Raw genomic sequence first — 129,470 nt, forward strand, 5'->3', positions numbered from 1 at the left:
GGGATGTGTAATTATTATCTGTACAGATTGTGAATATTATTTCATTCATAAACAATATTATTAAGCAGTCTGCCAGTGGCCTACCTTCAATGCATGGTGTGAGTTCCGGATGCATAACGTTGTTAAGAGTATATGACAGTACCTTACATGCACAGAATTCCCCCTTTAGAGTGAAACAGGATGCTGTGACCCCGGACAAAAGATTCACTCAGCCTGTTTGACTCCTGGGAATCTTTCTAATGAGCACTATTTGTAATGACTTTACCACTGAATGCCAGTTAATGACCTTGCTACGCAACAAACAAACCTTTTACTCTTCAAATTTAAGCTTAATTAATCTCTTAAGAACATGTTAGGAGTCCCCGGCCTGCACTCCAACAATTAAAACTCGAAGGAAATGTTTTGGGCGCCCACTAATGATCTGTCATTAACGCTGGCCTGGAAAGCCGCCGCTTAATCTAAAGTAAACACTGTGCTCTCTGCAGGGTGGTAAACACAGTAATTGTCTCTGACACATATTCAGGGTTCGGGGTTTTTCAGCTGTGACAAAAACAAAACCTCTGCTAATCTTTCTGGGGTTCCCCTTTGCTTTCTGGCTTTCTCATTTATCTAAAGCTGAGGTTGGATCAAAGCACTTTTGTCAGATCAACCTGTAAAAGCTAAAAGAGAGAGGGAGCGAGGGAGAAAGATGAAATATTGAAACAAGCGTATTTTGCTGGCCACACAATGAGCCTTTATTATTCCCTTGAAATTTTGCAATAAAGCCACAGATTAAATTATGTATTGTATATACAGTATATTAGTCACGGCTTGAATATGGGATGAGATGGCGTGGTAGTGCAGTGGTTAGCACTTTTGTCTCACGGCATTGAGAACTGAAGCTGATTGCAGGGGCCTTTCTGTAAGAAATGAGGTAAGATGAGGAATGAATGAATAAATTAATGTCTGGTCATAGTTCACAGCAGTGTTCACTTTAAATGACCAAGAAACAGAATAGGCTGAAGCCAATGGCTTTTTTTTTATGCCTATCCTACAAATTCTATGGAATAATCCAGAATATATGCAATTTTTAAGCAAAAACCCAAAACAACATTTCTTGCATTCAGAATTTGCAACAAATAGACTTCCACCACAATTGACATCATAATAAATATATAAACTGTCGTCTCCTCCTATAGAAAATAACCTATTCATACTATTCACAGCAGACAACGTGTCAGTGTTTTACTCATTTGGACCAGTGGCATTGAAAGGTTTTATCGCAGCAGGTAATAATGCAGCAGGTAATAATGGTAGCTCTCCATCTGTTCAGGCTCTCACAGTGTTGATGGAGGCGTGTGAGATGTTGCCCACGATAGATCTGAAGACTCCCTCCTCCCACATTGCCTCCTCCATGACTCCAGGACTGTCCCCAGGACACAGCTGGCCTTGTGATCCAGTCTGTTCAGCAACTGTTAGTAGATTGGCTACTTCAGGCAGAAATGGAACATTTTACCCTGAAAGTTGAAGTGAGTGTCAAACAATTTAGTTCAGGGGCCACATGCAGTCCAATTTCATTTTGAATGGGCTAGACTGGTAAAATACTGCTATAATAACCTTTAGATTTAAACTTTAAAGTTTGTTTTTTTGTTGTAGCATAGAGTGCATTTGTTGTAAATGTCTATATTACAGTTACTTGTGAAAATAACTACAATCTCAACATAAAGCTAATTTTAATGAAAGCATCTGGTCATCCTGATTTCATCACCAAATGGCTCTTGTTGCAGATAGAAACCACAATGTCTACTAATCAGACAAGAGCATAGCCAGAACATGCAGACCAGCTCCAAGGCTGGATTCAGACCAGTGACATAACCCTGTTGGGGGAGAGTGCAAACCACTACGACACTGAGCCTGTCCTAGAATGTAAATCAATTTGTCTTATCTCCCACCTGCACCAGACCCTATGAAGCCTCTCAGCTGCACACTGGTTTTACCCAAACATGGAGAAAACATCTGCTTGAATTTATGTACGTTTCACTGTAAGCTTAGTCCGCTGCGAGCGATGCATGGGTAGTGACTGTTCACCCAGTGGCTGATGGACTGTGATGCATCAAAAACACCTGGACAGCACGTTGTATCGAGAGAGGAGTGATGGGGGTTGTTGTTTTTTAAAAAGTGGGCCTGAGTTCATCTGACAAGATATGAGAACATTTTCTGATAGCAGCCACTGTTAAGCAGCGGAGATATTTTTCATGTCCATTACAGGCGTCTCCTCCCAGTTTGCAGCGGGGCTTTGGCCTTCCCAGACATTCACATAAAGAGCAAGGCGATGACTCACCGCTTTGCATACGGCGAGGACATTTGGTGCCCGGACTAAAGAACTCTAATGAATCTTTTCTCAACTCCCCCTTTCTTTATCTTCCCCTTTCTGTTCATCCTTTATGCTGGGCTCAGCTTAAACCCTGTCCCCGCGTCCTTACAAAGTCACTCAACTGGATAAAGTCATTTACCTGGATGAGGGGGAGAGAGAGAGAGGGGTGGGGGTGGGGGGGGGGGGGGGGGGGGGGTTGAGTGGGGGGTAGGAGGGTGTAAAAATGAGAGGAAATCTTTGATGAATGCCATATTTGTCAGCAAAATGTAAGAAAAAAAGGTGAGCTGCTTGAATTCTTTGAAATGACATTGCATTAGATTTTCAGGGAGTTTCACATTTTTCTAAAGTAATCAGCTGATGAAGAAGACCAAATACTCAGGAAATAGATTATAACAGAGGAAGTGAACATGAACACATATGTGTATCCTGAAATGAAATGTGCTACATGTGTAAAAACCGGGGTGGGGGGGTTCTTTAAATGATCAATAACAAAACACATTTATTGCACATAAATTGAGATTCTGTTAGTGCCAAATCAGTTCTAAGCTTTTTGTGGATTTTCTTCCGATTACTATCCAATAATTTTTCTATTTGTCCATCTTGTCTACTGTTCCATCCAATTCAGTGTCGTAGGATTCCGTAGCTGGGTAAGGACACAACCCATCTTGAACAGATCGCCAGTTCATCACAGGCCAAATACACGGAGACAACCACACACACTCCAATTAACACACAAGGGCAATTTCAGCAACTAACCTCAAATGTGGGAAACTTAAGAACCTTGGGAGAACTGGTAAACTTCCTGTAAGTTCCACTCATACTTAATATTGTCGAGGACGAGAACACTAACCACGACGCCACCATCCAGCCTTCAATCATGTTTCTAAACACGGAAAAAGATTGTCACTGTCACCTTTTGGTGATTGCACATTAGTGACGTACTTTCAAGAAAAAAAAGAAATAAGCCCAGGGTTTTCATTATACAGGCACAGCAGTAATGTGACTCATGGGATGTCAATCTGCCAGTTCGGCCCACTCTTTGCTCTCTGCTCTTCAGGCTGCATTCAGGTACTTTAAAACAACGGGATGATACACATGGGCATTATTGCAAGAAAAAAGACCTTTTTCCGCCAGCCCCGAGCTCAGTCTATTTTCAGAGATGGTACATTTAGTCAACATAAAACCTTCTCAGCACCCCAATGTTAGCACTGTCACTGTGTGGATAATAAAGGTCCATTTGGTGCAAAGTACCACTGTGTTTACAGCACATCCCGAGCTGCTGGCTCGGCTGTGGCCTCTTGTTACCTTCACACATGAATGTGGAGCACACAAATGCTTTTATCTCTGGACACTGCTGTCCTGATGATGAGGGTTCATCTCCTCAGCTTTCACATGCAACATGACAGTGTGCCGTACGCTGGCATTTCGACAAGTAGCAGCATGTCACATTTTGATGGTTGTTGTTATGTAAAAGAGTGTCGTCCAACCCAGTGCACATCTATCTATCTATCTATCTATCTATCTATCTATCTATCTATCTATCTATCTATCTATCTATCTATCTATCTATCTATCTATCTATCTATCTATCTATCTATCTATCTATCTATCTATCTATCTATCTATCTATCTATCTATCTTTTTGCATACTTTCTGCCTCAAACTGAAACATGTATTGTTTGATTAGTCTCTGCTGTCAACAGCAATACAAATAATCTCTGTGCTTGTGCCACAACTGCACATGAAGTTGTCAGTAGATGATTAATTTCTCACCTGACTGTTTTACGTCTCGTGTTTGCTTACACTATTCACTTTGCTGGCAAATCTCTTTACTGCACAGTGGTGAAGTGCCAGTTGGAGTATTGCATTGGGCTGGTGTTTTTTTTTTGTTTTTTTCACAGTATTATTCTGTGGGTGTGTGGGGTTTCTCTGGTTTCCCACGATACAAAGAAGAAGAAAATACATCCGAGTCTAATTTGCCTCCACATGTGACAAAGAGTGTGTCTACTGTATCTGTCTATTTTGTTTGTGCTGTGATGGACAGGTGACTTGTCAGAGTTCATCCTGCCTTCACCCAGATGTCAGCTCGAGCTCAGTATGACCCTGAGTTGGATAAAGTGGTACAGAAGAAGGTATGAAGACAAAATCGGCTAAATTTACATTTTTATCAGCATAGTTTTGTCTGGTATGCCCTTTTGTCCTGTAAGTCAAATTCCCTTAATACAACTTGATAATACTTAAATTGCTACTCACTGCCACACTCCCATTGACTCCCATGCATAAGCCTGCTAATAAGCCCAGCTTTTCATGTTGACCTTACATCCAAAGACCCTGTGATTCTCGTGTCGACCTTTCGCTCAGAGGGTTGATGAGCTCAGAGTCAAAGAGAGGCTCCAGCTCCTCGGATCGTTCTTCATTCTTCAAGGTTCATTGGTCACACTGCTGATGAGATTGACACTGTGCCTTCATGTCGCATCACTCCAGTGAAAACTTCCTCTTGCTTTTTGACTCACTGGTGCCGTCAAAGAAAACTGACGTGATGACCAAGACTTCTTTCTGTTGAACCTCGAGGATGATGATGAAGGAGATGAAGATGAAGCTTGTGAACCAAAATTTCACAAGCAGCAGACGCACCCACTCCCATGAGCCTTGAGCAAATTGACAAACACATCAGGGACACATATACCGCCCAAAGTCTAAATTACTTGACATTGATGACAACATGTACAAATGTGGAAAAACTCTGCTAACGCAGCAATTTTATTTGACATTTTTATTCATGGTTTGTTTGGTTTTCTATGCCTACAACAATCACATGCATGATTAGACCCTGTCCCTACCCGATTCGACCAATTTACTGATAAGCTGTCAAATGATAGTCAAGGAGAGTGGTAACTTATCTGATGAGGATTTTGATGAAACGCAACAGCTTTGCAGCACCTCAACTTGCACAAACATGGCACGCTGACAGATTCACTCGCCTTGAATGCTGAGTGTCCTTCTCCACCACATTTTGCTTTCATTATTTGCACTTTACGCTGCCTCAACAGATTAAAAGTCAGATCAATTTTATTCTCCCTGCAGCATTTCCTGAATGTAGCCTTATTAAATATCCAGTAATACCATTGAGGTAATGTTTCACTCCAGCTTTTCCAATTTGAAATGATGCGTATTGTTTGTTTGATAAGGTAAATAACAATAAGTGAGTCTGCCAAGCTGCTTAGGTTCACATGATGCATGATTGGGCAGATACAATATGTACAATACTGCTTCAAAGTTATTAAGTAAATTGTGCAATATTAACACTTTATCGTCTCTTACAGTTAATTAACCGTCTTTGGCTCTGTGGATAATACAGGAAAAATGTTATGCAGTTCAAAGGCCAGTTGTTGGAAATGATAATGCTGCTGTTTTGATGGTGAATTTCTATCGCCAGTAATTTTGATTGGATAGGTTTCCATCCTTGTATGGCTGTACATCTCTGGCCAAAAGTCTCACACAGTCACGTTGGCCAGTCTTGGGTCTGAGTCCTGCTCGTAACGGTAGTGGTAGACCTCCATCTGGTCTCGGCAGGCCTCCCTGATGTTGTTGAGCCACTTCTTGATGCCCCCTCGGTTGAGATAGAGCACCATGAGAAACACCACCCCGATCAGGGCCAACACTATACCGAGGAAGACGTAGGAAACCGCCTCCAGGTTCTCGTTCAGACAGTCCACGTCCTCCCCCCGGAGCTGCTCCACAGAGATCCCCCTCCTGGCCTCGGGCTCACTGCACACAAGCCACCCTGCATCCGGACACTGGGATGAGTTCTTCAACCAGTAGTAAAACGCCTCCAGTTCACATGTACATCGAAATGGATTCAGAGACAAGTAGACGCGCAAGCGCCTTTGCTGGTACAGACTGCTTACGTTTTCCCGCCCGATGCTTTCTATCGAGTTATTCTCCAGCACTAAAACGTGCAGGTTATATATGTCTAATCTCTCCAAGGGAATAGACACCAGTTTGTTTCCGGCCAACTCAAGTCTGTGGAGGTTGCGCAAACTTTGCGCGCTGAGCGCATGTGGGAGCTGCGCCGTGGCCGCGGGCGTCAGAGAGTAATTCAGGTGAAGGGAGCGCAGCTCGGGCAGTCCGTGGAAAGCTCTGGCTGAGATCGACTCCAATTGATTGTGGCTCAAGTCCAGCAAGTGCAACCGGGGAAGCCCCAGGAAGGCGTACGGCTCAATTTCTTGTATCCCGTTGTGGGACAGCGAGAGCGTGGCCACGTCCAGCTCGGTGTCGTTGCTCCTGAACGCGCCGCGCTTCAAAGTTGAGATGTTCTTCCCTTGGAGGATCAAGGTGGAGGTCCACTCCGGGAGGTCACTCGGTACCTCGGTGTCGTCCCCATCGCGGCAGGTCACCGTCCCGGAGTCCGCGGCACAGACGCAGGACGGCGGGCAAACGCCGTCCGTCCTGACGGGCGAGACCAGCGCGCACACCACCGCTGCGTAATACGCACACCACAGGCTCCAGTTAGAAAAGATACATTTTGAATCGTCGGCACTGTAAAACATCCACATCTTCCCCCTTTCACTGGTGTCTCTTTTCTGAGCAAAGCTAAGCGAGTGTATGACCGTCCAGTAGTCCTCTCGCACACAGTGGGATCAGTCCGGCATTGCTCAGTACTTTTCAGGCAGAATAGAAAAAAAACGCGGTGGCCATTGTCACCTTTGTTCACGCGTCTCCGTCCGGAGGAGCGAGGAGTTTTCTCTCAGACAGTTACGCATCGGAAAGGTGAACATCAGCCCTGTGTGGCTGTTTGGTGAGAGCTGCTGATCTGCGCTCCCTGGGTGGTATTTTTGACGTCTGTCACTGAGAGAGAGAGAGAGAGAAGGAGAGAGAGAGAGCGAGAGAGAGAGAGAGAGAGAGCGAGAGAGAGAGAGACCTCTAAGTACATCTAAGCCATTTTAATTCATAATTCATAGCTGATTATTTGAAAAGGCGACTACAGGAAGATACAACACGACTGAAGGAATCAACGAAACTCGAGGAAAGTATCAAATGATTCTTTACTGTAATTCTGGCACGTTACCTCACACAATTATCAACTCCAAATACCCTCATTAGGGCACGTTGACAAGTCAGAAATATTCCCCTGATTGTTTATGTAATTGCAAAAGCCAATTTGAGCAGCAAATGGGCATTATTGATTATTGCTGCAAAAGCATACAATCATTTAACAACAAGGCTGTTGTTTTCCTTTTTCTCCCCATGTCTACAAAAAGCTATTACACTTTTAATTTACAACTTTGTGCCTCCATTGCACATACTGTAATTGCTTGCAGGCAGTAAAGCCAGCAATGAGACCAACTGATCCATTTTGCAAAGAAAAAAACTCGAGTCAAGACAGCTGGTCGCTCTCTTCGAATCTATAGTATACTATAGACTTCGTACTACTATAGACTCCATATATGGAGTTCGCAAACAATTCAATAAACTAGAATAAATAAGCCTCCTTTGAATCCAAGTTATGCATGTGAGACTCATCTGTCATTTATTGTCCTTAGCTGGCATGAACGTTTGAGATGAAATGACAGAACTTCCTTTCTATGAGAATGGAGTTAGTTGTGCTTTAATTAAACAAAAAGCCTCAGAATTTTATGAGAGCACCATGTATAGTGCATGAATTTACACATGTTATTGAAGGTAGTGCTGATAAACCAGTGGCAGAAAGACTATAACAACTTGGTAGTAAGAAAGAAAGATAGATGGAAGGAAAGAAAAATGTACTCTTAACAGTAGAAGGCAAGGAGAGGTTCAGCACCATGGACAGCTCCATAGAGCGATGCTTGTGGAAGGAAACTCCTTTTGAACTGAAAGAAGCAAGAAAAAATAGCTGAGGAGGAAGGGCTTGCATAAATAAAAGAAGGAAGATAAAATAAGAATTGGTTTATTTCAACTGGGAGGAAACACAACATAGGCTTCAGGACGTATGCTTAAAAGAGTCAGATGCAGTAGAAAGGTCAGCACCATCGAAAGAAAGAAAGAAAGAAAGAAAGAAAGAAAGAAAGAAAGAAAGAAAGAAAGAAAGAAAGAAAGAAAGAAAGAAAGAAAGACAGAAAGAAAGAAAGAAAGAAAGTAAAGCCAAATACTATCAGTAATTTCACACTTTTACTTGTTCACATATGATGCTGTAATGGTCGAATTCAGACAAGGACTCTTCTTCTGAATATTCTCTCTGTGCCTACATGGATGTTATTTGGGAGCCCAATATTCCTCCCAAAATATAGGGACCTACAATTTTTTATTTTGGTAGTCTACATTTCCTTCAGTTGTGAGTGTGTTCATGTGTCACCGTGACGAACTGGCCGCCGAGCTCCCGCCAGTGTTCGCTGGGATAAGCAAAGGCTATGAATAAAGAACGTACTGGAGACAGATGGATATCTGGCCCAGCTTTTAATAGGCATTCAACCCAAAAATAGCCTTGGTGGTAGCTCACCGCAAGAGCATATCAACAAAACAAACTGAAATCAATACATTTTTATAGTTCCTATTTTTTTTTCTCGTGTGTGTGTGAAGATGGAAAGCATTAGAGGGTTGATTGTGTGTGCACATTCCTTCCTTCTGCATTGTTTCAGTTTGAGTCGCGGCTGCAGAGATGTGAGCCTTTATGGACCAGCAGGAGCAATCGGGGCTGGTCTTGACCTGTAAAGCATTTGTTTAAATCCATCTTGAGCAATTGAATGGGTTTAAGGTCAAGGCTTCTTGCAGGGCAGTCGATTACTTTCACATTAAGCTGTGTGAACCTTTCCTTTGTAAACAGTCTCCTCAGCGCAAAACAAAACAATATCAAATGAAAATGTGTACACATTTATCTGGGTAAAACTACACACATCGCTTTGTATTTGAACACCTGCTGCAAGCATCACAACGGGCTCAATATCCTCTTATAAAATGTAGAGAGGATATTTAAAAGTGATAGTCATCTTATCATCAATGGGTAAACAGGGATATTTCACAAATATCATACGCTGTTTATTAAAAACATAGCAGGACTCATAAAAGACATTTAGGACCAGTGTTTCTATTTATCAAATGGGCCATAGCAGCAGGGGGTCTGGTAGTTATTGCATTTCCCAGTCATGCTCAAGAGCACTCCATAAGGGGCAAATGGACACAAACAGTCATGGTGGAGATGTAAATATAGACACAGGGAGCAGGAGAAAATGAGAAACTGAGACCAGAGAGACAACAAGACCGCGAGAGATAGCGGATGATGGAAAGTGGTCCTGCTGCTGCTGCTCCCGATAAGCATGAAAGGCCATATTAACGTCAGGTTGTTTTGCCTATTAAAGCCTATGGGATAGTATTTCTTTCTCCGAGCAAACAAGGGCATTTGCTCAGTACTTTATTTCTCCTCTGAGGACGCGTTCGCCTGCTCCACGGGTGTCCGTGCTATCTGCTGGCGCACAGAGCTGATTTAGTGGTGGCTGCTATTCACAGACTGAGGTGGGGATATTGTTATGGTGCCCTGCTCATGGCCTTCAGTTTGACACTGAACCCCGTAATTGATTTACACAAGGCTACTCATCCCTATCTCCTGTCTTCAGTCTGTGTGTGTGTGTGTGTGTGTGTGTGTGTGTGTGTGTGTGTGTGTGTGTGTGTGTGTGTGTGTGTGTGTGTGTGTGTGTACAGTTGCCAATGACCTTGGCAGTTGAGCTTGCCTTCCTTTCCTCAGGTGTGTGATTATTTACACCCGTCTGGTGTTAATTCTAAATTAGCACTGGTACAGTATGAATGCTGTGATTACATCCGATTACATGCATGCGTGATTGCATCCACATGGACGATCTCCACAGATTTACATATATATGGATCTACAGAAATCTGCTTCTGCCTTTCACTGGCAAATGTTTCTCTTCTTGTTTTGCTCTCATCGCTGTCGTCATTCATTAACCTTGTTTTAATAGCCAATCTGCTCTCGCCAGTAAACCTCCCTGCAGCCGGTAATGACTGACACACACTGAACTCATTTGGAATTAGTCAGAATCAGACATAACCTGAGTGAAGGACATAAGCATACATACCTGCATACGCCACGTTAAAGACGTGGAATCAGTTGGATGTGTGCTTAGCTCTGCCGTCATGACGTACCACAATATTTCAGCACATCAGAAATGTCACATGCAACTCCATAACAACTGTATCACATGCAGAAAGCACTGTCTTCCCATGAAATGATTTGGCAGTGGGACTCTCCATGACAAATGAATGCGATACAAACATTAAGCATCCTTATTGAGACGGCATTCCTTCTTGGAGATACATCCCCTGGTGCAAACAAATCTTTAAAACGTGTCATGGTGAGGTTGAAGGATTGATTTCAAGTGGGTATTGCATGAGGAAATATCTACACATTCCATCAGATAGCCACCAATACAAAAGTCCCTTACCACATAAAAAGCTTCCCAGGCCAGTTGAGACACTATATTCAAAAATCCAAATCATAGTTGCATAATAAATATGATGGGTGTTAATGTAATTTTTAATAGAATTTCAAAAAATCCAACATTTAAAAGAGGATTTTGTCGGGACAATATTAGAGCAGGGCTCAGATGACTGAAATAAACATCCGTGGCTGCAGTTGGAGGCACTGGCAGTTAATGTGCTGTTTTTTTCTTTTTTTTTTTTTATGACTTCATGCTGCACCCAGATCAATTTTGTTGCTCCATTTCACAGCCAGTTTTGATTTTCATGCTGCATACAGGAAAAACATTTTCTGAAAATTACAGCCTTGTAAGAGACGGATCGGCCTCTTTAACTAAAATGTCAGGATGTTTCCCCATTACTGCACATTTACTCGTTTCTGCTTGACCGTCTACCTTTCACATGGAAATTAGTATTTACATTTTGGTTTGAAAACTTTTATAGAAAAGAAAAAGAAAGTTCAAGGCCTACTGTACAGCCAGAATCGACTCTGAGGGACCATTAGTGGACAGAAGCATGGACACTCTCACTGCAGTTCCCTGTGATGAGTGAAACCAGATGTACTGTTGTGCATCAGGGTGATCATGAGTAACAGTAGTTTGATCTAGTATTTTCCTTCATCTGCACTGCAGTGCTGGGGTTTGATGCAGCCTATTGCTGACAGAATTATCCAAGGTAAGGAGTTGGAGGACTTTCACATTATTGATCTGACACAACATGAAATTGTACAAGAAAAGGAATCGTAGCCCGTTGTGCTTGAGATATAAGCTAATCCATCTCCCATCCAGTAAAGATAGTAACGCATCCTCTCCCTCGCTCTTTTTATCACTCTTCCTCCACCCTCCCGTCCCAAATGCAGTCTGCACTTCCATTTGTCTGCTCCACCTGTCTCTCAATCTGTCCATCTGTCTATCCGCAGACCTGCTCTTTAAACAGTACTCCACCATCAGATGAATAAGAGATGAGGCAGAGGGGGGAGAGAGGAGAGAGGAGAGGAGAAGATAGATGTGAGGGAGATGTGAAGAAGTGTAGTCAGAGCCCTTTGGGGATGGGGCTGTAAATGGATCTTGAGGTGGTGGTGTCACCTGTCCCGGACCATTAATTAGTCATTTAGAGTTGTAATGGAGTGAGCCGTAGCCAGACAGACACAAGCAGCCAAACAAAACTAAATCACTCAAGTCAGAGGAGTCAGCAGTGGCTGCTGGTCACTCTGCGTGCCCAAAGTGGAGAACGAGAGGCGACTTTATATTAATAGAAATGATTACAAACACACACAGTGACAATTGCTGCCTGGGGACAATTACAGTTATCTGAATGTGAATCTCAGTCTGAAAACAAATATATTGGCAAAACTGCTCAGTAAGGATGGCATGGAATAACATCAAATCCTCAACCGGCAAAATATCACAACAATAATCAAAACAACAACAACAACAGTATGATCATAGACATCGATAATAATAATAATAATAATAATAATAATAACAACAACAACAACAACAACAATAATAATAATTATTATTATTATATTATTATTAAATTGTCCTTTATCTAAAATGTCCATTATTAATTATCATTATTATTATTATTATTATTATTATTATTATTATTATTATTATTATTATTATTATTATTATTATTATTATTATTATTATTATTATTATATTGAAGCTATGAGTATAGCAATATGTAGATCATTAGTCAGCCACTCAAATATAAAAACACAACTTAAAATATCTAAATCAACATAAAACTGGTGATAACATACCAGAGCTGTAAAAATGCACTAATCGATTTAAGTGCATAAATAGTAAATATTCCCACTTATTTTTAGACAAACCTTTGAAAGATACAATAATAGACTTAGTGTGACAATATTATTTATAAATAGTTGGTAATTCACTCACAGTTAGTGGTTGATGGTGGTTTTCAACATTCTAGTTTCTTTTGTGTAGTGTATAAATTTTTTACATTTTTACCTTTCATTGGTGACATTTTTCATATTCATTGGCAATTCTTCATCTTCAGGCACTTTTGGATCAGGACTCTGAATGCAACATAATCTGGAAAACAGCAGTTCAGGCGAGAGCTGGAGCTCAAATTCTTTCAAGATCATGAAGGCTGATTTTAGAACGATCAAGTAACAATCAATTGCTGCAGACACTTGACCTCACACGACGATATTAGGATTGGATTACAAAGAGCGGAGAGATCTGAGAATTCTTCTCAGTTATTATATTGATGAACTGGTCAAAGATAATCATAGAGTTTCTCTGGAGCCACTCTAACTAGTTGTTTTTTCAATGAACGTGAACTGACACAACTGTTTTATCAAGCATTATATGACGCAGTTAAAATAGTCGTGACTTTCAACGCAGGCAGCCTTAAACACTTACGCAACAATTTCATCTTCTCGCTGCTCTTCTTGCTGATTACAAATAATCACATAACCAACTAATGATATGGACACTTGCCTTGCGATGTCTGAGTTGAGATAGAATTACAAAACAGTTGATATCTGATGTCGGGGTGACCGCTGTTTGTCCTTCAGGCTGTCACTGACTGACGACGCCGAAACCCGCGTGGCAGTCAAGACACTCCCGCTGGAGGGCGAAGTGTATCAGTGACACCTTGGAAAGTGAATCAGCTGGTCGAGTCAGGCCAAGGCGTTGGCGCGTTGCCAGTCCCGTTAGAAGGGGTTAATCAGTCAGAGTGCTGGCTGATCCTGTTTCAGAATAAGGCCAGACTGCAAGTGTGTGTTTTCTGCTCTTCACTGTTGTATTTCTAGTGACATTCTGTGAGCACATTAACGATACTCTTACAACTAAAGAGCCTTTAGAAAGTGTTTGAGCTTTGACCTGATGTCATACATCGGTAAGACCGGTATTTAATTTCTGGGTTACGTTTAAGACTCAGGATAGACATGGGGTCAGGGTCAGAGTTTCCTGAGGTTATCAGAGAGTTTCCTGAGGTTATCAGACACCATAGTGACAAAGTGTCACCCTGGCTCGGGAAGGATAAAAATGCTGTTTTCAGAAGTGACACATTCAGCACATTTCCATGTTCATGTGCTCAGTATCAGTGATTTAACATCTCTGTCCCAGACAGGCAGGGCAAGTTGGCCTGTCAGACACAGACACTCCATCCATCAGCAGCCGGACGGCTTATCACGCTGCACACAGTCGGGAGGAACGTTCCTGAGAGAAGCTTCGCTGCTCGGCTCTGCTCAGTGGACAGCAGGATGCTGGGAGATCGATGTGCAGCCGCCGGCTTCAGTCAGTCCAGTGAGCTCGCCTCACGTTTATTCAATAATTAATGGTCCCGTCTTCTGCTGAGACGTGTGATGTGAGCTCTCCCGGACTGTGAAGGAAAGTAGTTTGGAAAAAGTTAATTGTTTCTGAACAGTTGTGTTAAAAGTACGTAACTGAGTGCATTTACTCAACTCCAGTATGTGGTTACATTACAGTAATTGTACTGTGCTGGATTTGTTTAGTATTGTCTTGTCGCTCTGAAAACTCATGCAGCACAACAGATGGAAGATTGAGTATATTTGGAGAATCATCTTCTTGGAACACTCAATAGTTTGTAACTTGTGTTTGGTTGTTATAGTTAATTGAATATTAGGTTTTCAAGTTTGTAACAGGAGGCATTACAATAACACATAACAAATCAATATCCAATAATGTAATAACTGCAAATGATGTAGTTTTTTTGCCATTCTGAATATAATCAAATATAATCTAATCAAACTTTATTTATAGCACTTTTCATACATAGGTGCTAGCAGTGTTTCACAATAACAAAGCTGAACAAATATTGTCAATATTGTAAAAAGATAAAATATTTTTTTGTGCTGCAGTGTTTCTTCAATGAACACACCTATATTTCTTTTAGAAGCACAGATAACCTGTAAACATTTCTTTTCCAACAAATACAACCCCATTTATGAATTACAACATTAGTTATTACATTTTTAAATGATTGTTTTAATTCTGTTTCAGTCATAATAACTTGTGACACTATTGGCAAAATGTTCTGATTGTTCTAATAGATCAAACATCTATTGGCACCTGTTACATTATGGGCTTTATTACAGTGAAAAAGGACATTATTACAGCACACTATTAGCAGGTATTTCATAATTGGCCATTGTTAGATTATTGGTTGCTGCAAGGATGATAATATGAAGAAGAACTAAGACAAAATGCAGGTTTCCAAACTCTTGTTTGTTTTCAGTACTGCTTGGTAAATCTCCAATGACGTTAATTCAATTCATGAAAAATCTCAAATCAAATTTGTGACCTAGAAATAAATGAACCTGACAGAGTAGTTTATTCCCCGTTTGATTGGCAGCAGTTAATAGACATGTCTCAGATCTCATATCAGCACTATGTACATCAGCTAAACTATAGAAAGGCAGGAGGTATGTATTAAAGTGTTTTAAACATTTGATTGGAGATACATACAGAGAGACAGCCGGCTCTCATTGATGGCATGAATGCATAGTTTGTGAATGTTTGTACAATCAGGGTGAGGCTGAGCCTGCCTGCGCCTTTCCCACCGTGTGCACGGGTCTCTTATTCCCTTATTTGAAAGGGAAACATGCAAATCCAACGATTTTTGATGAACGAAAAATGCTTTAGTTAATTGGAAAGATTATTGAGAGTGCAAACCATTGGCTGAATAGCTGGGAGTCAGATTAGTGCCTTTCTGTGTGGAAAACAGTCTAAAATATGAATTTCAGGTCAACTATCAAGTGATATTGATGAATGGATGAATGGATAGATTAAATTGTGTGCTGTTGTGGTCAGCAAACCAATAAGAACACCAGAATTGACCTTCCTATATAAAGTTTGCATGCTTATCCTGTTCCTGTATGGGTTTGTCCTGCATTCTCTGGATTTATCTTTATATAAAGTCATTGGCCAATTAACCCAACAAGTGCAAAAGAAGGTCAGAATACCAGAGAATCCTGTTCATTCTTGTTGTCCATGCGTTTATTTCTCTGCTGCAAATCAAAGTTATATGAAATGAAAATTCGCTCATCCATTCAAAGCATTAGGTGTTTGTGATGTTGACATGCGAGTTTATGCAAATAATTGAAGTGAAGAGTTGGGTTATCCCTGTTATCCCTGCTTAAGTCAAGTGTCCTTGAACTCGACGCCGAGGCGCTGATCTTCTCTGCGGCTAATCCCGCACTCTTCTTGCAGAGGGGGTGGGTGAAAAAGAAGTTTTCCCACAAAGAGTGATGAAGGATCGGGTTACATTAGAGGGCAAGAAGACGGATGATGAACGTGAAGCACGAGCAGCCATTGTGGGTGAAGGACTTCATCATCTGTCCCTGCGCCGAGATGAAAATACTCTCGCCATTACAGTCGAGGACGTTCGCCGAGAAAAGGAGGAGATGGACAAGGGGGGAGGGAGGAGATGATCTTACATTTATTATAGTGCCGCAAATTAAAACTGAGAGGTCATTATTTTTATCTGGAAAGGCACCTATTCTTAGCTTTTGGCCCCACGACAAGATAGATTTACGGATCCATGTTAGAAAGTTTCCGATCCCAAAGCTTGACTCTTCCAAACTACTGAAGAGACATAAACATAACCTTCCTCTGATCTTATTATTGGTTTGTCAGATAAATACACTTTTATGGGAGTTGTAGAAAAAAAAGAGAGAGAAAAAAAGAAAGATTTGAAGTCCCTTTATTTTGCAGTTAACATATTTAGTACCCCAGGCGGCAGAGGAGTATGCTGACAACGCAGAATATAAACTAAGTAAATAAATAAATTTCCCCAAGGGTACCATACTCCTCAATATTTCCTACTTGGTTTTTGAGATTTGAAGTATGTCACCAGGGTTATTGTTCCCCGGAGTTGGATGAATAATGTCAGCAATATTCAGCTTTCATATCTGGAAACATCACAACAAGGGAGCAGGCGGCCATGCAGGCGATGCGAGGCAGCGTTTCTCCACGCAGGTTGTGAACAACGCTTCCTCTCATTAAGATAATGTGATAACAGCGAAACCAAAGTGCAGCTAAATTAAAAGCCGCACTCACTCAAATGTAAAATGTATTTCTGTATATATATTTAAAAAAAAAATCTGATGAGGATTTAAGTGACAAGTTACGGCTGGATGGTGGAATTTCACTTTCCAAACTGAAAAAAACGCCAGTCTCTGATCAATCAAGCGGCTCTGTGAGGCTTCATGAGCCTGAACAACAGTACATGGAAGACACAATTGAAATAAAAAGCAATGTCTTTCTGCAGTATTTGCCTTGTATTCATAGGACAATTATTCATTTATCTCCCAATGAAATAGTATTGGAGAATTTTACATTGGAATATGGTCTTTGCCTACATGTCAAATTTTGCAAAGGATTTTTTTGGGGGGGGTTAAAAAAAACATATACTGGCTTACGTATTGCTGGTGACCATTTCCCAGGGCCCTTCAGATCCATATCAAAGGTGTCAAACAAATTCGAGTTCAGGGGCTACATATAGATCAATTTGATCTTGAGTGCCGAACGAATGGAATAACGTCATAATAACTTTTAATGATAAATCTTTGATGTTTTGGTTGAGGTGCAGAGTATATGTGATGAAAATGTCTATATTGTCACAAAACCAATGAGGGATCAGCCCACCAATGTGCGATAAGCACACAAGCAACTGAATTGAATGAGTACACAAACTCAAATGGAGGTACTGTAGTAGTTTTTGAGCTAAAGATTAAGGATCAAAAGTGAGAGATCACCAGGTATGAAGATCAGACAAAGTCAGGAAACTTGGAGTAGTTGTGGACTCACCAGCCATATATTACACGAGGAAGGTAGCTGCTCTTCATCATTTCTGATCCATCGTTTTCAGTATTGCAACAATGAAATGTTGACTCATGGGTCACAGAATTGTGCTATAATAGTTAAAATTATTAATACAAAATAACCCTAAAGTAGGAACTGTGGTTAATTGTATTGTAAATTGCAGGTAATGTGTGTTTTATAATGTTTTTGATTTGTGGAGTCACCCTGTGGGCTGAATCGAACAATCTGGCCTGCCGCAGAGGAGAAAATTCACCTTCAGTTGACTGGACGACTATAACACTGTCTTCAACTGACTTCTTAAAAATCCATTCCAGAGCTGCAGATAATTCAGATCCCTTGTCTTCACAGACGAGGAAGAACATTTGCCACATAGTCCATTTCTTGGACCCAGAAGGTACATTAATCCTGTAATGTTGGCGCCGTCTCGATCTCACTGGTCATCTGGATCAAATCTGCTTTCTGTCCCGAAGCTACTTTTACTTTTCCAAATATTTACAAGGAACATCAATAACACTGCAAAGAGCTCCAAATTAGTTGTTTTCCTTTTGTTAAAGCATTTAATCACGTCACATTGCATAGTATCTTTAACATTTTAGCTCATATTTTTTAGCACCTGTCTACAAATGCATCCTATTTTCCCATATTGTGCAAAAAGTGGCATTTCCTTGTGCTGCACACAGAAAGTGGCTGACTGACAGAACAACGCCGCCCTCCCCAGAGTCCTGCCACCGTCTGATTGAAGTGTTAATCAGCGCATAACCTTGCATGTTTCTAGCTGCTTACTCATGGCTGCCTGCCTCCTCTGACTGCCTCCCAGCGAAGTGAACGCGGTGTTTCGGGGGAGTGATTGCCGGTGGGTCCGCCGACCCAGCTCACCCTCACCTTGCCGGGCAGCGAGCACACCTCTGACCAGCCCTCCACCAACACGTGCCAGATTTAGCCCCTCACATCACACACCGACTGTGATTCTCATTCAGCTCACGGGTCCGCTCTCTTTCTCTTTCTCTCATTTTCTAACAATGATTTCAATACCCCGAGAATGCAGGCAGGAACAAATGGGCACTTCTATTTTCATCCCGGCGAAAATCCATATCTGTCCTCATCGTTGCACTCAACATTGAGACTTGATTCAGTCCATGATTTACGGCGGGCCATTTTTATAATAGTTGGTAATAACCTTGTCTGTGCAAGGGAGTGATCGGGATTTTATTTTTGCATGAGTCACATTACCATGGTCTGCATCATGTATCAGATTGTCTCCGCTGTGGGGGAGAGGGGCTGAGAGATGGAGCGTCGAGGAGATCGACCGAAGGAACAAATCCACTTTAGGCCAAATGAAGACACTGGAGTGAGGGGCTCATGTAACTATCGGCATGAGAGGAAGGTAGCAGGAGGGGATGCCTTGACACATAAAGGTGAACCTGAGACCCTCCAGAGGGGTCCTCAAGGGAGAATTCAAACTGCAGGCTGACAGACGAGTGGTGAAAAGAAGGTTGATGAGATTGTTGGCGGTCAACATTCGAAATGCCCCAAATATTTGGACTGTGAGACAACACTAGGAAGGAGGACACAAATATGAATACGTGTTATATGTGACTGGCTGTGTGACTCTGTTTGCTCTGTGATGGAGGCAGCCCATCCATGGTGTCCTCTGCCTTTGTCCATATAGTCCGCTTGGATCGGGTCCAGTGCCTCACGACCCCAAATTGAATGAAACGGTGAAGAAGAGGAATGAATTGATGCTCACCTTCTGAAAATGTTCTTCCTAATGTTGACGTCTGTGTCTTCATGAATTCTTTATAACAAATCTGAGGACTTGGATTCTGTTCTTTGCTGCTCTGACTTCCAATATAATAAACCAAAATGTGGGGATAAAAAAAAGAGTTAATTATTCATAGAGGTGATTTGGAGGACTTGGTATTTTAGGAAACAAAACAGCTAAGCAAACATAGTTTGAAAAATAGGAAGCTGGATGAATGGATTAGTCCTTTCTAATATAATTTTGGGTGCTATCAATTCTTTATCCATCAGATGTTAAGCTCTAAACACAATTTAGCATCTTATCTTGTGATAGTTTTCTTCTATTATGGGAGTGAAAACACATCTTTTTGTTTGCTTGTTCACTATTTCCGACAAATCCATTGCCTAATTGCAACCCCCCCCCAAAAAAAAACCTTAGAGAAGAACATGTCTGGCATATGACAAGCTTGGATTTTTATAAAAACCTAGGTCGGAGTTCATCGCCACAGCTGTGTGTGCGTGTATAATTCATGCTGCGGTAGTTGTGTGATGTTGAGGACCAGCAGCTTCCAGGAGGCGGGTTCAGTCGGGCCAACCGGGCTGTTAGTGCCTCTTGTCGGCCTGTGTTACAGATAACGACGCAGGCCTTGTTACAGAATACACACGCACAGCTTTCTGTTTGTGGTCTGGCCATTTTTGATTGCATTATGTATAGCAAGACATCTGATAAGCCCGAGATCACAGCCAGTGGAAATGGCCTCAAGTGGCACTGGACAGCCCAATAAGGAATCTGTGATCTGATACTGGAGACGTCTGCAGGCTGATCCGTGCTTCTCCTTCTTGTGAGGCTCTTCCTTTCCCCCGCCAGGCAATATTTGGCTTGCTGGTGTGATTTCTTGTGAACGTGAGCACACACATTTGCTCCCTCAGCTCGTGGCTGATAAGGATAAAAATAAATAAATCTCTCAAATAACGGGAGGAGAAGCAAACAAACAAACTCCGAGGGCACAGCGTGAGCTGATGCTTTGTCAGCGATGTAAACAGGCATGATAATATATCGACACATTTAGCCTTTTAAACCTCTCATTTTGGTAAGATGGATACATTCTAGGCATTCACCCCTCACAGCAAGGATACCTCTAATGTGAGATATCCTTTTGGGGATTTGCATGTTCTTTCTAAGGGTACTCCAGATTCCTCCCACAGACCAAAAGCATGCATCAGGGACTCGGAAGACTTTTGTGAACATCTATGTCTGTGATATACCTGCCTTTAGTAGCTCACACAAGCTCCAGTGCCAAGCGGTATAGCAGATAGATGTGTAACAACCAATAATGAGAAAAATGACTTTTGCGATAATATATGGCAGCAAGGTTCTTCTATTGCATTATTGTGTGAGCAGGGGGAAATGATTTACACAATAATACATATTTACATCATATCGTCATCCCTATAACAACCAGATGTGTAATCCCTGCCAATAATACAGTATATAAATTTTGGCCATTGTAAGAGTAATAAAGCCAATGATGTAATAACTTTCATATACTGTAATGAGAAATTTGATCCATTATCATAATAACTTGTTGCCAGTTATTAAATGATTGAAGTAGCATTAAAATGATCCTTTCCAAATGTAATAGCAGCAGCCAATATTGTAATAATACACACGCAAAGCTGCATTTTGTGGAAATTAAAACACTTTTGGAAGGTTTTGTGTAGTTTGTTTAGCAACAATAGGTCAAGTGGATTGGATGGTGGTCATATTCATCCATTCACAAACTGTGCAACACTCTCAATGTTGGTTATAAATCATCTTTTTCCACGAGTTAAAGTGATTACATTAATGATAGTGGGATGAATCAACCTAAATATCGTTAAATATTAATGATATACAATCCCAAAGATTATTGTGACAGGTTTTCACTCATTTAAAACCCGCATGAGACACTTTATCTCTGTATAAGCCCCGTCACGCCTGGTTCTAGTACCTTTGGTAAAGTTTCAGCCTCCATCGCTACGATAGTGTGCAAAACGAAAAGTGCTCAGAGGTTGCTGGACGACATTTGACCGGGGAGTCAGATAGCTGTATCAATTTCTTTTGAAAATGAAAAATTAATTGTCGGTGGAGTGGCTATGGGGCGCTCAGCGGAGTTATTCCATCCATCAGTCGTGTGATTCATGCTTTGATAAAGCTTCATGTTACAGAGGACACAATGTCGGGGTACTTGGATAGTAGAGGATCCTGAAGTGTGTTTTGTTCGGCTTGGCACAACTTACACGTGGTTTTACATTCACTCGGGTCACAGGCCAACAATTGGACACGACTCTTCAATTGATCTTTTTGACGTAGAAGAAATAATTAGATGTGAAAGTGAAGAGATAATTAGCTCATAAAATATCTTAATTGCAGCTCTTATCTCTGGTTTCCGACACATTATTGGACACAATCTCTGTGATTGTGTCCAATACTCCGCTTTTGACCCTTAATTGACCTCGGTGTGCCTCCGAACGACTGGCTTTACTCGTATCGCTCCTGCGACAACCTTGTAACAACAATAATCAGCAGAAATCTGCCCCCGTGGAGGCTTCTGACTCCATGTTTAAGCTGCTCTCACCAGCTGCCTTGCTCATTTTTTCATCTCGACCTTGACTTTCTACACACAGACCCACGTCCGCTGGACTGGCCCCCCCTGCAGATACTGGTGATGTCCCACTGGCAGACGCCTCAGGACCTACAGCTGCGCTCACAGTTTTTGTCTTGACTCAACATGAGCTTTCCCCTCCTCACTCAGAACTGTTGAACTTTCAGTAAATCTCCCAGTGATGTGATCCAGTCGTTTTTCTCTCATCTTCACCACAAAATCAAACGGCTTATAATGCGATTGCAAACTGAGAGTGGTTGTGTGTGATTCAATAAGTATGAATTACAAAGAATTGAAAGTCTTGAAAGATATTAGAGTCAAACCTTCCCCTTGCATTGCCAGCCATTTAAGCATTAAATTGAATTAGTCAGTGGGGAACTGCTGCCACCTAAAGGGCAGAGGCCTGCACATATTTGTCTGCAGCAACTGAGGTCTTCTTCAGGTTTTGGAGATTGATGAGCTTTTCACTGACTACTTAATAGATGTGTTTTGTGAAACAATTTTTTTGGTAGTCCATGTAACCAAGAAAGTTAGTTTGCCTCCAAAACTCCACTGAGGCATGAAATAAATCGTTTTGATGGATACGTACTGACACCACGAGGTCGAAGCCACGACGTACCACCTTTATACCCGTCACCACTTGAAAGTTGAAGTCATTTTAAAGCAGCATTCATACAGAGTGCACAGTAAATCAGAGCAAAAACTCAGGGCGGACGTGGTCAGCCGCAGCACCGACGCAGGCCGGGGTGATTAAATGATGATTAAATGGGACTAAAGGACCTTAAGTGAACCGAGAACACCATGCCCAGCGCCTGAATGTCACAGAAGAAACACGCACTGGACCGAGACGGAAGTATCCCATCTTTCTTTCAATAGCGTTGGTGAATGTGTGCAAACTGTAATCTTCAGTCAAATTCATTCACATGTGCTGACGAACTGAAGCCGTCGTCAATTTATTTTTCAGTGTGGACTGAAAAATTTAGTTTTTCTAGAAGCACAACAGAAATGGATTTCTGAAGAATTTAAAATGCCCGACTCACAGATCAAACAGATAGCCCTTAAATCATGGCTGCTGTGGCTAAATCAAAAACTTTACCTTCTCAATACCAAACATATGGGCTGATGGGTGCAAAACAGCCTGGCATCCCCCCGGAGGGGAATAATCTTTAGACTATTTATGCTGCGGAACAGGAAATCTAACACGGCTTGTGTTTGAACTAAACATCAGCTTTGTTTATCTTTCACACACACGGTTGCCGTTCAAGCAGTGCATGAAGTCTGCCAAGCCACCAAGTTTCCACCTGTGATTACATAAAAATTAGTCATGATTGGATTGTGGGAGGAGGTGGAGGGGAACGACAGAAAATACAGGAACAGAGAGAAACACCACACATTTCCACGCTTGGATCAGATTCAAACCCAGGTCCTTTTAGTAGTTAGTGATAGAAAGCTTCATTTATATTGAGCTTTTTTCCGCTGCTTTTAGACAACTAGTCACATTTACCCATTCACACAGAAATTGGTGGTAATACTCGGCCTTCATTTAGAAAAAAAAAAACCTGCTCCTAATTCTGCTATTGGAAGAGTATAGTTTCCATAATTTGAGCCCAAGTGCCACCCACTGCTCCACCAGCATTATACAAATGCTTTAAAGAACAATAGATCCACTCGATGACAATGGTGTAACCACAGTATAATACAGGCATTTTAGTTCAGGGGCCAAATGCAGTTGAGTTTCATCTTGAGTGAGCCGGACCGGCAACATATTGCCCTAACAACCTTTAAATTTAAACTTTGTTGTGGAGCAGAGAATAGAACACAAACAATTGCGCCGGAAAATAACTACAATCTCAACTTGAAGCCAATTTTAATGAAACTTTCTGGTGGGAAATACAGTGAAATGGTCCATTATGGGTGTTTTTACTAGCTTGGTGGTTTGGCCTGGATCAGAACCTCTTCTGCGCTGGTTTTGACTCGCAGGCCTTTTGTTTGAGATTCCTGGTATAACGCACATAGAAAAATACAAATTCTCCAAATGTGATGTAAAATTTCATTTTTTTTTTTTTTATGACTTTCATTTTGTACAAAGCTGTATTTGTATTCTGCAAGTGTTCACTGGAGCTCATTTGAGACTAGCCTCGTAAACAGTCCTCCATGGCCTTCAGCTCCTGTAGTTCGGGGCAGTGAGGACCGAGATGAAGGCAGAGGAGTCGTCTGACCTTGGGAATGACAGACAGGGCCGGGCCTCTGGCAGCACTGGGAGGAGGAGAGGAAAAACACAGACCCATTACTTCTGTTTATAATGACAGTCAAAACAATAAACCATGGACGGTTACGAGGTTGTAAAGTTTTAGGAGTGAGGTGTGGCCTTTTTGAGTTATTGAACGGAGCGTCTTAAGTTTTGCCAATTATTCTGACAGTTGCAGCTCGGCGATAAAAAGTTCACGCCAGACGCTGGAAAACGGTCGTGACCGGAAGTTTTTCCATCAGTGTTTGTAGAGCTTCTTTACCCGTTGAAGCGCAGCTGAGCTAATTTAAAGAGTTGTTGAGCCAGTTCAATGCTGTCCTCTCCATACTGGAGGCCAATAGCTGCGACGCTCTTCTCCAGCTGGGACGCTGCGTCGTTCCAGGCACCTGCAGGAACAGCGAAAGACAAGTACTGAGAGGACGAGTCAAATAACTCCAGGTTTAACACTCTAATCTCTCTGAAAGTCAAATTTCAAGGCCAAAGACTAGGACAATGCTCAAAGTCATGTTGCTCGGATGAGTTTGTTAAAAAAAAAAAAAAAAAAAACCCAGAACGCAACAGGTACAGGAAAAGTTTTTAGGACATGTCACTGTATTTGGCACCAGGTGGTTTCATTGAAATTGGTTTTATGTTGAGATTGCAGTCATTTCCAGAAGTAGTTTTGTGAAAATAGAGACATTTTCATCATGGATGCTCTGCACCACAACAAATTAACTTTAAATTTAAACTTTTAAAGGTTATTATGCCACTATTTCACCGGTCCGGCACAATCAAAATGAAATTGGGCTGTATGTGGCTCTTGAACTAAAATGAGCTGGACACTCCTGTTATTGGATTTCGATGTCCAGCGTGTGTCTCCCAATTATTCATTTGCTTGTTCAATGACTGTATTATAAAATTTTAGCACTGTTTTTAATGTTTTATTTCTAATGTGGCCACTTTTATTACGTTGCTCGAGTCTGCAGAGAGTTGCATGAAGTTATAAGTGAAAAAACATTTGAGAAATGTTTGTGTGTTATGAGTTTAATCAAACTAAGCTGTATAAAACAGTTGGATCCGTTTCCATGTTCTCCATGAGCATGAAAGGTTTTTCTGGGTACTACAGTTTTCTCCAACTGGCCATGACAGCCGACGCCAAGATCATAAAATAATTAGGACAGTTGCGTATTTAATCAACATATAGGATGATCTTTAAACACTGTGAGAGCTCTGGGTTCATGAGTTAGTCCATCATCCAACCCAATCTAGATGTCCATGAATAGCATCTTCCATTTTATACATTCATTCTTTCAAAACACTCCAAATGCCACATGCATTTCTCAAGATATATGCTCTTGTCCATGAACAGAGATTTACAGCTTTTATTACACCTGCATGGAACTATAAAGAGATCCCTGCAGTTTGACGGTGCTGAATGTTTACCTTCAGGTGGCAGTTTTTTTTGCCGCTAATGGTCGTAAATGTACCCAAACAGACGCTTAGCAGGAGTTGTATAGCCATTCAGCCCACACGCATGCACTATAATTCTCACCCATTGTAGCGTATGCTCTGGCTGTGGCGTCGGCTAACTCGCCCTGGAGAGGGTGCGTCTCCGCCAGGATCAGCCCGGACTGACGCCGCGTCCTTTCCAGCAGCTTCAGGGCTTCACCTGAGGCAGACACCACAGGGAAGCATCAGTATGTTTGTCCTCTTTTAATCACATTTTACAGGCAGTGTTTTTCTCAAAAGCACCTGGCTTTTCCCTCTCCAGTAGTTCCACGGCTCTCTCCAGGGTGAGGCGGATCTCCTGCAGCTCGTTTCTCACTTCAGGTGCAGACATGCGATGACCACACGACGGCAGCGAGCACGAAAATCCTGACCCTCCGTCGTCACGGCTTCTCTGAAAGTCGCACAAAATGTCCTCAACACCGATACATGTGATTCTCAAATAAAGATGCTGTGAACACGAAAACAAAGGTAATCGTGGAAAAAGGCCGAAACCGGCTCCACCGACTGCAGAAGAACACAATGAAAAAAATGACTTATTCTCAAGGATCCAGAAAGAACAATTTCGCCAGATGTTGAAGAAACGGATTCACTAATAGCCTCATAACAGAATTCAAATGACTCCACAGTTTGAAAACTTCGTCTCGGGAAACACTGAAATAACTGAATTGTAAGTCCCCGTTTCATTTCAAAACTCCTCTATTATTTAATTCTTCTTCTGGCTGTTTCGCACCCTCAAAAGAACTCAAAAGTTGAACCAACAGATTGTGCAAAATAATGGAACATTTTCTGCACGATAGTTGGGAATAAAGACGGATCACACACTTTCAGAGAGCCTTGACACTTGCTGCACAGGAGTGCGGACCCCTGTGGAGTGCCTCCGGAGCTTGGCCTCTGCTCTTTACACTCCTCCTCCTCCTCCTCCTCCTCTTCCTCCTGCAGGCTGCAGGCCTCACACTGACACAGGAAAAAGTACTGTTCATGCAGGAGACGCTGTCGCTCTCGGGTCACCATCCTGCTGCTGTGAGGACCTGCAGGGAACATCTTGATGATTGATGACGGCAGTATAATTCCTTGATGTTTTTGAATATAGTTGGACAAAAAATGTCTCTCTCTAACACTGTCATAAAGACAATATCGTTTAATTTCTTTAGACTCTTCTTCCAGCAGTCACAGAATGTGATCCAGTCTTACCGTAGCAGTGAAGGATCTCTTGTGCAGGAGCGATGACTTTAGCTGCTCGGACAGTTACAGTGACTCCCCGGGCCGAGCGCTGATCCTCAGCCACGCTCGCTCTGCTGCAGTCTGCAGACGTCTCCGAGCCACACGGAGCGGCGCGAATCCCCGTGCTGAACGCCAGGCTGGTGTTGGGGCGGCAGGAGTGATTGAGAAGACTGAGCGTTGGGAACAACGCTGAGGCGACGCGGATTTCCCGACTGGACTGCACTGAGGAGTTCGCAGCTCCTGCGAGATGCAAATAATGGACGGAGACTTGAAGCGAATCAGCTGAAGCCACAAGAATCAATGAGCCGAGACACGAAACCAACAATATGAGAAAACTAGTAAAAGGCTTAGGATAATCTGTGATTTTCTATTGAACTCCACTATGATAGCAAACGCAATATCTTTTATTAGCTGATATGAACGACGCTATTTTTCTTTTTTATTTACCTTTCTATGTTTTTAGAAGAATATTCAAAGGATTGTATTCAGATTTTTGCCTTTTTTTTAAATTGAAGGGCCACGGTCGAGAGACATACATTTAAATATTTAAGATTTTAATGATCTGCTTGGTGGATTTTTCTTTTTGTACATGGCCATTAGTGGAAAAAGTTTAGAGAGCCTTGATTTAAAAGAGTGAATCTCAAACTTTGGTACAACCAGTCATAAATAATAAATATTACTTCAGCATGTGACATCTGGTTCATGCTCTAAATGTGAATATTTAAAAACGTGATTTGAGTTGAACTGTGGGTAAGCTATTAATATAAGTAAGTGCCTTTTATAATTCTCCTGGGTCTTTGTGCAGTGTGACTGTGGCTGGCAAAGAATTATCCATAAAATAATCTTCATATCAGGAGTGGAAATCTCTCCTTTGTGAAAAGTCCAGAGATAATTTAGTTTGAAGTCTGGTCATGAGGTGGTACACTCTGGAAAATCTTTGAAAACCAATGAAATATAAATGAAAAAAAAACTGCACAATATACCAAATTGCCCCTCGGAGATGAATAAAGTTTTTTTCTGATTCTTATTATACAAATATTGCATTCATACTCATTTTAAAAACTGATAACTGCTGAACTGTCACACCTGCTGCAAAGAAATGCAGCTCCCCCCCCCCCCCCCCCCCCCCTCCCCCCATCCAGCATGGGCAAACTGATTGGAGGAGTCACCTGCATCTTGCAGAGCGACGATCGCCTGGGTGTTGCACCGCAGCTGCAACATGTGCCTCAGGACGGTGCTTCCCAGAAGCCACGGCTCTGGGCTCCAGGCCGCGTCACCTTCCTCCTCCACTGAACCGCCCGCTGGCCGTCTGGTCAGTGTCCATGACGCAGGGGGAGGTCCCGTCTCACTGAGCCTCAGACACACGGTTGCGACAGTAACCGCACACAGGAAGCGCAGGGTGGGACTGTGCTGACCCACGTGGTGCAGCAAGTGAAACACACTCCGGTAAGGGTCGCTGGAGGACGACTGGCACGGGTTACTGCCTGAACTGTTTGATTCCGATTCGTTCTGCCCGTCTCCGATTGGCCCCCTCGCCATCTGGACGTTTTCTATCCCCGCCTTCAGCGCTACTCTCAGCGCGAGCTGCAGCATCGCTCCCGTCACCGTCAGATCTGCTCCCAGCGGACACTCCCAGCGGTGATGTTCCTCCCAGGCGTCCCACTGACAGCCCGTCGAGCAGTAGCGGCTGTAACTGCAGGCGCCACACGGGACGGGACACAGAGTCTCAGCCAAACACCAGTGACAGCGCCTGCTCTCTGTCCCAAACACGTCCCTCCCTGCCCCTCCATGCTTCCCTTTCACCTCCTGCACTCCTGCGAGGAGAACACAACTGTACGGCCTCTCCCTGAGGATCACCTCCCCAGCTGCGATTCTGTCCACGGCCACCAGGTGTCGACCTTTATCCACGCTGGAGGAAACAGCAGCTTCAGGACAAATCTGAACAGATGGTGCTTTTACTCTGCCTGGACCGCTATGGCTCCCCCGGGCAGGATTGCCATCCTCTTCTCCTGCCTTTGCACCGACGGGGAGATCCTTAAGGCACGCTGTGCGACGGTCCTGGAGTTTGTGTGAGAGATGGGAGGGATAGCCGTTCTTCAAAGCTCTGTCGACGTCATCGAGGCATTCCTGATGAAAACAGAAAAATATACAATTATACATTTGAACAAAAACATGAATTTCATGATAAAAAAGCCCCGAGCTGCCAGAGAAATGAGTTTCTGCAGGATACTAAACGGAGCTGTGGAGTCCGCCCACAATAATCTATGTACATGCATGTGCACTGGACAATAGGAGCCAATCAGCACAAACATCAGTCAACATGAAGACGTTATATGTTACAGAGCAGGAGAGCTGTTTATTTTTACCTTAAGATACTTCGACTGAAACAAAAAGGGCTTAACACAGTCCTGTTGACGAAATATTGACTCATCGACTGCCAACAACTGCTTGACTTACCAGAGAATTATGTTGGAGTGGATTTGAAGCTAATTCTTCCCCACAGTGTCCTTGACTCCGTGTTTGGCCCTTGTATAATTTTGGACGACATTATTTTGCCATTAAGTCTGCAACACTGTCTTCTTGGATATTTTGTGATTATTGATAAATTTCAAGAGTGAAAGTGGAGATAAGAGTTCTTCCTCCCATCCTTCGGATTGACATTGATTAATGAAACGAGGGAACCACTTGTGTGAGACACGCAACGTGAATCTAGTATGACGCTGGTGCAGCTTTCCAAACTGAGTTGGCTGAACTCGATACTGAACAATCGAGACCGGGCCTCTTGAAACAAGAATTCTATAACTGAACCATCGATACCCAGAAGTCTATTGGTCGACCTTAATATTATTGCACTCAGTATTTTGCTGCTTTGTCGTCACGGCGCTGCACCCAGAGACACTGCATATGAGGCTGCGTCAGTAAGGGAGAAAAAAAAAAACCAAAACGGAATTAAATTAATTACGTTACGTTGCAGCCTGATGGCTTATTAGTCAACACACAGTACTCTGTCATTGCAAAATAAAAACTAAATCCAATTATGATGAAGGAAAAAGATATTTATCCCCTTTGCTCCTGACTTTGAGGCCCAAACGTCATTAAACCTCACAACTCCAGCTTATCTCATCCCTTCATTCATTCATAACTCTACTGCTTCATCCAACTGCAGCAAACTGCTGGAGTCAATCCCAGGCAGTGGCCATTCTCAAGAGATCTCAAATAAATGCATGCTATTTTGGGCTGTGGGGAAAAACTGGAGTATCAGAAAAAAAAATAACCCTCTGCTGCATCCAGACTTGAACCAGAACTTTCTTGCTTTGCGGCTTGACTGCCACGTACTGGACCACTGTGCAGCTGGGAGGATCCAGAGATGAGATATAATCGCCCTAGCTCGGTCAACTTCAGGGCCTTGTCCCAACTGGCTCTGCCTGCTTCACCAGAGATCAGTGGGCATCCTGATGACCTCAAGTGTACATGCAGCAAAAACTAAAGAGAATGTGGAAATGTAGCTGAAATTGCACCACACCAATGCGGAGATCTTTAACTTTTGATCTTGGAAGAGCATCGGTGTAAAAACCAGCGAAACAAAAAAAGGAGATTGACTCCCAGAGACTGAACTGTGGCGAAACTTGTAAAAAGTAAACAGCTGAATAAATAAAGCTGCCATATTTCTACGATTTGACACTTTTCAAAAGTAAATGAATTGGACATGATTAAAGTGCATCACTCCTAAAAAGACCCCACAGCTGTCAGTAATAGGTATAAACAAACAAAGAATCAATAAAACTGTATGTGAAGCTCAGAAACTGCTCCAAGACACCGATCAATTGGCTTGAAGGCTCCTTCTTCTGATCATAGTATATTTGTCAGAGTTTTATTGGGTTTATTTTTTTTAATAGGCGTTGCCAGTGCAATGCATTGCAATCCGCACCGTTAACATTTCTGCTGCAACCAGGATTCAAACCAAATCCGCCAATATTCAAGGTCAAGACTTCAGCCGACGTCTAGCTGAAGGAGACATGAAGGCTTCTAATGCTCCGAATATTTAAATCAGGGGGGCTGTGATCGTTCCCTCAGCTGCTGCTTTTTGAAATTTATACCTGACAAGCCAGGAGTGAACACTGTGGCATTAGCAGCGAGAGGCAGCGAACTCGCAAGGCTATTAAAACTTCAAAAGGCCACTGAATGAGTGATTATCCTGCACATTTCAGATTTCATCTGTCGAGTCATTGTGTCCCGTACGGGCTGCAGAAGCAGCACATGACGAAGGCTGTGTCTGACTTGCTTTATTGGAGTCGTGAGCAAATTAGTGAAACAAGGTAGTGTCGGTTCGCCAATCATGAAAGCATTAAACCTCAATTAAATGAACCATTATAAAAGATGAGCTCCCGATTCAAGAAATTACCTGGGAAGCCACTGCAGTTGATATTTTTTACTGCCTCCTGAAAAGGTTCCTGAAGTGGAAAGGTATCACCTGGGAGAGGGAAACTCCTGAATACGTGCAAATGTGTCCTCGGTTAAATTACCATCGTTTCAAAGTTGGCAAGCAGAGGAAATTAAAGCTGAAGCATTTTTAATAATCTTTAAAGCACTGACTGTCTGAAAAAAAAATGGAATGATGCATTGATTTTATTTTTAAAGATGAACAACTAATTATAGTACCAACAGCTGCTGTTTTTATTTTTTTTTTATTTTAAAGCAATTGCATCTTCCACTTCTATCATGTCAAAAAAATAGAAACTATAATCGGATGAACAGTATTTGCAGAAGTGAATCAAAATGTTTGAAGCAGAGGCATTTGCATATTAAAGTGTCGCGATGTCCCGCCTCACCTGGTAGAGCTGCAGATGGTAAAGTGCAGCAGATCTGTTGGCGTAGCAGAGAGACAGCTGCTCCGAACTTTGGGGAGCGAGACATATACCCTGTCATAACAGGAGAAAAAGACTACTTTAATGCAAATTAGTCAAGAGTGGTAGACATATGAGGCATTTCTAGTACTCAGAATAAAACCAGTACAGATGGATACTTTCATCAGCTGTACCTCACCTTGCTTACTAATCTTTAGTCAAAACTTAACGTGTGTATAGTCTGATTTGTACAGGTTTAAATATTGTTCCTGAACTGTTTGGCCTAACCCAAAAACCTGCACTGGGGGTTCCCAGTAGTGCAGACCTGAATCTGAAGGGTTGTGGCTGCTGTACCTGTGAATAGTGCAGAGCAGCTGCAGAGTAATCTCTGATCTTGAAGCAGGAGTTTCCCTTCTGTCTGCATTCAGCTGCTTGATCTGAGTCTTTCTGTACAGAAGATGCTGCAGAGATCGACTGCATGAAGTCTGCATCAGCTTGGCTGCAAAACACACAGAAAACGTCATGAAAAGTCACGGAGACTTAGTACAGACTTCATCAAGGGACACGTGGTTACAGGTAACAGGAAGATAAGGAGAGTTTTAGTTTAATCATCATTGTTTTTTGTTTTCTTCCATGTGCATTTACTATTGCATACATATGTATCTGGAAGACTGTGCTTCAGTAGCTACTCACGTTGTCAGACTTAAGGCACATTTAAATACATCATCTATTTCCTCCATGGATATAAACTTCTCTTTGAACTCGGGGTTTAGTCCGATCCATTTCTGCGCCACGTGATCCTGCCACTGGAGACACGGGAGGTCCATCATGAAGCTTTCGGTACATCCGGAGAAGGACAAGAGGAGAAGTCTGGACAGGTTTAAAAACAAAACCACGCCGGTGTGTCGGATTCACTGGTGTCCCTGTCAACTAGTGACCGACTTCCTCCCAACGTCCACTGTTGCTGTGATAAAAGCAGATGTTAAAAAGCCGACCGAAATACGTTGATGTCCCAAAGAAAATGCCTTTTCACCACATTAAAGATACAGTTTAGAAGTGTCGAAACTTTTGTGGGTTAACATTTCAATTAACATCTTCTGTTAATACCCTCAACATGGACCGCGAGAGGAAGTCGGTCACCAGTCAACAGGGAAACCAGTTAAACCGAAACACCGGTTTGCGGCTGCCAAAGCCACGCTGTGAAGAGCGGAGCAGATCGACACCGAGTTTCCGTTTGGTGCTTTCAAAATAAATTCAGATGGCGCCCAAAGAGAACCCACTGCTCTATTCTGTGTTAGGTTGAATCTTCAGACTGACAGTGGGTGGAGGGGACACGATCACAGACGTTTAATAAAAACAAGACATTTTCAGTTCCTTTTCCTTCTGATATTGACATTGATAATCCTCTGTATTTGACATTTCCCTCAATGTTTAACTGAGGTAATTCCCAAACGAGTGCAGTTGTTAGCGTTCTCACCACACAGCGAAGAGGTCTGGGTTCAAATGCCCGTCGGCCTTTATTGTGTGGTGTTTGCATGTGTGTATGGGTTTCCTCCGGGTACTTCGGTTCAAAAACTCCCCAGTCCAAATACATACATGCAAGGTTAATTGGTGACCCTAAATTATTTTGGTTCAAAAACTCCATGATAAAGCAGTATAGAATTCCGATTCCTGCTAAATATGGACTCTGGCAGGGTTACACACTGAGTAGGTCGCCAGTCCACCACACACACGAACATTCACACCTATGAAGACAATTTGCAGTCTCCAATTAACCCCACATGCATGTTGAGGGACTGTGGAAATAACTGGAGTATAAAATGCACACATGCACAGGGAAAATATCTATGCATCTATACAGAATGTCTGGACCCAGAAGTAAACTCACAGCCTTCAAACTATAATTTTTGTCGGCCTGTTATAAAATCCCGCAGTGAAACTCTGGTGTAGTATTCAAATAAGTTGTTATAAACCAAATTTGGTGTGTGTGTGTGTGTGTGTATATATATATATATATATATATATATATATATATATATATATATGAGTTCAATTAGTAGTTGAGCTGCCCAAGACCCTGATGAAACATGCTGCTTTTATTTTGAAGACAAACATCCCACTTCCTGTGTAACACTCAAAATTCTCGTTCCTCAGTTCACGCGAGACCTTCCATCAGCTGCTATTCAGACACCAACATAAATAGAGATCCGGAGTCTGCAGATTTTAAGAAGTTTACTACGGAGAAATGAGTATAAAACTCACCCAGGGGGCGATTGAAGTAAGCTTCACTATTATTACATCCGAGCAACAGTTTTCTCTTTCAATTTCACTTTAAATATTTACGATTTGAAGAAATAGCGCTTTAGCATACTACCAATTGTTAGCACAGCGAGCTAATGAGAATGTACATTTCACGCGCGTATCACAGACATTGCTGTATAACGTCAAATTCATGAATATTTCAATATCTTCATAGAAGTCTGATCCAGTGTGGATGCAGTAATGTTTACCCGCCGGGCCAGTGCAGAATAAACGCCACCTCATTAATGTGCAGTGGATGTTTGTACTGTAACTCTGTGTTACCAGCATGTTGATGTGATGGGACAGGTTGAGGTCAGGCATTAGGTAATAACTCATGCATATGTGCTGTTGTTTTTATTTTCTTAGGCTTTCCAGAAAGGCTTAGATGTGGACAACCCTGTGCTGCAGCTGCTGGTAAGAGAGCAAAGCTCATCATGTTAGAAATATGATTGTAGGTAACATGTTCTGCCACTCCATCAGATGTCTTTACATAAGATACACTGCATTGGTAGATTATGATGTTACGATTTTAGGCAGGGAAGTTTTTACATCATCCAGTGTTTGACTCCATTTGCTGCAAATACAAGTCATTTCAAGGCACTTTTTACAGAGAAAAAAACCCCAACAATTCTACATGAGCAAGCGTCGGGAAAGATAGAAAGGAAAAACACCCTTTTAACTGGAAGAAACCTGCAGAACCAGACACGAGAGGAAACAAGAAGACTGATGAGTCTGACAAGGATAAAGTAAAAAACAGATTTGTCATAACAAAGTCGTAAATCCACTCTGCACACCACAAACTTTCAGTTTGACTGCCAGAGATCAGAGAGCAAGAAGCTTCTCTTTAAACTGTTTTTCGGTTAATTTTGTTTACATTTATTGTTAATCCCACAATTTATACTGTGGGATGAATTATATTACATTATATCCTTGGATAAAGTAAACAGCTTAACGGTTTGTGGTTAATCCGTTGAATTAAATCAGTTGCAAGTTAATGCAAGGTAATGCAAACAACAGTTGTCTATTACACATTAATTCTGCAAATAATTGTTAACTCTTTTTAAATAGTTTGCATAGCAATTTATACAATGATAGAATGTAGGTGTGTAATTTACATACCAATAAAGTCTCCAAAATACCATTTAGATGTTCTAATCTAATTTGTTGTTGCAGGTCACACAGTGAAGTAGTGAGCGCTCTCATGTCACAGTTATAATATCCTATTTTCGAGTGGACTTGAGTTAGAATGTTCTCCATGTGTGTATGTGGATTTTTCCGGAGTACTCTGCTTTCCTCCCACAGTCCAAAATACACATTTTACTTTTTCTGTAGCTGTGTGAGCGTTATGTGCACTGGATGTACCCTGCTTCTGTGGTGGACGAGCCCCACAAAAACAAACACCTGAGTTTGAGACCAACATTTCTATGCATACAAATCCTTTCTTGTGCAGTCATGGATCTCCTGTGGGGACTTTAGCTTCCTTCACACAAGGAAAAGACATACTAATCTGGTTAATTGGGGACTCTGAATCAGCCAACGGCATTACTCTGTGTGTGGGTGATTGCCTGTATGACTCCTGTCTGAGCCCTCATCCAATGTCAGGTCAGATATTGTCCAGCCTCCGTGACCTTCACTTGGATGGATCGTATGTGGAAGTTAGTTCGGTGGCTGTAGTGTGTTTTTCTTGTCTCTTTCAAGACTTTTATCGTATTTATGAGAAAAAAAACGATGTGATCAGAAAAGCAGAATAAAGAAATAATCATTGTGCTGACAGATTATATTGCCACACAGGACGAGCTTGTAATTCTGAACTTTGTTGTCTCTCCCTGTCATTGTCAGAGCTCCCGGCAGTTCAGTCCTGCTTCGGGCCCGCCCAGGTTAAGGCTCAAGATGAGTGATGGTCAGCACTATTTGACTAGTGAGTATCTTGCAGTAAGCTGAAAACTTTTCAGGCTGTGAGTGCAGTGTGTGTGTGTGTGTGTGTGTGTGTGTGTGTGTGTGTGTGTGTGTGTGTGTGTGTGTGTGTGTGTGTGTGTGTGTGTGTGTGTGTGTGTGTGTGTGTGTGTGTGTGTGTGTGTGTGTGTGTGTGTGTGTGTGTGTGTTAGCAGTAGATCAACAAAAAAAACCCTGCTCATTACAAAGAAAACGTTGTGTGATGTGTTTGTGATCGTAGACTTCCTGCTGGCCACGCAGTTGAACGATCTGTACAAAGAAAACCTCCTGCTACCAAACTGTGTGTATCGTTTGACGAAGACCACCACCAACACGATGTCGGACGGCAGGTACGTGCTCCTGCTCTCCTTCCTCGGCTTCCATCGGCTGCACGCCATCTCATTTGGTCTCATGTCTGACTTTGACTCTGTGATTTCCAGGAAGGTGGTGGTTGTGTTGGACATAGACCTGTTGAAGTCAGCAGAGGAATGTGGGGGGACGATTGGAAATCCCACTCCATATGATGCAGATGGTATGAACCTTGTTAAACGTGCTCGGATGAAAGTGTAAGCGGGCCGTTTACGGTGTTTGTTTAACTCGCAGGTATGACGACATCTCCAAATAAAGTGTCATCAGGCAGTTCTGTAGAGACTCCTTCTCCATCTCCTGCCATCCCGGGACCTTCCTATAGGAGCAGCAGCAGTGAGTGGCCTGTCCAAGACTTTACATGTGATATCTTACCTTGAAAACGGAAACATTTTAGCAATCCTGACTATTAGTTTACTTAAATGTGCCACAATAATGACTTGGGCAGTTAGTCACAGTCATTACTCTGGCAGAAGTAGATGTACATAGCATATGCAGCATGAAAAGAATAAACTTCCCTTTCAAATTTCTCAATTCTGCATTCATGAACATGTATAGCACGCCTTCATATGTGAGATGTAACGAGAGTGAAACCTTCGCTTTTGTTCCTGCTGGCCTTCATATTGACGACGGCATCTAATGTCTGAGTCTTTCTGCACTTCAAACCAAAAGCCCCATCATCGTGAAGTATTGATAGTAACACCAGCACTATATTTGGATGTTTCCCTACGACATTGCGTGCAAGACCGACACGTCTCACTCTATTATTGTAAACTCCCTCTAAGCACCCTGAAGCTCTGCCTTCATGACATTACTCGTCAGATAGAAGAGCAGGACGTCCGTGCTCAGCACATTCCAGTAATGTAATACCTCAGCAGAAGCAGCAATTGAAAGTACGAATCGTGACATTTTCAGTCTCTACAGATGTGATTGAATTTTGCATTTGAGTTGCTGTGTGTGTGTGTCAACCTTGAGGTGTGTGGCATTAAAAAAAAACAACAACAACAACAACAAAAAAAAAACCCTTGTGGTTTGGCTTGATTGCTCTGAGATTTGGCCCAGTTACTCCAGACAAACTGTTTTGGCCAACAGAGGGCGCCGTGGATCCTCGCTGTGAGGAGTTTGCTGACAAGTGATTTGCAGTCCCCTCCACAGTCTCTCCTCCTCGGTGCTGTTGTTGTTGTTGCTGTTGCTTTGCAGCCATAATCTGGGACCAATAAACACTGGGACCAATAAACACTCTTGCGTTTCTTCCCTTCTCATTGCCGTGTCACTTTTCACCAGCACCGCAGACCAAAAGGTAGATCCTGGTTCTCACGTCTTTGATATTCATAGCACTTCACTGATCAAAGGCAGCAGCGCGAGCGTGGGGTAAGAGCTGGATGAGGCAGCGTCAGACGGCACGCCGCGGCAGGAAGTAGCCACAGGAAATATTCAATGAATGGAAGACTGCAGTTTCTTCATCTCGAGTGCCTTGCCCCCCCCCCCCCCCCCCTTTTACACCCTCCCCTACCCCCATATCACATCATGCACTTTAATCAAATTTACAACTCGGACGTGAGCAGAGCCCGGTCTTGCTGCCCACTGGTCACTGTGGGTGTTCATCATTCACCCACTCCACAGTTTTACCGCCAACCAGACTTTTACTACGGGGCAGCAGCTCTGGTTGGTTTCTCGCCGCGATGGCCGGCCCCATGCATCACGCCGAAAGTAGGCCTTTTTATTGGGTCTTCTTTTATTAGCTTAGCTTTTGTTTCACTCACTTGTTTTGTGCCACCAACTGCTCGCAGCTTTGACGTGGATTTTGTTATGTGGCAAAAACATACCCAGTCGTCCTCCTCAGCGGAGGATGTGGGCATGTGGGTGGATAATGAGTGTTTGTGTTTGTGTTTGTGTGTGTGTGTGTGTGTGTGGGGTGACTGAGGAGGTCTGTGTGGGCCGGTGGCTCCTCCAGATCATGGCTGCATGAATATTGCGTTGTGGACTGAATCCCCCTCGTAGCGATACACAGATGGAGCGAGAGAGAGAGAGAGAGAGAGAGAGAGAGAGAATCCACTAATTTGACTTGAGCAAAGAAGTGGCTCTGCATCAAGTAGTTCATCAGTCTGATTCCTCCTTACGTCCTTTGATCCGTGTTACCTCGGAGACGTCGGCTGAGGAAGCCTGCTGCTCTCTTTAATTGTTCCGTTGATGAAATGGCCATGCATTTCCTCTCCCAGCCGAAAACAAGTATCGTGCACAAAAGGCTCGCTGTCATCTTTCTCGTTCCTCCTGAATGTGGCTAAGTGTTTGATTACTTTCCAATATTTTTCTAAATTGCATCTTCACGTACTCAATAACTTTGTGTGCTTTAACAAAATTACCAAATGCCACAAGTGAAGTGCTTCCGATGAGCTGTGGACGTTGTAAATGAGCCGGGAGGCTGCAGTTGTATTGAAGGGTCTGGGTTTAAGGCTCTGAAGACATCACGGTCCACAAACGGCCCACTGAGTCCTCGGGTGCCTCCATTTAGGCGAAGTGGCTCATTGATTCTTTCACTTGTGAGCGTCGGCTCCAACCGGCAGCGATTTGAGCGAGCACAGAGACACAAGCAAGAGGCGTATGGGAGTAAGACGGGCTATTTGCTAGCGCAGGTTTCTTAACCCAGAGGTCAGTTTGTGGTCAGTCGTACTGCAGGTGGTTATTACCCTTAGTCCCTCAGTTCGGCCCTGAACTCACAGCTGCTTCCTTGCCAGTGAAGCAACTGTGATTAATATGAGCCCAAAACAGAGAAGTAACTTTCAAAAGAGAATAAAAAAACAAAAAAAGTAGAAACGAGTTGCTTGTTTCACAGCTGTTTTGATTGGATGCACCGACGCAGGGATTGCCATCATCTACTGAGCAAATTTGTGCTCCGAAGAATAATAGAGAAGTTTTAGAGTAGGAGTGTCAAAGTCACTTTAATTCAAGGGCCACATACTGCGTTGTTTGATCTCAAGTGGGCCAGACCACTAAATAACATAATTTCAATCTATAAGTCACTACTATCTACAAATGCATAAAACATTTGGCCACATTTACACAGCTGGAACTTACAAATATAGCATGGCACCGAAGGAGTTTGATGAATGAATGAGCGTATGAATCCTCTTTAAGGGTAAAGTCTTCATTAGGAGCTCTTGTGGCGTATGTAAGGCAGTTGCTGTGCACGCCGTCTGCTTTCTGGCGTGGGAGTGACTATTCTGCATGACTTTTCCTGTTGCGCTTTCCGAAACTCAACAAGGTCGACCGAAAAGGTGTGAAAACACTCGAGAGATGCGCGTTTTAAAGAAATCACCTTTGGTGTGAGAGCAGTGGCTCTCACACATAACCAGGGTTAGATTTCTGGCTGTGCCAAGTCCGAGCGAGAAATACCACAGACAAATCAACACACGTATTCCTCAAAGCATAGAACAGGCAAGAGGGAGCAGTAAACTGCAAACCAATTTGTTTCTAAAAGGCTGCAGGTACACGGGGTCTGTCTCATTTGAGCTCACGCTGGATTTCACAGGCTGCAAGCATCCTGAATAAGCCAAATACGCAAATTGGATGTACACGCAGATGTATTCGGGGGGGGGGATCAGACCATCTTGGATGGTCATACCTTAAATGAGTTTCAGAATCAAAACACAGCGGATGAGAGGAAGTGGTATGTACTGTCGGCTGGAAGGCTTCAGCTCTGATCACAACTATGACCTCTGACACAGTGGGAAGATGTGGTCGTGGAGATTCTCTCTCGTGAAGCTTATGAAGAAAATGTGTCAAATGATTTTGAGCTCTGTCAGTCACATGTGGTATTGAACCCTTTACATTAAAAAAAGAAAGAAATCCATATCCCAGCCACTGTTTTAATATTCTGTGACGTTTTCCCAGCAGTAGGTGTGAAGTCAGAGGTCATGACACGGTAGTCACAGGCTGTTTCGTGCTCTCACTGAAATATTCATCAGCAGCGATCACTTGAAATGGACGACTTTCAAACTGCTTTGCAGATGATATTCAAATTCCAGAAAAGAAATCTGCACTCGCTGAAATACAGTTTAAAAAAAAACCTATTCATTATTCATCTTTAACCATCCTCTGCAGGTTTCCTTTGTCTTCGCATTTCTTTTGCTCTTTTTTCTCTTTTCACTCCCACACACGTTTGTAAAGCTTCACTTGTGGGACATTTTTAGTTCTTTATCTTAAACTCAATCATAAGTAAGGGTCTCACACTAACCCTGACCCAAACAAGGGATCATTTTTGATTGTTTGAGGATGTCACATTGACTTATGTTTATTCCATGAAGATCTACTGTATATTCAAACATCCATTCAACTTTTCCCCACTTGGAGGAAGACAAGTTTCAAAATTGTAGAGTGTGTGTGAACAGACACAAGTCCCCACAATGTCAAAAATACCTGTACACAGTCACGCGTAAGCGTACACAGACTTACACAGGCTTTCTTTTTTTGACATTTCTTAGCATAAAGATATTCCGAGGGGCACATATATTTCGGCCTCACTGATTTCTGAAATTCAGTATGTATAAAATGTGCTTAAAATAAATCAGCCTCACTTGATTTACATAGCACTTTTTGTACAAAGAAATGCAGCACAAATTGTTTTGCAGGGTAAAAACTAAATAAAAACAGAGTGTTACCCACAGATCCGCCGCCCCCGTTCACTTATATTTACACAGAAAAATTAAAAAAATAGAGGCTTACTGAGGCTCCATTTCCAGTGAAAACGTATCCATTTGCTTTTAGAAAACTTCAGAGTATCACAGCAATGTTTTGAAGACGCTGTCTGGCCGTGCTCAAAAAAAGTTGTGTTTTCAGTGGCTCCGGGCACCGTTACTTAAATGCAACGAGCGTTGTGCGTTTTCACTTGAACGCTGTCGTGTGAAAGTGTCCTGTAACAGAGTCAGAATTAAAAACAAGGCTAAATATGTCAAAAATAACATTTCCAGAATTCTACAACAGGTGACAGGGGAAGTCACATAATTAAAAGGTCTTTAGCTTTCTCCGTGTGGTTTTGAGCAAACGCCCCCCCCCCCAAATACAATAGTATTTATCACATACTTGTGTACATACTAGTTTTGTCGCTCATTTTGTTTTCCTTTTTTGTCGGTATGTGTTCAATAATTGGCTCCTGCTCTCCATATTCTCACACCAGCAGACTACCCTTCAACAAAAGATGGTGTGGAATTCGTTGCCGGAATACATATTAGAATCTTGCAATGATCTTAATCACAAAAAATTAGGATCTTGATAAAGCTCTGTGCTCCTCTCTTTGCTCTGTTCGTCTGTCGACCCCTCGTTTCCCCACCACCTATCATCTTTTTGCTCCTACTCTCCATCCGAACAGCGTGTGCATGCATATTGATGTTAATTACCCCTTGCCTGAAAATAGCTGTTCAATCTGTGATTTCCCCCAGGAGTTTACTCTTGACACACACACATATATACACACACACAGAAGTACACGTGCACAAAGGAGGGGATCATAGCGGTAAATGTCTGTTGTGCTCCGAAGCAGATGCTTAAATCATGGGAGTGGTCTCCGGGGAATTAAGTTGTTTTATCCCTCAAGATCCCCCCCCCCCCCAAAACTCCAGAATGCTCAATGTGGCAGGTAATTCATGCCAAAATCAAGGCATTGCATAAACAATATTTTGACGACAGCTTACTATTTATTCTGAGTCATACTGATATGAGCTGATGCTGCTGCATTGTGGGAAGTGAGATAGCACCTTGGGAGTCTGTGGGCCGCTCCAAACTGTTCGAGACTTCTTGCATTTCATTTGTAAGACCGAACAAAAGAAGCCGGGCAATTGTTTCGTAAACAAGCTGATTTAATCTCAACTTTTTTTCCAGTCGTGTTGATTACTATTACGAGTGAGATGTAGGTGACGTATGCATAGAAAGTACGGACTTTTGTGTTTGCTGGATTATTTCTTCACAATGTATTTTTATTCCAGTGGGAAGCCTGTGTATTGAATGGTGCACCGTTTGTTTAGAGCACGCATTCGTGGGACGGGCAGCAGAGCTTGATTTGAAAAAGTAAAAACCAAAAAAAAGGCACACCTTCATTAGTGTTGGGGCGTTAGCAATCAGACGATTCATTAATGGTAAACGGTACATTAAAAGGGCTTTTCATATCGGATCTATCAAACACTAAGTCCATGTCTTCGTTTTCCTGTGGAGAAAAAGGAATGTTTCAAGTTCCACGATCTTCTGGCTGCTTACTGTGACTGCAGGTCCTTCCATCCTCTCCACTCTCAAGCTCTGGAGGTCTGGAGTGTCAAAACCCTGCTCTTGCGGCTCATCTCTGTCTGCATTACGGCCCCTATACAAGGTTTTCAAGTGAAAACTCTGTTTATACGACACTGAAAAAGCAAGTTTTTGAAAATGGCTGGATCTCGTGGAAAATGTCAGTGAACTCCCCATCGTTGATTCATATTGTTGCCTGCGACTCCGCGTGCATGGGTGTGGTTCGTTGATGCGAACGGACAAGTGTTTTCAAAATGTCGCCGTTTAAGCGCACAGGTTTTATGGAATGAAAATGCCGGAATGGTACGTTTGAAACATTACTGTGCAGACGGGGCCTGAGGATTTTCCATTAGACGCCTGACTGGACGAACCAGAAGCTCCAAACAAGAGTCGGAAGCAACAGTAAAGAAAAGATATCTGCCGGATTCAACAAATGTGCTCTTGCTCTGATGCTCTTCCTTCCAAATGTAGCAGCATTCAAAAGAGAATTAATGAGGCTGTTCAACACCTTTCCTTACTTTTTGTGTATAGTTCACGAGGTGTCAGTTAAAAATGCTCCTTCGAGAGAAATATTAACACAATAAACCACTTTCACACTTATTTTCATTTTGACAAACTACCTCTTTATGCTTTCACATTCCTATTCCACTCCACGTTAACTATGTTCTATCTGATTAATAAACGAAATCTCTTTTTTTCTTTTTTGTTTTACTGTGGTCTACCTCTTAAAACTAATTGCTCTCCTTCACTTCACTCAGTCTAAATAAAAAATGTTCACGCTTCACTGCTATAATTAAGACTCGGATGTTTGGCGTCTTGGCCACAAAACTGATATTCTGATAACTAATGCTAATTCTTCTTTCTCCAATGACTGAAAGGCACAAGTACAGTAATTATGAAATTAATAATTGATTGGCAGTCTCACCTGGAGAAAGGAAAACTATTTTAGTAATTGGCGCAAACTGGTATTTAACAGAGAATTAAGCAATACTGTTTGGGGAGGGGGGGGGGGGGGTCTGTTGGGAGAGTTTTAACTTTCTCAGGCATTTTATGGTTTTGGCAGCTGTTCACGATCAGATAACTGTAGCACCATTAATGTTTTATAGCAGCTAAAATATTTTTGTCAGGGTGTCGGAGATTGTTTAGCCCAATGGCATTCTGGTAGCTCTTCTGTTAAGAAAGATAAGGTGATATTTTGTCTCTCAATTTGTGAGGGAGGTGTTTAAATGACAGGTTTTGCAATATGAGTGATCCAGGCATTATATACTGTACTTGGAAAGTATGTTGCCTATAGCTTTCTGTTTTTTCTCAGTACGTCTGTTCTTGATGTTATAAATTAAAAAAAAAAATTCCAGGTTTTTTATAGTTATTGATCGGCCTACCACTCAATGCTTATTTTGTAGAATGCAAACATCCATTAACTCATATTTAGGTCCTTGTTCATTGCAGTAGCGCCTGAGCCTTTACTAGTTTACCAATCAGTAAAGTAAAATTAGGGGTTCCAGGTACCGATAAATGATCTTACATTGATACTTAATTGGCTTCTGTCTTCATGCTATGTCCAAAATAAAAACAAATGGATTCGCTGTAATGTGCAATCTCATCATTTTGGTTCGAAATTCATAATCATAGTCGAGTGTAGCGATACCGTTTGACTGGTAAACGCAAAGCTTCGCCTTTACACTTTAGTTTCCGCTCCACCCAGGAGTGCCATCCGGTTGCCTACATTACTACTAATGGGGTCTCTAAAGAGGACCATCACTGGCAGCTGCAGAACAGAAGCTGTTTGACTCTGTTTTGCTCCTGATGCCTGATGGGAGATGAGCCCCTCCTGTGTGGACGGTGCAGGTGTCTGTGACGGTTCCTCCCACAAGTGTCTGTGCAGCGTTGACTCCGCTATACAGGGTGGGTGGGTGTGAAGGGATTGTTACCCCATGCATATGTTGCCAGTCCTTGTTTGGTGTATACAGCTCCCACAAATTCACAGATCAAATTAATTGCATTATACGTCTTTAGGTCGTGGGAGGAAAGACATGCAGGAACAGGGAAATCATGAAAAGTCTTGCTACTAAGTGATGGTACCAACAACTACATCACCTTCTGAAGGGTTTTGAGCACTCCTTGAAGTTTGTCACATTGTTTTCCCCCACAGCCTTTTCTCCTCCTCAAGGCCGTGGCAGGGGTTTTATGGGGAAATCACCGATGAAGACCTCCCCCATGAAGACCTCCCCCATGAAGACCTCCCCCATGAAGGCTTCACCCATGAAGACTTCCCCCACAGCCTCCCCATCGAAAACATCCCCGATGAAGTTTTCCCCCATGAAGGCTTCCACTTCGTCTCCGCTGTCTTCCGCGAGAGCAATTCCAATCGCCCAGCTCAATCCCTACCAAAGCAAGTAAGTTTTACATATGTGAGCCTTCGTACGCCTGCTTTTCTCTGCTGCGGTGCGTGTAGTGACACGTGTCTTCCCGATTTCTCATCACTGTCCACATTTTTAATTGAATCGACTTTGTTTCTCCTCCCAGCACATTCATTATTTGAGCTTGTTTCTCTCGTGTTCTGACTGCAGCTTCTTGTTTGCCGTCGTCTCTCTGCGGTGGCATTTTGGGGCATGTTTTGCGAATGTGCGTGTATGCATGTGTTGGCGTTCCTTCATTTCTAAGTGCGCGTGCGTGCGTGCGTGCGTGCGTGCATGCGTGCGTGTGTGTGTGTGTGTGTGAGTGTGTGTGAAAAGTTGTGTGTGCATGTTAGTCATTCCCATTTGCATGGAAATGAAATGACCGATCTTGCCGGGGAAACGGACACTTTTACAGTAGGCACTGCTGGGTCTTTATGCTCTGCTGCTGAGGTTTGGATTCTGTTATTTGGCCCTGTAGGGATTTGGCCAACCTAATTTTTTCCTCCCTCCCTCCTCTCATCCTACAATTTCTTTACCTCCTCGAGGGCACCCCCCCCCCCCCCCCCCCCCCCCCCCACCCCCCCCTTCTCTCTCGCCTCTTATCATTTCATTAGGCTTAAGTTTCTGTCCCTCACCTTAAAAGTTGTTCGCAAAATCACAACGGTGAGATGTCGGTATCTAGATTCCGGGAAACGTAGCTTGTCAACTCTCTCCATGTTTGGGCTGTGATAACATTTGGCTTGTTTGAAAGTGCGAGCTGTAAAGATAACTGTGCCTCTAGGTGTTGTAATAAACTGATGACTGTTCTAACTTTGAAGTTGGGGAGTACCTATAGTGAGTAAAAAAAAAAAAAAAAAAAAAGATGACTTCAGCAGCTGCGTCGCTGCTCGAAATATATGGGTGAAATAAAACATGAAGGTGTGTGTGACACAAAGTAGTACCGTACATGCTGGAGATAATATGCTTGTATGTGCACAAGGTTTTTAATGCCCGTTCGCATGGCTTTCCCATCCCATTCTGCTGGCGTTAAGCAAAAGCATTGAGAGCAGACTGTAATTGGCTTTTGACTGCCATAAACCTTGGTGTAGCAGTCTTATCCATACTGAGCAGGGAATGGGGTTCACTCTGGGCCAGCAGCTGCTCTCATGATAGGGGATTTAATTGCAGGCAAAGTTATGGTATGAATATCCTCTGCTGCTGCACAATTATCAACGCAGTCAAAAAGCTCGCTGCTGCGTGAAGTGTCGAGCTTGGCTTGGCTGTTGTTAAAAACAGAACAAGAAGCACATTTTAAATGCATTCAGGATTTGGCAGATGTACAACACCTAGTTCACTCTTTGAAAAGAAAGTTGCTGGATTCTTTATTCCCCTCCCTCTTTTTGTGGAACTTTAAAAAGACTGGAAATACTCACATACTTGGGAATAGTTTTTTTTTTTTTTAGCACAGTTGTGTTTCACATTGGTGACTGATGTCAGCCGCCCTGAAATGCTCATTAACAAAAAAGGAAGAATGTCATGAAAGTCTATGCAGCATTCTTTACTGTGTGTGCTGACCTTTAGACTGGAAATCCTTTGTATAACTTCCATACACATATAGTGTTTTGGCCAAAGAAAACTTTAAATAAGTTTTATTTCAAATACAATTTGCTAAAGGTTTGAACGACTCAGTCGCGTCATCAAGTCGTCATTATATTGTTCGCACGGCCATTGCGTTAAAAATTCATCAGAGGCGAAGCGGTTTCTGTCGATCCGTTTGGAGGACGAGATTTATCCGCAAGCTACACGGTCTTGACCTTCGTGCCGTTTCCTTTGTCTACGTCATGAACATGATGGCATTGCAGCCGTAAAGTTTGGTTTCAACCTGAGTCGTCTGTCAGTGGTGAAGCTGTCAGACGGCAATTTGTTGCTGACCTGTCGATGTTCTCCTCGGACTTTGTAGTTTCATACTTGAGTCACTCTTAACAGCAATCCAGCTTTCTTGTCTGCCCATGTGAATGCTGGCGTTTCATTACCAAACCAAACAACAGCAGCCACTAGTGGCCTTACACACTTACTACATCGTTTCCTGCGTTTCTGCCATTTCCGCAAAACATTTCTGAAAAGGAAAATGCAAATAACTATGCGTTATCACTTGAAACACTCTTGATAATGCGTACCAACAAAATCATCGATTTTAAGGGTTATATTTGAAATTTCATGAAGTCGAATTGTTGGTGCGCAGAAAAATCGGTGGGATGAAAAAACAAAATCTTTGCATTGCTGCTTTTCACATCACTGGCTCCACATGTTAACAACTTGCTTGTGAAGACACACATTGTTTCAGTTTGGTCATCATATCCAAGTGTTTTGTCATGACATGATGGAAAAAGTCTACATTCATACTGTTTACATTTCAAAGTTTAAGCAAACATCGTAATTCCAGTGTTTGCTGCTTCCAATGCTGTCACCTTGTAACCTCAAATGCATGTTTTTTTGGACTATGGGAGGCGATACATAAAGGAAAAACTCATGACTGCACATGGAGAACATGCAAACAGAAAAGGCCCCATATCGTACTGTATAATTTAAATTATTTTTAATAACAACTAAATATGTACTTGATTCACTGTTACAAACGTCTACCTAGGTGGACCATCAAGGCCAGAGTCACCAACAAGTGCAATGTTCGCACCTGGAGCAATTCCAGAGGAGAGGGCAAGCTCTTCTCTTTCGACGTGGTGGATGGAAGTGTAAGTAGCAGTGCAACATATGTTAAGACATGATTGCTTTTCTCCTTTATCCCTGCTTTGAGAAGTTAAGTGGAAATGTGCATGTCCACAGGGAGAAATCAAGATCACAGCCTTCAACAAGGAGGTGGACAAGTTTTTCTCTCTAGTGGAGCAAGGAAAGGTGAGTAAATCCCTCTCTTCACTTACAGCGATAAGAGCCTCTTGGAAATTTTAGCATTCGCAATAAAACCCTCAGCACGTGCCGCACGTTGCCAAAGACGGCTGAAAAGCACAGAATATGTTTTTACTTGCTGCCTCTCTAAAGGAGGGCCCAAATATTTCGCCATGGTGTTTTATTTAAGTGAAGGTGCGATGACATTTAATCGTCTTAACATTCAAAGTGCTTTCAGAGTACTTTTTAGTCTCGGGTATCATTTTCATATGCACATACAGTAAATCTTCAGACAAAATATCCCTCTATAAATCCTTCGGGACGTCAGGACAGAGAATGAGGAAGGGGCAGTCGTCATGGATTTTTGTGAAGAAAAACTTATTTCTTGATGGGAAAAACAAGTCGTATTTTTGTGACATTGTTAATGTGGAGATGACACTGGAAATATGTCGCCGAATGCGACATGTTGATATTGTTTGTTATAGGGTTGCATACTATGCAAAGTAGAGTTAATAACTATCCTTAGGTTTATGGAAACTCTGGTTTTTAAGAAGGTTTAAAACCAGATGAAACATTTCTTGCATGTGACACTTGTATTTTGGTTTTGGCATATGGCATACATCTTTTGTATACAACATCTAAATGTTGCTAAAAAAAACCCAAAACAAAACAACCCTCTGAATACCACTGAAGAGACTAAATTGTATTTATATAGTCTCCATAAAAAAGAGAGTAATCTCAAGGTACTTTTACAGAGAAAACCCGACTATATATTTTCTACATGAACAAGCTTAGGCAGTAGTGAAAAGGGAAAAAAATCTGATTGTAGAGAGAGTGAGAAAGGAAAGACGAGCGCAATAAAGAGCTCAGCCGTCTAAACCTATAGCAGCTTCACTAGACAATGGTCCAGAGTGGCCTGAGCCGGCCCTAACTTTAAGCTTTATTAAATAACTTTAAACCGAGAGACAGTGTCAGCCTTCCTAACTAGTTCCACATGAGAGGAGCCTGCCTCCCATTCTACTTTTAGAAACACATAGGAACCTCCAGGAAGCCGGAGTGTTCTGCTGGGGTTATATCGGAGCGCTTTGAGTTTATAAAAATGATTAACATTTTTGATTTGATAGGAAGCCAATGTATCGCAGCAGCCGACTGGACAAAACCTTTCCCACATTGAGAGAAACTCACAGAATCCACTGTAAACTCCCAGTCAAACGGTTGCACACCCTTTTTTTGAAGTTTTGGTTGCATGCAGCAATTTCTGTACTTTCACTGTTGTTTTTAAGACCGTTGCCACTTTGTGACTGGCCTACATGAAACATTCCCACTCACGTCTGTCTTCTCCAAGCTTCTCTGCTCACGACTGCCCCCTTCTGTCATGTGGTATGAAAATAAAGCATGAGGTTATTATCATAATCAATCTGAACCTCATCACAATCCCGTATCAACATTGCTCTTTTTGCACAATTGTAGTTTATTTCACAACTATCTGTTTGCTTTTTTCTTTTTTTAATTCAAGGTGAATGTCAGAGCCTCCTGGCATTTCCAGCTGCAGGGCGATACAGTGATTCTAGCTTTTGAATCATTCATGCGAATCGATTGATTTGATGTTTATTCATCGTCATTCAATTCCTGCATAATTGTAGAAAGAATAACTGGGCGCTCTGAAAAACATTTTTCCCACGAATCAGTGCAGCCATACAGACTCGTCTGTAAGAAACGGCACCTCTTTGGATTGCGATTGTAATCAGATTTTTATTACATTGGCTCGCTGTGCTCTGCCCTTGTGCGTCCTTGTGTGCCTAACAAGAAGAGTGCATGCAGCCTCTTACGTATCAGCATATAACCGTCTAAATGATGTGCCCCTGAAATAACAGTAAAGTCCAACACCACTGACCTTTTAAGATTTAACTGGTTAATCGAGCAATCACTTGGTGCCGCTGCGAGATAGTAGTTCACCCCCGGTCTGCCCGACAATATCTCCTTTCCAGACGGACGTGCCCGCTGGGGCTCGGATGGGCACAAGTATATTTGATATTTAAACAACGTTGGCGCAGGACGGGTGAAAGACGAGAGCATCAGTCTGAAAGTAGCAGACATTTGCACTCCCTTTGGGTGTAAGAGGAGGTCTGAGTATGTCTGCGCGACAGAAAACGTCTTCAGGTTAGAGACAGAAAGTAATGCCAGTGGCAGGTAGTCTCCATCTGCACATTACAGTATCTTGTAACATTATGAACCATGATCAGAAAGTATTGCGATTATGTCTTTGTTGTAACAATGCTGCTTGTTTGGAAATCTATATTTCCATTATAAATGCTGCACTTTGCTGTGGCTACTGTCTCCAAGGTAATTTCTCTCCTTTTTGGACTGTAGCTTAGATTTGTTGTTAGTATTGCTGGGGTAGCTTAGATTACAGAAACAAATGGCACCCACCAGTGGCCAGACATGAAATCGACATTGTTTTTAGCGTTACTCCCATCGCCGTGTAAATGGATATTGTCTGGAAGTACATGGAAATGTTGCCATGTAAACGCAAAACGTTACGAAAATGTAACAACGATTTAACTTGAAACAACGAAATAGGCTGGTAAATCCATTAAACTCCTTTTCATTGGAGTTAGAACAACAGCAATGAACTTGTATAGATATTTAACTTCATAGTTGTATTTGAGAAACAAATATCCTTTTCCTAATTAACTGGTTGGATTGCATATAAAAAAATATCAATATAATATAAAGCATAAAAAAAAAAAAACATCCATTAACAGTGTAGCCTGATCACTCCAACATGAATCCACTTCAGTGTCTGTATTATTTTAAGTCTGAGCTGCTTTGATCTTTTCACTGTCACTGTGAATCAAGACGTCGACAGTCACTGAGAAAGAAGACGAGAACAGTTTCACACAGACGATGAAGATGATGTGTAAATGAGACTTTGAACATGTGGAAACCCTAATCGGATCATTCTGCTCAACACTTTCTTGGTGATTTGTACATTAAAGAAGTATGTGTTTGGCTTGCTTGGCCATCTTTCAAAATCTTCTGTAAGCTTTATCCCGATTGCAAAAAAAAAAGGGAAAAAAAGAAGAAAGAACAAAAAGCCATGCCTGCCAGGTTCAGCTCCCGTTACATAACCAACATGGAGACTGACCCTTGAACTTGCTGAAGGGCTAAAAATCAGACAAAATATTGTATCCAAGCACTCAAGTGTACATAACGGTATCCTTACAAATATATTCATATGCAGCATTGCTTACTAATGATGCGTTTGCCATCGCACCACAGAGTCAGTACATTGTGCATTCAATGACTTGAGGTCATACAAGCTCTTTTCATGAAGAAATGTCAGATTGTGCAGAATGACGGACGTGTTATTTTCCCTCAGTGAATGAGTATGGAAAAAAAAAAAGGGTATTTTATTGGATATTTCCAGCTCTTTTGTGCTGAATGTTCCTGTTTTGAACAGCCTGGACATGCCCTTTGCATGTCCCTGGATGTCTACGCAATCACAGACAGGCGGGACACATGTTAAAGCTCTTACTCAACTTAGTCCGGCCCGCCGAGCTTAATAACTCAATTAACCCCGGCCGTCATTTTGCTAGTCACACTGGCTCAGGTATCAGCCACCAGCAGTGACTCCCAACACAGGCCCACATCCAATTTGTGCCCTCTTACCCTCCAAAGATAAATAAAGGAATGAATCTGTCTTCCCTCCGTGATCTGGGTATTGACAGAACAGTGAGTGGGTGTGACTGGCTGCAAGCAGCCGGAATGCTTATCACATTAGTTTCATGCTCCTATCTCAGTGTGGGGTAAAGCAGGGACGGAGGAAATAAAGGAGAGCCACAGTGACAGAAGCAGAGAGAGAGCGAGCGAGAGGATACGAGAGTAAATGAAGAAGCGTGTCTCACAGATTGAGTTTAAATTATGCTGTTTAGCAGATTCGCTCTCAACCACTTCTTATTTTCTGGTGAATTAGACAAGTGATGGGGCCGATATGATGCCACATCTCACTTTGGACCTGACTTCTTCCCCTTTTTTTTCTTCTTCCTTCAATCCTCATTAAGAGGTTTTGGTTGAACAGCAGCCGCATTGAAATGTAATTTCCTTTAAAGGATCAATTAATCGACAAAACAGTCAAATTATATTTGCTCTCATGCGGGTTAGTAGATCACAGATGACTGACGTGATGTGAATAAGACGAGATAAACATTTCTTTGCCCGCTTTAAAATGCAAACTTGGAAAGAAAAAAGATCATACAGGATAGATAAAGAGTGAAAAGGATCAAGCTGAATAAACTATACATTTCAGTTGTTTTAGATGATTAAAATAATTAAAAAGCTACGTACTAATTATTAAGGCTGTCCTTGGCGATTTAAACATAAAACCACCCAGTAAACATTCAAAAGCACAAATTAAAGAGAGATATTTAAACATTGTTCCCAATCATATTGGGGGTATTAGGAGCCAAGTAAAGCCTTTAATCACAAACCTCAACGATCATATTGGATTTCAAATATTACTGAAGTTTGAGGCTCTTTGAGGTTGTTGCTTTGTATCTCGGTTTGCTTTATTCACTCAACACATTCTATTAACTTTCTGAAGACTTTACCTCCAATTAAGACGCTGCAAGGTCATTGTCGTGATGAGCTGCATTATCTTCTCTCACTGAACAGGATGAAAGCTTATCCTTGTAAATTGATACCAAATGAGTTGTTTCGTCGCTGATGAAGAATGGCTCTGTAGCCCCAACAAGTGGCATGCTGTTGCATGACAGTTAAGTACACTGTACGCCAGGGGGGTCAAACATGCGGCCCGGGGGCCAGAACCGGCCCGCCAGAGGATCTAATCCGGCCCGCCATGTGATTTTTTTTTTTTTTTTAAGTATAAATATGAAAACCGACAGAGGCTGATCTAAAAACACGAGATTGGCCAAAATGACATTGGTCAGAATTTGACCCCCGACATTAATGCAATCTGTGGAGGTCACATGACGCAACACGTTTCACAATAAAACAATGAGTCCAATTTATGTGAAGTGATACTTTAGACACGTGAACTCAAAACAATTTCCAGATGATGACAAATTGTTTTAATCCTGAATAAAAATACGATATCCAGATACAGGTGACTGAGGGTTTTTTTTTTTTTTTTTTCAAATATAATAATATCTGATTAACTTTAATATGTAAATTTCAGAATAGACTGGCAAATTCTTGCAGTTCCAAAAGGATCAAAAGAAGGAAAGACTTTGACATTTGTCCATATCTGCAGTTTAATATGTTACGTTTGACTCGTTCGGCCCTCCAGAGGTCAGATCAGGGTGGATGTGGCCCCTCAAGTGAAATCAGTTTGACACCCCTGCTGTACGCAATGTTATTAATGAAATCTAACGATGTTAAAAGTTGAGTTAATATAACTCAAATCGGTTCCTTAAGAATTACCTGTTTAAATTGAGTGGATTCAAATTAAGCTCACTAATAAATTAACCAAATTTAAACAAAAAAATATTACATAGATATCAACAAGAGAAATGTCTAAATTAGTAAAAGGTACTGACATAAATATTTAAATATAGAAATATAGAATTTTCTTATTTATTTATAGCACTGTATTAATCCGCAGAGAGGAAATGTCTTTCCAAATTGACCCATCAGTGGCAGCCGCACAGAGCAGCGCTTGGGGGGGCCGAGGGTCTTGCCCAGGGACCCCCACTGCATGTTTTTTGGGAATGTGGGAGGAAACCAGGAGGAAACCAGGAGGAAACCCCCCCCCCCTACATTTGACCTACATTTTAGTGTGAGATTACAATTGGTCGATCAGAAAATACTGAAGAAATTTTACTTAAGATACAATAACATTAAATGTTTGACAAAAGTGACCCTTTTTATCTGACTTTATTAAAGGTACAGCATTTCAATCAGCCTTTAACATACAGAAGATGCTGCCCTAGAACCTTTTTTTTTGGGGGGGGGGGGGGGGACGCAAGGGGTCTATTACAAAGTATTCCAGGAAACCAAATCTTAAAAACAACAACACACAACTGCAGTTTTCTGCATCAGGTTCTGCCTCTTGTAAACTATCTATCTCGCCACCTGTGGACAAGTGTTGCAAATTAGCACATGTGCTAAAACACTCAACAAATCAATGTATCTCTGTATTACTTTACTTGCTAATTTCCTACAAGTCGTCATTAACATTACAGTATAAAAAACACTCTCCTTACCTTTGTCAACCAAACTAAATTGTTAAGTTAAATGGAGGGAAAGGGGTACCAGTCATCCACACTTCCTTTATGTCATGTGACCTGCTGAATTGAAAAGAAGAAAAAAGGCGCAAAATAAGTTTTGTCGATTTAAAAACTGGATAATTGTATGAGTTGGATTCATTCAAAATTCTCTTGATTTAGAATTATACAAACATAAAGATTATATTTAATGCAACCAAAATAAGCAGATATTATCTCAAGCATTTTTGTTTGAAAGTTAAACAATTACCACAAAATCAAGGACACATTTATATTGAATACATTTTTTATCAGATATATTAAGTGAAATGTACATGACTACAGAATCATGTATTACAGTGTAGCAGCTTGTATATGAAGAAAACGCCAATCGATGAATAATTCCTATTGCAGGCTAGCAAGAGAAAGGCCTTTAAGCATTCAGTCGACTAGTAAAGCACATCCTGGGTGGATTTTTCTGAATCAGGTTGAAGCTTAGTTTTTTGATGTGAGCGTATTTCGTCCCTCTTTGCAGGTGTACTACATCTCCAAGGCAACCCTAAAGGTAGCCAACAAACAGTACACCTCACTGAAGAACGACTACGAGATGAGCCTCCACTCCAATTCCTCCATCGTGCCCTGCGATGACGGCGAGGACATCCCCGCACTGCACTGTGACTTCGTGCCCATCGCGGAGCTGGAAAACCGCGACAAAGACGCAATTCTTGGTGAGAGACAAAATTAAAGAAACAGTTGTTTTGATATGCTTTGCCATATTGAAAAGCTTTAACTACTGGGAGGGGGTTAAAAGCTGTGGCTTCTCATACTGTATATTTCTCCTTGCCACGTTTGACAGGCTCAGATTTTGTCATCAAAAGCGGCAAATCATTGATAATGATCTCAGTCAGACAGGTGTGTGTCAAGCCAATTGGCAGTCTGTGGAGAGAGTGCTCTGACAACAACATGACTCACTGCCTCTCTAAACTTTGTCTGCAGCAGAAACAAGGTGGCAAAGATAGAAAGTGAAGAGTGCATCAGCAGCCCTTTGTTTGTGCTTGTCTACTGCGAAAAAGCTGAAACAAACACAAGAGGAGGCCAGGAAGTGGCGCACACAAATGAAAAGCATGACGTATGTGGCTGTTAAGGGGACAGTTATGATTAAGTTAGAGCAGTGAGGTTTTATTTATTTCATTTTATTATATATTCTCAACTAATATATCATATACATATATTAATATATGATATACATATCTTATGCTCTCCATTAACGTTTATAGTGTAACGTTCTCTGTGCGCATGTGTGACGGGTTTTATTACAAAAACAACCAACAGCGGCTTGGCATGCTCACTGCATCATCTTCAAAACGTCGCTGTGTAAACGCGAAACTTTCCCGAAATGAAAACACAAAACGATGCGTTTTCACTTGAAACACCGTCGTGTAAATGGAGCGAATTGCACTGCTGTCACAGTGGAGCTGATTAATGCAGAGTGTGCATGCTCTTCCTGTGAACGTGTGGGTAAACATGCATGTTGGAAGACTCCTCAGTGCTCTGGGAGGAGACTGGTGAGCCGACCAGGGCTCAGCTCGGGTTGGTTCTCCCTCCTCTGCAGTCTGTGACTGGGATGAAGCCGGTATGGAATGTGAACGGATGAACGTCGGATGTTGTCACTGTAGGACATATCCGCCGCAGCCTGTCCGTGAACATGCGGCCTGTCATATCTGTAACTACTCAACCTCCGCTAACTGACGGCCACATTCCAGTCACTATGAGAACCAGATGTCTTGGAAGAATATGTTATGACAGGGTCGGAACGAAGGTTAATGCAGACATACGGTAAAGAGGAGCGATTATAAAACAGGATAATGCTCATTCCGCTATTTTCAGAAAGGTCAGTTGCGGTTCCTGCCCTCTGCTCTCGACAGGAGAGTCTTATCTCAGCGACGGGTAAATTGAGACGGCCCGCTGCAGATTGGGGTTGAAATTAGTGTTCAGTGTTTGCAGATCTCAGTAATAGTATTGAGATGAGCCACATAATGTTCCTAAGGTTGCTGTCATGGCGATAAAACATTTTTGGGTTTGTTGATTCAATAGTGAAGACCGGATATTTGATGCTTTTCTCTCACAGAGTTGTTAGTTGCGCATTTAAACAAGACCAGCGTGAGAAGCTGAGCAACTCCACTGTCGATCCGCTTGCACTGAAACATATTCTGACCCGCCACATTGACCTCGGCGATTTGAAAGGTTCCGGCCTGTTGCATTTGTCACCGCAGCCGTCATGTCATGGCAGGTCCGTGCTTGTGATCACGCTCCGAGATGTGGCATAGATCACTGATCTGCACTGTGTCGCATCAGCGTGGCGATGAAAGAAACCTGTGAGAGAGCAGCACCAGTTGTATAATAGAGAGAGAAAGAAAAAAAAAAAAGATATTTTATTAAAATTCAAATAACATGGACTGACTGAGGGGGAGGCCAATGCAACTAGCACTGTGTCACTATATCACTGTGAAAATCAAACAACTGGGAGTTATCAGTAAATATCGGATATGACGCATTTACACGCACTTTAGAATGTGATAATTAAAAAAAACCTGTTTAAGATGTTTTGGTCAACTATTGGGTTTCTTTCAGAATGTGTATGTGGAGGCTATTCTCACAATCTTGTCTTATTGTATAACAAGTTCATGTCCTCTTCTCGTCATGACAACATGCACAGATGTGCAAGAATGTAATACATCTGTGTGTGTGTGTGTGTGTGTGTGTGTGTGTGTGTGTGTGTGTGTGTGTGTGTGTGTGTGTGTGTGTGTGTGTTACATTGATCATAGAGGGCCAATGCAACATGCCCCAGTGTCATCTGTGGACTCTCCCATCTCTCGCTCCCTCCACTGCCTCTCACTCCTCTAATTTGTTAAATAGCGGATTATAACATGGTAATGAGAACTGTCAGCCTGTTCCTGTGGTGATAATGGAGTTCAGAGGTGGATGACACCGTCTCAATCATAATGGAATTAAGGGGAGCTGAGAGAGCGCTGGCAGAGAGTCCGGGGAAGGGAGGGCTGAGTTTAGAGAAAGAGTGGCAGGAGAAGCCAAGGGAATGATTTGCAGATCGATGTTATAAAGTCGACCTGCTGTTTGGTTCCGCGTATGGCCACTTGTCCCGACACCGTGACATTCTGTGAGTTTTGACAACCAATCCAAATCTGCTGGCTGTCAAATTTCACACAGTAGCAAGATATTGTTCCTCAAATTTCCGATACAGACATTCACAAACCATGATGTAACCTCGGTACATGAAGCATATCTGTAGTGCAATATTTAGAGTGCGGGTGTTTGTCTGCACGTCACTCTCTTCTTCCCCCCGTTGTGAAATATTCAAGGAGACTCACGATGCACCGCACGCATCTGCCATCTGTTTTAGACAGTTTACCGAAGCAATCAAGGTTCAAGGAGGAGGAGGTTGTCATTTTAAGCATGTGTTTTTGGAGCGCACATAATCTCAGATCTTTCGAGTTCAGAACGTGCCCATTACAGAAATGTATGACTGCGCTTGCTTACAATGCTTAACTATCATTTTGTTTACAGAAACTTCACAGGCAGCACGGTGTAGCAGTGCGGTTGCCTCAAACACAAAGGTCACTGCTTTAATCATAAGACAGTCTCTGTGTTTGAATCAGGACTCTAAAATGGCCATTAATTTTCCATTTTCTATGATCACATTGTGGAAGAAATTCGATTAAAAAAATTTTTTTTTATTCTAAATTGAAATGTGATAATTGAGTCTATGAAACAGTGAACATATTGTTTGACATCGAGGTCTAACTGAATGTCTGGAGAGTAACTAATTTATTCAAAATGGAGCAATTTATTGACCTCCACCTTAAAATGCATTCATATTTACAATATGTGAGGAATACTAGCAGTGTATATCGGTTCAAATGTGGATTATTTTAAACTTTTTTTTCCTTGCATGAAGGTTTTTAGCTGACCTCCAAGAAAACAAACAAAGGCCAAATGTGGCCCACGCGCCACCAGTTTCCCACAGTTGCTTCAATCCGATAATGTCCTTCTCTCACATCGTCTCACTGTTTAAATTACATTGTGTGTTGAACCTCTGCAGCAGCATTAGTATGCACGACTTTGGTGTCATTTTCTTTGTTTTCATTAACCTTGTGGACTTCCTGTTTGTTGTACAATAAGTGCTTTATAAATTAATTTCACTTGTGCTGATTTAGTTTTTTGCATTAGTCATGGTAGGCCAGGTTCTCCACCTTCTTGGAGCTCAGCAGCGGCCACTCCGCAGCGCAGTAATCCTCAACCAAGGGTTTAGGCCGCGAACATGATGAGAAAGTTGAATGAGAGGACGCCTGTGACTTGAGATGTGGGACTGGGTGTGATCCAGCATGTTGTGACATTTCTGTCAGTCTGCAGTGAAGAGTGTCGGCTCTTTACTGCTGATGATGTGATAACACATCGCATTATGTAGCGTATATCCACGGGGCATTTTTACATTTCATACCATTAAGAGAAAAAGCTTTTTCACATGAAGACCCTTTTTTTTTTTTTTTTTTTTGCGTCTCCAGGCAATCTATATCCATGCATCTTCTATAGCGCTTAATCCCGTGCAGGCCCGTGTTGTAAAATGATGTTCTCTGCCCGCAGATGTGATAGGAGTGTGTAAGAGTGCCGATGATGTATCCCGTATCACGACGAAGACCAGCAGAGAAGTCTCCAAGAGGGCCCTCAACCTAATCGATGCAACGGGCAAAGTGGTGACCGTCACACTGTGGGGAGAGGAGGTAATGACTGCTATCCTTCTCTCTCTGATCCTTGTCTTAGATTGTTATGTTTTTTATTTTAACAAAGATTGTTGGAATCCCATACATGTTGTCTCTTGGTGGTTTTGTTATTAGGTCATTTATACCATTTAGAAATATGAAAACTTACAAAATCTTAAAGACGGTCACAAGATAAGCTCATGGTTAAGAGTTTAGGTATTAAACCCCAAAGTCACTGTCCACAATGACCATGTTAAAATTCTGTCAAAAAAACATAGTGATTATAAATAATAATAATAAAAATATTTGGGGATTAAGTTAAGTTTTAAGGTGGGATTTAAAAGTGTTGAGGGATTGAATGTTTCAAATGTTGGTTGGGAGTGAGTTTGTGGGGCTGAGCGGCTGAAAGTTGTGGACGTCTCGGTGGTCATGTGGGCCCTTAAAGCAGGCAGAACTGAAAAGGCAGAGCTGAGTGTCATCTACTTAGCTACTGGTATTTAACAGAAAATACAACCAAAGGAGAAGAGATAGACAATGAAGAGGATGGGATCCAGAACAAAGCCCTGGGGGACACCGGAGGAGAGGGTAGATTTTCAGGTTGTTTCTAAGTTATTTAAAAAGAGTTTTTTTTAAAGTTTGAACAATTAAACAAAAAAATGATTTGATGAACATTTTGGGATTTTTTTTTGTTCTGTTTTGGATTTGAAGTAAAGTAGCATTAATGACTGTTTGAGGCTGATGGATTTAGGGAGATGGAGCAGATGTGCCGATCCGTGTCCTTGAATTTACAGCGAAATCAGAATGTTTCCACACATCTGCGATGAAAGTGACGAGTGTGCGATCGGGTGTGGGTGAGAAGTGGGTCGGTTTAAATCGAGGTTCGGAATTACAAATTGAAGCTTCACTTCTTCTTGTGAAGCTGGAAACCTACACATAGCAGAAGCATCTCATTTCTTGTGTGGTGCTTCTAACACAATGTCTCGGCTGGAAGTTTACGTCCATCTTAAATCTGTGTGTTTGGCATGCAAAACGGTTTGATTAAGTTTCCCGGGCTGCAAAAATGTGGTTCAGTCAAGTCGTTTCAATGACCTTCAGAACTGGACCGCAGTTTCTGATTTGAGACCGAATGCTCAATACTCTCCAATGTGCATGAAATGGCGCTATTCTTCTATAAGCTCATTCGATCTGCAAAAGCTAATCCGCCAAAAATCCAAAAATGACTTTCAACTAAATTTGTAGGTTGTCCAATTATAAAAGCAAACTACACCACACATCACTCTCTGGTGTCTCCGAGCGGCAGACACAGCCCGAGAACCAGCAAAGACAATAACACAACTATGTTTACTGTCTCATTTCCTCTCTTTCTCAAGTACGTGTCTTTGTTTTGTTTTTGTTTCTTCTTCTTCCCCCAGGCAGAGAAATTTGATGGCTCTGGGGAGCCCATAGTTGCCATCAAAGGAGCTCGCTTGTCTGATTTCGGGGGCAGATCTCTCTCAGCTTTGTTCAGCTCGACGGTCATGGTCAACCCAGACATACCAGAGGCCTTCAGACTGAGGGCCTGGTGAGTCACGCTGGTGTTCGACACACACTCGATAAACACAGTGCCGCACACTGCAGTCACGCTCGCAGCTCATCACAAACATCGCTCAGGAGGCCTGTAAACAGGCAAATCTCTTTTCTGCCGCGGAGCCCGTTGTCGGTACGTTGGCAATATACAAAAATCAGTTTTGCTGGAGAGGAGGACACAAACATGAGTTCATATGAGGGAAGTGGTGCCACGTAGCTCCATCAGACGAGTGGAGGTTTGATTGGAACAAGTGAATGAAAAAAAACTGAACTCAGCTTTTTCCCCACTTGTACTTCTGAACTCTTGACTGCACATGCTCGGAGAGATGGGGACTTTGTGCCGCGCTGTATTAACAGCTCCAGTGGAGGGATTGTGAATTATGACTCATTAAGGCTTTTCCCAAGTCCACTGCTTGAAATATAAATTCATACTTCCTGATTTTCTTCCGTCCCTCGTGTATACATCCGTGCGCAAACATTTGGCGGTTGGAAGTTATTATTAGGCGTGGAAGTACGTCACCGCTTCAGAGGGAGAATACAGTGAATAAAAAGTTGTGTTTGTCTGTATCTGTGTGCAACAATCAGCTCAGTCCGTGTGGTTTGTGTATTCTACTAATTGCTCCGCGGATGATAGCCATGACCAATTTTTTTTCGAGGACGTGATGGGGTTTGTGGCTCGTGCGCGTGCCGGAGAAAGAGAAGGAGCACGCTCGATTGCTCCAGCTTTAATCTTGGTTGTATTAGTCTCTGGTCAATACGCCATCTCATCCTGACATTCAAAGGGCTAAATAACTTAAAAATGGCTCCCGCCTCCCTTTCATCACTCCTTCCATTCTTCTCTAATCCCCGGCTTTTCCCGCAGATCTGGTCGGCTGTTTGCTCCCCTCTCCAGTTTACATGCCGACAGCGGTGAGCGCATGACAATGAAGGAGCCGGCTGAGTGTTTTCCCCTCTTCTTTTAAAAAATTCAGCTTTATACTTTACTAAAGACAAAGAGTATCTGTCGGACTCCAGTTCCTGTGGCGATGTTGTGCTTTGTGGGATTGTTTGGACCAGGCGTTGTTTGCATAATTTAAAGAAACTGATGAATTTGGATGATGCCTTGATTAGATTGCCGTGCTCGGCGAGAATACAGAGCAGGACTCATGCTGACAGATTAAGATTTTAGATAGAATATTAAAATAGGTAGACGAATGGATGAACTTGAATAGACAATATAAGCGATAACTTTAGTTTTGACCTCAGACAGGAACATGAGACTTTTTCATGATCGGTGCATATGAATACAAAACACTGATTGATCCCTGACTGCATATGTTTGTGATGGACAGCCGTGTGTCGGATCAAGAATGCTGCAGAATAACTGATTGGCGATGGTTGCAAATCAGTTAAGGGGTTGAGGGAGTAATTCAGTCATGGCGGAAGATGATTTCTTTGATAATAATTGATACAGACCGTCTCAGTGATTCCTTCACAGGAAAACAAAGTCAAAGTGTGATCATGTAACTTGCTCACATGAAATCCAGCACACACACACACACACACACAGACACACACACCCACACACACACACACACAAACCTCCCACGCGTTGGGACTTGGACGGATGGCTGATGGTGAAGGTTCACCCTGTGTATTCCAATCACTTTGGGGTCCATGGGATCATTAGTTCCTTCCTCATGCACATTCTCAATAATACATGTTTGTTTTCATGTGTGCACACACTTTTCTGCACATATATTTATTTGCATGTCTGTGTTGTGTCCTAATTTCCCCATTCGAGGTATGACCAGGGAGGATATGCGCTCGACAGCCAATCGCTAACAGAAACCAGGTCAACAGGCAGCGGATTTAAGATGAACTGGAAAACGCTGAGCGACATTAGGAATGAAGAGCTTGGGCATGGAGAAAAGGTGCAATGCACACACACATCTCCACAACCATACATGCATGCACATTTCATATTGTGCCTAAAGGAAAGGTAAACATTTAGGTCACTTCGATTAAAACTGCAAAAAAATATAAGAGAGCTATGACTTCCTATTCAATAAAACAAACTGCTTGTCGATGAGGGTTTCTTTCTACAATCATTTAGTTCAACATATATTAGGGTAAAATGGGTTTCCTGCTTTACACAATGTTGAGGAAGCCAGTCAGAGGTCATCGGGTGTCACAAGTATCCCTCAGTTGCCTGCAATTGAATTGCAGCAATGTCTATGTCTAGACACCAGTGAAGATACTTTAGATTAATTGAGCCTTCAAGGATGCAGCTACATTTCTTTGCTCTTCCACTGTGCCTGTCTGCACGTGCATTCGTGTGTCGTGCGTCTGTCCTTAAGTATGTTCACACATTCTTGTTCGTTATGCTCACATGTCTGTACAGATTTTTCTTCTTCGTGTTTATTTTTACTCACCAATGAGTCACTGTGAAAGATGGCATTCGTATCAAGATAAATTGAAAAATAAATGTATTTACTTTTGCTTTGCATTATACGGGATTCACTTTGTGAACAACATATTACTGTAACTTAGGCTTAGCGTCGGAACACCATTTTGTTTACTTGCCTTCGAGTATCACAACAGGAGCCACAAGTGCCAATCAGATGTAAATGAAATCACGAACTGTATAACGACCCGACGTACATTTTCGATTTGTGGTGCAGTTTTAGTTTGGGTCTCTCAGCCTGTTCCTAATGAAAAGTTTGGTGGGAAGCAGATTGATATGTGTGTCAGAAAATCCTTCACTGGCTCGGGCAGCTGGCTACTGTTTGAAGAGGAATGAAAGAAACCCTGCGCAGATGATGTAACATCAGCAGAGCTGCAGTACAGGGTTTGATCAAATGATTTCAGTGCTGTAAGACAAGAGATGTAAACATTGGGCTTTGGTGTCAGTCCCACAGTGTCAAGGAGCTGAAGCTTGACTGTTATGCACCAGGGTTTGCTACCACACAAGGACATTTCTGTTAAAGTGGGGACTTTGACATCACGGGCGCAACTCTTGTATATTTACGACTTCTTCACATTTCGCTGTGGTTCTTGAGCAAAGCAGACAGCATCATCCATGGCAGGGCTGTATTTGCTTACTCGTTCACAGGGATTGTCAAAAGACAATATAAAAATTTCAGGCAATTATCCATCTTTAGCTCACGTAGAGCTGCATCCAGGCTCACAACAATCTGAAAAAAAACAATCTGACTGGTTGCTAATTGCACTCCCATCCACACCTATGGGAAATTAGGAGTTAACGTGGAGGCAGAGTCATGCGCGAGGTCAGTTTTGCAAACCTGTACCCATTAAGATCCGTATGAAACTCGCCTTATTACTCGCTCATACACGTACAACAAATCCATCAATTAAAAATGTGTGTTTTAATGAAATGGATGAGGAGAAAGTATCACCATGATCCCTTCAAAGTGAAAACGCATCGGTTTTGTTTCCGAAAGGTTTCACGTTTACACTGCAACGTTTGGAAAACGATGTCCGTTTTACACAGACATGGCAGAGTCTCTGAAAAGAGTGTAGTTTTCATGTTGGGCCTTTGTTTGTTTTTATAATGAAACCACACACACATGCACAGAGAAAAATACTCTATGAATATTAACAATGGGAGTCGACAGACAGTGACTGTCAACTAGAAAACTACAAAATCCCGGGATATGGAGTGGGAGTCATGATACTCTGGAGGCAAACAGTAGCAGCGTTTCTGGAGTCGACACAGAGATGGAACCTAAACGTTTTCAAAAAGTTGTGTATTCCCCTGTGGACCCGACGACGGAGTTGGAACATTTATGTAAAGCTCCGCCTTGGGAGCCGTTTTCAAAGATGCACTTCCAGTGGCCCCGGACGCCGTTGTTGTGTAAGCGGACGCCCAATACGCAACGAGAGATTGGGTTTTCACTTGAAAAGGCTGCCTTATAAACGGGGCCTGAGTGAAGCCACCTACTTTGTGGATTGTAAGAGAAAATAAGGAAACCACTGTGCCACGTATGCTTAAGCAAATTGAAACTGAAGAAAAGAAAACGATGACGCCAGGAACGAAGTGGCGGCTGAATGAGCTGTCCGTCTGGAGCCGGCGAGGGAGTGAGAAGGGTTCTGCTGAGTGGCTTTGGTCTTGGACTTCATTGCTCTCTGTGTAACGAGCTGCCAATCTCATGCTGTTGATTGGACAGAAAGAGAGAAGGGTCTCTCAAGATGACTTGGATTGTGCCTCTTGCCACAGCGCTTTTTATCAGTGCCTTTTCCTCCTTTGTGACAATGGGCTCTTCAAGATAATTGCATATATTCTCCCTGGCAATTTAGTTATGCCTTTGTGTTTTGGCCAAAATATGCATTTAATGTGTTTTTTTGTTGTCTCTCTCAGTTCTGAAACATGGAGAATATGTTTCAACCAGTTCAATAGTTCAGTTTTGATCTTTTTCCCCAAATAAAAATATGACATGAAGTGACAAAAGTGAAAATTGATGGATTTGATAATACTTTAACTAAAGGAACATATTAAAAAAAATTATATATGTTATGATTATTATATGTTTTAAAATAATATTTCTTTGCAAGGGATTATTCATTACCACAAGATGTTGGTAATTAATTCATTGAAATCATTTGCTTGTAGGTGATTCTGAATAAACTTTCAAGACTGGACAGACAGCCATATTTACAGAAATATATAAAAGTAAAAAAAAAACAAAAAAACTGTTCAGTTCTCTTTAGCAAATGTACTGACTGTTGTGTAATTCCATGTCCAAAGTCATCCAACATTTTAGTTGCATTATCTAAATCCGTCATGTTACCAGTCCATCTTTAATATTTGAGCTGTTCTTCAATGGCAGCCTGGTAACACCCGTTATGGGGTCAGAGTGCGTTTGGCGCACAAAGATGGAAAGCCTCTTGTAAGAGACTATCAAAGAAGATTTTCCGTGAACAGACATGGATTTAGTAATTTAGTTTTTTTTGTTTGTTTGTTTTTTTGGGTTTTTTTTTAACCTGACTGCTGCTCAGTCTCATTTGAATTTAAGCATTTAGACAAACACAAATCCACAGTCAGTCTTCCATTCATTGTAAACAGAGCAGCTCTAGGCTGGGGCTTGCTATGACTTCATGGATTAGAGTCATGCTTCTCTTGTTCTAGCTGTGGGTGGGAGATAGTGAGGCTCACATATTAGCAGCACCACCACATGCTTGTTTCGGGAGCCCTGTGCCATTTTGTCAGATGTGTCATTGCACAAAATCATGGTTGTGACCAAAAGCAGAGTTGTATGTACCACTCTCGCACTTACCATCTAATTAATTTGATTTATCTCAGGCAAGTCTCCTTGCTGCCTTTCGTTTAATTGGAAGCCACTTACGGGGAGCTTCGAGATCAATGTCGTTTCTAATAAAAAATTCTAATTATGTGTTGGAGGTGGAGGAAGCCTATAGGGCATAACATTACCAGAAGGGAAGTAGCACAAATGGAAAATGTTAAAAAGTGAGAGACAAGTGGAAAGACGGGGGAGAGCTGCTTAAACTCCAAACCACTTAACAAAACCTGCATTCAAAGAGTCGGTGGAAGCCAGATCACATGGAAAGTTGAGAAGAAAAAAAAATAGATGAACGCACGATGCAGATACCAAAGTTGCCTATAAGATGCAGACAAAGCGTGACGTGTATTCCCTTGTCGCCCTTCTCTCTTCTTATGCCCAATAGACTTCCAAAACATCCTTGAAGTGAAGTCTGTCACTTCAAGGTCTAATGATAGCATCTCAACTCCTCATGTTACTCATAATACGACACCAGGTTTATTTTCTACCTGTTTGCCTCTGACTCCATCATTGTATCGTTGGGTAGATGTAAGTGCACAAGTCATTTCTAATTAATGTGTGTGTCAATGATGCCATATCAATTATTTGGAGTGGATTTTCACTTGGTTGCCCTTCCACATGCACATTTTAATTGCATTTAGGTGCCAGAAGGTGACACAGGGATTTGGTGTGATAAGAATACAAAATATTTTCACAATGTTGTGTATGTATTAATCACGCGCGTGACTCTTTAGGTACGATTTTGTGGCTGTTTTTGTGGGCAGTCTTAGTCATGGTTCTTGTTGGTTCACCTCAGTGTGTGTCAGGTTAAGATTTTGCCCCGAGACAGTTTTACACAGAGGCAGAAAGTAACAAATGAAAAACACAAATGGATAAGAGGAAAGATGATGAAGAATGAGATGGGTTTTATTTAGAGTGCTCTAGTTTTGATGGGATTGCTGTGGTTCAGATCTGGTCGACCTCTATTTTCACATTGTCTGCCAACATCAAGAGCCCTCAACAAGCCCCTTTCTTAGGGAAGAAAAAGAAAAAAAGCATCCTGTTCTTTTCTTTCTGCCACATCGTCCACCCTCCTCCCACCTTCCCCACCCTCTGCCTTTCCACCTCGACAGCCTTCCAGCGCTCCAATCTGCCCAAGTCTGCAAAATGTGATGAGGCAGGCATGCAGGCGGAAACATGGGAGTGGAGTGTTGGTGGGGGGGGGGGGGCTGTTGCTTAGGGGAGAATTTCTCCTAATTAAAAAAAAAAAAAAAGATTCCCTTCTTACTAAGTGTTTCTGAAGTGTTCTTGCTGTGTGGCGTGGTGACTGGCTGGGTGGATGGGTGGACAGATTCTGAAGCTGTGCGTCAGCGTTGGCTCGCGGGAGAAAAAGTGTCGGGGCAAGTCTGACTGACATCGTCTGTGGAGGTCGTGGGGACACGGGACAGCGCCGTCCTCTCACAAGGGATGCGGAGAACACAATGGCCTTTTCACAATCACTGCTTCTGTGAGACACTTTGCAGAAAGAGTGGGTTGTATAATGAAGCCACGGCGTTGCTCAGTCAGTGTGCGTGTGATTTTGGCTGGCGTCCTAGAAAGAGTCTTTGATAGACTCATTTAGGCCAACATTAGTAATGAGCCCGGCTCGGGCGGGTAGTTGATGTTTAGAATGCATTTTAAAGCATTCCATTTTGAATTCTGGCCTTAATTCCAACGTCTTGTTTTAGGCCTGTACTCCTGGTAGAAGAAACATGGATTTTTATTTATTTATTTATTTTTTTAACATGAGCCTCGATATCACATTGTACCTAAACGTGGCGTCGCTGGCATGCGAGCGCGTCCACGTGTGTTCCTCTTTCCTGATGAGACACAGTTCATCTGCTGTGTACATTCTTTTTATTTATATTTATGGAAATTGAATGCTGTGCGTTCTCCACCGGATGAGAGAATAGCCTTTCCCCCCCCCCAGAATTAGCATTTCTTTCCTTTTTAGCTGTTGATTTTACCAGTGTGAGTTCTGCCGCCTAAGGTGCTAATATCTGTTTAAATTACAGCAACATCGCTGCATTTTAATTTGATGCTGCTTGACTGTGTACACTTTAATTTAAATTCATGGCAGAAATAAGTGTAACTCATTGTATCTGTGCGAGTTCAGATCTTTGCATATAACCTTGTATTGTAGTCGTCTGTGTGTTTATGTCAACACACGTGTGTGTGTGTTGTGAGTGTGTGTGTGTGTGTGTGTGTGTGTGTGTGTGTGTGTGTGTGTGTGTGTGTGTGTGTGTGTGTGTGTGTGTGTGGGTGTGTGTGTGTGCGTGTGCGTGTGCGTGTGCGTGTTGTGTCTGCAATAGCACAATTTATGTGTAAGAGAAGCCGCGAGGAGGCGAGAGAGAGAAGGAGAGAGTGAGAAATTGGTCCCATCTTGCATTTATTATGCAAAGAATTCTCAAAGTCCCTCTGCTCTCTTTTCAAACTGTTCCAAGATTGTTTGGAAGTCAAATAGAGATGTGTAAACAGAGTACATCTACCAGCTGGACTGACTTGTTGGCAACACTTTGTTTACAGATCATGCCAAGCTTGATCAGATTTTATTTTCATTTTATTCAATATTCCTCTTTTCACCCTATGCAGCTTATCTCAAACACTGCAGGAACTCAAAGCACCACATTCGTTCCTCTTCATTTGGCTTTTGTTTCTCTCACTTGCTGTTTTATCTTCATGGCATTTGAGCTATGACTTCAAAATACCAATAACGATATTACAATAAAATGCCAAATGGACACTCATACCATTTGGAGGACAACAAAACATTCGCACAAGATTATTCAGTCCAGCCACTGACGAGTTTCTCCACACGCCGGGGCCTTTTTTGTCTGTTTTTTTGGAACGGAAATCACAGCGACGTCAAGCACTATTCATGCACACTTGGAGACCTGTTGCTCTTTTTCTTTTTTTAATAAAATCTTGTTCAGAGTATCCCGTCATGATGATGAATACAGGGTGAAAAATATCAGTTCAAAAGCAGTCCAACGAAATCTCAAGTAAAGAATGCCTGCAGTTTAAACAGTGAATTAACCAACAAAAGGCTGGTTCTGGTTTAGGGTTCGACTCAGTTCTCAGCACAACAGATTCACATAAACATGTCCTTGCTGTTTCTGACAATAATGTTTTTAGTACAGATTTGTTGTGCCGTAGTGTTTTAAATGAAATTATGTGTTCAGTTGCTTTTTAGTGAAGACTATATCAGTCAAAACAGCAGTTCGCATACTGCCGCTTTTAGCTTCAGGCCCTGTTTACAGGACAATGTTTTTCGAGTGAAAATGGAAAACTTTCACCACAGTGGTGCTCGGAGCCAGTGAAAACACAACCCTTGGAAAACACTCTGACTCTATCCCTGTGGAAATGTGGAAAATACAACTTTTCTGAAATGCTGCCACTGTGCATGCACATGGCAGCCGTGGTGAATAGAGTGTCATGACTCCCAGTCCAAATCCTCCTGGGACTTGATAGTTTTGTACTTGACAGTCATCGTAATAACGATCCAAATTATGTCCATATCAATGCACGTCTCGTCCCATTGTTAATAACCACGAAACCTTTCTGTTAAAAAAAAAAAAAAAAAAAAGTTAAGTTTTAACTTGAAATGTCAATTCAATGAATCCATGTTGCCAGACACTGCACATCGCCTCAGTGAGGTTCTTCCACCATAGTTTCAAAAGAATCTTTTGTTAATCATGTCGCGTAGACGTCTATGTTCAACTTCTATTGTTCCCCAATAGGAAATAGTTTGAAGAATGGGCTCTTTTGACAGCGGTTATTGCAGCGTACCACTGTGGTACACTCTGGTATTGTGGACGACAGATTGCTCATCGTGCTCCTTCGGCCACCCGGCTGCTGTTTTCATCTCGCAAAGACGTCGCCTCCGACATCACAGACGCTTTGATGAGATATCTGGTACTGATCCAGAGTGCGTACACCTTTCAGGGTGGCAGCTTATGAAAACTTTTAGATTTGTGTTTGTAAAGCTTCGACTTCTCGTGGGGAACACATCAACACGCCTTTAAGATTGCACTTGTTTATATCCCATTAATGTGGTGACATTTACGGTCTGTGAAAGAAGTTTATCCTTTTTTTTTTTTTGCAGTGGTAAGATGTCTTTTTTTGATCATCCAGGTTCAAAAGCAAACAAAGATGGTATTTACTCAATTTCATGTTTATTTTAAATCAGAAAATACTTTTTCGAGTGGATCTGGCTTTCATTTGATATTTAAAAAAAATGCCAAAGGGTTGTAGTGGAAATGGTGAAGCAGCCCAAGTTTCATAAATGTACTGAGAAGTCCAGTTTTTTTTTTTTTTTTTTTTGGGGTGTGTTATATTTTTGCAGAGGAGTGGTTTCACATGCCTCTTCTATTAGTGGTCAGTTTGAAATATTCGAGCATGTTATGGGGCAAATTACATATTTGGATGAGTTAAGGAGTAAATTGGTCCCCTGCTGCAGGCAGACATTAGAAAAAGAAGCCTTCTCTTCAGATATGAGCCTTCATGCAGTGTAAGAATTTGAAAATCGGGAACAATTGAGAAGTAATTGCAGCACCATTAAACTGTGTTATAAGAAGAAGAAGAAAAAGCTGAATAGTGTGTGTGTGTGTGCATTCTGCAGTGTTGGTGTACCACTGTCTTTACCCAATACAAAATTACACTATTCAACACACTTCTTTTAAAAGGGGTGCCGGTTCTGCCGGGCTGGTTCTGGTTATTTATAGATGATAATGCGATTATTTGCTGGTTCGTCGCACTTGGGATCCGACTGTGCTGCATGTGGCCCCTGAAGTAAAGTTTGAAGCCCCTGCTTTAACATGGTCATAAAGTATTGAACGACTTGTCATATCAGATATTGAACACGTAAGCTTTAAATCCATATTATAAGTTTTTTTTACTTGTAAAGGATTACATAACTTTATTTGATTATATCGCATCAAGCTGGAAGCTATAAGTTGTACTTCCACAAATTGTTGCAAGCTTGCATTTTCAATGCCAGTTACTTTCTCCTGTTTCTGGATGCAACTAAAACTATCTTGGCAACGCACTTTTATTCATTGGGATTCTGAAGCGCTGAATCAGATGTTGCCGTGAAATCCTAATGAAACAAGGCAAACTATAAGGCAGTCACCAGGGCAGCTTCAATTATCTTCATGTGTTATCATCTGCGAGCACGACGAGCAGCCACCAACGCATCCGAAGACGAGAGCGACCAGATAAACAGGGAAACTACATGATCCATAACACTGGCGCTCTGATTATTCCTCTTCCTTCCTCCTGCTGCACTTTTCCCTAATTCTGTCAATATACCACGTTTTTAGTGACCTGATTTTAAGCTTTTTTCGGGGCGATGGTAATTAGCCTCGGAATCAATGCTGCATTGTCTTCACTCCCAGCCCCAGTGGGAGTAGCTTTGCTGTTACACTTACCTTTTTTGCCAAACTCAAACCTTTAATGTGATGCTCCGGAAAGATATTCAGCCAGGATTTAGTTAAAGTGATGTGACATTGGGACAAATTGCCACTTAAAAATTCCCTACGCAACAGCAGCGAGGTGAGAAATATCCAGTGTGAATGTGTCCTCGTAATGAAATAATTCCGCTTGTTTGATTTGAAGGTTCTTTTTGTGTGTGTCTGTGTGTGGTACTTCATTTGCAGGTTGGATCGGCAAATTACTGTGAATTAACTGCGGCCTCTGTTATATCCACATTGCAGCAGTTTGATGTGTTCCCATAATATTTCTTTCTTTTCAGGCGGATTACTTCAGCTGTGTGGCGACTGTGGTTTACATGCGTAAGGAGAACTGCCTGTACCAGGCCTGCCCGACTGCAGAGTGCAACAAGAAGGTCATAGACCAACATAACGGACGCTACCGCTGCGAGAAATGCAACCGGGAGTTTCCCAACTTCAAGTACAGGCTCCTGCTTTCTGTAAGTGTACAGTACCACTCATGAGGGTTGTTGTAACGTCTGTTGTACAAGATAGAAATGACGTGAAGCCTCCTTCTCATTTGAATTTTGTCTGATTCTCAGGCCAACTTGGCCGACTTCGGGGATAACCAGTGGGTGACGTGCTTCCAGGAGACGGCTGAAGCCCTGTTAGGTCACAATGTGGAGACATTGGGGCAACTCAGAGACACAGTGAGCACAAATATTAACACATCTCTCTTTTAACTATTCACTAAAACTATTGGTGCTTTCTGTGAACTGCTTCCCCATGACTTTGTGTTTACCTTCTTTTGTCATCATGTCTCCCGAAGGATGAAGATGCATTTGATGAAGTCTTCCGGAAAGCCAGCTTCAAAACTCACATCTTTAAAAACCGAGTCAAGCTGGAGACGTACAACGTAAGTTATAATTGGGAGCAAACAAGAATCCAATACAATGCAATACAAATGACTTTGCCACGAAAAAAAATAGAGCACACTATAACGATACACAATGGTGCTCATCATTGCCCTGCAAGCGTTTTTTTTTTTTTTTTCTTTCCCCCCTCTGATCTTGCAGGGGTATTCAGCCCTCTTTGGCTGGTGCATGTCTGTCACCAGCAGCTGTCTTATCGCTGTTCTGAACAAATACACCAGCAGGCGTTTTATTCCTCCCATACGGCTGTAATAGCGCTGGAAAAATAAGCTTTCAAAATAACCAGGGGTGCAAACAAGAGGTGTTGTAAAAACAGTAAATGGTCTCATTTAGGGTCAATTTCACCATCAATCCGAAAAATGAGAGCCAGCGACAATACATATTTCTCAATTGTGTGTGTCTGTGTGGGTGTGTGAGGGTAAGTTATTGCTTATACCACGGACCATGTTTCAATTATGAAATTGGAACTGGAAGATACTTTTATTTCAACTGTTATATTATAATGGTTAAAAAAGCCAATGAAAAGCCGATTTATCCAACAAATGAAAACCATCAGTTTACATGACAACAGTACAGAGCCACTAAAAATGCTACTTTTTTTTCGCACAGCATGGCCATAGTAAATAGTTCTTCTGCACATGCACGAGTAGAACAACAATATCAACAACGTTTGCCTCGAGATTGTCACGACTCCCAGTCTATATTCTCCTGGAACTTATAGGGTTTTCTAGTTGACAGTTACCATAATAAAAAATTCAACTTGGTTGCCTGTCCAAATGAATATCTGTTTACGCTCATTGTTAATCTCCATGCTCTACACATGTCTGTGTAGAAAACAAACGGCACACGAGAGAAACTTCATCGTTTCCAGCATTTCTCCCGTTGCCGTGTAGAAACAATGTTTTAAAAAAACGTTGCTTTACAAATGTGAAACTTTTTGAAGACAATGTGTTTTCCTGCAAAAAACAGGGCCTGAAACTTGATTGTCACAGATTATCAGAAGTGCATGTAACTGTATTCCTCTGATGAAAAGGATCTAATTATTTCAATGATCACGTAAAATGTTTCACTGATATTTGGAGGAAAGAATGGGGTGGGGGGGGCCTCGTTTGGCCTACGAGCCACCAGTTGCCCACATCTGACCAACATTGTTCCAAACTGTAGACTGAGATACAAACATCATCCGCACAACAGCATCGATCTCTCCTCTACACTTGAAAAATAGATCCAAAAAATGAAAACATAACATTTATCATTTGTCGTCCACGCAGCCATGTATCATTAAAGTAGCAGTTACTCACTGGTGTTATCCAGTGATGCATAAAGTATGACCGTTACATCATGATGGCACAGGAATGGTTAAGTAGATCGCTATATAAGTAGTAGGTCTCTGGGACGGGGGAGGGGGTTTCAAAGTTGTTAGTAGCATATTTATTACGCAAAGTGGCGGATTCATATATAAAATGAGGAAAATAAATCCTGCGACAAATTGACTTTCATTGCTTTGTGTGAAGTGAAGCATCCCCTGGCGTAAAAGCACGATACAATGATGTGCATTGTCGCGCACCAGCTATGAATATGTAACGCCATTGTCACTTATCATCTCCCACTGAAGTGCGGCCCCAAGCATGTAAAGCCACAAAACAAGACAAGCAAATCCAAGGCAATCACGACACATTGTCAGTCACACAACATGAATTCAGAATCATCTCAATTAGTATCGCAGTGACAAGGGAATTGTTATATAGCCAGTGCACTTTGGATAACAGCAAACAAATACAGCTGTAGATTCATTTCTTTTAATTAGCCACTAATTAGCATTTAGCTATTGTCTGTCTCAACCTAATTAGCTTAATTATTCAGAGGCTAATTTGCTACTGGGGGCACATACCGAGAGTCTGAGGAGAATGATTGAGATGTAGGATGAGCCCTGAGCAGTCTGTGTCTTGACCTCAAGTAAACCCACGAGGGAAGCTATGCAGACTTTTTAAACTATACTTCACCCTCTTGAAATTAAAGCAACACCTTCCCACTGTGGAATTACACTAAATATTCTCTCCTGCCATCCCTTCTTGAGGCACAGGTATGCACTTTTCCTGCAGCTGCAGTCGAGTTAAACTTAGCACAGTGAAGTGGCTGCTCTTGAATGAGTGTTGCACCATCTACAACAAAAGTACAACAAGCAGAATTGACAGCAGCAGACGCCAGAGGCGGCAATTCCCATTACATTCCACAGTACAGGAATATACGACAGAACAAATAGCATTATGGTGATTTTGTTTTAATTACAGTCTTATCAGTGGCACAGATCAGAATACTGGCCTCAAGGCGGCACCATGGGAAGACTCATTAAAAACAAATACGTCATCACCTCGGGAGCGTAAATATCTATAAATAATCGTCTGAGGACTCAGACTGTCCACATTTCATGGTAATCTGAGTACAATGAAACCGAGAGCTGTCACTGTCTAGAAGCTTTGATTAAAAAAGTTTAAAAACGAAAATGGAAATATAGTAGATTTATGGCTATAGATTTGATCAGTCACTTTCATGACGGCAGCTTCAGTCCAATCCGAAAAACTGAGTATTGGGTTTGTTCTCTCAGTTTGCTGTAAGTATGCAACTTTTATTTTGCTCTCCTGAGTTCGTCGAGTTTCCAAAGTGTAAAAAGACAATAAGCACTTTGCATTAAATTCTTTGTTTGTGAGCCTGAGTTAACCTTCATACAGAATTAATAAATATATGAGCTGCACAGTGGACTAGTATTCCACGACATCAGCAGTATGTATGGTTTACATGTACAATTTGCTTGATGGCATGTCGGGCTGGATTGAAGCCTCTTGTGGGCTGGTTTTGGCCCACAGACCGTATGTTTGGCACCCCTGGTCTAAAAGATGGGGTGATTCAATTACACGGGTGGATCTAAAAAAGAAAAATTATTGTATGGGAACATTTAAATTGTGTGTATTCTAGATTGAATGCATCACATTTCTTGTTTGCTATTTTGTTCACAAAAACCTTCAGCTGAAAACACTTGACATTTCTAATACGCTGACACATCCTTTCAAGTTTAAGTACGTCTCATTAAATAACTATTTATGGCATATAAATACCACAATTCACTCTGCAATGGGTCAAGAAATCACTCATTGTCGCTCGCCACAAAGACGAGGAAGCCACAGTGGATAATTGCTGAGCGGGCTGGCAGTTCACAGAGTGCGGGATCAAAGCAGATTCATGGAGAGTTGACTGAAGGGACAAAGTGCACGGGCAAACGGGGACGAGCACAGCCCCGAGGAAAGCACTGCCGATCTCGTATTTGGCAGAGCTTCACAAGAAGTCGGAGCATGAAGAGCCACCACATACACAGGCGTGTCGAGGAAAACGAGTGACAAGTGTTGCACTCCCAGTGTCAAGCCACCCCTGAACCAGAGCCATCACGAGTATTTTGTCTGGACCCAAGAGGAGGAGAAGAGCCGGACCACTGCTCTATTCAAGTCAAAGTCGATTTTGCATTTCATTTTGGAAATAGAGGTCCCAAGGTGTGAAGGTAGAGTGTAGAGGATCAGAATCCAAGCTGATTGTGTAAAGTGTCTCGAGAGAGATGATTCCCCTGTGCCACGTCATCTGCTGCTGTCGGTCCTCTCTGTCCTTTCCAGAGTCAACGGAGCATCTACCAAGAGATTTTAAAGCACTTCATGCTTCCGTCTCCTAACAGGCTTTATGGAGATGCTGGATTTTCTTTCCACCTGCCCACCGTGCCAAAACTTCTCAGCACTGCTTTTACTGACCGTGGTATTACTCCATTCGATTGCCTGGAACAACTGGCCTGACCTGACTCCTTCAGAGAATCTGTGGGCTGTTGTCAAGAGGAAGATGAAAGTTGCCAGGGCCACAGTACAGACAAGCAGAAGGCTGCCATCAAAGCAGCCCAGGCTTTATAAGGCCTCAGCAGGTCCACAGTGTGATCACCCCCGTGCCATGCTGCAGAGAAGGAAAAGAACAAATCATTTATTGCAACTTCCATGTATTTTGAGACACGGGATTCTTGATTTTTATTTGCTGTAAATATTACGTTTTGACGGGTTTTTAGGCTTTGACTATTTCGGTTTTATGTGTAAACAATTAAGGCCCTGTTTGCACGGAAGCGTTTTCAAGTGAAGATGTAGTGTCATGACTCCCAGTCCCTATTCTCCTGGGACTTTGTCATTTTATAGTTAGCCTGTAATAACAGTGCAGACATGTGTGTAGTTTCTTTATAAAAAGGACCAACAGCACCCTTTCCGTGTAAACGGACATCATTTTTCAAAGTGTTGCCATGTGAATGTGAAACTTTTCTGAAATGTAGCCGCAAAACGATGCCTTCTCAATTTAATCAGCGCCTGTGTATTTTAGATTCATTAGACCCAAACCGAAATGTTTCCATTTATTCGCGACTATTTCATCTAACTTCACATAGCGCCAGAGCCGAGAGCCAATCTCATCTGATTTCTTTCAAATGCAGAGTTCATCCCAGACAGGTCATCAGTTAAACGGGGTCATGTGTTTGTGACTTGTGACTTTTGACATGTGATCGTCTCTGTGTTTGGATGAAATGATGAAGAAGAAAAAAAAAACATCTGTATTTGACTTTTCTTATATGATCCTAATTAACTATGTATTTATCATACACAATCTAAGACTAAAAAATGGTTACCTTTCAGTGATGCTACAGACAAAAAACCCTCACCTGTCATTGACAAATTAAAACCGATAATATTCCAATGTAAGGAGGTGAAGCGCTAAAGCACAGGCCAACACAGATGTTACTTCTTGGTGTTGATATCAAGAACACAAGCGCACCCAAGGCAAATGCACAACTACCACTACCAAAGCACCGACTGTAGGTTTTACATAAATAATTGATCATCACATTTATTGTTTTGCTGGAAGAGGCCCAAGTTGCTGTATATAGCCAGACGAAATTGATCATTTCAGCATTCAACAAAGAGATAATGAGCTCAGAACAGACGCGTGTTCCTCTATTCAGGACTTATATTCAGTGGGTGTTAGTCAAAGTTTATTGTTTTTTTTTCTTCTTCTTTTATTTTCTCAAAGCCTGCGATTCAAAAAGACGAGCAGAGAACAGAGAGTCTGTGATTCGCTTGTTCAGTTCATGTTTCCACCTCAGCCTTACTTCCTTCCTGGAGACATCTGAGCGTGACACGAGACAAAAAGATCAGACGTGGAGCACCGTGTTTTCATAAAAATAGAACAATGTAATGAAACGTCAAAGCTCAGCAAGATTAATGAAGTTGCAAAATTTGTGCTTTGTCATAGTTTATAACAGGGACACGCCGAGAGAGAACAGTCATACTTGTATCATATATTAAAGTTGTTTGGGGTTTTTTTTTGTGTATAAACTAAAAGTTTTGACTTGTTTTGGGGGTAGAGCAGGGATGACAAATTACCAGTTTCAAGGCTTAGCAAGTGCAGAGCATGCAAATTGGTAAAAGTTTGTTCTTTCACCAGCCCGTGTTACAACACAAGGCTGTGTCTCTGCAACTTGAAATTTTAGTCGTCTGTTATTGCTCCTTTCTAGATCTGTGGAAATAACAGACTGGATGAATGTATTTATTTGACTGATGCAGTAAAACCTCTGATGTAGGGACGCCCTAAAATCCAAGGGCAAGTGTCCCCTGAAGGCAGGGACAGGTCACGAGAACAAATTGTAGGACCAGTTGATTATTGAACGAACCAAACATCAAACATGTTATGGTTATTTAAAAAGCACATAACTAGTTATTGAATAAGATCTCATTTTCTTTGGGGACCACATACAGTCCAATTTCATCTTGAGTGGACCAGACTGGTGAAATATTGCTATAATAACCTTTAAATTTACGCTTGAAAGTTTTTCTTTGTTGTGGTCACAGTGTATGGAATGCAATTGTCTATATTTTTGCAAGATCAAACAGTTAGGACTGAAAATTATTACAATCTCTACATAAAGTCAATTGTAATGATACATTCTGGTGTCTAAATATGAGTGTGTTTGATCTGTGATGGACTATTGAAGGTCTAACCTGCCTTCACTTATCGTGATCGGCGTCAGCACTTTGCGATCCTGAGCTGGTTGAGGTCGTATGGAAGAGTGATGAGTGGAGGGACCAATAGTGGTGTTAAAGAAACTCCTAGGATTTCTACTGCCTGGTTGTGTAATGTTCCTTCAACCAGGCTGATTAAACAAGCTAAACTCCCAATGTTGCATTATTTCATGCATTAAAAGGTATGAAGTGACAACATGTGGCAAATAATTCACTAAGATGAAAGGGCTGCATCTGTCCCTCATGTTTTCTTCAAATCCTTCCAGTTGCACAAATTGTACCCACAATACCATAAAAATATTCAAACATATGGAAATGGATGACCAGCTGTCTTTACAATTCTGTGATTCTGAAAGGCAGCAGAACATGCACCAAAATCCTGCTGCACCAGTTTTGCTATTTGAATGCTATTTTCTTCCTATCAGGCTATGAAGAAACCTTAACTCCCCGCTGTATTACTGATGTCACGTATGAAGCCGTATAAATTAATGGCATCTGACAGTTCTGTAATAATAAGTATTAACTCCCGCAGTGCTACAGAAAAGTAACCAAACCATGAAAAGCCATGCACAAGTGTGCATATTATTTTCTTTAAACTGGGCTACAAACCATACCAACTGAAATCATACCTACATCTGGCAGTTCTTTAATGCCTGCCAGAAGGTTGCAGAGATCTGCACCAAATTAGAAAATTGCACATGTTTGTTGTTGCCCATTTCACAAATGTCACGTACATGAAGGTATAAATGGATGTTTATCTACATATGTTGTCTGTAAAAGCAGCACGAGCGTGTGAAGGCATACATTTGCACTTGTGTACAAGTGCATCTGTCTGTTTGAAGTGAATTAATTGATTTTGTTTCGGTGGACGCATCGGTGTCCAAAGGGACCGGCTTTTTAATGCCTCATATCAACAGACTGGCCATCGAGAGCCAAGAAAATGCTTCACAAAGTCACTTTACATCATCAGCTGACTGCACTCTCAGTGGGCCTCGTCAACATTCTGCTCAGGTCTTTTCGTAGATCAGCAACGTGTGAAAAATACGTGAATCAAGGTTGATCTTCCCGAGTTTCTTCTCTATAGCTGCCATCAAAAAAACATCTAGTCATGTAGTTTATGTTGCTGTATTGTAAAAGCCAGTCATACTATATGTAATTCATGTTCCAAGGATGGGTTTTTTTTTTAGGCTGCAGAAGGAACTCTGCTTACCGAGAGAAAACCAATGCACAGGGACAACATGCATATTCAGCACACAAAGCGAGACAGAGGTACTAACCACCGTACAACCATGAAACTAATTTCTCCCAGCTTTTGACCAGGTTTCATCGGGCAACAGTACTTGATGTGCGTCATTATATCACGAGTCAAAAGTATTCATCATCTCATGAACATCAGTGTCACTTACAGCCAACGTTTTGTGGCAAGCTATAAAATAGACCCCCCCCCCATGGCTCTGGAGGACTATTTATATCTTCACTATCCTCTACAGTGAGTCCTGGTTTAGAGATGTCCGAAACAGGTTAGTATCATGTTCGGGTATTAATCTGAATGACCACTGACAACCAGAATAACTTTAAGAAAAGATATATAAACAACTTTCATCCTGCCTCACCTTGAGGCGACTTATGTCTGGAGTTTCAGGTCTTTTTGAAGTGATGAAGATGACTTTTACTGACTCTATCTGTAGAATTGTATTGTTTCTCGTGCGACATTGGTATAATGTCCTTTATTGAAGACGCAGCCCCACATGTTTCTTCTGAGAAGCTTCTGTTATTTCTTTCACGACGACACAGACGCTGAGAATAACGGATGACTGTCCGTCCTCAGAGTAATTGTTTTTCTGACATGTGAGTAGAATATTAGTCGCCTCACAATAGATTAGCAAGCTATCTCTCACAGTACCGCACCATGACGAAGACATTATTTTTTAAATAAGTTGTCACCTTTTGTCAAGTTTAAACTCTTGTCACCACGGCTGTCCGTATTGTTCAATTTGCCTCCAATCCTAAGGTAGGTGCAAATTGAAAATAAGGATAGAGCTGTGGAATTGTGTATGATAATGGGCAAAATGTTCAACCAGTGGTGGCGGTGATGCAGCCTGAATTCCTAATTGATTAATGAATTGTGTCTGGATTAATACTTGTGACAGCGACTATAATGGGAATGGGGTTCTGGCTTTGTGTCTTCACGAGGAACCCACTTCATTATTTGATGGTATATAATGTGAAAAAATGTCGCAGATGGCGACCGTTTCTACAAAGTGGTGACAATGGCATGTGTGGTAGTTCATTCTGCGAGTTTCTACTCTCGCGACTCAGAGATGATTATGGAAATGATTATATATGGGAAATGACAGTCAAATGTGATGGGGAAAAGGATTATGGATGTGGAAGTCAGAGCAAAATAGTAAGACATTGATGAACAAATGTTCGGAATTCAAATGTTCCACAATTGTACTAAGATATGTACACAACTACACGCTACTGCTTCAGGGCCATATTCAGGCTTTTCTACCCTGCTCTTATTCTTGACCTTAGTGAATACACCTTCAGCTTCAAGCCTTATGTGAAGAAAGTAGTGAATCATGTAATCATGAGCCTCCAAATATATTTTTGGACGTGTCATTGTATTGGTCCTTCTGCAGCAGCTGTAGTCAACAGACACTGTGCAGTGGCCGTCCACCCCACAGTGCCTTGAGGAAAGCTTTTTCATATCTGGCACACAGATTGCCTCGTTATAGAGAGCCGTGAAAAGACTTTGGTGGTGCTATGATGTTGTAGCTTCATGTGGGGATTCATCCACGGATGGGGCTTCCCAATGAGATCGCTTCTCTAAACAATTCAATCAAGTCATTTGCACTTGAAGCCTCATCCCATTGGCTTCGTACGTTCATAATACTCTGTTGACCGGGGTTGATTGAGGGGCGAAACGTCTTCCAGGACAAATGAAAAAGTCCAGTTGACCTGATTTAATTGCTTTCGGATGCCTCCTACGTGGACAAATGAGAATATCCATAAACGGGCTCCTGTAAATGGACAGAATAGCGGATCTACTCTGAGGTTTATGTACTATTTACATGACGTCTTCAGTTGAAAACACATTATTTTCACATTTTTATTTCAGAAAGGTTTTGCGTTTACACGGCAACATTTTGAAAATGATGTAAACACTGAAAGCAGTGTAGTTTTTATGTTGGGCCACTAGTGTTTCTGGAATGAAAATCTTATAAACATTAACACGGGCATTCGTATGGACAGACAGCGCATCTGTCAACTAGAAAACTACCAAGTCCCAGGAGAATATGGACTGGGAGCCATGACACTCTGGAGGCCACCATTGTTGTTACTGTCCATCGACTGAGCATGAGCAGAAAAAAAACTATTTAGTTTGGCCGTGGTGCACAAGCGCAGTAGCAGCGTTTCCATCATCTCCACAGCGATGGAGTATTTTCACAAAGTTGTGTTTTCCCCCATTGACATGGAGATGGATTTGGTGAACAAGTGTTTAGCCTCTTATCGAAAAACATCAGCGTTCTCATCATGCTTTTGCTCACATTTTGAGTTGGAAAATGTCACTTTCTGCTTCCACGCTCTGCCTTCCCCACAAATAGTATCTGTCACAGGGGCGTTGACAGTCCCTGAGTTGACGGCGACCTTTGACCTGAGAAGGGTCACAACCGAATAAGTCCAGTTTGGTGAGAAACTCCCAGGTGTGCAGTGTGCTCTGAGTTCTTGGTTTATTTCCAAGTCATATAAGTTTGATCAATACGACTGTCCTCCAGTGGATTTTTTATAAAAAAAATGTTTGTAGTGTTTGATTCTTTATTTCATCATGTTTGTGTATTTGTAGCTGTGCCTTAATAAATAACCAAAGCTGTTTCAAGATTTCTTCATTTCACATCGTTATAACAGAGAACAACAACAACATTGTTTTCATTAACTAAATTTGTATTGTGTATAATTTGTATATTTGAGTACTAAGCAACGCAAATAAACACGTGAAATACCTAATTATGCTAAAGTTCTGGCCCAAACGAGAAAAAGGCTCACGCTCACCAAAGAAACAGTGAAATCGACTCGACTCATAGCTGTTTCAATATTTTTCTTTCTTTGATTAGCACAAGTGCAAAATTAAACAAAAACAAGGGTTTGCTTTGACTCATGAAGGTTTTGTTAAATGTCATTCTGGAGCAGTAATTTGTTGTCGGTCGGCATCAGATAAGTTTAGAACGCCGTGGTAATCTATTACTTTTTATGCATGCAGATGACGTATATACTTGCACCCTGACCTCAACCACGGTTTGAATCCCTGTCAGAAATGCAGATTATTTCATTTCCATTCGTTTATGTTGAATTGTTGGATTTTGGTTTGTTTTTGGTTGTTTAGAAAAAAAAAAATTAAAAAAATTGAATCTACTGGACATGGCTGCTTTCAACTCTTCATATCTCTTCCCTCCTCAGGACGAGACTCGGGTGAAGGTCACCGTCATGGAGGTCCTGCCCGTCGACCACAGGGACTACAGCAGGCAGCTCCTCCGCAACATCTACAAGTTGGCGAGCTGAACTCGGTCCCGGCCGTTACAGAGCCACCCGGTGATTCAACACGTCTCCAGCTGGCGTCTGACTGTTGTCCGACTTTGTCCACCGACGAGATAACGGCGTATCAGAGTGAGGCAGCGGAGAGGTGGCGTGTGACTCATTTGGATAAATGGCAACAAAACAAAAGGCTGATATTTAGTTGTTCACAGACGCGCCTGCGAAACACCAGAGAAACTGTGGACGTGTCTGTTAGCTTTAGTTTAATGCCTTTTTAGTAGTTTTTAGATTTTAACAATGTGTGGATGTTATTGATGAAGCTTTTTATTGGATGTATACATTTTCACTGAGCGTTTCCTTTGTTCTTTTTCAAGTGATTCATCTTTTCTCTAATGGGGATGCTCATTGTTTCAGTGAGATGCGCATGAGTCACATTTATTTAAACTCCTTTGTCTCTTCTTAAAAAGCGAAGGTGTGGCAGTCGTGTGTGGGAGATAATCATGTTTAAACTGGATTCACAACGTCCGCTTTTTGAAAGATTTACATTGTGCGAGTAAATATTCAAGTGTTTGGTTTGCTGTCTGTGCTTCTCCAAAACGTCAAACAAGAAAACAGTGATTAAAAGGACATGGGGATAAAAGCAAAGTGTTTGTCTTTATTGTTGTTTTAACACGATACCTGGAGGACCAGAGGAGAGTCTTTGGAAAAAAAATATAAAAGCATCGTAAAAGGAGACCTTAGGAGGCATTAAAAACAATTTAGTTGTCTAATTGTAGACTGTTGGGAGACATTTCACAAGTACGCCTACCAGCAGCGTTTGGAAACTTTCTTGGAGACGCACACCAGCTATTCTTTGTACATTACTGAGTTGAAAAGAAGTGGTTCTGCTCTGCTGGTTGCTTTTCTTTTGTTATTCACCCTACGAAGTGAATGGTGCACTAATCTGGACACTTTTTTTCTTTTCTTTTTTCTTTATTTCAAGGCTCTGCTTGACTGTGCACATGTGGCAGCTCCTTTTGTAGTACTCCATTAGACCTTTATTAAGTTCTGTCAAAATGAACACCAGTACTAACTCCTACCGCTGTAAGACTTTATGAAACTCGGATATGAGACACTGATTTGCAACCGGAATTTGTTTGGAGAGTCTGGGGACTGATGGGACGTGTAAATGTTCTTGAATGTATTGCATTCATCAAATATTCTTTTGTGTATAGTCTGCATTCATCCTACGAGCTAAAGCAGGCGTGTTAAACATAAAGCCTATGGGCCGAAACCGGCTCACAAGAGGGACAATCAGGCCCACAGAACCACCAAGCAAATTGTAAAATTGATTTATGGAATTTGGATGATATTCATTGTATTTTGCACCAGAAGTTTTCATTCAAATTGGCTATATGTTAATATTGTATTCATTTTTGGTAGTAATTGTTTGCCTTTTGTGAAAATATAGACGTTTTCATTGCGTATATTCTGCGCCACAACAAAGAAAAGTTTAAAGGTTATTATGCCACTGTTTTCTCATTGTGGACCACTCCGGATGATATTGGGTTGTACGCGGGCCCCTGAACTAAACTCTTGACATCCTTGATCTAAAGCAATAGAAGAAAATAGACGTGCACATCGTTGTTGGCTGGGATTTTGTGTACTCTATGTACTTTCTGTGGCATATGCATGATCATCCTTGGTGTGCCAGGATTTTCTCTGTGTGATGGATGGACGGAATTGTTGGTGTGACTCTAAAAGTTAAGTTATACCAGTGTGAGTAGATGAATGAAAGTTGCTTTAGCTAAATACCATCTGTGAAAGGTTACTTTCAATTGGCCAAATGGATACGATTATGGTCCAGCCATTATATCTCTGGTTTCCATTATTTGAAGTGACTTTAGTCAAACCTGAAGCCCTTGTTACTGGCTGTATGCAATGAGCGTGATGATGATCAATATGATAATCATTTCTTGATTGGGATAACATAAAAACTACCTGTAAAAACACATTCTGGTTATTAAAATGTGGTTTAATCTTGCTGCTGATTGCCTTGAGGACATCCGGATTTCAACTGGGGCAGTTTAATGACCTGGCGTAAAGTTTTTCAGCAATGTTTTACTACAGTTTAAGCCCCGTATATATGACAATGTTTCACATGACAACATCTAATCCGTTTTAAAGAAAAAGACTGCATTTACACTGCAGCAGCAGAGACAATGATGTAATTCGTATGCCCGGCCTCGGGAGGGTGCTGTTTCTTGATTTTCTAATGAAACTACACAGACGTGTGTGGAGAAGAATACGCTATTAACCTGAAGAAAATGGAGAGAAGCTGACATCCATATGGACTGATGACGCATCGGATGCTACCAGGGGTGAGTCTCAACTATAAAACTACTGATATGGATGATAAAACTAGAACACGGACCACGAGTCATACCACTACGGGGCCGACATGTTTGTTTAAATAAGTGCACGAGCAGAAGGAAGCAGAAGGAAGGGGGAGAGATGTGCGCATGCGCAGTGACAGTACTTATCCTCCGGCAGTCTGCAGGGAGGAATCTTTCAACCTTGGGAGCCAGTATGTAAACTTTGAGGCTACAGTGGATCCGCACCAGGGCCGCCCCTGGCCAAGTGGGGGCCCTAAGCAGGATTTTATTTTGGGGGCCCCCTTCCAATAACATAATAATAATAATAATAATAATGATAATAATAATAATATTAAATTACAATTACTAACGAATCAAATGAACAGCCTCTATCAACAGTGGAACAAGAACTTTACAGATGCACATGTCTGAAAAAACTTTGTGGCATAAACAGTTTATGCCACAAAGTTTTTCTTTTATATTTCAACAACATCCCCACCTTCAAGTGAAGCACGGGCCTCTTCTTGTTTGGACTTTTTCTTTCTTTTGCTAGCTCCCGAATCGTATTGACGTTTGGAAGCCATCACTCTCTCTCTACTCTCTCTCTCTCTTTCTCTCTCTCTCTCTACTCTCCACCTGGAAACAACTGCCTGCCGGCCCATCTGACCGCTGATTGGTCAGATGGTGATGCGTCGCGCTTTCAATCTTTGCGTCTCTTTTTTTCTCTCTCTCTCTCTCCTGCCTCGGGCTGACTTGGTGGCGGTGCTCTACGCGCCTTTCGGCAAAATGCACGCGCATCCTTTGCGCATTTGCAGAGAATGATGATACTGTATTGATCCCGAGGGAAATTCAATTCACTTTCGCAAAATGGGGGCCCCCCATGGATCGCGGGGCCCTACGCACAGCGCGTGTTCTGCGTGTAGGGAGGGGCGGGCCTGATCCGCACACTGGTGCCGTGTAAACGGACCCCCCCCCCCCCCCCAAAAGTGAAGAAAGTTTTGCAGAGACACTTGTATACGTTGTTGTGTAAACAGAGCCTTAATCTATCAGTTAATGAAAAGCTTTCTGTTTCAGGATGGACACCATGGACAAAGAGTATACTTAGCTGACTCGTACGACCACGACTGAAAGAAAAACACTTCAGGTAAATTAACACCGCATTTATTAATTAAACCCACACAAACCTAATAAGACATTAATTAGTCACGGGGTTTGTCCTCAGATGAGTCACATGCATGAAAAAGTGTCTGCGTATTGTAGTTAAGTGGTACAGCAAGACAAACGAGACCAAACCCAGCAGACGTCTCAGCAGGAGGGAAGTAGAGCAAACAACTGGCTCACGCAGGGTTTTTAAAGGACTTCTAGTACTGTTCACTCAAGTGTTGCCGGTCCTGCTGAAGAGCAGCGTTTTCATTCTGGCAACGTGTCGATTGATCAGCTAACTTCATCAAATGCCTATCTTGTTCCATTTTTAATGATTGATAATGGAATTTCCAAACGTTCCCCAGTTGTTGGCACCCATTCTTCAGTAGAATTTGTTTGATTTTGCAAGAATATAGACATGTTCTTTTTGTATAGCCCAGCCAGGGTTCAAACCTTTGTGTTCTTGATCTAACGTGACAGTCTTATCCACTGTAACTGTTCGCTGTTGTGATTGTCCATCACTGTCGTCGTAATTTCTGAAGACGTAATGTACAAAGACGAAGCCACAACTGGAGAAAGTACAACATTATATGAAGTAGAATCCGATATAATTTTTGGGGGGGGGATTTTAAATGGTATGAGCTGGAAATAAGTCATTTTTCTTGCGTTGGCCCCCAAAATACACGTTTTTGTTTTTTGGTATCCTGTAGAAATGTTATTCAAGAAGCACACATGTTACCATGCTCAAAAGTGATCTCCAAGTTAAATATCTCTCTCAGCAATGCAGACGGCACTTTGTTTACTGTAGATTTGCACACAGACACAAAAACCGGGGGGATTGCCTCAGTGACATGTCTCCGCTGAGGTGTGGCTCAAGGGCGTGACACTGATTTATGTTGGCAGCGAGCTGCCTGCTCCTCCGACTGTGGGCACCATCAGCACCATCTCCTGCCTGCTGCCTGCTGCCTGCTCCGCCGCGTGTGCAGGGGCTCGGGAGATTAAGCATGCACACGCTGATCTTTTATCCCGGCGTCACCTTTTCCTCCGCTCGTCACTTTATCTCCACTCGTCTTTTCTTGTTTTTGTTCAGCATTCCGAGGAAGCAGCATCTAACCGGGAGGGTTTTAAGAGGTCAGATTTAGCGTCAATGCGATGTGCTGCTTGATGAGCAAGCCAATCGGTTCATTTTAGTTCAGAATGTTGTTTACAAAGTCAAATTTAAAACTTAAAAAAAAAAAAAGAGAAAAGAAATGTGCTGAAACAAGTAGGTGCGGTGAGTGTAAGTCTCTGCTCTGCTCAGTAAATCTACATCGAGTCTGTGAGATCAGAAAGCTATTTCCAACTTAAAGCCTTTTCTGGTGATTGAGACTTAAGATGGAGACGCGTCACTATGCAGCTGCAGCGAGCCCCGCGGCGCCGAGGGACAGAGGAGGACACGGGGATAGAGATTAGGAGAAATTCTCTTTCTAAAAAATTTTATTATTACTATCCTTCGAGAACTTTTATCTGAGCGTGGCGTGTGAAGCCGTGGTGAACCCGACTGTGGCTGAGGCCGCCATATCTTCGCTCTGGGAGCGCGGGAGCCTCAGTCTTGGTGAATAAGCAGTTTGTCTCTATCTGCAAAACGTGTGCAAAGGCTACAAGGACAGCAAATGGAAATGAGCTGCTGGTTATCACAGAGGTCGCAGTGCTGATCACAGTCTATCTGTCCCCTGCCCGGCGTTAAAACACGCCGCGCCTCAGTCCAGCAGGGATGTCTGTGTGCGAGTGTGTGGAGGGAGACAGACACTATACAAGGGACTGGAGTTTAATAAAACCACAGCTTCAAACAGCCACATGTAGGCCTATTATAGCTGGGACAAATAGAGTAATTGATTGGTTGAAGGAGGATTTTTATTACCCAGAGCAATAAAAAAAAGTAATCAAGGTTAAAGATCAGCATTTTTTTTTTTTTACCATATTGCCTGTGACCATAAAGAAGTGTGCCCATCCAACAGGGACTTCCTCTGTACAAAGTCACTCTTAACTGAATCAGAGGCAACAATTGCTGTGACGTACTTCAACACACGACAACAATGTGCAACATCTGTGGCTGCCTTCAGGAAATTAATAAATGGAAAATATTGAATGGCGGAGCTCTTCTAGAGTGGTCCAATATTTTGATTTCTTGGTAATCTATAATTTAATGTTGCTTTTGCTATGATTTTCTCTGTGGTTTAGTGAGAGGATGTTTGTGAAATCTCCGACGCCGTCAGGAAATAATCTCACATCGCGAAACTGTGACAACAGCCGCCAGCGAACCGCTCACTGTATGACATAAGACCACAGGTTTTTAAGCCAATAAATCCCCACAATAGTCCGAAATCAGACCTTGTAGAACCACCTTAACTCTAGTTAACACAAAAATACTTAGAAATTAAATTACAATTTTTTCAACCCAATGACGTCATTTTTGACTTTGTGAAGTCAACAGATAACAGAATTATGATATACAGTATTACATAGGCTCTGGAAGTATTTAACTGACCAAATAACTGTACATGCTTGTTTTGCCTTATCTTTTTCACCTTTGAGTCCTGCCATATAACATGATGTGGTTTTACTGAAAGGACATGAGTCTAAACATGACTCACTAAATTGAAGTGGAGTCATAATTCATGCTGAGTTCATCAGTCAGATAGTAAGTCAACTAAAGACCCAGAGAGCTGCTTTTGTTTTATTTTAGAAGTTTTTTTTTCATGATTTTGGCAAATTATAGAAGAATGTACAGAGACTAGCAGATGAGCTGTTGACTTTGAGTCAATATATTCCTTTTTACCCAGCAATGCTAAAAATAACCCAAAAATGAGATATGAAATATGCTTTACCGTTCGGTCAAGACCAAAACATACTTGTTAGTGGAACACCTGCCCATACACTGAGACACTGGTTTACGTTTCGATTCAGAATCGGGGTGAATTTTGAATTTTGGGCTCTTCATGCCGCTTTGAGCTGAATCAAAGTGAGTCAAGCAGAAGAAGATGAAGAGTTCACCGTTAATGCGTCTCCAGTTAGAGGTGGGTATTTTTGATTGAATATAGATCCACAACAAGCCTTTTTACATGTGACATTACGGTTGCGTTTACTTTCAATGCAAATGATATTTCAGCTGATTTTACGAGCTACAGGGTTAGCTACAAGATTTGTACGACAAATCCATTTTCATTTGAGGTTCCAGTTTCTCCGAGTTCTCATTTGCACTTGTCCTTTCATGTGTATATCTGATGCACCTGAGACTGTTTCATCCACACCAGAAATAGAAAACAAACCACTGCTGCAGCTTATTCTGCACACATGTATTTATAAAGCATCATATATATATATATATATATATATATACAGTATATAAATACATAATTTGAATGAATGTTAGCTAGATGGAAATCGAGTATATGAAAGGAACCTAGCAGGTGTCCCGCTGAGCGCCACTGTGACAATGGAGAGAAAGTTTTATTAGGAGCAACATAAACCAGACCAGGGTGAGTAAAGGTTAGATAAGCAGCAGTCCTTGTTAAGATGTAGACGCAATCAAAAATAATAAGAATACTTACTACAGGAACAATAGCAATATTAAGAGCAGCAGTAAACGCTCAGCAGGTTGTTTGGGCCTGCAGCCATCTAAACATACACAGAGACCTGCAGAGTGACAGTGAGCGAACTGAACCACAGCCATACAATCACACACACACTTGAATGGATAATGTTCATGCAGAACAAAAGCTCTGTGTGCCATCTGTCAGGAGCACGAAACAAAGACGGAATAAATGTGCATTAAAATAGTGATACGCACTAAATAACAACCGCGTCTTCTAATCAGATCCCTGATGGTGGTTTGGTTCACGGCCCTCCACGAAGCAACGTGGAACAAATCCCTGAAAGACTTTTCGTTATTGAGACTGACTGACAGTAAACAGCTGCTGAGGTTGAAGGTTAATGTCAAAACTTTTTTCTGTCTCTTTTGACCACAACAAAACTCTAGCGCACATTCACAGGCTGTAGTTTGGTTCTTCTCAGGGCCACAGTTGAATCAAGGAGACTTCATTCAAATTCTCCACACATTAACATCCAACTGTTGCATGTGGTTCCCTTCATGTTTCTCTCTCCCGTCGTCTCCTCTCCGTCCACTTTACTGGATGTTTCTGTTCATGGAGCTGAAACCCTCACATCTGTGCTTCTCAAAGGTTTCTTCATGTTGAAAGGGAGTTTTTCCTGTCCATCATTGAATCGGCTCACTTATGTTGGCGAGTGCTTTTTTTCTCCTTATATTCATTTGAATGTTAAATGTTGTTGTTGCTGTATGCATGAAATTCAGTTCAAATGAATTGTAAGATATATCTTAACAGTGTAGGCCAGGCATCTGCAACCATTTATCACCAAAAGAGTTATTTTTATAGTTCGCTGCCAAATCAAATAAAGTTTCACATATAGTTTTCGGTCTTATGTTGCATTTACAAAATTGCACTTATAATTTAGGATGATTAACATTTCTTTACATTTTTAGCTATTTTTATATCTGATCTAATGGTTTCATCCTTATTTTCTGGCATTTTTTAACTATTTTGACAAATTGTTTATATTTTTTGGGCTCTTTTATAAAGAATTTTACATGCTACCACTCCCCTGCCTATTTTTGAGCTTATATTCTCTTAGAAATTCTAGTCATTTTACATTTTATTTTCCCCCAATTTCTTGTGATTTTAGTTGTTGTTCCTCATTTTATTCATGCCAACTTTCAAAGCCCTTTTCAGGCACGAGATAAGAGTCCTTTTAAAAATGACTCTAATGTGTAAATAGAAACAAGATCAAATATTCATTTTAGGTCTAATATAGTGAAAGCTTTAGGGAGCCACTGCAGAGGCACTAATGAGCCACATGTGGCTCCAGAGCCGTGGGTTGTAGACCATCTCGGCTTTTCAGCTTCCTACCAATACCAGATATGTACAATTTTCCACATGAATTGTAGGTGATAAAAGCTGTGATTCTATAAAATAGCTTCATTTTAAATCATGCCAACTTCCTATTAATATTAGATACAACCCAATATATTATGTATCAATTATTTTGTATGTAAATTATGCAAAATAAATGTCATATTAATGATTTCCTTGTTGAAACCACAATGCTGTTTGTTGATCAATCTTATACTGATGAAAAGAAACATGCTGGATGAATGGCAGAGTATTAACAAATCTCTCAGAATATACAGTGTTTTTTTTTTTTTTTGCTGGCGGCACCCAGAAAAGGCCCTAAAGACAATTTATGGAGATAAAATATCTAACTTTCGAATGTGACCGGAGCTGCTGCAGTCAGAGGCCCACTTTACAGAAGCTGTTTCAACAGACCATTTAACTGACGCAGTGAGCAATTTTACAGGTGTTTGGACAAAGCGTGCTACTTAATGTGCTGCATTCGCACCTTTTTCAGCATCTGGAGCGATTCACTCGTGGCCATGCATTTCCAGTTGGGCCAACATTTATGATGTTTTCGGAGAAATAGCTGCCCGTTGGCGGAAACAGCAGAGCTGCACATTCGCGAGCTAATCACACTGTCATCTGGTACAAAATGTGCAGCGCTTTAGAGATGCACGACGTACATGTCCTCAAAAAGGAAACAAAGACACTTCCAAGTGAACGATAAATATATTTACTGACTCATCGACTGGGCAGAAAGACGTGGTGGGAAAGAAAGCAAAAATCCTAAATTAAGCTTCGGGGATTGTTGCTTTGTCTTGAACTACGGGTGCAGGCTGCCGCATCTCTTATTGCATTGTGTTTTGTTGTTTTTATGTCTGTATGAAACAAATATGTCAACATAAAAGTGCTTGCAGGGGTTCACAATCTGTGGTGCACAGCATCTCGTCCACTATCTACATGTTGTGCTTTGATGAGCGCAATTGGAACAAAATAAATAAAAATAAATAAAACTAATCCACAACATGCATCCACTGGCAGGAAGAAGAAATGTTCCCCCAAAAAGCTCAGTGAGGCCTGTGCGTGTCGCTGTGCCAGCTCAGTCCCTGCAGATCGTAGGGAACGTTTCAATAGATGGTTTGACTGCCTGTTTCTGTTTGAGGATTTCACTGTTATCAAGGACACTTCATGCTCACGAGGGTATTTATAGGCTCTGTTTTCTCCCTCACTGTGTGCCTATGCATGAATGTATGTATGATCTCCATTAAGTCAAAAAAAAAAAAAAAAAAAAAGTGCTCCAGAGGCAACAGCTCAGGTCCCCTCTTGTCTTTCATGGCACTCGTTCTCTGTAGGAAGCTCTGCTAACTTCTCTCTGTTTTCGGAGGCCATCACCTCCCTTCATGCCTCCTTCAGCTCTTTACATAAACTACCCGTTCCCCCTTACAGCGCCTCACTCATTCCGTTATTCTCATTTGTCTCCTGTCCACCTACAGGATCAGTTTTTTTCACTCTCTCTCTCTCTCCACAGAATCATCATAATTTCTCTCTGAGCTCCTCATCGATTTCTGTTTCCACCCTGCGCTGCCTCTCATCAACTCTTGTCTTTGTTTCTCTCCTACTCACCACAAGTTACATGAACCTTCTCTCTCTCTCTCTCTCTCTCTCTCTCTGTCTCTCTCTCTCTCTCTCTCTCTCTCTCTCTCTCTCTCTCTCTCTCTCTCTCTATCATAAGCAGATCTTGCCTGGAGGCAATGTTTTTTCTTCTGCTCTGTGAGGAGCCAGAGGCCACGCCGGCACCAAGGCCAGCATGCGCCGTGCTTTCTACGTGTCCATACTTATGCATGATAACCCCTCAGAGATCGGGGGGTTTTTAAATTACCTATGTGAACCAGTTCAAGCGGATTGTGATCGCCATGAATTTAGGCATTTGATGGATTTTAACTTGAAACGACACTGTCAAGTTGCATGCCAGAAATGAGGTGGGCTCAGAAATCAAGAATAGCAAAAGGGAAGACCCAAATCCATTAAATGACATTGAATTGAAATGAAATGTGACAGTGATATTGTGAGATGATCCACCTTTCCACTACCAACATGTATTATGCAGTGGGAGACCATCAAGGCCTTCTCAGCTGAATCACAGATTGATGTTAATGATAGTTTGGCCATGAATAATTAGTAATATATTGTTTATGTAATGAAACCACACACACAGACCTGCAGAGAACAATCCCCTGTAAACATTAACAACGGGAGAACACGGACATTCTCGTGCACTGATTCCCACAGGTGAGTCGCACAACATTTTTATTTGGGTCGCCAAATAAATTTACAATATCACTTCATCTTTTAAGATTTGTATTTGCAGTACACATTTGAGCCACATGGGGCGCCATAACTTTACCACACTCCTGGTTTCCGCTCTAACGGTTGAGTCATTGTGAGACTGAAGTTAGAAACAAGAAATGGATGCTTGGCAAATTAAAAAGAAAGAACCAGCTAAAAAACAGAACGCCGCTAATGCTCGCCAACCTGCCACCTGAGAAGGAAGCCAGCATGCGAGTGGGCGTGAACCAGCCCCTGCTTTGCAAAGAGTATCCAAAGACCCAGTGAAAGAGCAGACGCCAGCTTATGTGAAATACAGCTAATGGTCACATTAAAGCCGCTGATGACGGCGCGAGTGGAAGGATCGACGCAGGTGACGAGCCTCCAACTAAAAAAAGAAAGTCAGGGGCGAGGCCATACAAAGACTATTTTTTTAAACTGTGGTTTTATTAATTGTTCCAATCCCAACCAAGAACTTCGACCCATGTGTGTCATCTGCAGTGGAAAAACCTGCAAATAAGAGTTTGTAGCTGACTAAGCTAAAAAGACATTTGAAACATTGCACCGCGAGTTGGGAAATAAACCACTGGATTTCTTTAAAAGGAAGATCAAATCATTGGCTGAAGTTCTTCGTAGAAGTGTGACATTAAACGACAAAGCCCAGCTTGCCTCAGACAAGGCTTCTTACCGTGGAGCCACAGAGCAACAGCCCCACACTGTTACGGAGGAATTGATCCTGCCTGCCGCAATAGACATGGTTAGCACAGTCATTGACGAAAAGTCAGTGGAAAAATTAAAATGTATCCCACTGAGTAACAACACTGTTTCCCGAAGAATTCATGATATTTCAGACGACCTGGAGGAGCAGCTTATTTCAAGACTAAAGACAGCTGGAGATTTCTCCATCCAGCTCCATGGGAGCACTGATGTGTCGGATTCAGCAACTTTGTTGGTTTACGTACGGTGTGTGTGGGAGAAGGAATTGGTGGAGGACTTGTTATGTTGCTTGGCAATTCCTCCTGGAACGACAGGTGAAGGTATATTTAATGTGTTGGATAACTACTTGGTTACAAGGTGCAGACGAGCCCGGAGCAATTGTAAAGGCATGACAAGTGACGGGGCTGCGAATCTGACGGGCAGAACCAACAACAGGGTTGTGAAGAGAATCACAGAAGCAGCTGGGACGGAAATCATGTGGAATCATTGTTTCATTCATCGACAGGCGCCGGCATGCAAAGGAATACCTGGAGCACTGAAAGAAGTCATCCCAGTGGTTGAAGGCAGCGCACTCAACAAGCAGCTTTTTGATCAGCTGTGCGCTGACATGGGGGCGGAGCAGACACAAGTGCGCTGGCTCTCCAAAGGCAGAGTTTATAAACTGAGAAATGAAATCCATGCTTTCCTCCTTGAGAAGAAGATCCCCCCCCCCCCCCCTCCCCCGTTGCGGATCTGTTCACTGATGAATGGCTTCTCACCTCGTCATATCTGGCAGATATCTTTTCATCTCTCAACGAGCTGAATTTGAAATTGCAAGGACAACACAACAATGTTTTCCAACACTGAATACACGTTATCACTTTCCAAAAGTCCATGAAGCTGTGGCTTGCAAAACTCAGAAGCAGTGGCGTTTATTTATTTATTTATTTATTACACCATTGCGCATATAGAATAGTTTTTTTTTTTTTTATTTCTCAGTCAAAGTGCCTTGACTGTGTTGTACTTGACACTATAGAAATGAAATAGAATAGAAGTGATTTGCATGTCATGAAATACCATATATTACTCTTTCATAGTCAGATTTCCTAAATTGTCGGCGCGCCACAGAGACAGGAGGAGACCTTGTTGAATGAGCATTAGAAATGTGAGTGCAATACCACGAAAAAGTTGTGTGACTGGCATGCATTGCACTTTTGGTCCATGGCGGCCACTGTCAGTGGACAAATTGGTGTGTCTGGGCTCTGTCTTAAAGAATCAGTGGTGCAGAGTGCTGCGCTCACGCCATGGCAGCCTGCTGAATATTGGATATTTCATTTCAGAAGCCATGTGACACGATTAAAGTGCAGTTGAAATTTAGTGAGATTATGAGAAAAATATTATAAGGATGTTTGGGGGCGGGGAAGCATCAGTCATCGTCAATCAAATTTGGGTTTTTTTTTGTTTGGTGTGGGTTAGTTTCTGCCCGGCTGAGCTCGGTCTATCATACAGGGAACAGTTAACAGTGGATTTGCTGCAAAAAGCTTCTCTCGGGAGGAAACGGATGTGCTATGTGTAGGAGGCTGCAGAACTGCTGTGAGCGAATCTGTCGCTGCTTAAATTAAATTATCTTAGATAATATTTACATGTTCTAATATAGGTTGTTATTCAACATGTAACACCAGTTGGTGATATCTCAGGAAACGGAATCAAAGGCAAAATAGCAGTTTAGCAAACTCTATTCTGATTTACTGTCAGTACAATGCACCTTTAGATACATGACAAAAGGATCATTTTATTACAGAACATGTGCATTTCTTCTAATTAATTCTACTTTTAAAATAGTAACAGTTTGTCCGGGTTCTTTTGAAGACACGTGTGTGCTTTTCTTCTGGTTATGAAGCTGTTTCATTGGTTTATTTAATAAAAGAAACACCCTTTATGTGTGTAATTGTGCGCAATGGGAGCAACCGTGTGCCCCCCGTTGCCATTCTATATGGCTCTTTTAACCACTTTATTTAAATTCTAAATGCTCTGAAATTGCAGTATAAAGGCCAAATTCCTATCCATTTACATGGGGTAAAAGTGTTCTATCAAAAGGTGTCTCCTTGATTTTGGGGGTTGTATTTTTGTGGCAAAGAAGCAATGTTCCCCATTCCTGATTTCCAGTCATTACTCATTCTTATGCAGTAACAAGAAAATCACATTTCCTTCCAAGGTAAAAGGCTAATATGCATAGAAACATTTGTGTTTACTGGCTTTAAAAGAGGGGCGACACAGTGCTGCTGTGGTTAGCACTGTCGCTCCATAGGAGCAAGGTTCCTTTGTTTTCTTTTGTTGGATTTTTCTAGATACTCAAGGATCCTCGTAAAAGTGAAGCTTGTTTGGTGAATTAGTTACTTTTAAATGCTCATAAGTGTGTGTGAGTATTTATGTTTCTCTTTCCGACTTGTAATAAACTGGAGATCAGTCTAAAACAGGGGTAGGGAACCCTGGTCCTGGAGAGCCATAGTCCTGCACGTTTTCCACGTCTCCCTCCACTGAACGTCCTGACGCTTCATCACCAAGTTCAGCACAAAGCCAGATAACGAGCTGCTCATTGGAATCAGCTGTGTGAAAGCAGGGAGACATGCAAAACGTGTAGGATTGTGGCTCTCCAGGACCAGGGTTCCCTACCCCTGGTCTAAAACTTACCCACCTGTGACATAGTTGTTGATTGGTTCGATTAAGACAAGGGTGTCCAAGCTCAGTCCCGGAGGGCCCATGTCCTGCATGTTTTAGTTCTCTCCCTGCTTCAGCATTCCTGAATGTAATGATGATGTCATCACCAAGGGTGTGAAAAAGCCCAATAACGAGCCCTTCATTGCGATCAGGTGTGCTGCAACTGGGAGAGGGCTAAACCCTGCAGGACTCCGGCCCTCCAGGACTGAGCTTGGACGCCCCTGGATTAAGATAAAGCACCAAAACTACTTGCTTGGCTTGCTTGAAGTTTTTCCTCTTTAACATCTTTTCTTAGTGCCTCGGAAGTCTCAAAGCACTTCACACCGGCAGTCACACTCACACGCTCACACACCAGTGGTGAACGGAGCTGCGAGGTGTTACAAGGTCCAGCGAGGTGATTGACCACCACTGGGAACAACATGGGGCTCAGTGTCTTGCTCAAGGACAGCCTGGCATATGGACAGGAGGGGAACAATGTGGAGCCCCCAACATGAGTTTTGGAGACAATCCAAATAGAGGCATGGAATACATACACCACTTGCAAAAAGTTTGGGATATTTGACTTTAGAGTTAAATATACGGATGGATCTGAAATGCAATATAACCTTTAAAATATGAACTTCTCTGAACTTTTAAATGTTCAATGTTTCACTACTTTTTGCACAACTTGCTGTTCTCTATCAAGGAGCTTCACGGCAAAATTCACAGCAGGTGTTTGACCCATGAATGGACCCATAAATGTCCCGGTTGAATTAGAATTGGCCTTCAAACAGTTCACATCATGTTCACATTTTGACATGGCGAGACCAACAATTGATCAACAGTACCTCGACATTGAAGCTTCACTGTCCTTAGATTGAAGTCTTCACACAACAAAGTGAAATTGCATTGATTTTGCTTTTTCATGTCAGAAAGTTTCCATGTTTAAACAGCAACTTTAAAAAAAAAAAATGTTTGGCAGAAATTCTGAAAACTATGTAGTTTTCATGTAAGGCCACTAGTGGGTACTGTTGGTTGTTTTTCTGAGGAAACCACACATGTGCACAAACAACAATATGCTGTAAACATTAATAATAGGAAGTATATGGAAAGTGTGGACAGAAGTTGAAGTTCGATTGATTTTACAGGTGGCTCTTAACTATACAACTACCAAGTCCCAGCGAGAATATGGAGTGGAAGTCTCGTAATTTACTGAAAAGCAAAGTGGCTTCACAAATATCTCTCTGGAAACTTGAGCGACTTGCAGCACATCTTTGTGCATGTGTTCTGTTCTCTCCCTAAAATGTTCCTTTAATTTGTTATCTTGTTGTATGTATGACTTGGTAAAAAAAAAAAAAAAAAAAGAATAAATAAAAAACAGAAATTCACCCTGAAAAATGACCTCTCACACACACACACACACACACACACACACACACACACACACACACACACACACACACACACACACACACACACACACACACACACGTGGGTGGAATAAGTACTGAAACCCACAACACAAGGCATCCAAATTGCACAGCCAAATGATTGCTGCTGCTGCAGCTATTCATCCACCTCTCCCTGCTTAAGCTACATTAAGTTCAAAGTAATTCAGCAGAAACACCAGTGGGTGGGAAAACAACCTGGGAACAGCTGAGCGAAAAATGTCACTTGACTGACAAATGAAATAACCGACAAATGAAAAGACCTTAATTCCATCATATATACGAAAGGAGCGGACTGTTGAAGGAGTTGGTTTTTACATTCAGAAAATGAGAAGAAGAATAAAAAAAGAGAAGTTTTAACATTTTTTAAAATAGAAACCAAAATCATCTGTGGGGTTTTTCAATCTTTTATCTGTTTATTGTTGCCCATTCTTTCACACGAGCTTCAAGAGCTGAAAATGAGCCAACTATAAATTTGATGGTACTTATTCAAAACCAGTGGATCAGAAAGAAGTCAGTGGCTTAAAATGTATCTTTATCATGACGTGTTCATTTTTCCTCAAACAATATTAATCAAATTAAGAATAATGATAATAGCTCTCGTTGATTAGATTAAAAATGAATAAATCTGAGGTTAAATTCTCGACAGAGACAACATAGGCTCATTTCTATTCACTAAATGTGAATAAAAATGTTGAATACTCCCGGCCCCGTGTCTTTTTGGGCACATTATTGCTTTGAGCTGAAGGCTGATATCAATACGCTGACATTCTCACAGATACAATGTAAGTAGGCTGATGTCTTTCTGAGATAATATAATGAAAGCCAAATCTATCACACTGTAAACAATATGACCAAGGCTGTGTGAGTCTTTGAAAAGTAGTAATGTCTGTTGAGTTTAGTTCCGAGTTAGTTGCGAAATTAAAAAGAAGCCGTGAAAGTAAGAAAAAACACAAAAGTTCTCTTGAAATAAGCTTTACATTTCGACTAAATCCTCACAGTATACAGGTGTTGTATGGCCATGAATACTGGCCAATGTCAATGACATTTGCAGTCAAACATCTTTTATATTCTCAGGATGAGAGAAGTTTGTTCGTCCTTCAATAAAAATGAGTTGAGTAAAATAGTAACCATGAAAGCAAACAGTTTTAGATAATGTTAAATCTAGGATGAACATATTTTGATTTCCGAAAAGAGGCTTCGGGATACTTAAATACTACTGCAAATGTTCTCAACTTTTTTTTATTTATTTTTTTATATATCTGTTAAGTATGCTTTTTGTGCACGGATAGAAAAATCAGTTTATAACAAAAAGAATATTTCTCTATAACAAAGGGCACTAAATCAGCGAGACTTCTTAAAGTGTATTTTGTTTTCACCTTTTTGAGGCAAGTAAGTTTCTAAAATGTACTTTTGACATGTTTCCACAGCGTGCTGTCAATATAGAAAATCAAAATGCAACAACAAAATACAGGTTCTCATTTTAGGAATCAGTGAACTTTATTTGACACACATTTCCCATTTTAATACACGGGGCACGCCGTTAGACATTTGTTAACACAACAGTACTCGGAGACACTGACAACACAACTTCCGAAAGTGTAACATTTTGAAGGGGGAAAATACAACTTTTTGAAAAAAATCAGACTCCGGGTGAAAACGCATCTCTTTCATACCAAAAACAAACTAGCAGCATCCACTTGCGTCCCGACATGAAAACTACATCGTATTATTCAGCATTTCTGTCATTATCGTTTTCAAAATGTTGCCCAGTAAATGCAAAACTTTTCTGAAACAAAAATGCCAAAAAACAAACATTTTTACATGAAAAGCTGTTGTGTAAACGAGGCCACAGTCCACTGGGTGAGCGGAGAAAGTAGCAGCTCTGCAGCTTTGCAACTGTTTTCATGTTTCACAAAAGGACCATATAAAGACTCTGTGACTCAGTTATATTACTAAATCTATTGTCAGTTCCTGTTCTTCCAAAAGTAGTGACTTTACAGCAGTACGTAACTATAAAACACATTATTTTTCAGCCTGAATAGATGAAATACACACTGTCAAATGCAAAGCTACTTCATTTGTATTGAAGTGACGAGTAAACAATGAAGTTTAAGTCAAGCGTCTCTCACTGAATGTGCCCGTGTCATTTCTGACCCGTCCACCACGCTCCCTCAGTCTGTTCCCACCTCTGCCATCTGTCTCTGGCCTGTTCATCACCCTTTGTGTCCTCCTGCCTCCTCATCTCATCATTAGCTCTCTGCGTATATACAGTATATATATCTGACATTCTGCCCGCCGGCTTTTGTCATTGTCCAAGTTTTCCTGTCTGGTTTTTGGCCTCCTACCCGTTTTCTGTCACTTTCACTTTGGATTTTGCTGCAGTGCCTCAGTGTCCCACTTGGTTTCTGTATTTCTGTCCCAGTAGATTCAAAAAAAAAAAAAATAATAATTGTAATTGTATTTATTTTTCAAGCCGCACCCATACAGGGGCTCAGTGTTGTTCAGTCACTGCGTATGATACCATCTGTGTGCACCTGTAGTGTCTTAGGATGAAGCAGTAGATATGTCTTAAGCCTCTATCTCCATAACCTCAGATCTGATCGCAGAGATATGAGCGTGAGCCCTCTTGTTTGTTTTGCTTATCTGCAGGATTAGATGCACCCACTGTGATAGTTCTACATATTCTACTTTTCCATCGCCAGGTGCAGGCAAGAAGAGAGCAGAGGACATTTTGAATGACTTTCTACACCTGGACGTGGTAAATATGAATCCCTGATTAAATGGGAGGTTATACAACTTCATGAATCAGAGTGTTTTTAAAAAGCTGAATTTCCGACCGCTTCCATGGAGGAGCAAGTCAGAGCAGTTTCAAAAAGGTCCACCTTGGGAGCTGGGTTCAAAAACTTGTGTTGTCACTTTCTCCAAGCACCGTTGGCGTGTAAACACACACCAAAAACATTTTTTTTTTCATTTTTCACTTAAAAACAAACAACCGAGCTGAGTAATGAACAGTTTTATTCCAGCTGAAATAAACACACCGCAGATAATTTGATGAAATGTGAATCCTCATCCCTGTACCAAACAATAACAAGAAGGCCGTTGCTCGGCTAATCCCCCGCCGGAGGGCTTTATATTTTCTCACAAAGCCAGCTCTAAGGCAGCACACTTGGTACACTAGAGGGTGTTCCATGGGTCCTAGTAAATAATTATGTAGAATCTGAAAGATCTTCTTCATAAGCTATGGCAAAATACGTCTCCAGAGCCCAAAAGGTGTTTTTATGCACTTAGTGACCCTGTGACCTGATATGAAAATTAGGTCATGGTCACCATGGTGCCCCTTCTCCCCAGGTGGAGTGTCCATGTGTGAAGTTTGGTGACTGTGGGCCCAGGAACTGCTGAGAAATGAGGAGAAAGGTTTATATGAATATACATGTATTGTGCAACCATGATGAGCAAACTTCAGACCCTACGAATCTTCAAGGTCAAGATCAGGTCACTTGGTGTACTGGAGGTTATCCCTGGAGTGTGTATCATGTGTGTATAAAATTTCAGAGCCCTAGCTCAAAAACCTAGGCCTCCAGAGCCCAAAATGTGTTTTTAAGCACTTCGTGACCCTGTGACCTACTTAATATGCAAATTAGGTCAAGGTCACCATAGTATCCCTTCCCCCGCTGAGATGTATCCACATGTGAAGTTTGGTCACTGTGGGCCCAGGGGTTGCCGAGATATAGGTAGAAACGTTCGAACGGACGGACGTATGGAGACTGTTTCAAGATCCCCCTTCGGGGCCTATCAGCCACAGCGGGGGATAAAAAGTGTTATGCAGCTTCTGGAAAAAGAAAAAAAAAACTTTGACTGTAATATGTACATAATCTGACATATGACGCAGGCCAATACTCAAACCTTTCAGTGTGTAAATACTACGTTGACATTCCCTACATTTTTCAATAAGAGCAGACGTATAGCAGCACTGAGACCGGAGCAGAATGAAAAGGCATTGACATTAGAGCCAAATTGTGAGGGTGAATTTGTGAACACATGCATGCTGAAGGCTGCAGGAATCGTGCAAAGTGAGAAGCGACGGGATCGATGAAGTACTTCTACTGGTATTTAGTCTCTTTTCCACATCGAGCTAAGTGCAAACGTGTACACTTCCACATGTATTTCTTTGCATTTAACAAACAAACAACACTGACGTGAAAGGTTGTCATAAATATATATCGTGGTCAAATGACAGTGAACGTTGTTCACTTTGCTGAGTGCGACAGATCATTAATAAAACAGTCACACATGGTGAGCCGTCTGCAGATCCTCACATTTTAGTGTCTTTAATTTCAGCTCTTTGTTTTGCTTGATGGCCCACATGTGTAATGTCTAAAATTATTCCAGATGCAGCAGACAGATGGTTTTTTTTTTTTTTTTTTGCCATTTAAACCCACTGGTCTACTGAACACTATCTGCTCATCAAATCACGCATTCTGCTCGGCGTGCTGCACAGACGGAACACATATGTTCTGGGTTGTGCTTTTTACTGTCTGCATGTTCTCCCTGTGCACGCTCTCGCCATTTAACTCAACTCCCTTTCCCGATTCCTATGCCTCCCGCTATTGGGAGCCTTCTTGTGTGGAGTTTGCATGTTCTCTCAGTGCATGTGTGGCTTTTCTCTCCAGGTTCTTCAGTTTTCTCCCTTAATCCATTTCAGTGATCCCCGACCTTGTGACCTTCAGGCCTGGTTTACACCACACATTTAGCCCACATTTATCCATCCATCTTCTCCAGCCGCTTCAAGCTTTTTAAACTTCTGATCTGTCTCTATTTATATGGGTTGATAGCAATAGTATGCCGTGGAGACAGTCAATTACGGGGCCGATGCACAGACACACACATTCACATCTACAGCGAGTTTCGAGAGCCTTGCTCACATACTGTATATGTTCTTTAAAATGTAAATCACAGTGAGAATATCCCCGTAATCAGCTGGGAGCTCCAGTGTGCCGTGACCCCGATGACACAGAAGATGAATGTATAGATAAATGAAGCCGTCAGAAATAACACCAAGCGCAGAATAAAGTCATCAGTGATGAAATAAATAGAACATTCTAGATACCGGGACACTGTATTCACATGCATATACATGAGAGTGGAAGCACACAATCAGTGTGCATCACATTATCTCTCTCCTAAAGGGTGCTTCAGAAGGGGAGGGCCAAACATTAAAGGGAACAATGGCGGTTGTATACACAGCATACGGGTGATTTTTCATTATACTAGCATGTGGTTTGTAATGATTTGTTTAGGAATAACATTATCTCGCCGTGGAAGCCGAGTCAGCAGATGTGGAGCTGTTTGCGTCTGCCTCTCCCGCTCGCTCTTCCCCCTATTTCCAGCTGAGAGCTAAGTGGAGACACAGCTAATTATCCAGTTTACGCTGCAAACGTAATTACGCCCCGATGAGAAGTTGCGCAGTGAGTCTGCAGCACACGCCGAACTGGAGGAGGCGGGGTGGAAGCTGTCGAAGCCCTTTCCTCAGTGGCTGTGGATTCATCACAGGTGCATGAATGGCGAGGGCTTAGTGAGCAGTTTAATAATTAATTGAGCAATTCAAACATCCATTTAAAGCAGGATTAATATGAAAAAGAAACATTTGAAAAAGGCAAACATAACAAAACAAGTCTACCATGCCATTGAGCTTCCCATTCTTGGTATCTGACTTTGGGTGGAACAATGCAGCTTGGAGCTCGTAAATCTCCGTTCCCTCAGGGATGTGGCTAATCGCTGATGCACCACATGTCTGGAGCTCAGTTGTTTAGCCAGATTATCAGTGCAGGAGGTAGCTGGTAACAATGCTGCAGACCACATTCCTAAACATACAACCTGGGGCGGTAATGATTGCTCAGATTTTATTATAATTTTTTTTCCAAGCATGTTTGAAATTTGATTTAGAAGGAAAAAATGGGGGGAAAGCAAATATTAAATAGGGGCTTGGAGACAAAGGGCTGTCAGAGCAAAGTTAATGTGTAAAAATGATCTTCTGTTGCTGTTGTATAAACCTGATTAAAGACGTTCTTTGTTGTGCAATTTACGCCTCCTCATGTAGCATGTGAGGCGATGTGTGTGCTCAGTCTGACACACACGATGCTTCACACTTACACAGACCCTGAGAGGAATTGGCTTCATATATTTCATACACAAAATTGAGAAAAGAAAATAGAAAAAAAGGAGGACTTCTGAAGTATCACCATCTAATCGAATGAATTCCAGCATGTCCCACATGTGAAAGATAAACTTCACATTACAAAAACACGCAGCCTTAAGATCAGAATAAGTCCATGTGTTGTCATAAAGCGTTCATAAATCCTGCTCCTAATATGCTGATTATGTCACCTCAGTGACCTTCTTTACACCCCGTTTAGACGTTTTCAAGTAAGAACGTAAAACCGTTGTTGCATTTTGGGTGTCCGTTTACACGGGAACGGTGCTCTGAGCCACTGAAAACACAAGTTGTTTTTTTTTAAATGGCTTCCAAGGTGGAACCTTTTGAAAATGCTCTGACTTCGTCTCCATGGAAATAGAGGGGAAAAAATGATTTTCTGAAACGCTGCTACTGTTCAAGTCCCCCCCCCCCCCCCCCCCCCCCCCCCCCCCATTGTCATTGGTTGTACAGACGACAAATGAAATACACAGGAATGGAAATGGGAACAGGTGGAGCTCAAATCAATACAGACATCAAACATTTTTTCATCATATTTAGAGGAAGATAGGAAGATTTAATTGTCTTAAATAGGGAAATTTGAACTTCATACCACTGTTCGCCCTTATGTGAAAGCAGGTTATGTTCACCTACTGCAGCATCCAGCCAACAGAAGAAAATCACAAAGGACGAATGTGACGTGTCAAGTACTTCCACTTCTTACTGTGACACCTTTTCCTGCTCGTCCCCTGAAAGCTGAGGGCTCTCACTCCACCCTGCTGACTGTCCTAGCACTGTCAGGAAATGAAGAAAGCAGCTTTGCTGGAGGACACACACTCACACACACACACACGATCTCCTTTCAGAAAGTCATTTAACAGTAATATATGACTAAACATAAAGCTACTGTAAAGGTTACTACACCTTCTGGATATTTGTCACTGCTAATGGCACAGTGATCCAGTGTTTTCATGAGCATCTATCTCGTACCAGGACACATGCATGCTGAAATGTGTTCTCGAGTCCTGCAGGGAGGATTCATCGTGCAGCAGACAGCAGAGAAGTCGGACGTATAGAGTTGAGTACAGTGCCTCTGCATGATTAGATTAGTACCAACATGTAGTACAACCGTGAAGGCCTTTTGCATCCAAATGAATGTATAAACATCTAAAATGATAGATTCTAGTATGGTTATTCCCAGTTTTTAATTTTAGATACCCGGCATTCAAACCTTGGGAAATAGACCAGGTTGAACCAAAGTGCAAACCTCCTTTAAGCAATGTTATACATCTAATCTCAGAATCATCAACACACTTATGGATCTGAATTTTTTTTTTTATTTTATGAACTTGATCTGGATTTAACTGAATTGTTTTTTGCTTTTGGTCGTACATGTTGAGTAATTGTCACCTCATTTTAATCTGCGAATCTGCATGATTAATGTCTGAAAATGACAAATGGACATTCATCCATGCTCTCATCACCTCCTACTCCTTCAAACTTTTTTTCCTGTGATTGTGCAGATTGGCCAGAGTGAGCTCATGAAGTCTTCCAGCCTGTAGTAACTTCTTCATCATCTTTCTCACCATTTCACCTCCACTAGACTGTGACTAGTTGGTCGCACAGATCTCACTCTGCTGTTATTTGGACGTGAGCATGTTAGCATTCTATAATATGCTGGCAGGATTAATAAACAGTAAAACAGAGGAAAAGAGGTGATTTAGTCAGAAACCCAAGTGCCATGTGTGGAGCACTGTTGTTAGATATTCTCAGTTTGTGTTTCTGATGGTTGGGTGATATTTATGCCCCATGTTTAGCCCATGAGCAAAGCACCCGGCACCGCGAGGAGATCTGCTCTGCATAATCCAGCATAATGGTTGTGGGGAATGGCCCGAGGACATCAGACAGGAACACAACTTCAGCTGTGAAAGACACTTCATGACCGGGAGCTTTCACGAGCTGGATTCTGAGCGAAGCCTTGAAATCTTTTTATAACCCCCTCGTTCCGTACGCCCTCGTGTCATGTGCCGTACATCTGTGGTCCATCCCGCTCATGCGTGAGCTGTGCACACGCTGCAGCCTTTTGTTTAGAAACTGAATCACTTCGTCTTTCCAGCCTCTTCCTCCTCCTCCACCTGATTGTAATTTGTAACATGTGTATTAATACTCATCCTCATCAAGTGTTTTATATCTCAGTTGTTTCCAAGACTTGGTTGTGAGCTCAGGGACGGTCCATGTCAGACTTGCTCATCTTTGTTTCACAATCACAGAGCCAAACTGGCGAATTAAAACACACATTATATAACCAATCAGCGTTCCCAGGCCTTAACATGAGCGTCCAGTCCAGAAAGTGTTTGAACCATTTCTCTGATGTTTTTGCTCTAAATGTCACACAGTCTGATTTTGGCCAAAAGGCCCAAACATTTCACAAAGAGGCAAAATAAACTTGAGCTATGTCAGAATTCGACGGAAAAAAAGAAGTACAGTGTTGGGATTGTTTTTAATCGGGGTATTTACGCTCTAACAGCATCAGCCTGCTTAATCTTCTGCAAGTGAGCATCTTTCTTTGTGCTTTTTCATATCAGGCCTCCTTTGTAACATAACAGAGATTCTCGCTGGTCGGTTTGTCTTCAGTCTAATTAGCATCGCTCTCTCCTCTATCCCCCGTCTTCCCATTTTTCCTGCACCTTCTCCTAATGAGTTTGGCTTAATCAGGCATTCCATTTCACTTAGGAATTAATGAAATGTTGAGATCCTTCATGAAGAGCTCTCATTTTATATTTTATAAAAAAAAGAATTCTTCAAGATATTGCCATCTGTCTTTTTTTATTATTAATAACAGCTGCTCTTTTTGTGCCCATTCAGAGGTCACAGAAGATTACTTCAACACAAAGACATTTCCATTCCCAGCATGCTTCTGGACAGAAATGGAGAAGATTATCACGCAGTGGAAGGAGACCTGAAAGAGGCATAAAAACATATTTCATTACAGATAGCTGTGGAGAGAAGGTGCTCTGGGAAATGGTGACTTATTGTCTTGTCTTTGGACTTCATAGAGGAAATTGTCCATTGTGTCCGTCACTCCAGCCACATTTTAATAGAGGGGACAGTCGGGGAGCTCGAGAGAGAGAGGCGGTACAGACCGCATGTCGTGTGGTGTGTTCACGAGCAGGCTTGGGGTGTGACCATTAGTCATTGGAGCTGTTAAACAAGGGGCTAATTTATGATATTATTTGGTTTCCAGATTGACTGACTCAGAGGGCAACACGTTGCGAGGAGGGTGCTTGTGTTGGTGACACACCTCCTGCTGCCATCAGTGTGAACTTAAGATACTGAAAGGTTAAGAATGAACAATGTGGCTGGTTTATTCTTCAGGTATGCATTTGTGCATAAAATATTACTCTGATGAATTGATCTGACCTGAAAAAAAAATTATGTTTCCCAGCTCTTAGACTTAGATTAAGCACTTGAGCTGAGACTTAGAGCACCACTCCAACATGCTTTCAGACTTTTGGAGTAATCAGAAATACTCGTAAATAATCAAAACATGCAAAGAGCATGCAAATTCCACAGAGAAAAATCTCAAAGGTCACACTTGAACAGCGTCTTTGTAGAAAGGAAGCATTTTAAATGTGAAGTGAATTAACTCATGACCTCCAGTCCCCCTGTAGTGAAATTAAACATACATTGTTTTTTTGAGGGGGGAAAGTCAAGCGTTGATACACTTTGTAACGTTTATTGAGTTCCAGGTGATTCACAGAATGGCTGAAGTAATTATTTTGTGAATGATTGTGGATCTGAGTACAGCACATTGCTACAAGGAGTTGTCAGCGCTGTAATGTAGAGATGTCGAGTCTCCAGTGTCACAAGTGAGCCAGTAAAGGCAAACAGGACATTTGTCCACAAGTAAACTGCAATTTATACCATGTGGTTTCAAGTTAGATCAACATATCAATGCAGACATTGTCGTAAATTGTTACTGTGTTCTTTATTATTTAAAGTTTCTTTCTTTTGGTTAAAGTAAGTGAACATAAAACCATTTTATGTACAATTGTGATTTGTGATGCGTCTTATTTACACAGGGGCATTGAGGCGGCCAATAGAAAAAGCACATAAATTGGATTTAAGAAGGATAAAATGAAATTGAAAATCAAGACATGCCAAATCTGAGCAACACTGATCAAACAGGACAGGAAATTAAGAGACAGTGCAATTACAGCTGGTTGTAAGATAGGAATAAATAGCCTCCCAAATTTAATTTAATTTCATAAATGCAGCGACACATTAAAAGTTTCAGTCTTTGATTTAACAGAAGTGGAAAGGAGCTTTCGGAGAGTTTGCTCCACACATGCGGCACAGAGCTTCTGAATGCTGCTTCTCCATGTTTAGGCTCGCCTCCGGAGATGAAACACAAACTCAATGACCAAAGTGTTCTGGACAAAGAAGTACTGTACATCTAATGTGCCACACTGTGGCAACAATGGTGGAAGTGTACTGATTCTCAGAGTCTCAGTATAGATCATTTCATCAGTTCGAGTGTTTGTATTATAGCTCAAATACCACATATAAAACCATAGAAACACTCTCACACGATCGTAGATTTAAACTAAAACCATCTGTGAAGACTGAGGGATGATGGGGAAGGGTGTGTGAGTGTGTGTGTGTTAGTTGGCTGGCTGTTGGTGTCAGCGATGGGATATTCACACTACCGTGCAGAAGTAGGACGCACAGGAAATGTAGGTTACATTTATGAGGGCGCAGGACTATCTGTCTGGAACGATTCACGAGAGATGTGATGTGCACAGTTTAATGTGTGTGTGTGTGTGTGTGTGTGTGTGTGTGTGTGTGTGTGCGTGTGCGTGTGCGTGTGCGTGCGCAACATAAACGGCGCTACATCAAAGGTTCTGTGCACGCGTGCGGTCTTGTATTCTCATTGCATTTCTCTCTTTATAGGCCAATAAGGGAGACACACTATAGCTACAGTATGGGGTCCCATGGACCTTGTGGAGGGACTCACAGTTGGTTATATTTACTTGAATGTTATGAGGTGGTTTAGTCATATTACATTTAGATTAAAATTAAGTTTAGGATGAGCCACAAAGGAACGGTTTATGTCAAGGGGAAGGCCTCCACAATGACAAAGCTGGAAGTGTGCTGGTGTGGGTGCTGGTGTGCGTGTGTGTGTGTGTGTGTGTGTGTACATCTGGTGGTCTTGCATTCCTGTTGTATTTCTCCATTTGTTGGACAGATTACATCTACGGGGTCCCATCGATCTTGTTTGGCCCGAGATTGAGGGCCTCACACTGAGTTATACTTACTTGAATGCTATGAGGCAAATTAGTCCTGTTCCATTTACATGGGTTACGGTTACGTGTAGGGTTTGAAACTTAGTTGTCGTCATTAAGTTTAGAGTGACGAGCAAAGGAATGGTTTATGTCCAGGAGGTGGCCTCTACAAAGACAGGGCTGCAAGCATGTGTTGGTGTGTGTGGCCTTGTTCTTTGGAAACAAAATGAAGGGTCCCATTAGGGAAATCAATAAAACTTGATTTTAAGTTGCAGTAGTGGTTAAAGCAAGCCTGGAGGAAATGAACGTGAGACAATGAAGTATGTGTGTGTGTGTGTGTGTGTGTGTGTGTGTGTGTGTGTGTGTGTGTGTGTGTGTGTGTGTGTGTGTGTGTGTGTGTGTGTGTGTGTGTGTGTGTCGTCAGTAGATCTCTGGCCGTGTGGTCCCGGGCCAGTGGGCAGGCAGAAATAATGAGGACTGAAGATGGAGCCAGATGGAGCTTCACTTCACACAGCATGATTCTGCCGGACTGTCTAATGGACAGCGTTTTGTTATGTGAAGGAAAAACTGGGGGCTTTGGGTCGGTTTTCTGTCAGTTGTCCCTGTTGCCAAAAATAGGAATCTTTATTAGTGATGGAAATGCTGAGCTTTAGCAAATGAACGCTTTTGTTGGGAAACAGACTTGTGGTTTTTTTGGGTTGTTTTTTTTTTTTTGCCGTCAGCATATGGTGACAGTCTGGAGTCTTATCAAATCAGCAAACATTTAATATTAAAAAATAAATAAAAAAAAGAGTGTTCAGTTGGTCATTGATTGCAATTATAAAGCAAAGCTCTGTAAGGGAAAATGTTTGACCTTGACGCGACTGAATTCTGACAAGGTGATGAGTGTGCGACAGATCGTGACTCCACCGCTTTGTCTGACAGAAGTTGGGTATAAGTGAACATCTTCATGTGCATGCGGGCATTTGTAGACGTGACTGTTTGTGTTTGTGTCTGCGGCACTGTATTCTGTGTTTGCTGAACAAATGGTTGAGTGGAGTGTGCAAGCATGGCCAGCTGTATTTGTTCACCGTAACCCCCCCCCCCCCCCCCCCCCCCTCAATCTGGTATCAGCAGAGCACATTGCCTGAGTCATCCGAGTGTGTTTGAGTGCGTGTGCGCATCTATATGAACGTGTGTGTGCGTGTGCGTGCGCTCGCCTCTTCCACTTGAGCTTGAACTCATTGCGATTTGCTGGGAATTGTACGGAAAGCAAATGTGCTGTGTTTTTGAGCTCTCTCTTAAAATTTGAACTGCAGCCACCCAGCAGTCACAAGGCATGAAGTGATTGGGGAGAAGTTGGACGTGGTTATTGGATGCTGTAATACGTTGCCTGCAATGAGGCCAAATATTACATCAGACTGAAGAGCTTAAACAACAAAGACTGTTAGTGCGAACAACTATTTTTACTCTGACATTAGCATTTCTGAGGCTGGAGAGGGGAAACATTTTGTTAACAGGTAGTGTTTAGCTGGGCGTAATGGTTTCACATATTAGAATACTCCCACTGTTTCAGTCCAGCTCGGCCACACGACCATGCAGTAAAATTAAAACTTTTCTCAGGATCGTATGAAAGCACAATACACAGTAATATTAGATTCTAGGAGTGTAATTACAACAATACTACAAGAAAGGAAAACATTCTGTTGGTTTGCCAGTGAGTGTATTTTTATGTCACTGTAGAGGTAATCGCGCCACTCAACAGTTTTCAAGATCTTCGTTCAAGAATCAGTAAAATAGTAAAGTTTACATTTCAATTTTTTCTTTGTTGTGGTGCAGAGTGTACCTGGTGAAAATGTCTTTCTTTTTACAAAACCAAACAATTACAATCAAAAATCACAACAACTTCAAAATGAAGCTAATTTTACAAGATACAGTGAAATGTCCAACAAAACATCTCCTGTAGCTGCCGTATTATGCATGATTTTACAAACAAACAGACAACATCTCATCACAGTTCTCAGTGTTGCATTGTGTCCTCTACTCCCAAGAAAATGTTTTTTTTTTAAAATCAACCTTTTATGAAATTATAACTGAAATTTGAGTAGTTTGGCCGGATGGCCTTATGTTTGCTACCCCTGCCTTATAGCAAGAAAGTCTCCCGTCCCAGCGGTGCAGGACGAGTTATGCATTTAAAATCCGGCAGAAGAAAAAGAAGGAAAAATGCTGCCCAAGGATAGTAATATTACATAGGCAGGCGCATAATAACTAGGATAGTAATACAGTATCTTCAATACTCTCCGTATCCAGACAAGGGTCACGGCGGCTGGACCGTGTGCCAAAAGGCATGTTATACCCAGGACATCTCACTACTCCTTCACAGGGCTAATGCAGTGAGGCAGGCAAACCCACACGCATATATTAACTCCAAGATCCAACTGAAAGCCACCAATTAACCTGACAGTTGTGGCAGGAATTATCACATGAAAACCAACGTGCATATTCCACATAGAAAGACCTCAGTTGACAAGCAGCAGGAAACAACAAAGCTATCTTTAGAAGAGATTTTCGATTTACATACTGATCAACATAAGGTTTGTATATAGATCCTTTTGTGCAATGTTTTCCTATCACCGTCTGTTGTGAGAGGGGCATGCACAGCTGTGGGTTTTAAAGACTGCAGGTTTGTTTATGGACAGGAAGCGGTGACTTAAGCTCCATCGAGAAGATGGTTTCAAATGAAAATGCAAAACACAAGGCTCTGCACATGGCTGTAACGCTGCTACTGCACTTACGCACTACGCCAGTAGTAAAGAGTTCTTCTGCACATTTGTGAGTAACAACATTGTTTTCCTCCAGAGTCTCATGACTCCCAGTACATATTCACCCGGGACCTGGTAGTTCTATAGTTGAGAGTCACCGTAATAAAAATCCAACTTAACTGTCTGTCTTTACCAATGTCTGTGTTGTCGTTTTTAGAAAATGTATCTCTGCATGCGTTTGTGTGCAGTTTCCTTACTAAAAACAACCAACAACACCCGCTAGTGGCTCAACATGAAAACCACACGGTTTTCAGCGTTTCTGTGTAAACTGACATCTTTTTCAAAACGTTGCTGTTTAAACGTGAACATTCTCTGAGAGAAAAATGCAAAAACGATGTGCATTTACTTGAAATGTTGTGTAAACGGGGCCTCAGAGGTTAGTGAAGTGAGCTTATGGGTACAGGTTAAAGACAGAAATGCGAGTGTGCAACTTTGTTCACGTGCCAAATAAACGTGACAAACTTCTTCTTGATGGTTTGGTCGGTTGTGGGCTGCATGGTGGTGTGGTGGGGAGAACTCTTGTCACACAGTGAGAATGTTGTAATGCAAGTTCTGTAGGAAGTTTCCTCCCACCATCCAAAAAACAACAACAGCCTGCCCAGGGTGTGTCCTGCTTCGGTCCACAGTGAGGAGGGATCAGCTCCAGTGGCTCTGACATCTATAAGGGGATATAGCAGCTGGGTGGCTGAATAGATATTGTTCTCAGCATTACATAGAAGAGGGAGAATAAACTTCTTTCCAGTGTGTAATCAATGTAAACAACTTGATATGAATAAAGAGCTTTCCTCAGCTACATCAAGGGACTTTTAAGATTGTTTTGGAATAGCAAACTGAAGACTGCACTGAAGGTAGAAACTGAATTCAACTCCAAAAAATGCAGTTTTAGGCAGCAAAAACAAACCAACTGAAATATGCCGAAGACACTAAACCTACTGAGTTGAGTAATAGTTTGGCATGCAACAATGTGATTTGATTTGTTTATAGATCCATTATTAATATAAAAATGATGCGCTGAGCTTCAAATTATAACTATATCACATTTTATTACTGACCCATGCGTCATAAATGCATGTTATATAACCCATGCACACTTCACTATATTAATATTGAAAGCCCTGTCAGTTAAATTCAATATTGCATAGGACGGGTATCTTATTAACAGTCAGGATTTAGGCAAAACGTCCCTGGAGCCTCATTAAGTGCCTGAAAACCAGCTTTTTCTACCTGCTTTTGTCAAGACCTGTGAAATTCAAAACGAGGCAGTAAGACACGGGTAGGTGGCAGCCAAACGTGACAGCATCGTTACTTCTTGAAACACTTTATGATAATACATTGCGTAATGCGATAAAGACATCTGCTACACACGTCTTCCTGCTGAACAACATTACATGCAGTATATACCGTACGCAGTCTCCAGCATTGTTGGAGGACGATCAACAGAACGAGATCTTCACCCCTGTCACCGCTGACCGTGTTCACTATGTGTACTTCTCATAACCACAAGTGGTAGAAACTAACAAAAACATCTAGAAAGGAGAGACAATGAGGCCCTGTTTAGTCGACAACATTTCAAATGAAAATGGAAAACTCTCAACTTCGTTACAAGCGCATCTCAGCTGCAGTAAATAGTTTTTCTGCACAGTCGATGGACGATAACAACAACGGTGACCTCCGATACATTTTTACTTGAATCGTTGTTGTGTAAATGGGACCCGAGTTTTAATGGCAACATACTAGACATTGCAGTGTCCTCAAGACTTCTTCATCTGTAACATATATAGATGAAAACAGGCAGTCATATTGCATGTAACAACATAATGAATGTATAATAATTTGGGCCATTTTCAATGTAATAGAGTCAACAAAGAAACAAAATAGGAAAATAATTTTTACAGTCATGATTGAGAGAGTAAATAAAAGAACATGATCCCTGCTACTAAACGTACTTTTCATAATCGCACTGCACAAAACCTGCAAGAAAAGGCTTCTTATTTTCACGAAATGTGGCCCTAATTATGTATTATCACAGTATTGGCTGGATTTCTAACAGTTTGCATGGATTTTGTGGATACTACTTCAATCATGTAATAACTTAGATTAGATTATTGGCAAAATGTTGTTGCAACGCTGGATGAAATATCCCATTAAAATATTAGAAATTAAATCATTATGAGCTTTATAACATTTAAAAAGGTCAACAATGATCACATTATTGGCTGTTATTGGTTGTTACATTGCATAAATAGCATATATATATATCCAGTGGAATTATTGTGGCTATTCATTATAATCTTTTGGAGTTTCATAAGTAGAGGAAGAAGATGTCTACCAATGCTTGAGCCCACCATGAAAAAATATCTTGTAGTTGCAGAAGAAAGAGTTACAAAGAAGGGAGGAGGTGATGGATCCCAAAAAGACGCTTCAGACATAAAAATTGGTGGGAATCCACACAGAGGAAATGACAAGGTGCTGAGTGTTACAGTCTCTTCCAGTCCTATTGGTGTTACAGTGATCAAACTGTCAGAGGCGAAGGCGGTTGTCTAAGAAGAAGAGGAAGGAGAAGAAGAGGAAGGAGAGATGAGGAGGAGAAGGAACAAGGGATGGAAAGGCAGGAGCAGATCTGAAAGAGAAGGAAAAACAGTGTGGATGAGGTAAGAGTGTGAGGGTGGGAGGAAAGAGTGGAACAGCAGGCGGTATAAACACGTCAAACGTGAATCATAGGCATCTGGCAAGGAAGGAGAGGGAGGTGGAGACTGAGATGTGAGACATAAGGCGAGGTGACAGAGTTAGAGAGTGGGTGAGCGAGACAAAAGTAGACAGAATGATGGAGAAAATGAGAAGCAGAGTGGGTTTGATGGAGGGAACAAAAAGCTGCAAGTAAGGCGGCGGTGAAGAACAGGGAAATAGATGCAAATAAAAGCGTACTACATGTAAATTAGCATGTTTATCCTAATGTCCCTCCTCGTGGCTTTTTATTTATTTGGTTCGGGCTTGTAAGGGAGATAGGCTTTCCCTGCTTGGATGTATGAGTGTGTGTGTGTGAGAGAGCCGTCGGGAGGGAGGAAGAAAGTGAAAACTGACAAATCTTGTCAGCTCGCTGCTGTCCTCCCACATAATCTGCTGACAGCTTCTCTGTCCAGTGGAGAGAGAAAAAAAGAAAGAAAGAAAAAAAAAAAAGAAGCATTTCTATCGCTATGAATGACAATGAGGATTGAATGCCTTTTTCTGCCTGAGAGATTTTAGCAGATAATTCACAGTTCCTTTGTGTTTAATATGAACCAGCTTGTTACAGACATTTCTAGGGAATTGGGTCTTAAGAAATAGGGCGAGCTGAGGTTTGTAATATCAGCTGTCAATGTGTCACATCTATTTTCACATGAGGACACACAAGAGAACTCCAACTGCAACCGGGGAAATTGTCAGGTATTGGGGCAATAAATATGGGGCAATAAACAGAAATTTCCCAAAAGGATTTTTGTGAGCACTTATAAACACCTTTACTGCTATTGATGATGATGATGATGATGATGATGATAAACAGATTTTTAACATAAATGTAAAACTAGGAAAACATTTTTTGTTTGCGACATAATAAAGAATTTGCTAAAAAGTTGAAATACTCAATAACTTTACAAAGTCTTGCTTTTCAGATTATTAAGGATGTCGGTGTTTTGAATGTTTGTATGCGTGAAGATTGCTTTTCTCAGATAATGATGCATTTCTCGAAAATGAACTCATTTTTAAGTTGTTCGTGAGTTGAGTTGTTCCATCGATTCAATCCCTCAGTAATATTTAATCCCCTTGTTTTCTTTTTAGGAATACAAGTAATACGTATGAGTACTTCCAGATGTGATGTCCTCTTTCAACACAACAGTCTCTCCAAAATCATCACAAATCAGCCTCCCAAAAACTAATCATAAGGTCGGTGGCAGCGTAATCTCATCTCATCATCCACAGACTATCTGAAGAAATAATGAAAAGACAAACATAATCTCAAGTGCTCCGTGAATGATGATGACTTTGTCACGCATGCAAGGTCAAGACTAAACTTCTGTACTCAAGATTTGTGCGACTTGTCAAACAGTTTCTTCCACCCCTCGGTGTCCTATATTTAAGGTTTATGCTCCATTGAAGACAAAGGTCGAGTGGTTGGAGTTTGTAGTTCCTCCTCAGTGGTGAAGAGGCGAACTCTCCTTTCCAGGCAGGATGCAGACACAATGTATTCTGTGCAGAAAATGAATGTCGTACGAACTGTATCTACAGAATGTCTGGATCCACGAGTGTTTGAAGGTCGATACGATTATTATATCATCTTCATTCTTGTGTCTGTTCCATAATTTGCACTGTAGTGTTTGGGTGCGTTATGAACAAAGGGTCACTGAAGATGGATTTCAAAGTGAAAGAGGGGTAATGTGTTTGCAGACAGTGTAGGTGAGAGTCCCATACTGCCACGCCCACCTCCCCATCTATGGTCTATAATCATTCATTTTATTTATTATGTGTTTGGACAAAATCTTCTCCTGACAATGATTCTACACGGAAGGAAAAGCAAAGAAAAGAAAGAAATGCATGACAAATGAAATTAATCTGTTGCAATGGTTAATTTGTCAGATTGCTACACACACAAAAAGGAAAAAAACAAAACAATACTAAATAGGAGTGTTTTTTTTTTTTTTTACATTGATCATATATTCATGTTTCATCTGAGTTAAAGAAAAAAGAAGCAGAAATGATGAGGAAAAGGGAGTAACCCCACCAGATGAAAGACGAAATTTCGTTCTGCAGTGCACCTCTGATGTAATTGTCGGGATGATAATAAAGTTTATCTAACTATTGAAACAGAAGATAGAAAGGGTCATTTATAGTTCAGCTCGTGTGACGTTGCGGACTTGGATCCACCTCTTGGTTAAATCGGATGAGAAGTTGTTTTTACACAGGATCTGTCTGAGGGTTTTTTTTTTTATTAATTAATGAATGAAAGGTGGAACAGTTGCCAAGGTCACATTCGGTCATTGTCCATCCTTCCGAGCCATACATCAGGGTGCAGAGCTCACAGCTCTGGTTCTGTTTCAGTTTGATCTTGGTGCTCGACTGGGATGACCTTCGTCATTCTGAAGGTATTTCTGGCCTCGCTGAGGAGAGTCTTGATGTCGCTGCCTGCTCCGCCATCATGTCTGACACTGCTGCCAAAGTCCATGAACGCCTCCGTTGCCGGAAGTTCTTCTGCACTGTGTTGGGTGTGGCACATTCAGCATCAGGACTTCTGTCTTCTTGTGAGTGAACTTCAGCTTGTGCAACAAATGAAGAAAGGATAAAGCGGATCATGAGATTATTGCTGAATACGCGATTACCTTTTTCAGTGAAGAATTCAAAATACCCTTGTGTTATTGATCTACCCCTGGTGGCGTCTGGTCATGATTACAGGTGTCTGATTCTGGTTTTATTCATGTGTATGTTTAATGCTTGTATAGTTGTGGCTCTTTGACCTCCCTCACAACTCCCCTCTCTTTTTAAGAGATCATGCCCACATGTCCACCTGATGCACCAGAGATTAATTTTAGCAGCTACTATGAGGGAGCTTGATCTTATAGTGATGGTGGTGGGGAATTTAGGGGTGTAATTTATTTTCTACTGTAATGTACCAATATGCACACATAACAGTTGCGCACAGAGAGTAAAAGCTCTACTATTTCAAACAATATTATGCGACACAAAACACAAGACATTTAGCCAGAGTGATAAAGATGAAAGGTTTACAAGTCCGCCACTTAAAAACACCACTGAATGTAAACTTTAACACACGTTTTTCACCGATGGAGCCTCAACAGCAGCAGGAAGGAAGCAAAACACAGAGTAAATCATTTATCCCTCACACACAAAGACATTAACTCCTGCTGCCAGTCACCAAAACCTCCACAGAAATACAAATATTAGGTTAAATGGATCTAATAATATTAATAAGAGATAACCAGGAGTCATAGTTTGAATCTCAAACACCAAATAGGCAATAATCATCACTCACCATGAGATGTCAGAATAAAATGATACGTTGGCTGCTGTTGTTGTTCAGAGCAAGGGCATCAGGGATTGTTTTCTCTCTTTCTTTCTTTTTTTTGTGTGCAAACAGTGCTCCATGTTTCATTACTATTAGTAAGTAAAAATGCAGAAGTTGTAAGTTCAAAGGTTAATGCATGCAGTACAGCTATTGGCTGAATCACATCGCACTGCTTTTTTGTTCAAATAAATAAATAAATAAACAAATACCCATTTTATTAGTGTATTTATTAATTAACCAGGCAACAAATTATAATCTTCACACATAAAAAAAAAAAAAACCCTCAATAAACCACTGGAAAAAAGAAAAATCACATTTCTTGGGCATGCTATGGGGGTACTTTGGCTATCCTCGGGGAGCTGCAGCACACCTAACCCATGCCTTTTTTTTTGGGATCTCGTGCTATATATACATTGCTAATTCTTTCTGCACCTTTAAATCTGCCTAAACTGTTTAAATCTGCCTCTTTTCCTTGTCAGGTTTATATAACTACCACAGTGTTTGTTGGCATAATGAGCGCCGCTATATTTTATAACACAAAACTAATAAACAGTTTAATGCGATCGTATCATGTGGCTGTTTTCTGACCTTCACTGTGGTCAAGGTTTAGTATTAGACATAAAAACTGTTTTGTGACTGAGTCAGAAATGCTTTGAATAAAACTTAATTACTGGTTCCAAACTGAATGCCAGTAGTGTTTCCATCTACCGTATAGCCACATTAATTTATGTGAATATCCCCTGCTTTACAACTTTGGGATCTCTGCAGATCAGCTGTATCGTGAGTGACCGATCATTGCAGATCATTGAGGTTTAAGAGTTTAAATATGCGTGTTTAAGGCCCAGTGCAGAGGACAAGAAACTGCCTGGGAGGAAATTTTGTCAGTCAAATCTTTCATTTTATAACTTAATTGAATGATTGCTCGAGAATTCCAGTAACTCTGAAACCTCACATCAGTTAAATCGTTTTATAGTGCGTCATGGAGCAGTTGTCATGTTTTTGCTATATGTATCTGCTATGTAACATATTTCTCCAAAAAGTTTTTCAGTTTAGTGAAGCTTTCAGAAATTCAGAACTTTGCTGTGTAAACGTGAAACTTTTCGAAAAGGAAAATGCTAAAACGATGCATTTTCACTTAAAACGTGTCAATGGTGGACCTATCTAAGACAAATAATTCAACTATGCTTGTAAAAAAAAATGTTTTATATGATGCCACATTTAATTTGTGGGACCACAAGCAGGGCCGAACATGTGCTTTAAAAGAGGTCAATATTTGCCAAATCCCCTCTGTGAATGCCAATAAGCTTTTTTTCTGTGGTTTCACTCTTGTTGGAATAAATGATTGAAGTGTGAAAAAACAACACATATTGGTTATTCAACAATTGGGTTTTTTTGTGTTTTGTTTTGTTTTGTTTTTTTTCAATGAGCAAAAGCTTTGGTAGCATGTGGAAGGACAATATTTAGCCAAAACAGCCTGGCACCCCTCATCTCTTGTTGGTCACACACTGCTGCGGGAGGCATCCTGTTCTGCAACCAGAACTGGTGGAAAGTCAGCCAAGGTGGTTGGGTTAGTCACCGACAGCACTGCCAAGCTGATCCCACAAGTGTTCGCTGGGGTTAATGTGACGACTGGAAGAAATTCCAATTTTATTTTTTCTGCAACCAAACACTGCGTCTCAACCAACAGACACATCTGCCCATCACCGTTGGACTGGAGCCGATTACAGCTGACATTGGTGGAAAGGTAAGACAACATTTAGCATGTACCTGGAGACATTTAAGACCCTGTTTACACGACGTCTCAAGTGTAAACGCATTGTTTTCATTGCAGAAAAGATTCATAATTACACAGGAAAATTTTATGAAAACAGTAAAGTCTGTTTACATGTAAATGGCACAAATGCTGAAAACAATGTAAAACTATTCAGAAGGCAACAAACAAACTCTACTACAATCTAAGATCTATGGTCAAGACGTTCAGGTTCCTTGAGAAGGCGTTGTGCTTACTTATGTCCAGTAATCAAAATATTTCCTCAGCTGCCCACCAGGTAGCTAAAATAAAAATATTGTCGCAACCATCAGTGATTAATGATTAATCAGTAAATACTACAGCAACATCAGTTATATGACGATCTACATTTATACTCCTTCATTGCTGCCCTGTAAGGCTCACCAACACATGCAGCCTTCATCCAGACTGGCATACAGGCACACAATGAGACTTAAATGTGTTTTAAAAGCACAAGTCTTAGGAAAGAGTCATGAAAGCACATTTAACACTGATAGGTGAGAGAGTCAACGGCACGTGTCAGATAAACAGGGTGAAGTTGTCGAGACAAAGACAGGCAAAAGCATGGCAACAAGCTCTTTTGTTTTTCCTTTATTTTTCGAGCTCTTTTCCCTCCTCCTGACTGTTTTGCCTGCCATTATGTGAACACTGAAAACGTGTGCGCACACACAAAAAAAGCTCAAGGCACAAAGCCACCTACACTTTAAGCTATTGTTCTCTCCCGCTCTCGCTCCCACCCGCTCCTTTTCTCTCCGCGTGGTTTTAATTTTCCAAATACGTAGGCTTTAATTAATAAGGGAAACAGAGAAGCCTTTAATTGAAAGCATTCCTGAGAATATCAGCGACTCCTCCTGAGGACTGCTCCATTTTCCTCCCTGTCTCTCTACTTTTGCAACATCACACAGCCTTCATATTCCAGTTGCATTGACCTGGATGATGTTGAAAGCTTAAAGTACTTCAAATTCCATCATATCACTAATATTCCACACCTTTGGATTTTTATTTAAGAATGATTTAATTCAAAATTAATAATCAGATATCACAAATAAATAAATTTGCTGGAAATAAAGACATAAGTTTACTCTTTAAAGCAAGGCAAGGACTGTATTTGATTTAATAGCTTATTCATTTCATCATATCTTTTCTAAAGTAAGATGGAAAACATTCACATGATCACATATATAGATATACATTGCTTGAGTAGGAGTGTATGAATGTACAGTACATCCACACAAGCCCGATTCCAAAATTACACAATTTATTTTCCACTCCAAAAATCTTTACACAATACTACTCCATAATGACAACATAAAAAAAATTAATACAGTTTCTAAATGCTTTCAAATTCATTAAGAATAAAAACCAAATAAATCACATATTAAGCATTTGAATGAAGCTCAGGTGCTTCTTGTTTCCACTGATCATCCTTGAGATGTTTCTCCAGCTTCATTGGAGCCCAGCTGTGGTAAATCCACCTGATTGGATGATTGCAAAAGACACACAGAGTCTATATAAAGGCCCACAGTTACCAGTGTGGCTCAGAGCGCAAACCCAGCAGCTCGTAAAAGCAGATATAACTGTTATGCATTTCTCTTTAAGTATTAGCATGATGAATGTTTTGTGTTCCCTCATTTCTTATGCAAATAATCTCTTACTCCTTGTAAGTGGATTTTATTGATCAACCAGAAATATGAAAAACGGTGACTTTGTATTTCACCAACTGCACACACACACACACACAAACTAGTATAAGTGAGTGTTGCAGTTAGTAGTACAGGATGGGACAAAAAGAAGGCAATCTATATTTTTCAATTTATGTTGCACAAAAATACCCAGAACTAAATATTTGATGGCAGCAATGCACATTGCAATGCGACCACCTTATTGCCAGAGAGAAATGCCACGGGCATGAAGCCATACTAATGTGTGTGAGTTTGTGAAACCACCCCGGAGGCTCTGGAAGTTCTGGTGTCTGGGGAAAGAAAATGCTGCTGTAAAATCCAATTTCGGATCACATAATTGTTTTCTTTTGGAAAATTCAGGGGATTTTTGTTCAGTTTGTTGAAAATGAGTTGATTAAATAAAAAAAAACAATCTGTGTACTCTCCAACATTTCTGTTAAATCTAAGAAAAGCTTGGATATTTTTCTACCATTGACCTCAGACTGAGCTGCTATGTGGCCAATTGAAAAATGTTCGCTCCCCTGGTTTAACCTTGTCCAGAAATCCAGACAACTATACATTTTGGGACAAGTTTTCCTCTGTAAATGGTGAAATCTGAGTGACTTTAGTCAGTGTTACAGTATGTGGAGTGCAGTATGAGGTTATGGTTTGTTCGGTCTTCTCACCGCAAGATTATTCTGGTTAATTTATGGTGCATTTGGGACATTTTATTGTGCAGTTTGCATGTTCTCTTATGCAAATGTGTGGATTTTGTGTAACATGATATGTTTAATAGTTTAAGTTAGTGACAATTGGACATATTCTCAGTCCTTGATTACAGAGACGTGTTCAGATAGTCAGGAAAGCACAAATGTAGATGAAAACAAAATGTAAAGCACACCTGGGCCAGAATTTACTCTTCACCGCGTGTGATTTTAATATAGCACAATCACTGGTTGACTAAAAGAGAGAAGATGTATGAATAATGTCAGTCAGTCTCAGTCAGCTGATCAAAATGGAGCTGCACAGAGTTGAAACCTGCACTCGCTGCTAAGCGGATTACAGCTGAACGACATCCAGTGTCCATGGCCAAACGAAAGTCATTCTTGACTTTAAGAAGGACAGTCTCAGAATTGTGTGCTCTGAGGCCTGGTTGGCCCTTTAGCACACTGGTCCACTGCTCTTTGAGATACTTAGAACTCCTTGCTAATACCACAACTCTTACACTGGCCACATATGTAAACCGGTTTGTTTTCTGCACTCTTATGCAGCCCATCTTCTCAACTGTGACGTGATTATCTGCTAATGTATGCAAGTCTGAATACAGCATTGTAACATACACTCAGAACTAAAAGGATCTATTCTGATTCTGCTTAATAATCATGTCTTACTCTTGAAGGAGCACAATCAAGTCCAGTCCAGTCAGCCATATGGTGCACTTGGCTCCGGTGACCACATGATGCCCCCTCCTCCACTGTTCTCCCAGCACTTTAAATAGACTTCACCCACTTTAAATAGAACAAAGTCTGCTTCCTCGTTCAGAAAAGACAGAACAGCTTAGTGGGGGGAAAAAAAACACAATTTACCTATATATTGTTAAGAACTAAATAAAATGCATCGGAAAAACAATAATTGTCAACAATACAAGAACAACAAGAAGAACTGAAGCAAAATCAATAATTGTTGTATATCTATCCATTCATTCATCCAAAAACATTTATTCAGCAGTTTTCCTGTTAGGAGTTTGCATGGTGGATGTTTTCAATGTGTTCTATGCATTCTCAAGTGAATGTACGTTAGAAGTGCTGTCTCTTTTTCTGTCCATCAGTTGCTGACTTGTAGAAGGTGCATCATGTTCTGCTGGACTCTCTGTAACACTACTCCAGATATAACATGTATCGCAGATGGACAGGTGGAAGAAAAGTAAACTTCTTTGACGTTTCCAGTGATTTTGAAGCAAGGGACTCTGTGGATTCATCCATCTATTCCTCTTTTAACCTACATGCGATTGTTGCGGCAATATTGGAGAGCAAAGACGCCCAGACATCTTTCTCCTGCATTTCCTCGAGCTCAGCTAGGAAGTCTCCAAACCATTCCCAGATCAACTCGGAGATAGAGGCCCTGTTTACATGAAGTTTCAAGTGGAAAAAAAATTGTTTTTGTTACTGAACAGTTTCACATTTACTCTGCAAACCTTTGAAGAAGACGTCTGTTTACACAGAAATGGCAGAGATGGTGAAAATGATGTAGTTTTCATGTTGGGCCACTATGATGCTGATTATTATCGGAATTATATCATGTGCAGAGAGCAATATGCTATTGTGGGTAGGTGTGTGTGTGTGTGGTTGGGTGTGTGTGTGTGTGTTTCTATTTTATGTGAAGCACTTTGAGTTGCATGTTTTTTTCTGTATAAAAGGTGCTCTATAAATAAAGTTTGAGTTGATAAATATTGACAATGGGAGTACATGGACATTGGTATGGACAGACGACCAGGTTGGATTGTTATCACAGGTGACTCTCCACTATAGAACTACAGGGTCCCAGGAGACTATGGACTGGGAGTCATGACACTCTGGAGGTAAACTTTGTTATTGCCCATCGACTGAGCATGTGCAGAAGAACTATTTACTAAAGCCGTGGCGCGCATGCACAGTAGCGGTTTTTTCAAATAGTTGCTTTTGCAGTGGCTCCAAACATTCGTTGTGTAATCAGGCCCTCGAAATGCGAAAGTTTCCATTTGAAAATGGTGTAAACGGGGTCACAATCCCTCCAGCAGGATTTGCCTCAGGACTTCCAGGTGGACAGTTGATCAACCTCATAGACCCAGCAAGTGTCGTTGAATGTCTCCTCCCAATGTGGACAAATAGCGGCTCTACTCCCTGGCTCGATCACATTAACCGAGTTTGAGAGTAGATTTAACAGACCAACCAGTAAACTGAGAGCTTGACAGCCCAGCTCAATCTTCACCACAACACTCTGTCACCTGCCTGAAACGATGAGCCGCCGTGCCGTTCACTCAGGAATGAGACTTTGAGATATGTAAAGTCTTCCACCTGGGGAAGGTTCACTCCACTTACCTGGAGAGGGCATGCCAGTGGCTCAAACTTAAAGGTGCTGATCTGCATCCTGACAGCTTCACTCACGACTGTGAACTAACTCCAGCGCATGCTGGAGGCGCTCATGTAACGGAGCTAAAAACAACATCATCTGCAAAAAATATAGACGCCAAGTCTCTACTTTGCCACTCTGCACGGATCGACCGTGTGCACATGAGTACCGTGTTGAAGTCTACTTCTTTTCTTGGTGTTACAGTCACTTAAAGCAGCTGCAGGAGAATTTGGCGTTGTTTCTTTCTTTGTATACCAGCGTGAGAAGGGGACCTTGGAGAGGTTTCACCACAATATCCTCTTCACCCTCGGCTTTAGACAGTTTTACGTTTGACCAGATTGTTGGGCCCGCCACTTGCAGCTTTTCCTTCCCAAGCTACTTAAATTCACCCTCTCTGCTATGCTGTTTTGATCCACAGCAGGTGGCCGTTTCCAGTGACTGAACCCAACGTGTTCATACCTGCCCAGCATCAAACAGTAGGTGATGAACATGTGGAGCATTTTGCAGCTTCACAGGCAGATATACGGCCCGGCTACACAAGTAAAATAAATTTACCAGGTGGCCAGAAACACTTCTCCCAGTGAATGATCATGCTGCTGCAAAACAGCTGGCCTTGTAAAATAAACAAATGTCTGTAATCAAATCCATCATATCATATAAAGAGATGATAACATCAATGTGATGCTAATGCCTCGTAGCGTCTGCTGCCAAGTATTTGATTAAAATTTGTTACCACTTAATCTACCTCTGAATGTTATCCGACCTGATGCGGATTATCTTTGGAATAATACAGTGACAGTGATAAAGCAATTATTTCATTCATATTGGTTACATGCACTTTTAATTGGCTTAATGAGTGAAAACAATCATGATGAATTATGGCTCATTTATTTTTGTTTAAGACACAAAAATGTCATAGAATAAATCAAATTAAACTTCATCGACAGCTCGGCTGCTCTGCACTGTTGGGAGTAAATTTTGCCGCGATGTTTTGACTTCAGCAGTTTTACCTCACAGTGAGAAAACCCAGTTTAAGTACGAGTTTGGAGCCTTTTATTGTGAAGCAGTCATGTTCTTGCGTTCACACTTCAACATCCTCCAGGCTGGAAGAACCACAAAAAAATACTCAACTCGATCAGTATGAGGGTTGGTTATCTTTTTGTATTTTATGCAACTACTATGACTGGGAAAGGCGCCATTACGCCCTCGACTATATGCGTGCAACCTTTTTGACCCAAGTCACTTTTTTGTCACTTTCCACCAAATTAACTTTCATTGGAGCCACAAAACATATTTAATCCATTTCATCTGTAGTACTGCTTTTAGTCATTTTAAGTTTATTTTTTGTTCGTTTGTTGTTACCTGTTTCAATGTTTTAAAATTTATTTGAGCAATTTTCGCTGATTCGGCTATTTTTTGATTTTAGCTATTTATTTATTTTTCAGTTTTTAGCCATTTGAATTTAGAAATGTTAACTGTATTTAATTTTTTGCCCTTTTTAGTGTTATTTTTAGCAATTGTTTTTCATGTATAGACATTTCAGTTGCTCTAACCTTGTTTGTCTTTTAATCTTTTAGGCTGTTACGTCTCAATGGTCATTGTTTTGTGTACAGAAACTTAAGGTGCTCCCAGATATATTTCTAGTCTTATGCTAATAGGAGCAGCAGTTGGCAGTTTGATCCTTAGCCCCATGTGTCAGAATGATCTTGAGAAAGAGGTCTTATAACTATTAATAGTTTTGTGAGTGCTCTGCAGAGCAGCCCACCTCCATGGGTGAACTAATGTGATAATGAGTGGCTGAAAGGCCACTTGCAATATCATTAAATTGAGTTTGTCATCACACCGTGGGCATAGGCAACTTTATTTCTGCTGTATCTCAGTTCTATTCACTTTTATTATTACTTTTAAGAAGTGATCTTTGTTTTATTTGAACATGCCACAATAGAAATACAATAGCTCTGCTTTCTTTTTGAAATTTGTGAGTTTTCCAAATAAATGAGACATAAGGAGGAAGGAAAAAAATATATATACACCAGTATTCCTCCTTTGTATATTCTTATTTCCTTTTAATTTTGGCACTCCTGTGATTCCATACCTTTGTATCTGTATGATATGAAAATCAGTTACACAACAAATGTAATGTTTCTCTAAAACCAAAGACAAAACTGCATATGGATTTCTCAGAGGTTATGTTCCATCCCATATTACACATCAACATTAACTCTCTTCAAGAAACAATGGTGCAAATATAAGTCAAAAATCTTGAGATGGAAATAATAGAAATGATTTAATCTCTGCATAGAAAAAGAAAAAAGACATCACAATGATGAGTCTGTTTTCAAGTCTGACTGGATGAAGAAAAATATAAAATATTTTGAACAATTCTTCTATCTTAGGAAATCTATCTTTAATGAAATATGAGATACAAATTCACCAAACAGTTTTAAGCTCTGACATTTGTTAGCTGTTTAGAAGTGGAGCAAAAATGTACTTTCACATTCAAAGTTAATAGGTTGAGTTTCTCACATAGTTACAATTCATTAAAATGGTACTTGACACCTTACCCGTGTTTATCTCACAATAGGAATCACCTTCATGTAAATTCAGTCCACAGGATGATCTTGTAACGTGAAAAATCCCAAGAAGACATTACCTTCATTCTTAAAATAAAAATAACAGCCATTCCTAATTTGTCCTCAAAATGAATCACATCCACAACTAAACTGCATATTTCATAAACACATGAAGTGAAACACTGAAAGCTCATCATGTCATTCCTCGCAAGAAATAAGAGCATGAAAGCCATAATATTTGGCAAAGTTTGGAAAAACGTGCAAAAATCAAAGATCCTGGGAGAGAGAAACACTTTGACAGGTCAAGTTGCACTTATCGTACTAATAATTGTGGAAAAAAGTGGTTTCTATAACAATTGTAAAATGAAAATTAGGGGAAACATTTTGGAGTATTGACTCATTATCACAGTGCCTACTATTAATCAGAATAAAAACTGAAAGGGTTAACACAGTATTACCTCTTATAATCAGAGGCCTGTCCTCTTATTAACCTCTGTCCTCACATTCACCTCAGGTACTTTCGGTTTGAAGAACCGGCTCAAACCAGCTCTTGTTTACCCCAAAAACTTTACCTTTGCCATGACGTATGCATTGACTCATGTAGAGACCACTATCTGACTGTGACCAATCACAAGCATGAAATACCTTCTGAGACCAAATAAGGGGTCCGCCGAGGTCAAGAGGTCATGTTCAACTGTATAAATCTTATGCTCCGTCAAAGTACGAGGCTTCTATTCTGTACTCTTGTAGTGCATGTATGGTTGCCCTGAATGCATTCAGTACAATAAAGACTCCTGCAATTCATCCAGACAACGGTTTGACTCCTCTTCATAACCAAACGGACGCGCGGAATTGATGATAATTCCAACAATTTGGTGACCCCGACGTGATGAAGAGGTAAATACTTCGGATGAAAATCTTCTTCACACTGATAGACGATCTTGGGCCGGCCACCTGAATAAAAGGTAAGAAGGTATTATCCTTCAAAAATTCAAGGTCCTCTTCCAGTGTGTTGAGATAAGTAATCTGTAATTTTGATAAAATACTGTTGTCTGTTTGAATGGGAAATTGGGAAATAATTTGTATTATGGGTCGCCCAGCAGTGGGCAGGAAATAATTACTGTAGATCTTGACCAGATTATTGTGTGAAATAATTTGTATTATGGGTCGCCCAGCAGTGGGCGGAATAATAACTGCAGATCTTGACCAGATTATTGTATGACCGGCCCGTACGCGGAGGGCAGGAAAAGATATCCGTGTTGCGAGTCACGGTCAGACTCAAAATAATTGTATTCGTGTAGAAATTTGGGCTTGAAGTTACGTGACGGCTGGGTCTCGTGAAGTAAAAAAAAAAAAAAAAAAAAAAAAAGAGAGATAAGATGGAAGGTGAATTTGACAGGGAAGAGGACTGGTTCGACATATATGATGTTGCAGAAAACGAAAATGGACAGAATCTTGAAACACAATTCAAGAATGCGGTGAATATATATGTGGGTAATTATACCAAGAGAGAACGAGATAAGGTTAGAAAAAATGCAGAAGATTGGTTTGAG

General features: G+C 41.4%; 3 protein-coding genes across 3 annotated transcripts; 1 reads left to right on the forward strand and 2 right to left on the reverse strand.

Annotated features, from left to right (window-relative positions):
- Positions 1–5,847: 5,847 nt before the first annotated feature.
- Positions 5,848–6,909, reverse strand: tpbgl (trophoblast glycoprotein like; the record flags this gene model as incomplete). Its single annotated transcript, XM_080508302.1, has 1 exon — positions 5,848–6,909. One exon carries the CDS (start codon positions 6,907–6,909, stop codon positions 5,848–5,850), a length of 1,062 nt encoding a protein of 353 aa, XP_080364428.1.
- A 17,105-nt stretch (positions 6,910–24,014) lies between these two features.
- Positions 24,015–32,656, reverse strand: smyd4 (SET and MYND domain containing 4; the record flags this gene model as incomplete). Its single annotated transcript, XM_080509392.1, has 10 exons — positions 24,015–24,281; positions 24,536–24,659; positions 25,805–25,921; positions 26,005–26,152; positions 26,584–26,789; positions 26,953–27,222; positions 28,152–29,109; positions 31,812–31,901; positions 32,181–32,325; positions 32,520–32,656. 10 exons carry the CDS (start codon positions 32,654–32,656, stop codon positions 24,158–24,160), a joined length of 2,319 nt encoding a protein of 772 aa, XP_080365518.1. The 3' UTR covers positions 24,015–24,157.
- Positions 32,657–34,007: 1,351 nt separating this feature from the next.
- Positions 34,008–83,467, forward strand: LOC308139398 (replication protein A 70 kDa DNA-binding subunit-like). Its single transcript, XM_080508840.1, has 17 exons — positions 34,008–34,104; positions 34,494–34,541; positions 35,967–36,045; positions 36,301–36,409; positions 36,500–36,591; positions 36,663–36,761; positions 44,848–45,091; positions 47,721–47,823; positions 47,915–47,983; positions 54,734–54,926; positions 58,858–58,994; positions 60,386–60,534; positions 62,323–62,452; positions 71,610–71,786; positions 71,889–71,996; positions 72,116–72,202; positions 82,766–83,467. Exons 1-17 carry the CDS (start codon positions 34,072–34,074, stop codon positions 82,865–82,867), a joined length of 1,959 nt encoding a protein of 652 aa, XP_080364966.1. The 5' UTR covers positions 34,008–34,071; the 3' UTR covers positions 82,868–83,467.
- Positions 83,468–129,470: the final 46,003 nt, after the last annotated feature.

The sequence above is a fragment of the Blennius ocellaris genome (genome assembly GCF_963422515.1).
Source record: "Blennius ocellaris genome assembly, chromosome: 14".
In the NCBI taxonomy this organism is placed as follows: domain Eukaryota; kingdom Metazoa; phylum Chordata; class Actinopteri; order Blenniiformes; family Blenniidae; genus Blennius; species Blennius ocellaris.

What these genes read in the sequence shown, in the direction of transcription:
- LOC308139398 (XM_080508840.1), top strand. Translation starts at nt 34,072, where the DNA reads ATGAGTATAAAACTCACCCAGGGGGCGATTGAA. An exon ending in TCGACGTGGTGGATGGAAGT is followed by an intron (nt 47,824 to 47,914) that starts GTAAGTAGCAGT and finishes GCATGTCCACAG; the next exon opens with GGAGAAATCAAGATCACAGC. An exon ending in TGGGGCAACTCAGAGACACA is followed by an intron (nt 71,997 to 72,115) that starts GTGAGCACAAAT and finishes TGTCTCCCGAAG; the next exon opens with GATGAAGATGCATTTGATGA.